Source organism: Trachurus trachurus, assembly GCF_905171665.1.
Source record: "Trachurus trachurus genome assembly, chromosome: 4".
Taxonomy (NCBI): domain Eukaryota; kingdom Metazoa; phylum Chordata; class Actinopteri; order Carangiformes; family Carangidae; genus Trachurus; species Trachurus trachurus.
In genome coordinates, this window is record NC_139898.1 from 34,853,481 (window position 1) to 34,988,679 (window position 135,199).

Genomic DNA, 135,199 nt, shown 5'->3' on the forward strand with positions numbered 1-135,199 from the left:
ATGTGTGTATCAGTTTCATATCCAGGTAATCTTCTCTTCACATTGTCCACCTAGGCAAGGCAAGGCAAGGCAATTTTATTTGTATAGCCCGTTTGTCTCAAAGGGCTTCACATGGCATCATCACATAACATCCTCTGTCCTTAGACCCTCACATCGACTGAGGAAAAACTCCATGGAAAACCCTTTTAACAGGGAAAAATCTAAAAAGCCCTGTCATAAAGGAAGGTCTTAAGTCTAGACTTAAATGTAGTTAGAGTGTCTGCCTCTTTGACCCATGGAGAGAGCTGGTTCCACAGTAAAGGAGCCCGGTAACTGAAGGCTCTACCTCCCAGTCTGTTTTTAGAGATACTGGGAGTCACTAACAGACCTGCATTCTGGGAGCGGAGTGCTCTGGTAGGACAGTAAGGAATGATTAGTTCTTTCAGATAGGATGGAGTTTTATCATTAAGAGCCTTATAATAGTAGTAGTAGTAGTAGTTTTTATTTAAACTTGGTGTCTTGCACAATAGGTGCCCAGCCCTCATGGGCTTATAAAACACACTAAAAACAAAACAAAACACAAAACACCGGCACACACAGGAGGATAAGGAATACATGCTCGTGTACATATTTTTCTACAGTACAGTACATACCCACACATGTGCACACATACACACACGCATGCATGCATGACTCTTTAGAGAGTTTTTCAGACATCCTGACAGGAGAGAGTTGCAGTAGTCTAGCCTAGAAGTGATAAATGCATGCACCAGTTTCTCAGCATCACTCTGGGAGAGGATATTCCTAATCTTAGCGATACTGCGCAGATGGAAGAAGGCGGTCCTAGTCACGTGTTTTATGTGGGAGCTGAAGGAAAGGTCCTGGTCAAAAATGACTCCAAGGTTCCTCGCAGTTGTACTCGGGGTCAGGGTGATGCCATCTAGAGTAGCGATCTGATTAGAGAACGTGTCCCTGAGATGTTTAGGTCCAAACACGATGACCTCAGTTTTATCTGAATTCAGTAGCAAGAAGTTAGAGGACATCCAGGATCTAATGTCTTTCAGGCAGTCTTGCAGATACTACTGTTCATGACTTTTCATGTGTGTTTTCCATCAACAATAACAAACTGCACTTTGACTCCCACATTTTGTAGCTGGAACTACATTTTCAGATGGCAATTTTCTCTCTGGCTGTGATCCTGGCTACTGTTCAAGTACAGGCACTTACACCATGTCAGTGAATCTGGGTGATCGCGACGCTCTTGCAACGATAAATTGTTGCAACACAAGTGGCTGCAACCGTGCACCTCCACCTGGTGAGTACAGAGGGATGGTTGTTCTCTTATTTAAGACCAAATGATATAGAAACATACTGGGAACTCTGTTTCATTTAGTGACACTTAAATGTTCTGTTTCAGCTCCTACTACTCAGGTCCCCAACAATCAGTCATGTTTGACCTGTGACTACAACGTACCTTCATGCAACACTTCAGTAGAGTGTAGTGGAGTGGAGGACCGCTGCCTTGAATCCTTTGGTCAGTGTTCTCTGACTGAACTACATTTCTGTGACATCTGTTGTGACTACTCGTTAAGATTTTTTACATAGCTTGAGTGGAACCATTCTGCAAAGAGCAGGACACTTTAGTTTTTAACACACGTTACAACCTGGCTCTGAGGAAAAGGGAAGCTACATAAAACTATATGTAATTGGTGCCAGTAAAGTTATTTATTAATATGAAGTGAATAACAAATGGAGGTGAGTCAAAATGCTGAACCATGTAGGTATATATAGACATCTGTTGTGATTACAGTATGTGACAGTTGACAGTCCTGTCACTATCCGGGCCCTCCTTCGTCCTGCCACAACTACACTTTAACTAATCTGAGTGGAGCCATTCTGCACAAAGAAAAGGACACTTCGGTTTCCATCACGTTGTTTTCAGCTTCTTGTAAAGTGAAGGATCTGGAATCAATTAACTAACAGTAATTGTGTTTGTTCACTAACACACTTATTCTTCTTCTCCAGTGAACAATTCAACAGGACCAGTTGAAGCCTATGGCTGTGCAAGTTCAAACCTGTGTGGAGCTGCTACAAGATTAGATAGAGTACCCTTCATAGGCCCACCCTATGGGTTTAACAATACTCCAAACTGTGTCGGTGAGTACAATGTCCCCACTACCACAGCTACAACTACCACACGTGTTTCATTAGCAGCAGCCTGGGGCCCACACAGTAAACTACATTATACTAACATTGGTTAAAGGGATAGTTCAACATTTTGGCAAATTGGCCCATTGCCATAATCCCTATAGTCATAGCAGTAGGTTTGTTACCTTTAATTGTCGGTGCAAGCTATTTTTAGAACGGTGGAGCAGAGCCGTGAGCTGCTCAGAGCTACGCTACGGAGGCTCATGGGATTTCTTGGTTTCCCTCATCAAACTCATCAAATACACAATCCAACAACTCCACAACGCTCTGGTGGACAAGTTGTGACCTGCACATTCACCACGCTATGAGATAATAACACAACGTTACCAGACAGAGTTGTTTTAGAGGGAAATAAAAACACTTATGTATTTGTAACGACTTGTAACAACTCATTCTAAGATACAAGAAAGCTTTCACTTGTATGCGGGTGTGATTCGGCTTCAGTGAAATATGTATTTATGAAAGCAATATTTGATTTTTGCTAATAAAAAGCCAAATAAGTTATACACTGGGGCTTTAAACCTACTGCTAAGAGTATAGCGATTATGGCAATGGGCCAATTTGCCAAAATGTTGAACTATCCCTTTATTGATGAAAAGTGATTATCTTATAGTTCTGGGTGTGTCCTTCAGTTACACTTGAAATGGACAGAGTATCTGCTAAATAAGTAAATATGAACAAATCAATAAAGCAGAATGGGAATACTTTTCTTGTCTTGTTCTCTAGACGTCTATTTTTCTCTCCACTGCAGATCAAGGATTCTTTTGTAATGCTTGCGATAGGTATGGTTGTTTCCGCCAGTTCTGTTCACCTGGTGTGACAATGTGTATGTCAACCACATATTCAGGTAATCTTCTCTTCACGTTGTCTATTACTGTTCATGACTTTACATGTGTGTTTTCAATCAACATTAACAAACTGCTCTCTGGTTCTAGTTTATGTAGATGGAGTTGTAACAACAACAGAGGCAACTTTCTCTGCCTGTGATCCTGGCTACTGTCCAAGTACAGGCTCTCACACCATGTCAGTGAATCTGGGTAATCGCAGCGCTCTTGCAACGGTAGATTGTTGCAACACAAGTGGCTGCAACCGTGCACCTCCACCTGGTGAGTACAGAGGGATGGTTGTTCTCTTATTTAAGACCAAATGATATAGAAACATACTGGGAACTCTGTTTCATTTAGTGACACTGAAATGTTCTGTTTCAGTCCCTGCTCCTCAGATCCTCAACAACCAGTCATGTTTGACCTGTGATCACACCTCACTTTCATGCAACACTTCAGTAGAGTGTAGTGGAGTGGAGGACATCTGCCTTGAATCCAATGGTGAGTGCTCTCTGACTGAGGCAAGGCAAGGCAAGGCAAGGCAATTTTATTTGTATAGCCCGTTTTTACCAACAGTTTGTCTCAAAGGGCTTTACATGGCATCGTAACAACATCCTCTGTCCTTAGACCCTCACATCCACTGAGGAAAAACTCCATGGAAAACCCTTTTAACAGGTAAAAATTAGAGAAACCTCAGGGTGAGCAGGGTGTGTGTCTATAAGGACAGAGGATGTTGTTATGATGCCATGTAAAGCCCCTTGAGACAAACTGTTTGTAAAAACGGGCTATACAAATAAAATTGCCTTGCCTTGCCTTTTTGAAAAAGGGTCCTATGTTCCCCGTTTTTCCCAAAAAGGGTCCTATGTTCCCCGGTCGCAATACATACCAGGGAACATAGGACTCTTTTTTTGAAAAAAGGTTTGAAAAAAGAGTCCTATGTTCCCCGCTGTTGCCAGACGATGGACTCTCTACTTATCTGGACTCTATCTATCTGGCCTGTCTAGCCTCTACCTGGTCTTTTTACTAAACTTAACCAACTCCTTTCTTCATTGCCTAAGCCCAACCGATGGGACAATTCCACTTCTCACTCAAAGTCACAACTCCACTTCCAGGTATTGGGGAAAAGCGGGGAACATAGGACCCTTAGATTAATTATGTTCATTTTGTCTTCTCAAATATATTAGTTATATTTTTCTTGTGTTCAGACAATTGAAATCAAGAGTGATGTTACCTGCTTGACAGTTTCGACTGTGACTCCAGTCTTCCTCAGAAGCGTCATCCGACGTGTTACTGACGTGTCATTTATCAGCTGGTCGGTACGGCGGACCTTACCGACCGCGCCCCCTCCGCCCTGGGTGGTCTCTGGAGCACGGAGCATACACCTGGGATTCCGTGCTCCAGAGACCACCCAGGGCGGAGGGGGCGCGGTCGGTACGGCGGACTCTGACAGGTCCGCCGTACCGACCAGCTGATAAATGACACGTCAGTAACACGTCGGATGACGCTTCTGAGGAAGACTGGAGTCACAGTCGAAACTGTCAAGCAGGTAACATCACTCTTGATTTCAATTGTCTGAACACAAGAAAAATATAACTAACATAGGACCCTTTTTTAGAAAAAGGGTCCTATGTTCCCCGGTCCCATACAAAGTGGGGAACATAGGACCCGGGGAACATAGGGATGACAACCAATTGATTAACTGATTAATTGATTAACACACTTATTCTTCTTCTCCAGTGAGGGTTGGGGATGGATCAACTGAAGCCTATGGCTGCGCAAGTTCAAACCTGTGTGGAGCTGCTACTAGATTAAATGAAATACCCTTCATAAACAGCCCCTATTATTTGAGCGATACTCCAAACTGTGTCAAACGTCACCCAGCGACGTTCAAACAAATGGAGAACAACGCCCCGGTCTCCCAGCTCCCGTCTCTGCTGCACCGCAACACAAACGCACTCCGTAACCCATAATCTTTTGTTTATGACGGTTAAGACGGTTACACCCCGCCTTTCCGAAGCCCCGCCTTTCCGACAATAGACTTCCATTCATCGTAATAGCGGGGTTTTCTATTTTTTCTAAAGACCCCGCTACTCCGAAAAGGCTATTGGGGGAAACCCCCAGTGCGCAGTGCGCATTGATCCTTTTTTCCTTTTTGGGGTCAAACGGATCATGTGCATAATTAACTGCAAAACAAGCAAATACTTCATATTAATGACATATAACGTTCATTATGCTTCTAGCCTGTCTAGCCTCTACCTGGTCTTTTTACTAAACTTAACCAACTCCTTTCTTCATTGCCTAAGCCCAACCAAAGCATCTCCCTCAGTCAGCTGTCAGCACGAGCGGCGGCTGCAGCAGCCTCGCGCCCATGTGGGCTCAAGCCGGCTTCAGCCGCGCTCGAGCGGAGCAGGGGGGGGAGAAAAAATGTGTATTTCTTTTACTGTGTGGGAGATCTCCAACAACGGAGTCGGGGAGAAAGCAAGTGGGACAGATCTGCCCAGTCCCTGAGCAGCGCACGTTTCACAGACAAGCCGCAAAGCAGAATGTAAACAACGTCACGCGGTTCAGCACCTTGGACAGCTGCGGGGGGGAGGAGGGGGTGTCGGAGTAGCGGTGTTTCGAAGTGGAGGTATTTCGGAACAGCGGGGTGTCGAAGTGGAGGTGTGTCGGAATGGAGAGCTGTCCCCGGCTAAGACTACACAAACACACACCGTAACATCGTATATGTTATGTAACGTTATCCACTGCTCCATTTATTGATTTTTCACCGGCTTCATATGTAAATAGATGCACATGGGCGAGAGGAGCATAACCAGAAAAGCGGAAAAGCGAGCGGACTTGCACAGTTCCCGACTGTCTTTCTGTGTAAATATCTCATGTTATAACATGAAAACCTGAGGCTTATATTCAAGTGCAGCCTATATGTACAGTATTTTCTTTTAAAATTTAGCAGGTGTGGCTTATACAGGTGCGTCTGTAGTCCGGAAAGTTAAAGCAGATATCAGCTTCACGGCCGTTTCGGCTAATGCTGCGTTCAAGGCAGGCTTTTGAAACCGTAAGTTACAGCTTCAAGTCACAACTACGACTTGGTAGCATTCCAGGTAACCCGTAGCTCGTGTTTTTACCATCCTGTTGTCTGTGAAAGTTCCCTATAACGGCCACTCGTAACTTCCGACCCGTGAACTCGTACCAGATCGAACTGGTATGACTTCACAGGAAGGAAAAACACAAAGTACGAGTTTCTTTGAACGCACCATGAGTTAGCAGCCCCCGCCCTTGTCAGGCATCAATTGGTCCTCGTGCTACGTCACCACATTCACGCGCATCCCTTGGCTGCACACACAGCCCTTCATGCCGTTCTCTCTCCTCATTGGATAACACTTGTATCCCACAAGGAAAATTTTCTCCTCGGGTTACAGCAGAGCAGAGTGACGGAGAGACTCGTGTTTAGGCTGAAATACTTCATGTAAGTGATTGCTGACGGAAAATAGGACTATTTAGGACTTATATTAACAAAAACATTCCACTGATATCTGCTTTAAGTAAATTGTCCATGATGTTGAGTGTCAGCTGAGTGTCAACTGTTGGATACATTCACGCTCTCTTATGACGTAATCTCACGGCGCACTCCTCCTCTCCCAATAATCGCAAAACAATAATGAATGGAAACGGTCATAAATTCGCATTTGCTTTTTGCGCATTTTCACAAAATCCGCTCTTAAATTCAATACATTTGGATGGAAACCCAGCTTATTACTGTTCATGACTTAACATATGTTTTCCATCAACATTAACAAACTGCTCTTTGACTCTAGTTTTTGTAGATGGAGTTGCAATAGCGGCAAACGCAACTTTCTCTGGCTGTGATCCTGGCTATTGTTCGGATACAGGCTCTCACACCATGTCAGTGAATCTGGGTAATCCCTACACTGTTGCAACGATTGATTGTTGCAACACAAGTTGTAGCTGATAGTCATAATTTATCACTTTTTATACTACTATTGTCATTTGGTACATGTTTCAGGTGTCTTTGTGTGTCTGTGTTGCTTAAGAGGGCTGTCAACTTTTATTTTGAAATTACCGCTTTTATTTTGACATTCATCGTTTTTTTGCTGCACTGTTCAGGAGAGTGAGAAGTAAACATGAGAAGGTGAAGGCGCACGTGTGCTGTAGTTAAGCTAAACAGTGAAGTTAAGGACCAGTTTAAGTGGTTACAAAGTGTTTAAGTGTTCAAGAAACATCCGAAGACCAGAGATAATTCCTCTTTTACACGGCACGCAGCCAATGAGGTAATACATGTGTTTTTTTCTGTATTTTACTTTGCCGAGCGTTTTCATGTTTATGTTTACTTTGCTGATGTAATCATTAATACTGTGTGTGTATGTTATAGTTTTCACGGTGGATTTGGAGGGAGCTTCAAATAAACCAGTACCAAGAAAGCCACTTGTGCTGCCACCTGCTGTTTTTTTATTCACCTTTGGGACTGTGAAATAGGTGCAGATTTGAGACCCTTTAATGAATTGAACTGATTCTTTCTAAATGTCTATCTGCAATCACCACAGGCTGTCCTGCCAGAACAGTTGAATGATATTTCAGTCAATGATGCACACACTTCCTCTCATGCCACTCATTTATTTATCAGATGCTTGAATTTACTTGTGTGTGGTTTCTACAGAGAATTAAAAGAAACATAAATGGAAATGAATTATATGCATGGTTATTATTGCATTATTATGAACATAAAACGTGGCATAAACAGACAAAATATATAATATTAATAAAGAAATATTGATACAGTAATGTATGCATTCATTTAACACAATGCAATCATTAAACACATCCCTGAAAGCAGTGCACACTGAAAAGGCATGCAACAATTGAGTGACGGTCCCTTAATTATTTATTATCCCTAGCAGGCGGCAAAATATGAACAATTAACTCCGGCGACGCCGTCACACATTAATAAATGGACCGGGCGGCCCGTGCGAATATTAACCGCCACATAAACATACGTCCTCAACAATAAACAAAACAATTTGAACACTTACAGTCTCATGGACGCACAATCTGAATGAATGAAGGATGAATGAATGAGTGAGTCCCGACTCCCGACTATGACGGCTCCTCCGCTGCTCTCCCTCCGTGATCAGCAACGATCGATCACTCAGCCAGGTGATCTGATTGGTTAGGAATACCGCGGGTTCACGTGGACAGTACATGCGAGCTGAGTGACCTTCTGTACAGGGACACTCAGGTAATCACTCGCCTGGGAGCGCAAAGGTCGTACAGGTACATAAGCGTTAACAAGGTCTGACATATAGATCGGAGCAAGACCATTTAAAATTTTGTAAGTCAAAAACAGCACCTTGAAATCGGCTCTGACCCGAACAGGGAGCCAATGAAGAGAGGCCAATACAGGGCTAACATGTTCATAGCGGGGTAGTCCAGTCAGCAAACGGGCTGCTGCGTTTTGGACCAACTGCAGACCACGAAGGCTCTTTTTGGGCAGCCCAGATAAAAGCACATTACAATAATCTAACCTTGAAGTTACAAAGGCATGAATAAGAGTCTCTGCGTCTTTCAAAGAGAGGATAGATCTGATCTTAGCGATTTTTCTGACGTGAAAAAATGCTATTTTAGTCACCTCCTTTACATGTGACTCAAAAGAGAGGGTCTGATCAAAGAGCACTCCAAGATTTTTTACCTTATCCTTGCAGTGAATAACACATTCATCCAGAGACACAGTAAAGTGATCAAACCGGTGGCATAACTTTGCTGGTCCGATAGCTATCATTTCGGTCTTCGCTGCATTAAGCAGCAGTAAGGTTGTTGATAGCCACGTCCTCACAGTGGCCAAACAGGCTGTAAGTTTATCAGAGCAGGACCCATTTTCTGCAACAACTGGCATATATATTTGCAAATCATGTGCATAACAGTGAAAAACAATTACAAAAGAAACGCATAATCAGACCAAGTGGTGCCAAGTATAATGAGAACAGTATTGGACCAAGGACAGAGCCTTGAGGAACCCCGGACCTAACAGGGCAAGACTCAGAAAATGTATTGTTATAGAGAACACATTGAGATCGATCTGACAGGTAAGATCTTAACCATTTAAGTACCTGGCCTGAGTTTGATATCCTGCAACGTATGTTGAGTTTCTTCTTCTTAGCTGGGGTGACTTGACCACCGATTGTTCATTGTTTACTCGTTGTGCTGTTTGGATGTTTTTTTTTTTTTTGTGATCAATTTTTTTTATTAATTTTTATCTATGTCAATCCAGTAGAACAACAAAAACAAAGATATAATAAAAAACAAACAAACACCTTGAAAAGAAGAAAAATAAAGAATGAAAATACCCCCTAACAAACAACAACAACAAAAAATAACAGAAACAAAACATAAATTCAATATATATTGCCCATTGGTCATAGGACAAAGTGTGTGGGGCCTTCCATCTCTGGGCAATGATCTTCTTGCTTCTATTCTTCTGCGTTGTCTAATGGACAAATTCAGACCAGAAAAATCATTCAACAACAAAGTGACTGGAGAACATGGGATTACAACATTCAGCATAACAGACAGTCTTCTTACAACAATTTTCCAAAAGGATAGTACTGGAGGACAATTCCATACCATGTGAAAAAACGTGCCCATGGTGCTCGGGGAGCAGAGTTGACAGTCTGGATTTGGAGCACGTTTCATCTGAAATAATTTCCGAGGAGTGCAATAAAGTCTATGTACAAAGTTATAATGTATCATTTGATGATTGGGATTCCTAGATGATAACAGAATATTTGACCACACCATGTTCCAATCTACTGCTGAGGAGGAAACAGAGAGGTCCTGACTCCAACAGGTTTTAATGAGCAGAGGCGATTCTGCTGCTTTGCACATGAAAGCATACAGGTTGAGGACCAAACCCTTGGCAGATTGATTGGAACAGATTTTGTGAAGTGGATGGATCTTAAACTCTTCTCCCCAAGGGATTCCGTAGGCACACAGAGCACTTCGGAGTTGTAAATAAAAAAAGAAGGACGTACTAGGGATATTATAAACTGTCCTCAGGTCAAGAAAGGTCCTCAGTATGTTGTTCGAAATTATATCAGAAAGAATATTAATCCCATTATTCATCCACTTAGGGAAGAGAATGGGCTGCCCTCCCAAACAGAGTGCAAAATTATTAAACAAAGGGAAATGTAAATGATATTTCATATGGATATTTGCGTGGTTTTCTACCGATCTCCAAATCATAATTAAATGGGAAATAATCAGACCATACTTAGATCTACAAAGTTTAAGGGGAATATTAGAGTGGATTAAATCTTGTAGTCTATGAAGGCGCACCAACTTCTCCTCCAGAGGACGCCAGGCCACTTGAGCGTCTGGGTTGAGCCAAATATGTAGAGCGCGAAGAGTAAAAGACCATGAATAGAGTTTGAAGTTAGGAAGACCTAGTCCACCAGAGCATTTTGATCTTTGCAAAATGGACAATTTGATACGAGGACGCTTACCTCTCCAAATATAGTATGTAACTAATTTATGCAATTTATCCCAGTAACCTAACGGAGGGGGTAAAGGGAGCATAAAACTACAAAAATTGACCCGAGGCAGAATATTCATCTTAATAACCGAAATACGTGCCTGGAAAGTATTTGGCATAGCGCCCCATCGGTCTAAATCTGCCTCCACTTGTCTAAGAACCGAGTTATAGTTATTTGAAGCAATAGCTTGTAATGAAGGGAAAATGGAGATGCCCAAATATCTAAAATTTTTAACCACCGGAATAGTATGAGGGAGTGCCGCCTTACTCATTGACTCATTCAGAGGGAGAAGAGCCGATTTGGCCCAACTGATTTTGTATCCAGATATTTCACTGAAATCATTAAAAATAGACAGAATATGTGAAATGGAATGTACGGCGTCACCCAAAAAAGTAAAATATCATCTGCATAAAGAGATATGAAATGATCCGTATTATGGACAGAAATGGGAGTGTGGGAAGACTGACGTACAGCCTGGGCCAGGGGTTCTAGAGATAAAGCAAATAATAACGGAGAAAGAACACACCCTTGTCTAGAGCTGCGGGAAATAGAAAAGGGAGGAGAGAGTCCTTGGGTTGGAAAGGGGGGAGAGTAGGTCACAAATGTATTGGGGGGCCAGGCCATGTAGTGCTTGAAAAACAAATAAAAGAACTTTAAACTCTGTCCTGTACTTGATGGGGAGCCAATGAAGGGATGCTAGTATGGGTGTTATGTGTCCTTGCCTCCTAGTTCCTGTTAGCAATCTGGCAGCAGAATTCTGAACCAACTGCAAGCAGGATAGAGATGACTGGCTAATACCTAAATAAAGTGAGTTGCAATAATCCAGCCTAGAGGTAATCAAGGCGTTGGTAACTGTTTTAAGGTCAGAGAGGGAGAGAATTGATTTAAGTTTTGCAATGTTTCGTAGTTTGAAAAAACAACTTTTCACCACAGAGTTTATTTGTTTATCAAATTTTAAATCTTGATCGAAGATCACCGCAAGATTTCTGGCATGGGTATGAAGATTGGGCGCCAGGGGACCTAAGTGATTTATTATACCTTTGGAGGAATTTGGGGGGCCAAAAAAAAACACTTCTGTCTTCCCATCATTTAATTGGAGATAGTTATTTACCAACCATAGTTTGACGTCTTGGAGGCAGTCAAGAATGGACTCCAAGGTGGAGTTAATAATAATAATAATACATTTTATTTAGAAAGCGCCTTTCACGCCACTCAAGGACACTTTACAGCAGTTAAAATCATCAAAAACACAGAATAAATCATCAATAAACAATACCAAAACAAAACACACAGCACGGAATAAACAATATTAAAAAGCACAGAATAAACAACAGTAAACACATCAGTAAGAATGAATAATGAAAAGAACAAATAAATAAAGCTGTGCAGAATAAAAGGGAAGTGTTAGGGTGAGGGGTGGTGGGGTGGATAGGCAATTTGAAACAGGTGGGTTTTGATTTTTGTTTTGAAAAGAGGGAGAGAGTCAATGTTACGGATGTGAGATGGTAAAGAATTCCAGAGTCGGGGAGCAGAGCGACTGAAAGCTCTGCTCCCCATGGTGCTGAGGAGAGCAGGGGGGACAGTGAGGTGGAGAGAGGAGGAAGATCTGAGGGAGCGTGCTGGAGTGGCAATGTGGAGAAGATCAGACAAGTATGGAGGGGCGAGGTTGTGGATAGCTTTGAAAGTGTACAGAAGGATTTTGAATTGGATTCGTAATGTGACCGGGAGCCAGTGAAGTTGCTGTAGGATGGGAGTGATATGGTGGGAAGAAGGGGTTTTGGTGATGACACGTGCAGCGGAGTTTTGAACCAGTTGAAGCTTATGGAGAGACTTGTGAGGGAGACCGAAGAGGAGAGAGTTGCAATAATCAAGACGGGAGGTGACGAGGCTGTGGACAAGGATGGAGGCGGTGTTGGGAGTGAGGGAGGGACGGAGTCGATTGATATTACGTAGATGAAAGTAGGCAGCCCGAGTGGTGTTATTGATGTGAGATTTGAATGATAGAGTGCTGTCAAGGATGAGTTGTTGCTATGACCAGGTTCGAGTGGAAGATACGGCGTAGCAATGATATGAGATATTGTGCTTTTGGAGAATGGAGCCTAAAGGGAGCAGGTATAGGGCGAATAGGATGGGGCCTAAGATGCAGCCTAAAGTTATAGTGAAAACTCGGCAAGTTCAAAGGATCGCCTTTATCTGCAGTTTGCTATCCTGCAACGTATGTTGAGTTTCTTCTTCTAAGCTGGGGCGACTTGACCGATTGTTCATTGTTTACTCGTTGTGGTGTTTGGATGTTGTATTATTGTTCTGTCCTGTACACTATTGTCTTGTCTTGTCCGAGTACCGTGTCCAATATTTTATTTATGGTCTTGTCTTTCTTGTTTGTGTAGTGCATCGTTATGTGTTTGGCCATTTGTATTGTATTTATTGTATTGTTTTTATTCCTTATGGTGTACTATTGTATTTTATTTATTTATTTATTTATTAGGGACTACGGATGAAAATTAGCCACCTGGCTATAATCCGGCATATTTACAGCAGTATTTACCAATGTTCATTAATATGCACTGTCCCTATTCAAATAAAATGTTATTATTATTATTATTTATTATTATTTAGTAAGTTTTTTTGATAACAAGTGAATACTAACTGCCATTTAAGATTTGAGATTTTGATTTGAGTGTATAGTAATATTTAAAGGCACCTTTACAGGACTGTGAAGTTGGATTGCTTATTGGATACAACTGCTCACAGGCTTTAATTCCAAGAGAAGTCGTGTCTGGCAAGGAGAACCAGCCTTAGGCACAGCGTACAGACGTACGTTGGAGTGTTGTTGGGCATGGCAATCCCTGTCTCTGTCTCGACTATGGTGACACCATCGGGATCAGTCATCACATAGTAGTGAGACAAGTGACACCAGCGATGGATCCAACTGTCAATCTCAGAACTAAAGTACATTATGTGAACAGAATCAAAGTGAAAGAGATCATTCCTTCAGACATCATAAACATCGTGGAATCAGACTTCTCAGAAAGAGCAAGAGAAAATTATGGGTCGGGTCCGGGCTACTTTTGGGCATATTTAGGCAATTCTGAGCAACAAACAGGAGAATAGGAAGACAGGACAGTTGACCTTATAATGTCCAGTTTGCATCATTTGAGGATTGAACCCACAACCTCGGGAACCAAAGACCATTGTCTATCACACTGAGCTAATTGACAAGTGGCAGTTCAACAGTGGCTTCACAAACTGAGTAAGCCATTCACTGTCGCGCAGGCAGATTTGAAACCACAGTAAAAAGAAAAATCAGTTTTTGAGGTAAAATAATGATATGTATTTGTAAAACATCTACTGTGACTCTAAGATGTTAGGAGCCTTCGCACATGGTCCAGTCCAAGCTATTTGGATTTTTAAACTTAGAGGCTTGCTGTGATGCCACCATTAGGACAATTGTCTTGTATTTCGTGTTGAGGACAACTGACATTTTGATCTGTCATCATCATCATCATCACCCTTGCTGGGTCTCGAACTCACAACCTCTGACACCAAGAACTAGCTATTAACTCGCTGAGCTAATTGGCTGGTAGTGAGACCTGCTGTGTAGCTTCATTTATCCACTCAGGTGAGTCAGTGCCCGGGCAGCTGTTGTGAACGCAGATTTCAAAAATGGTCAAAAAGTCAGAAATTCTGTTATCTAAACAAAAATCTGTTAATACATAAATTGCATCTAGACAGCAAAACAGCTTGAGGACATGTGACATTTTGATCTGTCATCATCACCATCACCCTTGCTGGGTCTCGAACTCACAACCTCTGACACCAAGAACCAGCTCCTAACTCGCTGAGCTAATTGGCTGGTAGTGAGACCTGCTGTGTAGCTTCATTTATCCACTCAAGGAGTCAGTGCCCAGGCAGCTGTTGTCAAGGCAGATTTCAGAAAGTCAGAAATTCTATTATCTAAACAAAAATCTGTTAATACATAAATTGCATTTAGACAGCAAAACAGCTTAAGGACATGTGACATTTTGATCCATCATCATCATCATCATCACCCTTGCTGGGTCTCAAACTCACAACCTCTGACACCAAGAACCAGCTCCTAACTCACTGAGCTAATTGGCTGGTAATGAGACCTGCTGTGTAGCTTCATTTATCCACTCAGGTGAGCCAGTGCCCGGGCAGCTGTTGTGATGAAATGGTCAAAATGTCAATAATTCAGTCATCTAAACAAAAATCTGATAATACATAAATTGCATCTTGACAGCATGGAAATGTTGGTGATTTGTTTTTAATGATAAGTGTTTTGCTTCATAAGAGAAAATCTGATGTTTATAAATTCCACTCTCACATTGGCTGCAGTTGTTCCCATGAGAGCAGAATTCAAAATGTTCTCAAAAATTCAGTTTTTGAGTTAAAATTCTGATATTTGCCAAACTTCATCAACCATGACTCCAGAATATTGTCATTTTTTTTCAGGAAGATTGAAAATGTATTTATCAAGAATTTGATGGTATATGTTTACAGTACTGTTTGCAGTCAAACGTTTTCATGCACTGTAGGCTCAATTTCTGCTTAATCAAAAATCCGAGAAACAAGTTTTGTGGAGGACGGTCTGGAGATGCTCTGTAGCAAGTTTGGTGACAATTGAGCAAAAATTGTGGGAGGAGATACATTTTAAAAGTTTTACAGTTATTGAAAAAAACAGAGTGATGGACTTCATAATTTGTAATAAGTTTAAGTGGACAAAAGTTTCAGCAGTATTGAGGCTACATTGTGGTGAAGTTTCAACACTGTAGCATCTACCCTTGGTTTGGTAGGAATTTTTAAAGTTTTTAAATTTAAACGCTTATTGTGCCCCCCCTAGGAGGGGGGGGCACATGTCCTTGGAGTTGAGTGAATCTGGCATGGGACTGAACCTTTGTGCAAAGTTTGGTGAGTTTTCGCCCATGGGAAGTATGACTTCCTTGGAAGAAGAAAGAAAGAAAGAAGAAGAAGAAGATTATAGCTGCTGCGCAGCGATGGGTCGGGTCCGGGCTGCTTTTGGGCAAATTTAGGCAATTCTGAGCAACAAACAGGAGAATAGGAAGACAAGACAGTTGACCTTATAATGTTCAATTTGCATCAGTTGAGGATTGAACCCACAACCTCGGGAATCAAAGACCGTTGTCTATCGCACTGAGCTAATTGACAAGTGGTAGTTTAACAGTGGCTTCACAAATTGAGTAAGCCATTCACTGTCGTGTAGGCAGATTTGAAACCACAGTAAAAAGAAAAATCAGTTTTTGAGGTAAAATAATGATATGTATTTGTCAAACATCTACTATGAATCTATGATGTTAGGAGCCTTCGCACATGGTCCAGTCCAAGCTATTTGGATTTTTAAATTTAGAGGCTTGTTGTGATGCCACCATTAGGACAATTGTCTTGTGTTTTGTGTTAAGGACAACTGACATTTTGATCGGTCATCATCATCATCATCACCCTGGCTGGGTCTCGAACCCACAGCCTCTGACACCAAGAACCAGTTCCTAACTCGCTGAGCTAAGCGGCTGGTAGTGAGACCTGCTGTGTAGCTTCATTTATCCACTCAGGGAGTCAGTGCCCAGGCAGCTGTTGTCAAGGCAGATTTCAGAAAGTCAGAAATTCTATTATCTAAACAAAAATCTGTTAATACATAAATTGCATTTAGACAGCAAAACAGCTTGAGGACATCTGACATTTTGATCTGTCATCATCATCATCACCCTTGCTGGGTCTCGAACTCACAACCTCTGACACCAAGAACCAGCTCCTAACTCGCTGAGCTAATTAGCTGGTAGTGAGACCTGCTGTGTAGCTTCATTTATCCACTCAGGTGAGCCAGTGCCCGGGCAGCTGTTGTGATGAAATGGTCAAAATGTCAATAATTCAGTCATCTAAACAAAAATCTGATAATACATAAATTGCATCTTGACAGCATGGAAATGTTGGTGATTTGTTTTTAATGATAAGTGTTTTGCTTCATAAGAGAAAATCTGATGTTTATAAATTCCACTCTCACATTGACTGCAGTTGTTCCCATGAGAGCAGAATTCAAAATGTTCTAGAAAATTCAGTTTTTGAGTTAAAATTCTGATATTTGCCAAACTTCATCAACCATGACTCCAGAATATTGTCATTTTTTTTCAGGAAGATTGAAAATGTATTTATCAAGAATTTGATGGTATATGTTTACAGTACTGTTTACAGTCAAACGTTTTCATGCACTGTAGGCTCAATTTTTGCTTAATCAAAAAACCGAGAAACAAGTTTTGTGGAGGACGGTCTGGAGATGCTCTGTAGCAAGTTTGGTGTCAATTGAGCAAAAATTGTGGGAGGAGATACATTTTAAAAGTTTTACAGTTATTGAAAAAAACAGAGTGATGGACTTCATAATTTGTAATAAGTTTAAGTGGACAAAAGTTTCAGCAGTATTGAGGCTACATTGTGGTGAAGTTTCAACACTGTAGCATCTACCGTTGGTTTGGTAGGAATTTTTAAAGTTTTTAAATTTAAACGCTTATTGTGCCCCCCCTAGGAGGGGGGGGCACATGTCCTTGGAGTTGAGTGAATCTGGCATGGGACTGAACCTTTGTGCAAAGTTTGGTGAGTTTTCGCCCATGGGAAGTATGACTTCCTTGGAAGAAGAAAGAAAGAAAGAAGAAGAAGAAGATTATAGCTGCTGCGCAGCGATGGGTCGGGTCCGGGCTACTTTTGGGCAAATTTAGGCAATTCTGAGCAACAAACAGGAGAATAGGAAGACAAGACAGTTGACTTTATAATGTTCATTTTGCATCAGTTGAGGATTGAACCCACAACCTCTAGAACCAAAGACCGTTGTCTATCACACTGAGCTAATTGACAAGTGGCAGTTCAACAGTGGCTTCACAAATTGAGTAAGCCATTCACTGTCGTGCAGGCAGATTTGAAGCCACAGTAAAAAGAAAAATCAGTTTTTGAGGTAAAATAATGATATGTATTTGTCAAACATCTACTATGAGTCTAAGATGTTAGGAGCCTTCGCACATGGTCCAGTCCAAGCTATTTGGATTTTTAAATTTAGAGGCTTGCTGTGATGCCACCATTAGGACAATTGTCTTGTGTTTCATATTGAGGTCAACTGACATTTTGATCTGTCATCATCATCATCATCATCACCCTGGCTGGGTCTCGAACTCACAACCTCTGACACCAAGAACCAGCTCCTAACCCGCTGAGCTAATTGGCTGGTAGTGAGACCTGCTGTGTAGCTTAATTTATCCACTCAGGTGAGTCAGTGCCCAGGCAGCTGTTGTCACGGCAGATTTTGAAAAGTCAGAAATTCTATTATCTAAACAAAAATCTGTTAATACATAACATTGCATTTAGACAGCAAAACAGCTTGAGGACATCTGACATTTTGATCTGTCATCATATCATCACCCTTGCTGGGTCTCTAACTCACAACCTCTGACACCAAGAACCAGCTTCTAACTCACTGAGCTAATTAGCTGGTCGTGAGAACTGCTGTGTAGCTTCATTTATCCACTCAGGTGAGCCAGTGTCCGGGCAGCTGTGTAATTTCAGAAATTCAGTCATCTAAACAACAATCTGATAATACATAAATTGCATCTTGACAGCATGGAAATGTTGGTGATTTGTTTTTAATGATAAGTGTTTTGCTTCATAAGAGAAAATATGATGTTTATAAATTCCACTCTCACATTGACTGCAGTTGTTCCCATGAGAGCAGAATTCGAAATGTTCTCAAAAATTCAGTTTTTGAGACAAAATTCTGATATTTGCCAAACTTCATCAACCATGACTCCAGAATATTGTCTTTTTTTTTCAGGAAGATTGAAAATTTATTTATCAAGAATTTGATGGTATATGTTTACAGTAGTGTTTACAGTCAAACGTTTTCATGCACTGTAGGCTCAATTTTTGCTTAATCAAAAATCCGAGAAACAAGTTTTGTGGAGGACGGTCTGGAGATGCTCTGTAGCAAGTTTGGTGTCAATTGAGCAAAAATTGTGGGAGGAGATACATTTTAAAAGTTTTACAGTTATTGAAAAAAACAGAGTGATGGACTTCATAATTTGTAATAAGTTTAAGTGGACAAAAGTTTCAGCAGTATTGAGGCTACATTGTGGTGAAGTTTCAACACTGTAGCATCAACCGTTGGTTTGGTAGGAATTTTTAAAGTTTTTAAATTTAAACGCTTATTGTGCCCCCCCTAGGAGGGGGGGGGGGCACATGTCCTTGGAGTTGAGTGAATCTGGCATGGGACTGAACCTTTGTGCAAAGTTTGGTGAGTTTTCGCCCATGGGAAGTATGACTTCCTTGGAAGAAGAAAGAAAGAAAGAAGAAGAAGAAGAAGAAGAAGAATTCCTAGGAATACAATAGTGTCCTGTCAGCTGCGCTGCCCGGACCCTAAAGAAGAAGAAGAATTCCTAGGAATACAATAGTGTCCTGTCAGCTGCGCTGCCCGGACCCTAAAGAAGAAGAAGAATTCCTAGGAATACAATAGTGTCCTGTCAGCTGCGCTGCCCGGACCCTAATAATTGTATTTATATAGCACCTTTCATACATGAAATGCATCTCAAGGTGCTTTAAACAAATCATCAAACAATTAAAAACAATATTAATCAACAATCAGGCAGTAAAAATACACAGTGACAATAAAACAGTAGCAGTGATAAAACAAAAACAATCATATGAATAAAATTAGGCCAAGTTAAAAACAAATCAATTTGAGGAAAAAATAAAAAGATAAAAGATACCATAGTCAGATCCCTAATTATATGCTCTATTAAAAAGGAATGTTTTAATTCGATTTTTGAAAATAGAGAGAGTATCTGCCCCACGAATTTGAATTGGAAGTTGATTTCAGAGAAGTGGGGCCCGATAGCAAAAAGCCTCCAATACTACTTTTTAATACTCTAGGCGCAGCCAGCAAGCCTGCATTTTGGGATCGCAGAGTCTTATTTGGGTGGTAGGGAACTATAAGGTCCTCAAGATATGAGGGTGCCTGACCATGTAGTGCTTTATATGTTAGGAGGAGAACTTTAAAATCTATTCTAGCAGTTACTGGGAGCCAGTGTAGAGAAGCCAAGACAGGAGAGATATGGTCTCTTTTTCCCGTCCCAGTCAGGACACGGGCAGCAGTGTTTTGAACTAATTGGAGTGTCCTTAGTGACTTACTCGGACAACCCGACAGTAAAGAGTTACAGTAGTCAAGTCCTGAAGTCACAAATGCATGAATTCATTTTTCAGCGTCCTTTAGAGATAGAAGGGATCTGATTTTGGAAATGTTACGCAGATGAAAAAAGGCAGTTCTTGAGATTTCTTTAATGTGAGAGTCAAATGATAAATTCTGATCAAAAATAACACCAAGATTTCTGACCGTGAGGGCTGAAGTTAAAGAGATGTCATTTAAAATAACAGTATCATTGACTAGTTGTTTTCTAAGATGTTTAGGACCTAGTACAGTAACTTCAGTCTTATCTGAGTTGAGCTGCAGAAAGTTACGAGTGATCCATATTTTAATATCCTGCAGACAAGCTTGAAGTTTAGAAATGTTGTTGGTTTCGTTAGGTTTAAAGGATAAGTATAACTGAACATCGTCCGCATAACAATGAAAATTAATGTCAGATTTTTTAATAACGCTACCAAGAGGAAGCAGATATAAAATGAATAGAATTGGGCCAAGTACTGATCCTTGTGGAACACCATAGCTCACTTTGGTGTACAAAGAGGATTCATCGTTAACATGTACAAACTGAGTTCTGTTAGATAGGTAGGATCGAAACCAACGTAATGCAGTACCTTTGATACCAATTAGTGTGTCGAGTCTCTCTATTAGAATTTGATGATCAACGGTATCGAAAGCCGCGCTAAGATCAAGCAGAACAAGTACAGATAGACATCCCTCATCTGATGCAATTAAAAGGTCATTCGTGACCTTAACCAGAGCAGACTCTGTGCTGTGGTGCCTACGAAAACCTGATTGAAACATTTCAAATAGACTATTATTCTGTAAAAACTCATTTAATTGATCTGCTACCACCTTCTCCAAGACTTTAGAAAGTGAGGGGTTAATCATATCTAACAGAAAAGTGCTAACCTGGGGTAACATGTCTTTGAGTCATTTAGTGGGAATAGGGTCAAGGAAACAAGTAGCTGATCTGGAGGAGGTGATTACTGATATTAATTGCTGAGGCCCTAGAACATTACAGAAAAGTACAGTGGTCACTATGAGATGTCATTACCGTTTAATATATAATAATAATAATATTAATAATAATAATGAACGATATGTGTATGGCCAAAATTATTAGAACACTTGTTTTTGTTGAATTGGCCATAAATCATCGTTATGCTTATAAACCATAGAAAGTTTGGTAACACTTTACTAGAAGGTATCGTCATAAGAGTAACATGACACAGTCATGAACGTGTCATAAACATTATGTCAGTGTCATAACGTTGTCATTAAGTGCCATTGGGCTAGGTTAGGTTTAACCGAATAACACTTAATGACAACGTTATGACATTGACATAATGACACATTCATGACTGTGTCATGTCAGTCTTATGACGATACCTTCAAGTAAAGTGTAACCGAAAGTTTCTTATGTCAATGTAAACAGGCGGATTCCAGGAACATAAACATGTTTTAATAAATGTTCAGATCATAAATAGCTGTTAACTGCACAATCAACAAAAAAAACCATTTGCTCTAATTTTTACAAAATAACATCTATGTTGTTTATTTAACATGTACATTATCATTGATGAGAGTAAAACAAAGATCAAAGATTTCCTAACAATTAAACTAGTTTGTCCCCAGTCACAGTTTGGGCCCCGGTGTCCTACAGTATGAGACAGGCGGAGGAGGGCTTGGCTCGGAGCATGCTCATGAGGTTCAGGTTGAACTGGGCCGGGTTGAAGTCCTCCAGGTCGCATGCGGAGGAGCGCCGGTCCTCGCGATTCTTCTCCCTGGAGGTGACTCGGTACTGGGCCTTGACGTTCCTCAGAGGGTTGTAGTCCGGACTGATGTGGTCCGGACAGCGAAACACTTCTCTGATAACTGATCCCTGCTGAGTCAAGGCCACAAACCCATTCCTGTAGGTCACCATCCTGACGACGGGCGAGTACACAAACTGAACGTATAGCAGGTTTCCTGAACAAAGAAAAGAAACATATCGGTAACACTTTACTTGAATAGGTATTCATAAGATTGACATAACACTGTCATAACCATGACATAACAGCTGTCATAAACATCAATGAATCCTTATGACAGCTGTCGTTAAGTGTCATTCGGTAAGTTATGTCACTTTTGATGCAAAGTTGACGTTGTTTCGCCGCAGATCAACGGCTCGTCATGGAGACACCACCCCGTCCGGAGAGCTTGTCAGCCGGCCAACCTCCCGACCTCATCCCGGTAGAAAAGACGACCGCTAATTAACTTACCCGCAGGGTTTTAAAGGTTTACCGCCGCGTAGTTACATTCTTTTTAGGAGATAAATGTTGGTCTCATTGATGAAATGTAACAATTGTCGCATTAATTTGTTTGAATTAAAAGTGAAGCTTCATGTGTTTTGGACACAGGAGCAGCGCTGCCTGGGGGATCTGTAGCCTATACAGAAATCACCACATTTACATCAATAAATAAATGTTTTACAATGAACCGATCATTCTTCATTAAATTTTATTTTATTTTATTAAGTTAACGTGGTTCTGAATAGAGGATTTGTGGCAAAAGCTCGTCACGTCTGCTTATGTGAAAGCCAGCAGAGACGACTGATGACGTATGTGATTGTTGAAGTGGTGTCCCAATTCATAGGGGTTGTCTTTCAACCCTACTCCTTGTAGCTCCGTTTCAAGGGCAAGGGTTAAGGGCTAGGGGTAGGGGTAGGGGTAGGGGTAGGGATGAAAAATAGAATCGGAATTGGGCCTATATCCATTGCTTATTGAACAATAGAACCGCCAACACTCCATGTACTCCTAGAACCGCCAAGAGGTCATTTTGACCTCCATTCATTCTAATGCAAAAATGGTAAATGGACTGCATTTATACAGCCATATACATTATATAGCCAGCCAGACACACAGTTATTAGTTACACAGTTAACTAAATAACTAACTATGTAACTAACTAACTGACAAACTGAGTGACTAAATGGACATTCTTTAGCCCAGATTGCAATGATTGGAAAATCAATTTTATAAATTTTTATATACACGCACTGTTCGAAAAATAGAAAAATAAAGAGTCGTCTATATTGGTTGCCTAGCAACGACTATTGTTATTTTTTGTTAAGTATGTGTGTGTATATGAATGTGAAGCATTACTATAAAGTGTTTTGAGCTGTGTGTATGGCTGTTTACCATTTTTGCATTAGAATGAATGGAGGTCAAAATGACCTCTTGGCGGTTCTAGGTAAAATCACTTTTTTTTTTGTTCTCTTTTATACTAGAATCGTGAAGTTTAGTTTAGTTTAGTTTATTATTACAGGACAGTGTACAATACCATTAATACATTTTAGAACAAAGAAGAGATGGTTGTACCAGATTTAGCCACTTGGGCTGAAAATGCATAAGATGATGTAGAACACACTTTTAGGAAAAGTCATCGACTGGGAGACATAGGTGTTTACGCAAACAGAGTTACATGCATTTTAAGAAGCGAGAGAGGTCAAAATGACCTCACGGCGGTTCTAGTGTTAATAGCTCATTCACCCTTTTTACTGCACATGCCCAAGATACTACATAAGACTGAGATGTTTGTGCACATGTCCTGGATTTGGAAACAGAGATGAAAGCGACATCCTTCCACATCCAAACCTCTGACTTCAGGTAAAGTCCTAAACAGTTTTCAGCTTCGTTTTTTTTTGTCCTTCCTCAGTCGGGACACACCTGTACCTACCTGTAGCGACGTCCCAGACTTTGACCGTCCTGTCCTGAGATCCAGTGAAGACAAACTTGTCGCTCTCAGAGAAAGCAGCAGAGAGGACGCCCTCGAAGAAAAAACCCTGAGCACCAAAACAACCACAGCATGATGAACTGGACTGGTTCAATAAGTATGTTCAGTCTAGGAAGGAGTTATTTGTTATTGCTAAAAAGGTCATGTTAGCATTAGCAGCTGTTTACTTACCAGTGCAGAGGAAATGTTATGAATTCCCCACCGAAGTTAGCATGCTAACCCATAAGCTTTTGTCATGTTCCAAAGATTCTTAAAGGGATAGTTGAACATTTTGGCAAATTTGGCCATAATCCCTATAGTCATAGCAGTAGGTTTGTTATCTTTAATTGTCGGTGCAAGCTATTTTTAGAACGGCGGAGCAGAGCCGTGAGCTGCTCAGAGATACGCTACGGAGGCTCACGGGATTTCTTGGTTTCCCTCATCAAACTCATCAAATACACAACCAACAACTCCACAACGCTCTGGTGGACAAGTTGTGACCTGCACATTCACCACGCTATGAGATAATAACACAACGTTACCACACAGAGTTGTTTTAGAGGGAAATTCATGCAAAACCGCCGATGCACGTTGCCTTCAGGGACAGTTGTTCATCAACAGTCTCTGCATTTCCCTCTAAAACAACTCTGTGTGGTAACGTTGTGTTATTATCTCATAGCGTGGTGAATGTGCAGCTCACAACTTGTCCACCAGAGCGTTGTGGAGTTGTTGGTTGTGTATTTGATGAGTTTGATGAGGGAAACCAAGAAATCCCATAATGAGCCTCCGTAGCGTAGCTCTGAGCAGCTCACAGCTCTGCTCCACCATTCTAAAAATACCTTAAAAAAAAAAACCTACTGCTATGACTATAGGGATTACGGCAATGGGCCAATTTGCCAAAATGTTGAACTATCCGTTTAAGTACACAGCTGTTGATTCTAATTTGAGGTATGTACAGTAGTCATAGCAAAACTTAAAAACAGAGATTTTGTTAGAATCAATAGAATCTTACTCGTGGTGATTCTGTCTTATTGTGAAAGCTGTTGTTTAAATGCCTCCAAGGCTACAGGTGAACAGTGATCCTGACCTTGTACTCCATAGTGTGATCCAGGGACAGTGGGTTTAGGGCCCACAGCCGCTGCACCGCGTCCTCCGAGCCCACCAAGGCGTGAGTCCCCCAGTTACTGGCTGTCACACAGGTCACTCTGCTGCGATGAGGCTCCAGACCGGAGCTGCAGCCGCTGCCGAAGTCGTAGAGCTTCACCTAGGGGTGGGAGAAAAAATCGATTCACACAATTATCGCGATATCCTTTTTGACAATTCTTTTTGGAAATATTGTGCAATGTGCAATTGATTGCCTTTTTTACATATAGAGAGTACAGGTTTTGAAAAGGGTTTAAGTTCACTTTATAATGGAGTATGTTAATGTATAGGCCTTGTATACTGTAGGCCCTTTGGTTCTCTTGTCTCGGCTTGCACCTTTTGTTTTTTCGTCAATGTATTTTAATATGTCCCATTTTTTTTGTTATTCTTTATTGGTGTGAAAATAAGCTAAATAAACTAAACTAATTTATAGGCTCCTACAGTATTTGTGTGCAGATAAATGTTAAAATGTAGCAGTTTACCTCAGTCTAGATCTCATATATGTTGCTGCTGAATACATCTTTAAAACTGACTTACATGTGATGTGTATTTTTTGGGGGAAATATGGTTCCTGGTATAGTCTGTAGACAATCATAATCATTCAACTGTTTCACTGGTGTTAAAAATGCAGACTAAAAATCGAGAAAACCGGCACTATAGTAGAATCGCAATTAAAATCGAATCAGCATTCAGAAAATTAGGGGTGGGAGACAAAATCGATTCACATAAGTATTGCAATATTTTTTTTGACAATTTTTAACAATAATTAATAAAAAATAAATGTATTAAAAAAATTCTAAAAAAAAAAAAAGAAATTCTAAAAAAAAGAAAAATCAATTTTTTTTTTTGCTGACTAAAAATCAAGAAAATCTGCAATATCGTAGAATCGAATCGACATCTAAAAAATTAGGGGTGGGAGAATCGATACGAAATATCGTAGAATTGCAATTTAAATCGAATTGGCATCCAAAAAAATCGTAGAACAATCGAATCGGGAGAAAAGCATATAGTCCCAGCCCTACACTGCAAAAACTCAAAATCTTTCCAAGAATATTTGTCTTATTTCATGTCAAAATGTCTCATTTCTAGTCAAAACTAATCTCTTTCCACTTAAAATAAGACTCATCACCTAAAAATTTACTTGTTTTTAAATAATTTTCACTTGAAATAAGTAGTAAAATCTGCCAGTGAAAGCAGGTTTTTTGTGCTTGTAATAAGAAAGAAAAACTTGCTCCACTATCAGATTTTTCTACTCATTTCAAGTGAAAATTATCTAAAAACAAGTAAAGTTTTAGCTGATGAGTCTTATTTTAAGTGGAAAGAGTTTAGTTTTGACTAGAAATGAGACATTTTGACAAGAAATAAGACAAATATTCTTGGAAAGATGTTGAGTTTTTGCAGTGTAGGGCGATACGCTTTTTTCCCGATTCGATTCTTCTACGATTTTTTGGATGCCGATTCGATTTAAATTGCAATTCTACGATACTTTTTTTTTTTAGAATTTCTTTAATTTCTTTATTTTTTATTAATTATTTTAAAAAAATTGTCAAAAAACATATTGCGATACCTTTCAAATCTGCTTGAAAGAAGAAAAAAGTGTCTAAAAACAAGCTACTTTTTAATGTGATGAGTCTTATTTTAAGTATAATATATAATTGTTTTGACTAGAAATAAGACAAATATTCTTGGTAAGATTTTGAGTTTTTGCAGTGTATAGTTTCACCTCCCCGCAGCCGGTGCCGTACAGCAGCCGGCGGTCGGGCAGCAGCGCCATGGCGGACAGCGGGGCGTGCAGCAGGGACAGGGCGAGCCTCTGCAGCGGCCCCTCCACCGTAGGGAAGCTGTCTCTGCTGGTGATCTCAAACAGACACGCCGAGTCCTCGTAGGCCACGGCCACGTGCTTCTCCTTGGCGCCGACGGCCATGCACAGCACCCGGGAGAGGCTCTCCGGGGGCGGGATGCAGAGGGTCTCCTGGGGAAGGGCCAGCGGGTAGATGAGCACCGTCCCCGAGGTCAAACCGCACAGCAGCAGACGTTTGTGCTGAGCCAACTCCAGACAGCAAACCTGCGCTGAGACGGGCAAACGCTGTGATAGAGAACCTGCAGAGAGGGAGAGACACAAGATTCACACACTGCTCAAAAAAAACTCAAAATCTTTCCAAGAGTATTATTTCTCGTCAAAATGTCTCATTTCTAGTCAAAACTAATCTCTTTCCACTTAAAAATAAAAACAACTTGCTTTTAGATCATTTTCACTTGTTTCAAACAAATTTTCACTTGAAATAAGTAGAAAAATCTGCCAGTGAAAGCAAGTTTTTTTTTGTGCTTGTTATAAGAAAACAAAACAATCTCCTCTATCAGATTTTTCTACTTATTTCAAGTGAAAATCTGCTTGAAAGAAGTAAAAAAGTGTCTAAAAACAAGCTACTTTTTAACGTGATGAGTCTTATTTTAAAGGAGCTTGAGGCAAGATCAAGGAATAAAACTCACTAGCGATACAACGGCCGTAGCGGCTGTCGGGGTTACTGCAGCCATATCAGCCAAGCTGGTGCGGGAGCGCGCATCAACTCTCCACAGCAGCAGCTGATGCTGTGACAGTGACACTGTGGCTGAATTGGAAATGGCATAACGTTACTATACCAGTGTTTTACATTAATCAGCCGCCACAGTTTCGTTTGGGTCCGCCGCAGCAGTCTCTCACAGAAAAAAAGAACAGCTTTCACTATCTCTCATCTCTGCCAGTCAGCCCCTCTACCTGCTGTCTCACGAAACACACACGCACGCGCGCGCGCACACGCACACGCACACGCGCACACACACACACACACACACACACACACACACACACACACACACACACCGCGCCACCCGGAGGTTGACCGCCCAGGCATCAGGTCAGCCACCGGCCGCCGCCGCCGCCTCTGTGAGCCGCTGGTGCCGCTCGGCTGCTCTAGTGGCTCTGCACTCCTCCGAACACGTCGGAGAATTTCCTTACAGGCGTTGTTTGGATAAACTGACCACGGATGAATCAATCGGCTCATTGTAAAACTATTTATTTATTTATTTATTGAAGTAGCCTAAATATGGTGATTTTTGTACGTACAGAGCCCCAAGGCTGCGCTGCTCACACACACCTGAAGCTTCACTTTTCATTCAAATGAACTAATCCGACTGCCACACTGCCACTGTTAGATTTCATCAATGAGAGCAGCATTTATCTCCTAAAAACAATTCAACCAGCCGGCAGAAAACCTCTAAAAACCTGTGGGGAAGTTACTCGGCTGGTTTTCTTCCCTGGGAGGAGGACAGGAGGCTGCCCGGCCGATGAGCTCAGCTCCCCGGCTGCAGCCTCTGTGACGAGCCGCTGCTGCTGCTGCTGCGTGTGTGGCTCTGCACTCCTCCGAAAAATGTCGGAGCAAATCTACTTACAGACGTTATTTGGATAAACTGACAACAGATTGGGAATCTAAACGGTCACTTTCTCGCATGAAAAAATATTAAAATTTTAAAAAGTGACGTTATTTCTCTACTCGCTGCTCACATAAATGTTCAGGCTGCAATACATCCGCCGACCGCTGGTCGCACTCGCAAGCGGCGGAAAGCCGAAGCTGTCGAGGACGCGCATGGAGCGTCATTTGACGTCACATCCGCGGACAGCGCGGGAAATTCGGACCCAGAACTGCAGCGCATTATGCAGCACACAGCCTGTTCAAGGCAACGGAGAGATACGCGAGTGGGCTCATTCTTTTTGGTTTTTAACGCTTCATCGCCCATTAGCAGTAAAAAACTTAAAACGCATAAACACAACAGTTACCTTGAGACAGTTTAGTTGTGCGAATACTGAAGGTGTGATGATATGTTTGTTGTGAAGCAGCAGAGGTTTTAGAATCATTAAAAAAGAAAGAGAAACTCAGTTGCCCATGTTGAGAACTCACAGCGTTTATCATGATGCAACATCTCCTAACACCGACCTGTGTGGCTGTTCCAGCCGATGACTTCTGTCTGGCTCGGATGTCGGACGAAGAACACCTGATCGGTGTCTGTGGTCATGGCGACGTGGACGCAGCCTGAAGGGATGTGAGCGGTGGGTTTGTGCTGTGTGTCATATTTCAGATTCCACAGCTGGACGGAGGAAGTGGCCGTCGAGGCCGAAGCCACGAAACCTTTATAGAAAACCACGGAGGTGACGGGAGCATCGGCACCGCACAGAGAGTCCAGCAGCGCTCCGGTGGTCACCGACCAGATCTGTCAAACACACGGCAGGACCGCTTTGAACTGAAGCAGCTGGATTAGAAACATCTGGAGGGGTTTTCACTGTACCATCTGGATTGGTTCCTACTGAAACAGCTGGAGTAGTGTTTACTGAAACACTTGGATTGGTTCTTACTGAAACATCTGGATGAGTTTTTAGTATACCATCTGGATTCCTACTGAAACATCTTTATTAGTTTTCACTGAAACATCTGGATAAACTTTACTGTACCATCTGGATTGGTTCCAACTGAAACATCTGGAGTATTTTTCACTGTATCATCTGTATTAGTTCTTACTGAAACATCTGGATAAACTTTACTGTGCCATCTGGATTGGTTCCAACTGAAACATCTGGATTAGTTTTCACTATACCATCTGGATTCCTACCGAAACATCTGGATTAGTTTTCACTGAAACATCTGGATGAGTTTTCACTATACCATCTGGATTCTTACTGAAACATCTGGATAAACTTTACTGTACCATCTGGATTGGTTCCTACTGAAACATCTGGACTAGTTTTTACCGAAACACTTGGATTGGTTCTTACTGAAACATCTGGATAAACTTTACTGTGCTGTTTAGTGTTCCTACTGAAACATCTGGACACGTTTTTCCTGAAACACTTGGATTGGTTCTTACTGAAACATCTGGATTAGTTTTCACTATGCCATCTGGATTCCTACCGAAACATCTGGATTAGTTTTCACTGAAACATCTGGATGAGTTTTCACTATACCATCTGGATTCCTACTGAAACATCTGGATAAACTTTACTGTACTATCTGGATCGGTTCCTACTGAAACATCTGGACTAGTTTTTACTGAAATACTTGGATTGGTTCTTACTGAAACATCTGGATTAGTTTTCAGTATACCATCTGGATTCCTACCGAAACATCTGGATTAGTTTTCACTGAAACATCTGGATGAGTTTTCACTATGCCATCTGGATTCTTACTAAAACATCTGGATAAACTTCACTGTACTTTACTGTATTATCTGGATTGGTTCTTACTGAAACATCTGGACTAGTTTTTACTGAAACACTTGGATTTGTTCTTACTGAAACATCTGGGGTAGTTTTCACTGAAACATCTGGAGTAGTTTTCACTGAAACATCTGGATGAGTTTTCAGTATACCATCTGGATTCCTACCGAAACATCTGGATTAGTTTTCACTGAAACATCTGGATTAGTTTATTAGCGGTTAGCTGGATCAAGTGTTACTGTGAAACATCTGGACTAGTTTTTTTCTGAAACACTTGGATTGGTTCTTACTGAAACATCTGGAGTAGTTTTAACTGAAACTTCTGGATTAGTTTATTAGCGGTTAGCTGGATCGAAGTGTTACTGTGAAACATCTGGGTTAATTGTGGCCCAAACAGCTGCATTAGCTGTGGCTGTGGAGCAGCTGGATGATGTCACTCACCCGTACGAGCTGGTCGGCGGCTCCCGAGGCGAGCAGCCGGCAGTCTGACGACACGCAGGCCGACAGAACGCGGTCGTCGTGCCGAAGGTCGAGGAACTTGTCCACGGAGTCTCTGTCAACGTTGAAGAGGCTCAGAGTTCGCTCGGCTCCTGCAGACACAGATCAGACTGGGATAGATATCTAGACGTGTAGCAACCAAAAACGTAATAACAGCCAATAACGTAATAATTTTGGCCATTTTATATGTAATAAAGCCAATAATGTAATAACGTGCCAAAAATGTAATAAAACTTTTGTGCCAATAATGTCATATCTATTTGGCTAAAGAGGAGAAAGACCACACAGTTAAATGAGAGAGAGAGATGAAAGATAGTATGTATCTTTGATGAATAAATATGACGACTATGTCATCCACTATTGATTAGCAAACTGCACAAAAACTGCAAAACAGTATTTTATTTTCCAAGAACTGCATTCATATTTATGTATTATAACATTATTAGCACCAGTTATTACATTTTCAAAGGGTTTATACCAGGCCAATAATGTAATAACTTATTACATTATTGGCAAAAAGTTATTACGTTATTGGCTCAAATGTTTTATTACATTATTGGCACGTTATTACATTATTGGCTTTATTACATTTAAAATGGCCAAAATGATTACGTTATTTGCAGTTATTACGTTATTGGCCGTTATTACGTTTTTGGTTGCTACAAGACGTTTAGACGTTTCTATTGTAGTTCTGTTGTTTTAATCGACAACAGTGAATCTGGTTCAGCTGGACTCTGGATCTTTGTCGACTTTCTGTGTTTTTATTTGCATCTTTGTTTAGCACTTTTGAAACCTCACCTGCATACATATCTATTCACACATCTTTCATGATAATAGCTTAACATATTACTGTAGAACATTTCTACTATTGATACAGAACATAAGAAATAAGACCAAAACATGTAAAATGATGTTCTCCCAACACATTTTTCTGCCTTAAGCATTAAACATTTATAATTCCTCATTAAAAGCGAAGAAGTCCACATCGCCAAGTTACTGAACCTCTTGAAGCGGTTTTCATTTCTAAGTGCAGCTTGATGAGTGAGTCTGTTTATTGGTCAAACCTGCAATCAGGACTTTTTCATCTTCTGTAACAGAAAGCAAAGATGGAACCAGAGGAAACTCGACGCCCGTCAATCTGCCCGTCCTGGAAACCTGAAGATAAAATGGAAAGACCAAACCTGAACTTCAATAAACTACCATGATAAAAACCCTGAGACCCAGAGCCCGGTGTTAAGCTGCGTCCATCACAGTGATCGGCTCTGAGTGTCTGTTCACACCTGCTTTAAAACACAGACGTGGACAAAATTGTTGGTACCCTGGATTAGTTTAACTTGAAACTGACAAAAGTAATAAATAAAAAATGTAGTGAATATCCACAAACTAGAATCAGACATTGCTTGCAATGATGGTGCCGTTAACTTCATCTTAACTTAATTTTAACTTCATATCTTATTGCACAACCTTTTGAGCCAATCACTGCAGTCGATTTATTTAACTCTCAGTGAGACCTCTGCACCTGTCGACTGCTCCTGCTGTCTCAGGTACGACTGAGCCTGATCCATGTTTCACAGGAGGTACACTGTTCTTTTCTTTGTATGCATCATTATTGCATCTGTGTTCAGTCCGACTCCAGTTTTGTCTCATCTGTCCACAAAGCTTCCTGGAGAACGTCCTCTGGTCCTTTACTTTTGTCAGTTTCAAGTTATTCCAGTGGCAATTGTGGGTTTTTCTTTCTTTAACAGAATGGTACCAACTATTTTGTCCATGTCTGTATCCCTAACCCTCAGATCTCACTTCCTACTTTTTGTCTGTAGTCAACGTGCTTGTGGGTGCAGAGAGTCAGTAGAGTGGGCGGTCCTTCATGTGGTCTAGACCAGGGGTACTCAAATACATTTGTCGAAGGGCCAGAATTTTTCTTAACAGACACCTTGGGGGCCGCACATTCAAATAGGCCTAGATTGAAATTAAATTCACCTTTTTCGTCTAATAATTTAAATATTTTTATTTTACTTGTAAGCACATCATTTTTATTTATACACTTCATGGTGTTTTGTATGATATAAAATGAAAAATCTTGACATTATCATATCATTATTTACATATCATGCTGGAGCTTTACACTGCTGACTTGTATCCTCAGACATGCCCTGTGATTTTCATCTTAAATATGAAAGGAGGCTGACCATCACAGGACATGTCTGACTCTGTTCTGAGGATACAAGTCATTGGTCCTGAAATGTGTGTTTCTCTTCTGTAATACACATTCTACATCTCGGAGGCGACGTCTTTCCACACATGGGCTTCCTTCACCTTTCAAACGAGGCAGAGCTCAGTGGGAAACAGTAGGAGAGGGGAAGCAGGTCGTGCAGCTGTGCACCGCTGACGTGCACGAAAAAACAATTGCGTCTCATCAAATGCGCGCGGCTACGGCTTTTGAGTTGTGAACGTGCATGACGCGCGGCTACATTGAATGGGTTTGAGCGCGCGCAAAAGATGCTTCATCTGAACGGCCCGCCATGCATGATGCACACACAGTTGAACCAAGACGGCGGTGAAAATCACCCACGGTCTCTGCAGACAGGCAGGGAAAACCCTGCAGTCCAGGCCGCTCCCCAAACACTCGCGCATGGTGATTTGGGTTCGTCGGCGTTTCTGCATCCCAGTGCAGGGCCTCACAGGCACACACAAACGCTTCACACGTGTTTCCTTGTCCCAGCGCTTTGACTTACAGGCGCACGGAGCCCGAGAAATACAGTATACAGTAACATGTAAACTAGTAGAACTCAGTCGCGGGTCTGATTGGAAGGTTCGGAGGGCCGGATGCGGCCCGCGGGCCGCCTATTGAGTACCGCTGGTCTAGACCTTCTCTGAACGTGTCATCAGACCTGAGCTCAGAGCTGATCACTGTGATCGACCACCCTGAGACAGATGTTGATACCAGATGTGAATGTGGTCTAAATGACTACATTCCTGAACACTAAGAGGGACTGAATGTAAAGAGACATCTTCCTCGTTATTGGCTGTAACCACTAACAACGTCTATGCAACGTAGATGTGAAAACTAGAGCGCTGGAAAAGAGAGTAAGGACAGCATTGGTCCAATGGCAGCGCCTCCTGGTGGAGGAATATGGGTTTTGCAAAAGCGCCCAAGAACTGACATCTCTGCATTGTTGGTGAATGAGCCAGTGTGGTGTTTTCAATAATTTAAGGACATTTATAGATCACCCACGTTAATAGCATCATTGAGGATCCTTTACAGATAAACATTAACACATAGGCCAGTAAAAAAACACACTAAAAAAACAGTTTTCTACATTAATGTTTCAATCTACATTTTATAATAAACAAATTATAAGTATAATTTAATATGACCTAAAAACAAAAACACGGCCATTTTCATCAATTTACAAGCAAGTGGGCAACACACATACATTGGAGTGAATGGGTTTTCTGGGCGCTTTTGCAATACCCATATCCTGCCACTAGGGGCGCAAAACCCTTAAACCCTTAAACCCTTAAACCCTTACCACGGGAGTCAATGGAGGTGTCATTACTCTCTTTTACAGTGCTCTAGTGAAAACGTAGCTACCTGATAGAGGAAGCCTTCCTGGGTCGCCACAAACACTTTCCCACGTTTCGGTAACGTCACAGAGTTGACGGGAGTCAGACTCCTCTCTTCTGGGTTTTCCAGCTGCGTCTCCAGGTTGCCGGGTCCAGATGTTCGGAGTCGGACCAGACCGGAAGGAGCCAGAGAGACGACCGAGTCCTCCAGAACTCCCAGAACCACCGAGTCCACTCCACCGCTGCTGCTGAGCAGCTCCGCCCCGTCGTCCAGCTTCCACACCTTCACCTGCAACCACAGCAACTCCATTAGGTCACACAACACGCACACTTCCTGTTGCCTTCCAGTTTTACTCATTAGTCGGAATTTCCGAGCTCCGAGTTGAAATTTTAATCTTAAACGCCCCATGAAGTCGGATCTCTGACTCGGAAAGTCAAACGAATTCAAGATGGCTGCCACTCGGGCAGAGATGGACAGAGTACTCAACCCCAGTACTTGAGTAAGAGTAAAAATTAGGGATGTGGAGATTCGACTGTACCGGTGGATTCAGGGTGCATCGGATAAAATTCATGGTTGAATTTGCGATGCATCTCTCTAGCCTGTCTACATCGGTAAATTCCATGGTTAAATCGATCGTTTAATTTTCCGAGGCAACCTGAATGCACCACCGCGGAAGCCGTGTGCAGCAGCAATATAATACATCCATGGACAGCAGCAGCACTAGCAGCAGCTGTAGTCAGAGCGCCAAGAAAAGTAAACAGTCCGACCTGAAGCACTGGAGCGACGGGTCAATACTCGGCCGTCAGCGTAACTAGTAGGAGAGCCGTGGTAGTCATAGACATATATATGTCTATGGCTGTAGTGAGCTGGGAAGCGGCGGTAGCCGCGGATGCTAACCGCTAGTGATAGCGGATAGCATCCGGACAGCAGATTTTCATTTGAAATAAGTAGAAAAATCTGACAGTGGAGCAAGTTTTTCTTTCTTATTACAAGCACAAAAAACTTGCTTTCACTGGTAGATTTTTCTACTTATTTCAAGTGAAAATTAGTTTGAAACAAGTAAAAAATATCTAAAAACAAGTTAAATTTTAGGTGATGAGTCTTATTTTAAGTGGAAAGAGATTAGTTTTGACTAAAATTGAGACATTTTGACAAGAAATAAGACAAATATTCTTGGAAAGACTTTGAGTTTTTGCAGTGTGTAGGAATAACAATGGTGGCAAGTAGCTAACACTGATGTTACCTGAGTCCTGGTGTGAACACTGAGCAGCTGTTTCTGCTCCCACAGGTGGAGCTGCACCGATGAGGGGGCGGAGCCAACAGGTGCAGCCTCCGGGATGCAGGACAGCTGCTGGCCGTCGACGAGGCTCCACCTCCTCAGAGAGCCGTCGGCAGCCAATGAGAGGCAGTGAGACGAGCTGTCAATCACTTTGACACACAGGACTGCCCCTGCAGAGCACAGATTGCACTGAGAGTTATGATTCATATATTTTTTTATCATAATTTAATTGAGGGCTGTCAATCAATTAAGCATGTCCATATAACGGTTGCAAATGGATACCAACTGTCTTCGTAACAAAAAGACACACCAAAAAACATCCAAATACGTCCATGCTGCTCGTATGTAATGTCCGTCTTGTATTGAAGCCCCGAAATGCGAAATTACCCCGAAAAAAATTAAATAAGTCTATATTTCAAGCTTGTTTTGTAGCGGAAGCTTCTCGAAGCTCCTCTTCCCGGTTTGTCCAAATTTGACGAACCGGGAAGAGGAGCTTCCGCTAGGAGGAGTTTCTCCAGCGGCAGAACAAAAAATTCCGCAACAATATTAAAGTCTCATATTAATGTGGATGAATCTACGCTACCCACACCTGTTAATGGGCCCATTTTCGATAAATATATTGTTTTGTCTCTATGGTTATTTTGTTATTATTAGTGGTGGTGGAAATGCTGGGCGAGCCGACCAGCGTTTCTTTACTTTCGGTTTTGTGGCGAGTCATGAGAATAACGCCGCCGAATCACGCTTTTCCAAAACTCCTCGTTGTCCCTTTAAAAGGAATTTGCATTTACATTGGTTGACTCTGGTTTAATTATGATCAGACGGACCTGTGTGTCCCAGCAGAGTGTGGACGAGCTGCTGGTCGCTGAGACTCCACGCCACCACCACGCCGTCGTCTGAACCGGCCACCAGAAGCTCCGTCTCCACGCCGACGTCCACGCAGAGGACGCCTGCAGACACAGACAGACACAGACACAGACAGGTGGATGGATGCGTGTTCATGCTCCAGGGCTGTGTCCTAACCCCCCCTACTCACTATATAGTGACCAGTTGTTGTAGTGGTGTCAGAATGTTTAGTGATTATTAATGTTCACTATATAGTGACTGAATCTATCCCACAATTCACCGCGAAATGTAGTGAACATCCGATGGTCACTAACCAGAGCAAGATATCCCATCATGCATTGCGGTCACGGATGGCCGTTACCACAGCGGCCCAGAGCGACCGGTGTAGCTACCAAATAAATGCAAGTAGTGACCGGTGTAGCTACCGAATAAATGAAGTAGTGACCGGTGTAGCTACCAAATAAATGCAGTAGTGACCGGTGTAGCTACCAAATAAATGCAGTAGTGACCGGTGTAGCTACCAAATAAATGCAGTAGTGCAGCAGCCTCAATAAATGTGTCCAGCTGCCAGAGTTGTCCAGTCGCGGCTTCCACAGACTCCCACAACAAACATCGGAGCAAATTTCCTAACAAGCGTTATAAACTGACCACAGACTCTGGATAGCGAGGCTAATTTATGTTAGCCCGTCGATGGTGTTTTACATTATACGTTAGCATTAAGCTAGCGGACTTTATGCTTAGTTGTGACACGTTGTTGTGAACGTTGTTTCAAACTATGTGGGTTTGATTGAACATCTTTGGTGCTTAAATTACCACTTAATACGTATATTGCTTCACTCCTCTTTTTATGTTGGTACCGATACACCCGTAGGTCTATGCTACACCATGGTTGTATCCATGGTAACTACACCGGCAGTTACGATCGCAGTCGGAACATTTTAATTATGCGACGTAATACGTCATTAACTGTGCGGCGGAGTAGTGTCCAAAAGTGTTTTTTTATTTGACCAGTGAGTCACTATATAGTCCACTACCACTATACACCGGGGTCGATTGTTGTCCATACATTTTAAAATATTGGGTCTTTCAACAATCGACCCGGATCGTGATGAGTTTTTTAATATCTAGCTCTTTGTCAGCAGATACAAGGGATTCAAACTAAGACATGACAGCGGACAAGCGTTAGACAAAGGTTTAAAATGCCGCGTTTTTACACGTATGTCTATGGGGGAATCGGTTTGTTTTCCCCCACGGCTCTGACCGGAAGTGACGTTTCCTTGGTTGCCGACTTGGTGTATATTGAATTCACTATATAGTGAGTAGGGAGGAGGGAATGAGGGAGTGGTTTCGGACACAACCCAGTCGTGCTGAGTGAGTACATTCTTTGATCTCTGAGCGTTCCTCACCTCCCTGCAGCCCGCTCAGCGTGTGCTGCAGCGCCCCCCCAGGCTGCTGCAGGAAACTACACTTGGGGACGAGGATCGGCTCGGGACACGTCAGCAGCCACTCCTCGCACTGACGGCACAGTCGACCAATCACAGAGGGGAAGGAGGAGGCCAAGGAGCAGAGTCTGGCCAGCAGCTCGGTGTAGAACAGAGACATGTCTGCAGATAAAAAACACACGGCAGCTGTTGGAGTTGAGTTCAGATTTAAAGGACAATTCCAGGCAAATTCAACTCAGGGCTGTGTTTTCCTAACATTTTAGGTCTAAAAGAAGGAATCTGAAGGTTTTTTTAATGTCTCCTGTTTTGCGGTAGTTGTGTCTGTCCCCGCATCGCCACGGCAACGATGAATGGGAGCGGATTGAAGTTCTGCTGCTTAGGCTGTTTCCATCCCTCAAAGCCACAGACAGCGTCAGATGGCGACTCAAACATGCAGCCAGAAGTTTATTTACTTCAACAAGCCGACATGTTTGTAAAACTAGATCTAATTCAAAGTCTGGCGGAGTCGAGACCCAAGTTGACGCTCGGTGTGTTCAGGTGCAGTGGGAAGCTCCCGTTTGTGTCAGAAACACAGGAATATCAACTCTGGACTTGCTTGAAGTAAATAAACTTCTGGCTGCATGTTTGAGTCGCCATCTGACGCTGTCTGTGGCTTTGAGGGATGGAAACAGCCTAAGCAGCAGAACTTCAATCCGCTCCCATTCATCGCTGCCGTGGCGATGCGGGGACAGACACAACTACCGCAAAACAGGAGATATTAAACTGAACATCTTCAGATTCCTTCTGTTAGACCTAAAATGTTAGGAAAATACAGCCCCCAGTTGAATTTGCCCAGAATTGTCCTTTAATCATTTAGCTCTGATAACAGACAACTGACCGATGTGATTGTCCAGGAAGTCGAGGCTGGGTTTGATGAGGACCAGAGTGTCTCGGACCAGTCCGGTCTCGGTGCAGTCCATGTACCGGGAGCTCTGGTCCAGGTCGTGGATCACACTGGAGACGCCACACACTCTGCTCTTACAGTACAGCCACTCGGCGCTGCCTGAAAACACACAACCACACACATCACATCAACTCCTCATAAACACATTTTCAATCTTCCCTAAAAAAAAAATTTACGATATTTTTGAGTCGTGGTTGATGAAGTTTGGCTAAACTAATTTTCTCTTATGAAGCAAAATGTAAAATGATCGAGGGTAGGCTTACTCCGTTGATATTTACTTTAATAACAGCGCAAACATCTAAACCAGGCATGTCAAACATACGGCCCGCGGGCCGGATCCGGCCCGCCGCATGATTTCATCCGGCCCGTTATACATTTCTGAATATGTCAAAAAAAAAAGCAAGTCTCTAGCTCATTTCTATCAAAAGTTAGGGTTTTTTTAAAAAAGAAATACACCAAAGCCCGAATACTCCCTCCAGCCGCTAGAGGGCAGCAAATACATGCTCACATGCATAACCGGCTGGCTGCAGTCTTGCCTCTTGACTCCAGTCACCATTGTTGTAGCCTATGTTGACAACGACACCCCGAAAATGGCCTTGTCAAAAAAAAGAAAAGTGGATACGGAGTGCAGAGTCTTCCAGGAAAAATGGACTGAGAACTTTTTATTCACAGAGGTGAATATGAAACCAGTATGCTTGGTATGTAATCAGCAAGTTGCAGTGCTCAAAGAATATAATATTCGGCGGCACTACGAGACTCATCATAAAGAAAAGTATGAACATTTTAAAGGACAACTAAGAAAAGACGAGATAAACAAGCTGATGGCTGGCCTAAAGAAACAGCAGTCTACATTCAGTCGCAGCCGCGATATTGCTGATGGAGCTGTGAGAGCTAGCTACCTTATTGCTAACGAGTTGGTTTGGGCATCCAAGCCATATTCTGATGGGGAGCTAGTGAAAACATGCATGCTGAAGGCTGCAGAAGTCGTGTGCCCCGAAAAGCAACCTTCATTTGCCAACATTAGTCTATCGAGGAACACTGTGGCAGATAGGGTTGCCGATCTATCAAGTAACTTGAACAGCCAAATGAAAGAAAAAATCAAGTCATTTATCGCATTTTCGGTGGCAATCGATGAGAGCACGGATGTTACCGACATTGCTCAGCTGGCCATATTTATTAGGGGTGTGGATGAGACATTGAAAATCACCGAGGAGCTGCTTGAATTGGTTCCCATGACCAGCACCACAACAGCGGATGACATTTTCAGCTCTCTCGTTGGAGCGCTGGACAAGGCGGGAGTGGACTGGTCCCGTGCCATCAGCCTGGCTACTGACGGTGCACCATCAATGGTCGGGAGGAAGGCTGGAGTTGCCACCAAATTCCGTGAGAAGGTACGGGACGCAAATGGAGGACAAGACTTTTTCGCATTCCACTGTATTTTGCACCAGGAAGCGTTATGTTGCAAAACTCTAAAAATGGACCATGTTATGAGTGTGGTTGTGAAAACTGTCAATTTCATCCGAGCGCGCGGTCTAAATCACCGTCAGTTTGACACATTTATCAGTGATAATGACATTCATGCTGGCCTGCCATATCACACTGATGTACGGTGGTTAAGCAGAGGCGCAGTGCTGAAGCGTTTCTTTGAGCTACGAGGCGAAATTGGAAAGTTCATGGAGCAGAAGGGACGCCCAGTGGACGAACTTAAATCCAAAGAATGGGTGCAAGATCTTGCCTTCATGGTTGACATTACACAACACTTGAATACGCTGAACACTATATTGCAGGGGCGCAATAGAGTTGTAACGCAGTATGAAGACAGCATACGCGCGTTCAAAATAAAACTGTCACTGTGGGAGGCGCAGCTATCTCGGGGCGACACAGAGCATTTCTCATGCCTAACAGCTGTGCGCCCAAAAGCACCGAACCGTACAGATGTGGAGAAATACAAAGAGAACATAACAGATTTGCTGCGAGAGTTTGAGCGGAGGTTTCAGGTCTTCACTGAACTTGAGAACACATTTGCCTTTTTTCGCTCGCCATTTACAGTCAAGCCATCTGAAATGCCAGCTGACATTCAACTCGAGCTAATTGACCTGCAGTGTGATACCGCAATGAAGGATAAATTTGCGTCCGTGGGATTGGACACGTTTTATCAATATCTTGTGCCACAGTACCCCAAATTAACAGCCATGGCTGCAAAGGTTTTATCCATGTTTGGGACTACCTACCTTTGTGAACAGGTGTTCTCCGTAATGAACAATAATAAAACAAAGCAGCGCTCAAGGTTAACAAATGAACATCTGAATGACATTGTTAAATGTGCTGCTACTCAGGATTTGACACCTAATATTGATGCACTCGTGAAGGAAAAAAGATGCCAAGTTTCAGGAGCCAGCAGCAGCACTGCAGGAGTGCAGTGAGGGAGGGAGAAGGAGAAAAGTGTGGATTTTGTTTGCACACATGGATAGACTCAGGGCCGGTTCTAGGCAGGCATATATGAGGGGGCAGTCAGAAATGTGAAGGGGGCATCATGTGAACACATCATGCTCCAGCACTTTTCTTTCTCTGTGCTTATAGTAACTTCATTGAATTGGGTTGTTGACTATGTGTCCAACGGCAACCTGGAGAAGTGGATTGCACTTTGTCAGGCCTCTACCTTCAGACCTGTCCAACTAGGGGTCAGGGTGGCCAACCAGGGTCTTAGAGCCCAAATTTGAAGATGCATTGCAAACCCAGAGGGGGTGAAAAAGGTGAGTAGCTAAATACCTGTAGAGGGGTCTGGGGGCATCCCCCCAGAACATTTTTGTGATTTTAAAATGTGAGTGAAGCATTCTGGTGTACTCTGAGAAGAGGAGGGGGGGGAGACAGAACATTTTAGAAAAGAACACTGTCCCTTTTTCGGCGGATTTTTGTGCTACTGCAGATAATTTTGTCAATTTGTAGGATTAAGATTATTAAGAGTAGGCCTAAGATTATTCTTCTTTCTGCTCCCTTTTGTTGAGATTTGGGAGGTTTTTGTTTTTATTGTAGCTTTGTTAAAATGCAAGATCATTTTTCTGACTGATTTATTGCCCGATGCCATGTAGCTATCTCGCTTTCTTCCCCCCGCCCTCCGCCCGTTGTCTTTGTTGTCACTTTGTTGTCGCTCCACAGAGCACATGGCTAATTAATATGCACGTGCTGACCATATATGGTTGTGTCTAGGCATTCCGGGGACGGAGGTGCGTTCACTTGCGCAACTGCGCACCGTTCTTGGATCCAGTTTGATTTATCGAAGAGAAATTGCTGAGAGTTGTGCACGCACAGTTTGATAGATCTGAAAAAGGTGTAAATATTTTGGGTGTCTTTTCGCCGTAGGGCTAAGCAAAACATTTAGTAGCAGCAGTTTTACACTGTTATACAGTTTTGATAAATGAGGCCCCAGGCCATAAGCCCAGAGCCCAGACGCTCACAGATGAAGCTTCTCCGCGGCTCATCCGCGGCGCTGTCCGTGGTGCTGAAGGTGACAGGTTAACTTGACAAACAAACTGCAACATAGTTCTGTTTGTTTATCATGTGTGTCAGTTTTGTTTGTGACTTGATGTTTAGTTGTTGAGATTAAGAACATCACTCCCTCATCAAACCGGTGATAGGCATGCTGAAAGGAAAAGAGAGAGAGACGCGCCTGGGTATCGCAGCTGTAAAAAAAAGAAAAAGAAAAAAAAAGAGACGCGCGGAATAGCGGTATCAAAAAGTGTCGGACTACCGGCATGTCTAGATAGAGGGATGTCTGAACCCCCAACTTAACTTCTTTCTCTTTGGTAATATACACATTTGTTGAGTATATTAAAATGTGCTTTCTCAACTTCTAAAATTTGGATTTGAGGGGGCAAGCCATTTATTTGAGGGGGCACTGCCCCCTCTTGCCCCTGCGTAGAGCCGGGCCCGGATAGACTACAAATTGAAAATAAGATGAATCTGGTTTCATATTAAAATAGCCTACAATTTTGAAGTTGTATAATTCTCAGCCCCTGTAGGTCCAGCCTACAAAGTTGTTTGGTTGCACTGCTGTAACTTTTACCTCAATAGGTCCAGCCTTATTGGTCTGTTTTGTTTTTTGTTTTATTTTGATAAATGTGCATTTTCAAAGGCAAAAATAATGTCTTCATAGCTCCCACTTTGTTTAGTGTGGTGAGTTGATTCAGTGGTTTAAAACTGTTTACTCAGCTGTATTTAATAAACCAATCATTTTGATCAATTCCATTGTTTGTGAATAAATGTGTCGTTAGAATAGATCCCTTGTGATCCGTAATCATAACGTGTAGGTTACAAATGTAGGCTTGATGATAAAGCATAGTACTGAAAAACAAAGCTATAGATTTGGAGTTGACATTTTGCCATTATTTTACTGGTCCGGCCCACATGAGATCAGAAGGTCTTGATCCGGCCCCAGATCCAAACTCAGTTTGACATGCCTGATCTAAACAAACCGGCATAAGAAGAGCGTCTCTGTAACCAAGGCAACAACACATTAACTGCTCTGCGCTACAATGTTCCAGTTGCTGTGGCAACATTAGTTCCGTTATAACTATAATATGACACAAAACACTTATCGTTAAAAACTAATCACCAACGTCTCCACGCTGTCAAGATGCAATTTCTGCAATTTGGTCTCATTGATGAAATCTAACAATTGTGGCAGTAGCATTGTTTGTTTGAATGAAAAGTGAAGCTTCATGTGTATTCTTGGACAGAAGAGCAGCGCTGCCTCTGGGCTCTGTAGCCTACGTACATTTACATCAATAAATAAATGTTTTACAATGAACCGATCAGTCTGCATTAAGTTTTATTTTATTTTATTAAGTTATATGGTACACGACTATTTGATTTCTGGCAAAAGCTCGCCGCATAGGCTTACGTTAAAGCCAGTGGCTTTATGTGACGTATGTGATTGTTGAAGGGGTGTCTCAATTCGTAGGGGTTGACTTTCTACCCCTATACCCCTTGTAGCTCCATTTCAAGGGGCGAGGGGCAAGGGGTAGGGGTAAAAAAGAGAAATGGGATTGGGCCATATTAGGAAACTACAGCCCCAGGTTGAATTTGCCAAGAATCGTCCTTTAAAGGGACAACAAGGAGTTTCTCCAGCGGCAGAACGAAAAATTCCGCAACAATAAAAAAGTCTCATATTAATGTGGATGAATCTCCGTTACCACTTGTTAATGGTCCATTTTAGATAAATCTATGGTTTTGTCTCTATGGTTATTTTGTTATTATTAGTGGTGGTGGAAATGCTGGGTGAGCCGACCAGCGTTTCTTTACTTTCGGTTTCGTGGCGAGTCATGCGAATAACGCCGCCGAATCTCCGTTTATGGTGGGAACTACGACGGTATGTGATCGTCTTCCAACCTCTGACTTTAATTCTTGATGAATGAAAACATGAGTCTGTCTTGCGCCGGTCAAAGAATTTCACGGTGCGCGGAGGCTCATAAATGTAGTGTGAAAACACTTCGCTTTTCCAAAACTCCTCGTTGTCCCTTTAAGGTGTGTGGTGGCTCATCTCGTACCGATGACTTCCTGTCGTAGCTCCTCCCACAGGCCGGCGTGCAGCAGGTGATAGGGCAGCTCCTGCAGCTTCCTGACGTTGGCCAGTCCCGGAGCGAACCACAGCGGCTGAGGAGGAACCTGGACACCACAGGCTTTTACTTTCATCATTATTGTGAAAATGAGCATCAACCTCCAGGGCTTTAAGGGATAGTTCAACATTTTTGGCAAATTGGCCCCATTGCCATAATCCCTATAGTCATAGCAGTAGGTTTGTTACCTTTAATTGTCGGTGCAAGCTATTTTTAGAACGGCGGAGCAGAGCCGTGAGCTGCTCAGAGCTACGCTACGGAGGCTCATTATGGGATTTCTTTGGTTTCCTTCATCAAACTCATCAAATACACAATCCAACAACTCCACAACGCTCTGGTGGACAAGTTGTGAGCTGCACATTCACCACGCTATGAGATAATAACACAACGTTACCACACAGAGTTGTTGTAGAGGGAAATTCAGAGACTGTTGATGAAAAACTGTCCCTGAAGGCAACGTGCATCAGTGGTTTTGCATGTATTTCCCTCTAAAACAACTCTGTGTGGTAACGTTGTGTTATTATCTCATAGCGTGGTGAATGTGCAGCTCACAACTTGTCCACCAGAGTTGTTGTGGAGTTGTTGGATTGTGTATTTGATGAGTTTGATGGAAACCAAGAAATCCCATAATGAGCCTCCGTAGCGTAGCTCTGAGCAGCTCACGGCTCTGCTCCGCCGTTCTAAAAACAGCTTGCACCGACAACTAAAGGTAACGAACCTACTGCTATGACTATAGGGGTTATGGTGAGAGGAGGATCTGACTAAATGTTGAACTGTCCCTTTAATCAAACTTCTTCACATCTTGGCCTCTAGTAAAGATAATCTGCAGCTGTGGTTGCTGTCGGTACCTTCCTGTCGGAGAGCAGCAGCGTCAGACCAGGCAGAGACGCCGGCTTCAGTTTTCCCGCCCACCGGCCCAGAAAGTACTCGGCCAGGACCCTGAGGCTCCGCCCCCGACGCTCCGACGTCAGATAGCGAGATGAAACCACCTCCACCAGGCGCCTGAATCACAAAGGTCAAAGGTCAGACTCTAATAAAACATCGGACCATGTGCACTGCAAAACCTCAAAATCTTTCCAGGAATATTTGTCCTATTTCTAGTCAAAACAAATCTCATTATACGTAAAATCACATAAAAAGCAGCTTGTTTTTAGACATTTTTTACTTCTTTCAAGCAGATTTTTACTTGAAATAAGTAGTAAAATCTGATAGTGGAGCAAGTTTTTCAAACAGATTTTTCTACTTATTTCAAGTGAAGATTAGTTTGAAAAAAGTGAAAATGATCTAAAAACAAGTTCATTTTTAGATGATGAGTCTTATTTTAAGTGGAAAGAGATTAGTTTGGACTAGAAATGAGACTTTTTTGGGGGGGGGTGATAAGATTTTATTGATACCAATGCCATAATTCTTCTAATCAATCTCATTCTAATTCAGTTCCTTTATGAATTCCTGTGGATTTTCTGTGTGCAAAGAATTAGGCCCATACATGTTTTTATTTTATTCTCTGTCTCTGACCACTGAACAAGATAGAGATAGATCATTGATTTCACAACAAATGTTGTTGCTACTGTACATCGTGGCTTCTTTCTCCTGTGACCATTTCACCTTTTGACACCTTTTCTCTGTGGCTCCTTCACCGACTCATAAACAAACCTGGGACTTTTTGTGTGAAGTTTTTTTGAATGACGTGCAGCAGTGCAATGTAATGATAGACTGACAAAGTGTTTCCCCGACTGTACATTCATTCAGATGCTCTGATCGCTATCAGCTTTGCTTGGTCATTACAGTAATATCAACAGCCTAGGAATGATTTTAAGCGTGCAGAAGGAGCGTGACAGAAATGAGACATTTTGACAAGAAATACGACAAATATTCTTGGACAGATTTTGAGTTTTTGCAGCAGTGTGATCGCGGGTCAGGTTTTTCCTCTGGCGTGTACCGGCTGTTGAGCGCCACGGCGACGACGCCGTCCGTCCAGCGCTCCTCCAGATGGTCGTCCAGGTCCCGTCTGAGGCGCGCCCACAGCAGCGGGGGCAGCCGGATCAACGAGGGCGTCGGTGGCAGCGAGTGCCTGTACACCTCACTGATGACATCATCGTCCAGCGACATGACATCACGCAGCTCCGCCTCCAGCAGACCTTCCCTGTGGACACACCACGCACAGGATGTGAATAATAATATGATAATATTGTTGTTAAATATTTGTCTGGTAGCATCTTCATTCTTCTACATAGTTGTTGAAAAGCACTTCTCAACCTGCACAGCTGAGAAATAATCAACCAAACAACTTAAAGCAGATATCAGCTTCACGGCCGTTTCGGCTAATGCTGCGTTCAAGGCAGGCTTTTGAAACCGTAAGTTACAGCTTCAAGTCACAACTACGACTTGGTAGCGTTCCAGGTAACCCGTAGCTCGTGTTTTTACCATCCTGTTGTCTGTGAAAGTTCCCTATAACGGCCACTCGTAACTTCCGACCCGTGAACTCGTACCAGATCGAACTGGTATGACTTCACAGGAAGGAAAAACACAAAGTACGAGTTTCTTTGAACGCACCATGAGTTAGCAGCCCCCGCCCTTGTCAGGCATCAATTGGTCCTCGTGCTACGTCACCACATTCACGCGCATCCCTTGGCTGCACACACAGCCCTTCATGCCGTTCTCTCTCCTCATTGGATAACACTTGTATCCCACAAGGAAAATTTTCTCCTCGGGTTACAGCAGAGCAGAGTGACGGAGAGACTCGTGTTTAGGCTGAAATACTTCATGTAAGTGATTGCTGACGGAAAATAAGACTATTTAGGACTTATATTAACAAAAACATTCCACTGATATCTGCTTTAATGTCATTTATTCGGACTGGAATCACCACAGTCGTCACAACTAGTGATCATGTCACAAGTATAGATTTTGTTTGTACAATTATTGTCAGAGAAATAATCACGGTATTACGATTATCATGATTGTTATGCATTATAAAACGTAAAGGTGAAATCCTGCGATCTGATTGGTTGTTAACCGTGGTATAATGAGCATATACCACGGCTACTATTCTAAAGCCTTATCACAGCGTAGGCTATCACTCCGCCTCAGGCACGTATGACTGGTATGAATGGAAGTTGTTGTCATCCGTAGCCAAAGACAGTTGATGTTTTTACGATGTTAAAAATGTAGTAAAGTAGTGTAATTGACATGTTTAAGATGAACTTTCACCTCCAGAGGGTTAACAATGGTAGAGGGGACTGAGCAGTGACAGAGCTACTAGGAGCTAACATCTGGACAGCTGGGAACAGCTTTTTATTCTGCTTGAAGAAAACTACATGAAATTGATTGAGTATCCCTCTTTCATATTGTCATTATTGGTAACCGTTTCGCGTCGGGCCGAACAACGCCCCTTATCCGTGGTATAATGAGTATATACCACGGCCTATATTGCTTAATTAACACTCCACAACGCTCTGGTGGACAAGTTGTGAGCTGCACATTCACCACGCTATGAGATAATAACACGTTACCACACAGAGTTGTTTTAGCGTGGTGAATGTGCAGCTCACAACTTGTCCACCAGAGCGTTGTGGAGTTGTTGGATTGTGTATTTGATGAGTTTGATGAGGGAAACCGAGAAATCCCATAATAAGCCTCCGTAGCGTAGCTCTGAGCAGCTCACGGCTCTGCTCCGCCGTTCTAAAAATAGCTTGCATCGACAATTAAAGGTAACGAACCTACTGCTGTGACTATAGGGATTATGGCAATGGGCCATTTTGACAAAATGTTGTACTATCACTTTAATTTTGGCGTTTAAAACTGCAATTGATTGTGACATCTCTAGCTGTAATTAGCTCTGATAAACACAGGTGTATCTATCAGTCACGTCACCTCGCCAGGGCCAGGTATCCCAAGGCTCCGCCCACCAGCTGCGTCCCGTGTTTCTGCTCCAGCGCCGCGAGGATCTGTGACATCACTTCCTGTGCGGTGGCGCCGAGCTGCAGCTGCGCGGGCGGAGTGAAGGAGCTCCAGCGTCGGGCGGCGGACAGCATCAGTCTGAGGTGGAGCGGAGAGCCGGTGGCGTCGAAGCTCCGCAGCACGGCCGCCGTTTGCTCCGGCGTCAAGGCGCGCCGCCACGCTCGCAGGTTCGATTCCACCATCTGTTTTCCCTCGTCGCGGGACAAACGCTCGGCCTCGAAGAAGCTCCCCGAAGACTCGAACCTCAGCCGCATGTTGACAAATACCTTCATTAAGCAAGAGGTAGGTATGTTTGGAAATTGAAAATGTGGAAATTGAAAGAGTCTACGAAAGTAAGTTCATTGGTGTCTTAATTGACCTATGGCTAAGCCCCGCCCCCAAACGCGATGAGCCAATCACAGTGCGCATAGCTAGCCCATACACTCGGACATTCTCTGCTTCCACGTCCATTGAAATGCATTGCAGTTAGTCAGTTTTCATTTGTTTTTATATGTTTTTTCTTGACATTTTAAGTTTAAAATGGTCAAACGGTGTGCATGGGGCACATGCAACTCCGACACTAGGTATCCCGAGAGGCTGGGCCACGGGGGGGATTTTTTTTCTACCTTTTCCCAAGCAGCATCTCAACCAAGAGAAGTGTCTGCTCTGGATAAAGTTATGCAGTAGACCACAACACCAACTAAACGTGGATTAAATTAACAAGGATGTCTACATCTGTTCTAAGTGAAGTCAACAACGTGTTTGAGGCAACATATTGTCAGAGATGTTTAGATGTTAGCCAGTATCACAACTAAGCATAAAGTCCGCTAGCTTAATGCTAACGTATAATGTAAAACTCCATAGACAGGCTAACAGAAATTAGCCCGTCGCTATCGGCGTTTAGCGGCAACCGACAGCCATAGCAATAAAGCTAAGTGAAGTTTTGGTGACTTCCAGATGATATTTAATCTTTCTGTCTCCAAAATTCATCAATTGCCTCCTGTGAAATGTCTCTACTGTGACAGCTGTTGCCATAGCAACTGTCACCGAATGTTGACTGTTTGTCCGAGTGAGTGGAGGGGGCGGGGCTTAGCCAGAGGTCAATTGATCAAAAGCTCTGCTGGAAAATTCACGTGAAATATTTGTGCTCCAAAGTATCCAGAAGTATTGGAATTCTGTGTAAAACTAGACATGTTTTAGATCAGAAGTCACTTCAGATGCTGCACTATGCACTCATTGATCCGTACTTATCCTACTGTGTTGAGGTATGGGGAAACACATATAAAAGCACTTTACAAAAGATTTGCATTTTATAAAAAAAGAGTCATAAGGATGGTTCATCATGCTGGGTACCTTGCTCATACAAATCCTTTGTTTTTAAAATCGGGTATGTTAAGATTTAAGGACCTGGTCAAATTCAAAACAGGTCAGATTTTGTTTAAAGCCTGGAATAGGTTGCTACCAATAAACATCCCAAAAAATGTTTATGGTCAGAGAAAGTATATATGATTTAAGAGGGAACTGTAACTTTAAACAATCTACCATCCATTCTACCCTGAAAAGTTTTAGCATCTATTTTTGTGGTGTAAAAATGTGGAATAGACTAGATGAGGATATAAAAATGTGCAATAACTTAAAACAATTTAAAAGTAAGTACAAACATACACTCTTGGACAGCTATAAAGAACTGGACAGCTAATTTTACTCTTTTTATTTATAATCATGGTCTTATTTCATATTAAAGCAATATGTTTTTAATCTTCTAAATTGTATGGAACTACAGATGTATGACATGAATCACAATGTGGCGGGGGGGCTGAACTTGATAAGCTTTGCTTCCTTCAGCCCCTTCTCAAACTTGCACAGTATCATTATTCACTGCAAAAACTCAAAGTCTTTCCAAGAATATTTGTCTTATTTCTTGTCAAAATGTCTCAATTTTAGTCAAAACTAACCTCTGTCCACTTAAAATAAGACTCATCACCTAAAAATGAACTTGTTTTTAGACACTTTTTACTTCTTTCAAGCAGATTTTCACTTGAAATAAGTAGAAAAATCTGCCAGTGAAAGCAAGTTTTTTGTGCTTGTAATAAGAAAGAAAAACTTGCTCCACTATCAGATTTTTCTACTTATTTCAAGTGAAAATCTGCTTGAAAGAAGTAAAAAGTGTCTAAAAACAAGCTACTTTTTATGTGATGAGTCTTATTTTTAGTATAATTAGATTTGTTTTGACTAGAAATAAGACAAATATTCTTGGTAAGATATTGAGTTTTTGCAGTGTTGTTTTTGTTTCTTTTTGTTTTTTGTTTTTACATATACTGTTTGTCTTTTGATGTGCTTGATGTTTGAGACAAATAAAAATCAAATCAGATCAAACCTCGCTGTCGGTGTCCATGGAGACCACCAGGTGGACGTTGGGCGGCAGCGCGGCGGGAAGCCAGCGGAGCCGGTGAGCGCGGCGGCGCTCCGACAGCTGATCCAGGGAGTCCAGCAGGATGAGGAGGCTGCTGCCCTGCTGCGACGCCCGGCTCAGCACCGAGCTGAAGAACCGGACCAGCTCCAGGTGCGTGGCCGCGGTGACGGGCGAGGGCGGAGCCAAGCCGCACGCCAAGCACACCTGAGAATAGAGATGACACAGTTACTCGTTTTCACAATTAATCGTGGTATTAAACGGCACAATTAATTAATCGTAATTATAAAACGGAAAGGTGAAATCCGGCGATCTGATTGGTTGTTAACCGTGGTATAATGAGCATATACCACGGCTTCTATTCTAAAGCCTTATCACAGCGTAGGCTATCACTCCGCCTCAGGCACGTATGACTGGGATGAATGGAAGTTGTTGTCATGTATCCATGTAACCGTTTTATAAAAGCAATATATCACTCCAGTCCGTGGGATATGCTCATTATACCACGGCTAAGGGGCGTTGTTCGGCCCGACGCGAAGCTTAAAGATTCCTAAATACCGGTACTGTAGGTTGACCTACTGACCTCTTATCTGGATGATGTCATCTCCGACCGCTGCCTGGCGCGGCTAACTTGCTACCACTAATGCTACGGTTGGTTTCTGCGTGTTTCTGACTTGTCAGAACAAAATGAGCAGCTGGATGAAGTTCAGCTTCCACAGGCTTCCTCTCCTCAACCTGGACTCACTAAAGCTCCGGCTAGTTGAGATAAAAATGGACCCGAATGCCGAAGCAGAATGATTATTATCAGAACGAGCCGCGCGGCGCTCAGAGATGACATCATCCAGGTCAGAGGTCAGTAGGTCAACCTACAGACCCCGGATGTTGTTAACATGCCACCACGGGCTTGGAGGGGAATAGCACTAGTGTATCAGAACTAAATATTGGCGAAATGAACGAGTTTTGCGGCGGATAATGTGTTATTTAGAGGCTGCATTGCGTGCCCCGTGCTCTCGCATTATACGGATATACGCGCAGCTCCACTGGGGCTAATTTCGTCAAAACAACTCCAAATGACACCAAAGTTATCTGGGTGAGTAAAATGATCGTATTTTATGCTAGAAATAAGGTCCAGGTTGTAAAAAAACGGAAATTATCCTTTAAGGACCATGGGAAAATGTGGATCCCAGAGTGAGAGTTGAGAACCCCTGATCTATACTATACTATACTATATTATACTCTATAGCTCCTACCTGGCAGCAGACGCTCCGGAGCACGTGGTCGATGTCCGGTCTGTGCGGATGCCTCGCCGCCAGCAGCCGGACCGCCACCACCGACCGCTCCTCCAAGACGCTCCGCATCTCCGCCGCCAGCCGGCACAGCAGCGCCGTCTTCCCCATCCCGGCGCCGCCGTGGACGACCAGCGGCCCGTGAGGCGCGTTGGTCGACTCCCACATGGCGAGGCACAGCTTCCCCAGAAGGCCTTCGCGCCCGTGGAGACCGCGGCTGAGCTCCGCGCTCACGGCGCCGTGCTGTCCGGCCTCGTCCGCCAGCCTGTCCGCCATCTCCTCGCCGTCGTCCTCGATGTTTCCCCAGATCCTCCTCCGCCGGCCGTCCACTAGGGGTGGGAGAAAAAATCGATTCACATAAGTATCACAATTTTTTTCTTTGACGATTTTTAACAATAATTTTTTTTTTTCGTGATATCGCGATATATTTTTTTCACGATTTTTAACAATGTATTAATAAAAAATAATAAAAATAAAAAACATTCTAAAAAAAAAAAAAATTATAAAAAATGTTTTAATCGATTTTTTTAAAGGAAAAATCGATTTTTTTTTTTTTTTGAATTTTTTTTTGCAGACTAAAAATCGAGAAAATCTGCAATATCATAGAATCGCAATTTAAATCGAATCGGCATCCAGAAAATTAGGGGTGGGAAAAAAATCGATTCACATAAGTATTGCGATATTTTTTTTGACGACTTTTAACAATAGTTAATAAAAAATAAATAAATTAAAAAAAATCCCCCCCAAAAAAAAAAAATCTAAAAAAAAAATGTTTTAATCGATTTTTAAAAAGAGAAATCGATTTTTTTTTTGCAGACAAAAAATCAAGAAAATCTGCAATATTGTATAATCGCAATTTAAATCAAATTGACATACAAAAAATTACGGGTGGGAGAAAAAATCGATTCACATGAGTATCGCGATATTTTTTTTGACGATTTTCAACAATAATTAATAAAAAAAAAAAAAAAAAAAAAATTCGTAATTTTTTTTTAATCGATTTTTAACTCATTGAGTGCCGCGCTCCTTTCCAAAGTTTTAGTCAAGTGTACCGGCAATTTAGACCATTTTTGACTTTTTATGTAGAGCCACAGTGTATTCTATATTATTGCCACCAACACATACTGTGGCTCAATTGAAAGGTTTAACTTAATGCTTCAAGTGGCCACAAACCGTTTGTTTCTACGTGCCTCCGTTCCTGAGAAAAGTCAAGCTAAACATGGCTGGGTTTCACCAAAATCCCTCCTTTTTTTCTAGAAAAGGAGATAGAGCGTCTTTTATGAAAGGTGCGCTGTTTGTGTCTGTCGCTCTTCTCACACTCGCATTTCTGGATCAAAGGGCTCGTATAAGATAAATATATACAACAATTGTTGTTCTATTCACAAAACCACCATCGGGGGCGGGGGGGGCGCCACTAAACAACAATAACACAGACGCACCGTGCCGTGTCACAGCTTCTCCCCGCGGAGCGTGAGGGTCTGTCGGCCACCGCGGCTCGGGAAGACCGGTCCCGCCGGTGGTCGCGGTCCTTCTGTGGTACGGGTCGGTGATGCCGGTCTGCTTTGGCCCAGAGACCATCAGATTTTACCGCGGGAGGACTTTGGGGAGGACACGGTGTTGCTCCAGCTGAAGACCGGGCGGACTGTCGGCTGAGAGCTTCCTGGTTCAGCTCCGAGCAGCTGGAGCAGCTGGAGCTGCAGCGCGGGTGAGAGCAGAGCAGCTGCTGCATCTGCATGCAGAACTCGTTTGCAGAAGCTGAGTTATGATAAAAACTTCCAGATCATGAGCTGTCATGTGACTTTGATCGTCATCTATTTCAGTTCTCCTCGTCGTAGAGTCCCCAAATTTACATATAATGTGTATTAAAGTGTCTATTTTCATAATTTAAAAAAAAAGCAAAAAACGTAAAATTACGTTTTTGGCACTCAACGCATGGGAACGAAAAACGAGAAATTACGTGGTTGGCACTCAATGAGTTAAAAAGAAAAATCGATTTTTTTGTTGTTTTTAGAATTTTTTTTTGCAGACAAAAAATCAAGAAAATCTGCAGTATCATAGAATCGCAATTTAAATCCAATTGGCATCCAGAAAATTAGGGGTGGGAGAAAAAATCAATTCACATAAGTAATAAGTATCGCAATATTTTTTTTGACGATTTTTAACAATAATTAATAAAAAAAAAAAAGATAAATTCTAAAAAAAAGATTAATTCTAAAAAAAAAGTAAATCTATTTTTAAAAAGATAAGATAAGATCTTAAGAATTAAGATAATTTTTTGTTTTGCAGACTAAAAATCGAGAAAATCTGCAATATCATAGAATCGCAAATCGAATCTGCATCCAAAAAAATCGTAGCAGAATGGAATCGGGAGAAAAGCGTATCGTCCCAGCCCTACACCCTTACCGTCCACCACCGCCGCCGTGATCCGCGCCTTCATCTGCGACACGAACTGCTCGCAGATGGCGTCGAGGTACTGCGCGTGCTCTTTGCGTTTGGGGTCGACGGCGCCCTTGCTGAGCTCCACGCAGTGCGGGTTGAGGATCTTCTGCAACGAGGAGGACGCGTAGAGCCGAGCCTTGAGGTCGGCGAGGAGTCGCTGAGCCTCGGCGTCCAGCAGCCCGTCGGCCGTCAGGTCCATCAACTTGGCAAGACGCTTGGGGCCGTCCCGCACCCGCTGCCGGGGAATCTCTCTGACGAAGAGAAGAGACGACGACGACGACGACTGCTCGCCGTCGAGGCCGAGTCGCAGCTCCCGCTCCGTGACTGTGGAAATCAAATACAGTCAAAATATAAATTACATTATTAATTATAGGCAAAACAAAATATTTTAAGCATCTGTTAATATAGGACCAGTTATTACTGTAATCGCCCACACTGCAAAAACTCAACATCTTTCCAAGAATATTTGTCTTATTTCTTGTCAAAATGTCTCAATTTCAGTCAAAACTAAACTCTTTGCACTTAAAATAAGACTCATCACCTAAAACTCAACTTGTTTTTAGATCATTTTCACTTGTTTAAAACTAATTTTCACTTGAAATAAGTAGAAAAATCTGCCAGTGAAAGCAAGTTTTTTAGATAAGAGATAAGAAAGAAAAACTTGCTCCACTATCAGATTTTTCTACTTCTTTCAAGTGAAAATCTGCTTGAAAGAAGTAAAAAGTATCTAAAAACAAGCTGCTTTTTAAATGTGATGAGTCTGATTTTAAGTAGAATGAGATTTGTTTTGACTAGAAATTATATTTTGACTAGAAATAAGACAAATATTCTTGGAAAGATTTTGAGTTTTTGCAGTGCAGGGGAAATATTTGAATTATTTCAGTGATTATTTTTCATCTTTACCAAATGTTTAAAGGGACAACGAGGAGTTTTGTTAAAGCGAAGTGTTTCCACACTACATTTATGAGCCTCCGCACCGTGAAATTCTTTGACCGGCGCAAGACAGACTCATGTTTTCATTCATCAAGAATTAAAGTCAGAGGTTGGAAGACGATCACATACCGTCGTAGTTCCCACCATAAACGGAGATTCAGCGGCGTTATTCTCATGACTCGCCACGAAACCTAAATTAAAGAAACGCTGGTCGGCTCGCCCAGCATTTCCACCACCACTAATAATAACAAAATAACCATAGAGACAAAACCATATATTTATCTAAAATGGACCATTAACAAGTGGTAACGTAGATTCATCCACATTAATATGAGACTTTTTTATTGTTGCGGAATTTTTCGTTCTGTCGACGGAGAAACTCCTCATTGTCCCTTTAAGTTTATTTTATGAAACGCTAACATTTAAATTACTACCAATTCAATGTTACATTTGTTTTTGTTCTGTGTGTTTTGATCTGCCGTTCTGACATAATCTTTCCTGGAAAGTGACGGTATTGAGGAATGTTTACGATTAAAGGGATAGTTCAACATTTTGGCAAATTGGCCCCATTGCCATAATCCCTATAGTCATAGCAGTAGGTTCGTTACCTTTAATTGTCGGTACAAGCTGTTTTTAGAACGGTGGAGCAGAGCCGTGAGCTGCTCAGAGCTACTCTGCAAAAATTCAAAATCTTAGATTTGTTTTTTCATGTCAAAACAAATCTAATTATACTTAAAATAAGACTCATCACATTAAAAAGTAGCTTGTTTTAAGCCACTTTTTACTTCTTTCAAGCAGATTTTCCACTTTAAATAAGTAGAAAAATCTGATAGTGGAGCAAGTTTTTCTTTCTTATTACAAACACAAAAAACTTTCACTGGCAGATTTTTCTACTTATTTCAAGTGAAAATTAGCTTGAAACAAGTGAAAATGATCTAAAAACAAGTTCATTTTTAGGTGATGAGTCTTATTTTAAGTGGAAAGAGATTAGTTTTGACTAGAAATGAGACATTTTGACAAGAAATAAGACAAATATTCTTGGAAAGATTTTGAGTTTTTGCAGTGTACGCTACGGAGGCTCATTATGGGATTTCTTGGTTTCCCTCATCAAACTCATCAAATACACAATCCAACAACTCCACAACGCTCTGGTGGACAAGTTGTGACCTGCACATTCACCACACTATGAGATAATAACACAACGTTACCACACAGAGTTGTTTTAGAGGTAAAAATACAGAGACTGCTTGATACTCACATGTCACACAAACGCTCAGAGAACTCAGAGAACTGAGAGAACGACTCTGACCTGATGTGTAGAAGTCTTGTTTCTGATCGGCCGTGATGTCGCCGGCGGCCTCGGCCTCGGCGGCGGCCGTCCGTAGGAGTTTCGACAGTTGAGTCTCTGTGAAACGCCAGGACAAGACGTCGTTGTCTCGCCGCGGCCCGCTCTCAGGTCGAAGGTCGCCGTAGTGGGGGAGGCGAGCCGCGATTGGCTGCAGGACGTAGGTGGGCGGGACCGCGTTGTCGTCTCTTAGGAACCACTGGCTCAGCTGTTCGACGCCTTCGGGGTTGTTGTTGTTGTTGTTGGAGAGTTTGGACAGAAGAAGCTCGAACTGTTTCTCCGGGACGAGGCGAGGAAGAGCGCGGTGGCCGTACCGGTTCCCCAGCAGAGCCTTGGCAGCCCAGAGAGACACCGAGGAGAAGAGAAACAGATCACGGATTAAAATCTTTTTACATGCTGCCACTTTAAAAGGAGAATTCCGGTCATTTTTGACCCCTAAATCGTTGTCCTGATGGTCACCCAGTGTTGGTTTGGAGCAAAAAAACGTGACTAAAATTGATGCAGGCAAACCGGAGTTACCCTGCACTGCAAAAACTCAAAATCTTACCAAGAATATTTGTCTTATTTCTAGTCAAAACAAATCTCATTATACATAAAATCAGACTCATCACATTTAAAAAGCAGCTTGTTTTTAGACACTTTTTACTTCTTTCAAGCAGATTTTCACTTGAAATAAGTAGAAAAATCTGATAGTGGAGCAAGTTTTTCTTCCTTATTACAAGCACAAAACACTTGCTTTCACTGGCAGATTTTTCTACTTATTTCAAATGAAAATTAGTTTGAAACAAGCGAAAATGATCTAAAAACAAGTTCATTTTTAGGTGATGAGTCTTATTTTAAGTGGAAAGAGATTAGTTTTGACTAGAAATGAGACATTTTGACAAGAAATAAGACAAATATTCTTGGAAAGATGTTGAGTTTTTGCAGTGTGGCTACCCGGCGCTAGGGATAGCCACAACGCTAACCTATGGGGGCAATTCTTTCAACCACAACAAACACTCAGAAAACAATCAGATATCTCTGGTACATGACTGGAATCCTTAGTGACACCACTGAACTCATATAGTGTACAGTATAAACAGTATAAAATTTCTGTTTTTGCATGTAGCCTCTCACCTCAGACAGCCCAACTTGTGACGATTTCTTTACTAAAATAAACGGTCGGAGATATTTTGGACATTACCACTGCACTGCTCCACCGTTTGGAATGGAGCGTTACACTGATGCTGCATTCACCTGCAGTCGGGCAGACCAGATGTCATTTTAGTCACAGAAGTCCAGAGAAAGCCGGTAAAACAATACCACATCGCCATGACAACATATTGTCACGTGTATTGTTTTGCCTCGTGCTGACGGACCACTTGTTTACATAGAGGCTTGTTTATGCCGTTACGTGCAGCGGCTGTCGTCCGTCTGCCGTCTAACCGATTTCACGTGAATGCAGCATGAAAAATACGACTGAGTTGCTTGTGATCTACAACCACAACACTAGATGGGAGGAATTGCAAAGGTGAGCCAAAGGACTAAGTTCCTGGCAAGAATTTCTAGCCTATTGGATAGCAACACCTTAAAAACCTTAGCCGATGCCCTTGTACAATGCTACTTTGACTACGCCTGTACATCCTGGTACACTGGCACCTCTAAAGGCCTCAAAGTACAGCTACACACATGTCAAAACAAACTGATTAGAGTAGTAGCTACATAAACTTCATCCCAGAACACACCTCCATCCTGACCACTTCTCCAGCCTCAGGTGGCTCAGAGTGGAGGAGAGAGTTTCTCAACTCAAATTGTGTTTAATTTATAAAATAAAAAATAACCTGGCACCAAAGTATTTAGTAAACTACTTCTTCAAAGTCAGTGACACACACAATTACTCCACCAGGGGGCGCTCCACTGACTACAGCCTCTGTATGGGAACGTTTTCTTTTCTTTACTCAGCAGCTGTCTGGTGGAATGTCCTTCCTTTAAACCTTAAAGCAGAAGTAAGTGATATATTTGTGTTAATATAAGTCTTAAATAGTTATATCTTCCGACAGCAATCACTTCTATAGAGTGTTTGGACCGAAACACGGGTCTGTCAGTCACTCTGCTCTGCTCTGAGCCCAGGAGAAAACATTTATCGTATCCTACAACCTTTATCCAATGAGGAGAGAGAACGGCATGCAGGGCTGTGTGTGCAGCCAAGGAACGCCGTGAATGTGGTGACGTAGGGACGAGGACTGTTATGGTGCGTTCAAGGAAACTCGTATTTTTCCGACCTGTGAAGTGGTACCAGTTTGATCTGGTACGAGTTCACCGGTCAGAAGTTACGAGTGGCCGTTATAGTGACTTTCACCGGTAAAACAGGTCGGAGAAACACGAGTGGGTTGCCTGGAACGCTACAAAGTCGTAAGTTGTGACTTGAAGCTGTAATTTACGATTTCAAAAGCCTGCCTGGAACGCAGCATTAGCCAAAACGACCGGACCACTTACTTCTGCTTTAAAACGTTTTAAGTCCTCAATAAAATAAATGGTTAGCCAACCGATAAATTAAATCAAAAGAGCCGTGAAGCACTAGATTATTGTATTGTTTGTTTGTGTGTCTGTTTTACGTTTTGTTGTTTCTGTTTGGGACCTAATCTCTTGTTTTATCTATTTCATCTTGTTCTTTCTCTTCAGTGTTGTCGTCTATGTGCCTTAGTGTCTTTCTCCCATGTTTTTAGTCCATGTGTTGTGTGTTTGTCTTCCTTGTTTTTAAATCCATGTGTACTGTCTACCATCAAATAGGACCACAATGAAAACAAGCCTTTGGGCTTTATTGTGTTTTTAATCCTTTTGAACACTTGTCTAATGCTGTTCAATAAAGTTTTCAATCAATCAATCAATCAATCAATCAATCAATCATGGGAGGAATTCCTACACAATGTACCTTTAACTATAAAGTCTGATATTTGACGGATGAGAGACTCACGACGAAAGCTGGTCCGGCTGAGATCCTCTTACAGGCCTCGATCTCCTGCAGGAAGACCTCGCAGGACTCGTGGTCTCCAGACGGGACGTTTCTAATCCCCCAACGCAGGTCCACCACCTGAGGAGGGAAACACTGCAAAAACTCAACATCTTCCCAAGAATATTTGTCTTATTTCTTGTCAAAATGTCTCATTTCTAGTCAAAACTAATCTCTTTCCACTTAAAATAAGACTCATCACCTAAATATGAACTTGTTTTTAGATCATTTTCACTTGAAATAAGTAGAAAAATCTGCCAGTGAAAGCAAGTTTTTGTGCTTGTAATAAGAAAGAAAAACTTGCTCCACTATCAGATTATTTCAAGTGAAAATCTGCTTGAAAGAAGTAAAAAGTGTCTAAAAACAAGCTGCTTTTTAATGTGATGAGTCTGATTTTAGGTATAATGAGATTTGTTTTGACTAGAAATGACATTTTGACTAGAAATAAGACAAATATTCTTGGTAAGATATTTGATTTTTTTGCAGTGAACGATCACGGATCAATGAGCAAATAATGACTGAACACACACACACACACACACACACACACACACACACACACACACACACACACACACAATATAAAAGATCAGAGAAGTGTATGGGTGGAAACGTGGAGCTGACCTCGAACACCAGCCCCAGACTGCGACAGAAACACAGGACTTCTGGGTAAGCCTTCTCCAGCAGAGCTTTCCTCTCACTGCTCATATCTGACCACACAACACAGAGAATATAAAAATAATGTACACTTTATATACAGTCTAACCAACCAAAAGTTAATGTCTTTAATGAGGATTTATATACAGAAACACGCTGTGAAGATTTTGTTAATTCATCTTTTATAACACTGCAAAAACTCAAAATCTTTCCAAGAATATTTGTCTTATTTCTTGTCAAAATGTCTCATTTCTGGTCAAAACTAATCTCTTTCCACTTAAAATGAGACTCATCACCTAAAAAACAACTTGTTTTTAGATCATTTTCACTTGTTTCAAACTAATTTTCATTTGAAATTAGTAGAAAAATCTGCAGTGAAAGCAAGTTTTTTGTGCTTGTAATAAGGAAGAAAAACTTGCTCCACTATCAGATTTTTCTACTTATTTCAAGTGGAAAATTTGCTTGAAAGAAGTAAAAAGTGTCTAAAAACAAGCTGCTTTTAATGTGATGAGTCTTATTTTATGTATAATTAGATTTATTTTGACTAGAAATGACATTTTGACTAGAAAGAAGACAAATATTCTTGGTAAGATTTTGAATTTTTGCAGTGAACGCATTCTTCCTACAATGAAACTAATTAGTCCGTATTTTATAAACGCAGTTAGAAAGTGTTTAACTCAAGATTAATCTCCTTTTCTATATTGTTTAACTTTTTAATGATTGTATTTTTGTACTTCCAGCATTTATACAGTTATGAAGTATTCTATCAATGACAAAGTGAGTTATTTAGAAGACGTCAGCGGTTCAGTCAATGATGAACTAACTATAAGGTGAACACTTATTCAATAATGTAAAAACTTTTTCTCAAATATGTCATAACATATGGCTGGTTATTACATTACTGCCCTAGTAAAAGAAAAAAAGAGTTTGATATTGTTACATTACATTGTCAAATGTTTTTTTAAACACAGGCGTAATAACTTATTACATTATTGGCTTTATTACATTTAAAATGGTCAGAATTACTACATTATTGGCCGTTATTACATTTTGGGTTGCTACAAGGCATTTATGTATTTCTTTGCCAACCAAACATTTATCACTGACTGAGAGGGAAAAGTTTTAGAGATGAAAACAAGAAAGTATTGATCCTATACCTTTCACTCGATTGTATTGCTTTTTAAATGTTGTTTTACAATCTCTTTATATGTGCAAAGTTATTTGCACTTTTAATTTGTTATGAACATTTATTAAAGTTTTGTTTCAAAAACGTAACCTGTTAAAATAAAATGCTGAATCTCCAAAGTAAAACGTCCTGTTGAATTCTTACATCAGACTTCTGTCGCCCATTTTAGTTAGTAGCTAGTAGACTAAACTAACTATAACTATAAACTATATCTTATACTATAACTATAAGATGAACACTTATTCTGCACATACAATGATTTAGACATGTGCTAATGGTTCAATTCCCCTTGTGATTCATAATTAATTCATATCGCTGACACTTGTTAGTAAAGTACATCTATATACAGTGGGTACGGAAAGTATTCAGACCCCTTTAAATATTTCACTCTTTATTTCATTGCAGCCATTTGCTAAAATCAAAAAAGTTCATTTTATTTCTCATTAATGTACACTCAGCACCCCTTCTTGACAGGAAAAAACAGAAATGTAGAAATTTCTGCATATTTATTAAAAAAGAAAAACTGAAATATCACATGGTCATAAGTATTCAGACCCCTTTAAATTTTTCACTCTTTATTTCATTGCAGCCATTGTCAAGATGGGGTGCTGAGTGTACATTAATGAGAAATAAAATGAACTTTTTTGATTTTAGCAAATGGCTGCAATGAAATAAAGAGTGAAAAATTTAAAGGGGTCTGAATACTTTCCATACCCTCTGTAAACACCTCCCATCACCTCATGAAGAGCTCAGATCGATTACTTCTTATTAAATACAATAATCAAAGACACTGTAGATGAGTTTATTAATCCAGATTAAACATTTAGAACTGTGTTTATAAACTAGATTAGTACCAGAGAAGGAAGAAAAGCTTCATGATTTACTGTTTTCTAACGATGATGATGATGATGATCTGACCTGTGAACGTGGAGCTGATGAAGACCCGGATCATGTTGGAGCTGGTCTCGGTCCTCTGAGCTCCATCTGTCCAGCTGAGACCTCCACCTCCTCCTCTTCCTCCTCCTCCTCCTCCTCTTCCTCCTCCTGCTGCTGCTGCTGGACGCTCCTCCATCCTCTCTGCTCTCTTCTCCTTCTTCCTCCTCTTCGTTCTGTCTGAGCTTCCCTCCCTCAGCTGCTCCTAGTCGGTGTCTTCCCCTCCGAGACTTTCCTCCAGGACGACCGCTCGTCCCACATGGCAGCTGGAAAACCTCTGTAGCACCGAGCTCAACAACTCCTCAAGAGGACACATTAAAGGGATAGTAGCATTTTTTTTTAAGTGTGGTTGTATGATCTACAAATAGCCCCTAAGTACTTTAATTGCAGTAGAAGATTCTCTGCACTCACTGCAAAAACTCAACATCTTACCAAGAATATTTGTCTCATTTCAAGTCAAAAATGTCATTTCAAGTCAAAACAAATCTCATTCTACTTAAAATAAGACTCATCACATTAAAACGCAGCTTGTTTTTAGACACTTTTTTACTTCTTTCAAGCAGATTTTCACTTGAAATAAGTAGAAAAATCTGATAGTGGAGCAAGTTTTTCTTTCTTGTTACAAGCACAAAAATTTTTCTACTTATTTCAAGTGAAAATTAGTTTGAAACAAGTGAAAATGATCTAAAAACAAGTTAATTTTTTTTAGGTGATGAGTCTTATTTTAAGTGGAAAGAGATTAGTTTTGACTAGAAATGAGACAAATATTCTTGGAAAGATTTTGAGTTTTTGCAGTGCTCCTCCCGTTAGCTACGCCAGCCCATAATAGCCCTGCCCAGAGATTTACAACATACAGTGTTGTGAACAGACCCAAAGAAACGGCCTATTTTCACGGCCTAAAAGAGGTTTTACCTGAAAAAAAAAATACACAGTTCCGTTGTTCGCTATAATATAATTTTTTCCAGCCCTTCAAAGTGCAGGAAAAACACAGTTTTTATTTGGACCGAACCAACTGCTGATCGGCGGGCGCTAACCCTGGGCGGAGGGATACGTGAGTTTTTTTCAGGTAAAACCTCTTTTAGGCCGTGAAAATAGGCCGTTTCTTTGGGTCCATTCACAACACTGTATGTTGTAAATCTCTGGGCAGGGCTATTATGGGCTGGCGTTGCTAACGGGAGGAGTGCAGAGAGTCTTCTACTGCAATTAAAGTACTTAGGGGCTATTTGTAGATCATACAACCCCACTTTAAAATAAAGGCCACTATCCCTTTAACCTGATGCTTCTTAATGCTAGGTATCCCAATTCCATATAATAGTGTGTACATAATACATTTACGGATACAAATTTAGTGCAATATTGGACACACATCTGCATGTGCAATCGTGTGCCATGGGAAGAGTGCACTTTACTGGGGCATTGTGTAATCAGAATACATTTAATTTTGCACTCGTCACTTTAGCAAACAGCACTTTAATTAGCACTTTATAACTGTTGTGTAATCTCTTACCAATGTTGTTCATGTCATATATGTCTCTTTATATGTGCAAAGTTATTTGCACTTTTAAATTGTTATGAACATTTATTAAAGTTTTGGTCAAACTTTGGTCAAAGTTCTCTGAGAGCTCAGGTCTCCTGGGTTTCCTGTTCTTTTGCTGCTGCTGCTTTGTTTCCCTTTTTCACTCTGAAACTGTAGAAAACTAAAATAATACACTGAGATTGATGAAAATATTGAAATAAAATAGTGTTTCATGTTTAACTATATGTCTTTTGGATCATTTCATCTTCCACTTGATGAACTGTTAAAGGGATAGTTCACCCAAAATTGAAATTTCCCTCATTATCTCCTCACCCTCATGTGGACTAAGGGCTGGGAGAAGTTTCAGAGTCCTCCGTGGCTTCTCTGAGTTACAGGGGGTCTCGGCGTAGCAGTGCATGTCCATATGACGGTTGCAAATGGATACCAACTGTCTTCGTAACAAAAAGACACACCAAAAAACATCCAAATACCTCCATGCTGCTCGTCTGTAATGTCCCTCTTGTATTGAAGCCCCGACATGAGAAATTGTCCCGAAAAAAATTAAATAAGTCTATATTTCAAGCTTGTTTTGTAGCGGAAGCTTCTCGAAGCTCCTCTTCCCGGTTCGTCAAATTTGAATGAACAAGGGTCCGTCCTCTTCCCAGTTTGTCCAAATTTGACGAACCAGGAAGAGGAGCTTCGAGGGTGAGTAGATAATGAGTGAAATTTCAATTTTGGGTGAACTATCCCTTTAAACACATTAACAGACACTTGGACCAGGGATGTTACAGAACACAGCGAATTCCTGTTATTTTTCTTCGATTTTAAAAGATCTATTTCATTTTTTTGTTTCTTTTCTTAAATGTTGTTGTGTCCTGTAATGTTTTAATGCTTTAGCTACATGAAGCACTTTGAATGCAAACTTTGTAACTTTGTCCGACATGTTTGTGGTTATTCCGTCTCGACTGCATGGGAGAATGTGAATTCCGAGTCGTCTCGAACGCAGCATCAGCAGCACAGTGAATTACTCTGACTACACCGGGGACCTCGTTCACCTGGGACCGGGGGGGGGCTGCTTCTCTAACAGCTGCAGCCCCGTGTTAATTACACCGAGGATGAGGTGTAATGAGGAGAATAACGAAGCTGCAGAGAGATGGAGGGAGGACACCTGCTGCCACACGGAGACTGAGACAGTGACGAGGAGAAAAACACCTGCAGCATCATCATCATCATCATCACACAGGGGGAAACCAGCTGCAAGTCTGTCTGGGCCTTGTAAACTACAGATTAGAGGTTTAAAGGGGTAGTTCACTCAACATTGAAATGTCTAATGTGTTATTTAGAGGCTGCATTCTATTCTGCTGCCCTGTAGACTCCATTATACGGATATACCTACGCGCCTCTCGGCTGGAGCTCGGGGCATGTTATGATTCCTAGACCAAGAACTAATGCTATGAAACAAACAGTCATGTTCAGAGCCATTTCTGAGTGGAATAAGTTTCCCTTAATTATAACTCAAGCAACAAGTAAAGAATGTTTAAAAAAAAACAGCTAAAAAGGTTTTTTCTTGGGTAAAGGCCTGAAAACTCTGTGACCTGTTTTTGCTGGTTTGGATTTTCTTTTCATGAAATTTGACCTCAGTGTTTTTGGTAACTTGTTTTATAGGCAGGTGTTGTGTGTGTGTGCTTGTATATGTGGGTGTGAGTGTGTGAGCATGTGTAATTCTGAAATTAGTGTTGAAACTGTATTCATGTATGTATTCATGTAAAACATTTTTGTTACTTGAATTGCAGGTTTTTAACATGGACCCCAGGAAGAGTAGCTGTATAAACAAATAAATTTCATCACAACCAAAGTTATCTGGGGGAGGAAATGATCGGATTTTATGCTAGAAATAAGGTCCAGGTTGTAAAAAACGGTAATTATCATTTAAACCTCCATATCAAACAAGAGAGAGTTCATTTACATCCAGATTGTTGCTCTGTTGCCTTGTATGATCGTATGTATGTTAGTTATATAGTGTTTAAAAATAAGTTTAGAATCACTTTCTGCCTGTTTCCAACAAATATCTGTGAAATGTATTTTTTGTTTTTATTTTCCTTTCTTTTTGTTATAATCACTTAGCTTTGGAAACAGACTCTGATGGTTGAACCGTCTGTTGTGTTTATTCTACAGAGAACAGCGATTGTTTACAACGAAGACTTCGATAAGAACCTGGTCCAGACTGTGACCGACCGGTCCATCGTCACCAGGGTCTGCCGGGACTACCTGCACTACACCGAGGACTGTTCAGGGGTAAAGATCACATCACACTCCAACAATCCCACAAAACATCTTTGGTTTTGAAGGGATAGTTCACCTAAAATTCACTCAATATCTCCTCCCCCTCATGTGGACTAAGGGCTGGGAGAAGTTTCAGAGTCCTCCGTGGCTTCTCTGAGTTACAGGGGGTCTCGGCGTAGCAGTGCATGTCCATATGACGGTTGAGAACGGAGCTCACTTTTCTTCGTAACAAAAAGACACACCAAAAAACATCCAAATACCTCCATGCTGCTCGTATGTAATGTCCCTCTTGTATTGAAGCCCCGACATGAGAAATTGTTCCGAAAAAAATTAAATACGTTTATATTTTAAGCTTGTTTGTAGTGGAAGGGGGTCTCGGCATAGCACTGCATGTCCATATAACGGTTGCAAATGGATACCAACTGTCTTCATAACAAAAAGACACACCAAAAAACATCCAAATTGTCCCGAAAAAAATTAAATAAGTCTATATTTCAAGCTTGTTTGTAGAGGAAGCTCCTCTTCCCAGTTCGTCCAAATTTGACGAACCAGGAAGAGGAGCTTCAAGAAGCTTCCGCTACAAAACAAGCTTGAAATATAGACTTATTTAATTTTTTTCGGGACAATTTCTCATGTCGGGGCTTCAATACAAGAGGGACATTACATACGAGCAGCATGGAGGTATTTGGATGTTTTTTGGTGTGTCTTTTTGTTACGAAGACAGTTGGTATCCATTTGCAACCGTTATATGGACATGCACTGCTACGCCGAGACCCCCTGTAACTCAGAGAAGCCACGGAGGACTCTGAAACTTCTCCCAGCCCTTATTAGTCCACATGAGGGGGAGGAGGAGATAATTGGGGAAATTTTCAATTTTGGGTGAACCATCCCTTTAATATTAACCCTTGTGCATCCCTTTAAAAAGTGTTACATTACCCTTTTTCAGTTTTTAGGTTGCCTTTAACATCTGTCCAGGGACAACTCTCGCTCACTTACAGTTTCTTTTAAATACTGTTGATTAGTGTCGCATTGTCCCTGTTAAATAAACCAATACATTTAATCAAATTCTGATTAAATTTAATCAATTAAAAATGTAAATTGACACAGGAACTCTACGGAAGGTTTGGATAAGTCTGTGGACAACAACTCCATGGAAGTGTACAGTAGTTTTTCATGTGGTGACGTGTTGTTTTGATGATGTGACAGTGAGCAGAAGCAGCTTTGTCTCTGTCAACAGTTTCACCCTCAGGCTGTTTTTTTCCTTTTAAGGCGGAGCTGTTGACCGACCTGCAGCTCTCTCTCCGAGGACGTTACATCATCACATCATCACACTCCTGTGAGGAAACACAACCTGTGTACCTGCAGACACATCCTTCAAAATAAAGGTAGATGTTTGTGTTAAAGCTCCTTCAAAATAAAAGGTAGTTTAGATGTTTGTGTTAAAGCTCCTTCAAAATAAAGGTAGATGTTTGTGTTAAAGCTCCTTCAAAATAAAGGTAGATGTTTGTGTTACAGCTCCTTCAAAATAAAGGTAGATGTTTGTATTAAAGCTCCTTCAAAATAAAAGGTAGATGTCTGTGTTACAGCTCCTTCAAAATAAAGGTAGATGTTTGTATTAAAGCTCCTTCAAAATAAAAGGTAGATGTTTGTGTTAAAGCTCCTTCAAAATAAAGGTAGATATTTGTGTTAAAGCTCCTTCAAAATAAAGGTAGATGTTTGTGTTACAGCTCCTTCAAAATAAAGGTAGATGTTTGTGTTAAAGCTCCTTCAAAATAAAGGTAGATGTTTGTGTTAAAGCTCCTTCAAAATAAAGGTAGCTGTTTAGATGTTTGTGGTAAAGCTCCTTCAAAATAAAGGTAGATGTTTGTGTTAAAGCTCCTTCAAAATAAAGGTAGATGTTTGTGTTAAAGCTCCTTCAAAATAAAGGTAGATGTTTGTGTTAAAGCTCCTTCAAAATAAAGGTAGATGTTTGTGTTAAAGCTCCTTCAAAATAAAGGTAGCTGTTTAGATGTTTGTGGTAAAGCTCCTTCAAAATAAAGGTAGATGTTTGTGTTAAAGCTCCTTCAAAATAAAGGTAGATGTTTCTATTAAAGCTCCTTCAAAATAAAGGTAGATGTTTGTGTTAAAGCTCCTTCAAAATAAAGGTAGATGTTTGTGTTAAAGCTCCTTCAAAATAAAGGTAGATGTTTGTGTTAAAGCTCCTTCAAAATAAAGGTAGATGTTTGTGTTAAAATAAGTGTTTTATTCTGATTTATTGGATCTCTTTAGAAAGGCAGAGATGGTTTTTAGATCTTATAATAAAACATTATATGACAGAGCTGTATAGAGCAGAATGAAGTGGTGAGTGTCGAGGTCACATGATGTATATATATTTTTTCCCAGGTCATGTATTCATACACACAGAAACCACCTCAAATTGTTTTTTATTTTACGAGTCATTTTTTTTCTCCAGATCGGGAACATTTTACTGCTTTTTTATTTTCTAGAAAACCTCCTCAGTTCGTTGGCCTGTGGGTCAGTGCTGTGTGGAGAGGGGCGTGGCCGGTCGGCTGCTGTGATTGGTCAGCAGGGACACGGCGTGCTGCCCTGCTCCACCGTTAGTCCTTTGCTCAGGAGGAACGCTTCCTGTTTCGGTTCCCGCCCGAGGAACTTCCTCAGCATCTCGGCGGCGTCCTCGGAGCCGCCGGGCCGCAGGATGAACTTCCTGTAGTCCAGACCCACCTGGAGGACCAATCAGGAGACAGAAACTCAGTTAGTCCAGTCAGCTTCCACATTGAAGACCTGAGCCCAGTTGTTCAAAAGGTTCAGGGCTTAAAGGGATAGTATCATTTTTTTAAAGTGTGGTTGTATGATCTCCAAATAGCCCCTAAGTACTTTAATTGCAGTAGAAGACTCTCTACACTCCTCCCGTTAGCAACGCCAGCCCATAATAGCCCTGCCCAGAGATTTACAACATACAGTGTTGTGAACAGACCCAAAGAAACGGCCTATTTTCACGGCCTAAAAGAGGTTTTACCTGAAAAATAATACACAGTTCCATTGTTCACTATAATATAATTTTTTCCAGCCCTTCAAAGTTCAGGAAAAACACCGTTTTTATTTGGACCGAACCAACTGCTGATCGGCGGCGCTAACCCTGGGCGGAGGGATACGTGAGTTGGTTAGGTCCAAATAAAAACTGTGTTTTTCCTGCACTTTGAAGGGCTGGAAAAAGTACCAGAATGCTTCAATGTGTTAAAATCACATTTCATTTTTTTCTGGGGGGGAATGACCATTGTTGTGAGGTCAGACACACCTGGATGAATCAGTTTGTCTGTATGTAATAATGAAGCGGGCTTGAGCTCAGGAAGTAGTGGAGCTGTGCATAAAGCCCATTGTCATTAGATCTATTTTTTTTGACATTTCCACTTTAAAAAAATGCTACTATCCCTTTAAAGTAAAAAAAAAAAATCCTGAGCCTGAACTTTTTTCCAAGGAGCGGGGTGCAGTGGATCCGACGCATAGCCTACACATTATAGGCAATTTAGCAAACAACTTTTTGGCATTGTGCTTGGTAATGTACACAGGGTTCATACACATTTTTACCAACAAATTTCCATGACTTGACAACAAGTTTCCATGACATTACAAGACCTCTAAAACATCAATATATGCATGAAATGTATGAAAACTATGTAAAAAAAAAAGTGGAAATGGAAGTGGAAATGTCAAAAAAATAGATCTAATGACAATGGGCTTTATGCACAGCTCCACTACTTCCTGAGCTCAAGCCCGCTTCATTATTACACACAGACAAACTGATTAATCCAGGTGTGTCTGACCTCACAACAATGGTCATTCCCCCCCAGAAAAAAAATGACATGTGATTTTAACACATTGAAGCATTCTGATACTCTGAGAAGAACATGAAGGGAACATTTGTTTCAGATAAAAAAAAAAACACATTGAGTAGCTACTGACTGAGGTTCCTATAGCTTAATTGTAAGGCAACAAGGCCAGAACGGCTGGAGTGAATGAAACTTAACCTGAACTCAGAACTGGTCTAGTGGGGAGCAAAAACAAATCTCATATTTTAAATCTAGGGGTCTGGACCAGCCATTCACCAGCTGCGGACATGCACGAAAAAAAAAAAAAACTAAACTGAATGCGCGCCAACGTCAACAGCGGCAAGAGACCCGACGCTTCTTGGCGCATCACTGCCTCGTCACCAGGCTCATTACAGTACGCGCAGGCAGACGGAAGTCGCCATGAACGCCTCTGTGGGAGGATTATCGCTGTCATGGCAGAAGCAGCAAGAAAACCAAACAAATGTAAAGTTTTGTCTGAGGAAACTAAAACACTAACTGTGCGTTCACACCGAAAGCGAATAAATCGCCTGTAGTCGCCCTGGCCGCTCCTATCGCGTCGCTTGCCAGCTCTAGCAGGCCCTTGCACCAAGCGACCAAAGGGGCGGGACTTTCAAGCTGTGCTGCAGATGTGTCCATTCAGGCTCTCTCAATTTCTCCGGCTGTGGGAATCCCAGTCCGCTATTGGCTGTCGCCGCGGTCGCGCCGCTGCTCATTTGCATAAAGTTCAATCTTTCCCAACTTTCATCGCTCGCGTCGCGTCGCTCCCATCGCGTCGCTCGCGTCGCTCCCGCCGCCGGTCGCTCCTCATCGCTCCTCGTCGCCAGTGTACATTGAAAATGAATGGCAGCTGGTCGCCGCGGTCGCTCCGGTCGCTTTTGGTGTGAACGCCCAGTAAAGAGGGAGAGTTCTGCAGAACGCTGTGTCACGGCTGCTGCTCCCGGCCGCTCTGCAACACGCACAGCTTCTATTTTTTACCGGACACCGGAGCGCGGAGCATAAAGTCAGCACAGAGCAGCTCGTGTGAGACAGGAAATCGTGTACAAAATACAAAATAAAAGACCTGGTTAATTTAATTTTCAAAATAAAATACACCGTGTTTACGGCGGATCACATTTCCCGGGCTGAGGCCTGAAGTATTGTATTTGAACAAATTAATAATTATTTATCTGCTAATAACATTATCTGTAACTCTCAACATGCTTATAGAAGGGCTCACTCCACGGCAACGGCGCTGACTAGCATGTCTGATGATTGGCTTAGAGCAATTGATAACAAAAATATGGTTGGTGTTGTATTTCTGGATTTCTCAGCTGCTTTTGATGTAATTGATCATCACTTACTACTAACAAAACTGTCCTGCTATGGCTTTGAGCAATCTGCACTTAATTGGTTTTATAGCTATCTATCAAACAGGACACAAACAGTATTTTTTAACGGCAGCTACTCAGAAACCAAAACCACGACATGTGGAGTACCTCAAGGGAGCTGCCTTGGTCCTTTATTATTCAGTATTTTCACAAATGATTTACCGTATGTATTAGAGAAGGCTAACACAGTTATGTATGCGGATGACGCAACCATATATACATCAGCATCTACTAATAATGTATTAGAATCTATTATGAATAAGGAACTAGAAAGTGTGGCTGAATGGGTTAAAGAAAACAAGCTGGTCCTGAACATATCTAAAACCAAGTGCATGATTGTAGGCTCAAATCATAATATTGATAGAAATCCTGTATTAAATATTAAAATCAAAGATATCACTATAGACCAGGTACATGAGACCAAATTGCTGGGAGTGACAGTTGACAACAAATTATCATGGAAAAAACACATTAATAATATGATTGCAAAGATGGGTAGAGGTATATCAATTCTAAGAAGACATGCAACTTTTATAAATATAAACATCTTGAAAACAGCAATCCAATCGATAATATTATCACATCTCGACTATTGCCCAGCAGTTTGGTCAAATGCCACTGGAGATATGTTAAATAAACTACAATGTATACAGAATAGAGCTGCCCGCACAATACTTAAGTGTGACTACAGGACAAGGATAATTTCTATGCACAAGAAACTTAACTGGTTACTGGTCAAAGACAGACTATTGTACTCACTGTTTGTTGTTATTAGAAATATATCTGTCCTAAAAATACCTGTTATCTTGTTTAAAAACCTGGCTTTTAGTGCAGAGAGTCATAAATATATCACCAGACATGCAGCTGTAGGAAACTTTACATTACCTAAAGCCAGATCTAACGCCATCAAGCGTACGGTGTTGTATAGAGGTATGAAAGAATGGAATTCACTGCCGAAAAATATCAAACTCACCACGAACACAAAGAAATTCAAAATATTAATAAAACAGCATTTATCAAAGTAAGACAACATGGTATATTTATATATGGAGTGTATTTCGATGGATATAGGATATGTGTTATTATAATGTATATTCTATAGAATGAATGTATATACAAGTATGATGTGTGATGTGTAATGATGTATACATATATGATATGTAGAAATGTGGGTAACAGGATTAGTATGTGAACAATTAATATAACGAAGAATGAATGAAGCACAGTTAAGAAATGTAAACACTTATTCTGTTTTTGTTTTGTTAGGTTAAGCATATCGCTCACTTGTTTTTTTGTTTTAAATTTTTATAATGTTTATGTTTTGTGTTTTCAACTGTATATTTGATACTGTTGGACCCCAGGAAGAATAGCTGTGGCTTTGCTGCAGCTAATGGGGATCTTAATAAACAAATAAACAAATAAGTCAACAGCTCAGAGGTTTACAGACACCGTTTCACCCCGTTGAGTTGTTACACGCGACCGGGAGATCAGGATGTTTACGATGCTACGCGCCGGTGCTCATGGGAAATGGGGTTTTCCTTCAGGCAAAAACACAACCGCTTTGGTCCACTGGCGCCGCCAAACACCCTGTATCTATATATATTGTATATTGTATATTGTATATGTTTTGCTCTGACCTTGGGGTTCATGATTCCCTCCTGCTTGAAGCGAGCGTAGAACATGTCCATGGAGAAGACCTCGCTCCACAGGTAACCGTAGTACTGAGCATCGTAACCGCCCGCCAGGTGGCCGAAGGTCGCTGGCATGTTAGTTCCTGTTGACACGCAGAGAGAAGGTTAAAGGTCAGAGAGAAGGAAAGCAGAGTAAATCTACTCTAAACTCTCCAGAATGAACCCATCTAGGATTAACAACATGTCACACAAAGTTCAGGTATGGACAACAATGCAAAATTCTAATCTCATACTCATAACCTCATACATGTTTCGGTATTGTCTAATGTGTTGTCTATTGTCTAATTGTGTCTTTTTATGCCTCACCTTCGTATAGTAGCTTGTGGTCTGTGTAATTCTGTGTATTTTATTTGTTATGTGTAGGGACTACAGATGGAAATTAGCTGTGAGCTAAATCTGGTGCAACCATATCTTCATTTTTTCCTGCAAATGATTAATGTAATTGCACACTGTCCCTTATTAAACTAAAAAAAAAAAAAAAAAAGTCCTAGTTAGGTTGAATCAGCTTCAGTCTCATCTCATCAATCCCATCAGGTTTTTATTGGAGCTTCTCAGTTCTCAATAAATCTTTATAAAAAGAGGAGGAAACATCTGGAGGACATTTCTCTCAATCAAACGCTCCTTCTCTTCATTTTTTTGTTGAAATGAAATCTGCAGCAGTGATTCGGTTGTAGTTCTGGACTGAGACAGTAGGTGGAGCCACTTCCCTTCTAATATCTCCACCAGAGTTGATGCCAAATCAATCTCAGGAGGAGAAAAAGGAGAAGAAGGAGAAGAGAGAAGAGAGGAGAGAAGAGAAGAGGACAGTCAGTGTTTGTGGATCGGTGGTCGTCACCTGGAGATGCGGGGATTCCCAGGATTTCCTGACAGAGTCGACCGTATTCCTCGGCCGGGTCCAGTCCGTTCCTGGTGTGAAGAGCCTGGTCCACTTTGGCCAGAACGATCTGCCTCAGGTTGAACAGACCTGCAGAGTCAACCACAGAACCACAGAACCACAGAACCAGAGTCACTCAACACTCAACTGACTGGAGCGTCGGACTAAACCTAAACTAAACCGAGCCGCGTGTCTGAAGAGCCTGGGGTCTGTTAACTCCAAAGTAAAAATGTCCCCATTGGACAAAATTTTGAAGCAAACACCAGAAATACACAAATATTTGTTCCGAGACTGAATAAAGTTTTGTACATTCAAATTAGGGCCAATGGCGTGAATTTTGGGAAATATTATAGAGAAATTTTTACAACACAATTTCTCCCAAAACATTCAGACGTTTCTAGGAAGAAGTGGGGGGGGGGGGGGGGGGGGAGTTAAAACTTGTCTAGAAAAAAAGGTGGTAAAATTTCTCAAAAAAAAAATAAAGAACAAAGAATTCTCAAAACAAAAAGCAAAAAAGTTTAACAATTCTAGAAAAAAAGTGGTAAAATTTCAAGGAAAAGTTGGGGACCCCCTTTAACCCTCTCAAGGACCCATGGGGGTCCCCAGACCACACATTGAGAACCACTAATCTAGACCAAATGTTCAAGTTTTTTTTTTTATTGTTTTTTTTTTTTAATGCAAACTAAGTTTAGGTTTAAGTTTATGGTATGTAGGAATCTTAACAGTTAATTCACTGTGCTGTTTAACACACAACGCGTAATGGTGAACTCCCTGTCTGTCTAGTAGTGTGAGCACTGAGCCGTCGTACGGACCGGTGTTGGCGAGGCGGGACTTGATGAGTTTGTCCAGCAGCTCGTCTGGAATGCCGTTCCCGGTCTTGTAGTGTTTGGACATCCTCTGCAGCGGCTCCTTCTCCCACACCCAGTTCTCCAGCATCTGGGACGGAGCCTCCACGAAGTCGCGCTCCACGTGAGTCCCACTGAACATGGCGTAGTCGGCCTGAAAGAAACACAAACCGGTTCAACCACAGCAACTACACACCACGACGACGACACACCGTTCGTTACACTGCAAAAACTCTACATCTTTCCAAGAATATTTGTCTTATTTCTTGTCAAAATGTCTCATTTCTAGTCAAAACTAATCTCTTTCCACTTAAAATAAGAGTCATCACCTAAAAATGAACTTGTTTTTAGATCATTTTCACTTGTTTCAAACTAATTTTCACTTGAAATAAGTAGAAAAATCTGCCAGTGAAAGCAAGTTTTTTGTGCTTGTAATAAGGAAGAAAAACTTGCTCCACTATCAGATTTTTCTACTTATTTCAAGTGAAAATCTGCTTGAAAGAAGTAAAAAGTGTCTAAAAACAAGCTGCTTTTAATGTGATGAGTCTTATTTTAAGTAGAATGAGATTAGCTTTGACTAGAAATGACATTTTGACTAGAAATAAGACAAATATTCTTGGTAAGATATTTGAGTTTTTGCAGTGTAAAGTCTCTCCTCCTCCTCCTCCACTGACCTCGGCGCAGAGCTGGTGCATGACGTGTCCGAACTCGTGGAAGTAGGTCTCCACCTCGTCGTGCTGCAGCAGAGACGGAGCGTCGGCCGTGGGCTTGCTGAAGTTGGCCACCATGGCCGCCACCGACATCTGGCGCGTGCCGTCGGGCAGCAGGCAGCCGGGCTGCAGGCCGAAGCAGGCGGCGTGGCCGTACTTCCCCTCTCTGCAACACACACAGAACACCGTATTGTTTCTTATCACAGTCCGTGATTTCATTTTTAAACTGATGGACCCATTTTCTTTCAGTCTGTCATGACAGAAAGTCCTTCATATTAATGGAAGCACTGTGATTATTAGAGAAGAATGGTCGATTAGTTCTTGGAGATCATCATCATGGTTGTTACCTGTATGTATGTATTTTTTTTAATTATGTGATCATGGTTGATTTGTTTTGTCTCATGTAAGTCTTGCTGGCAAGCGTCTGTGTTTTTCCTTTGTAAGTGAGACCAAAGATGAATTTCCTGCCTTGGCAGGACAATAAAGTTTTCTAAATCTAAATCGAATAGTGCTTTTGCCTGAAATAGGGATGTTGGAAACTACTTTTTTTCAGACCCAGTACCTTTAAAATTACATTACTGAATGTATATTTGACTGATTGAAACATGTTTATTTAATGACTATTGCACTTTACGGTACAATGTACTGTTACATGCACTTTATAACGACTGATTACACTTTCTTATTAATTGCACTTGAGGCATGTCTACACTCACTGAATGTTCCCTTGTTTTAAGAATGTGTTTTCATTTGGGAACATCTGCTAGAGACAACAGATCTGGCATGTTTACATTATCGTAACACGGTGATGTCCATAAACTTGCACTGTCCCTTTCAAATAAAAATGAAATGGAAAAAAATGAAAATGAAACTCACTTTAAAACTCATAAACATTAATATTTTAGATACTTACAGTGCAGTGTTACGTTGCATCATGCAGTATTTGTTTTTAAGGTACGGAGGAAAAGTGTTGTTTGTGTGTTACCTCAATAAATTTAAAGTCATTTCTTTTTAATTTGTGTACATTTTAGTCACTTAGACATTAAAAAACACACTCTTTCTGGTGGTAAAATAAGAATAAAAGGTAAAAAAAACTAACAAATTCCCCAAAATTGAAATAGGAAAGTGCTGCCAGAGGCTTCTTCCTGACCTGGGGTAGAGGTCGAGGTAGAACTGCCCCACCACCTGGCCGCTGCCGCGGTCCTTGACGCAGTAGAGCGTGACGTCGGGGTGCCACACGGCCGCTCCCTCCACCAGCTGGAAGGACAGACCCAGCAGCTCCTGGTAGATGTCCAGCAGCCCCTGGGTCACCACCTCCATGGGGAAGAACTCCTTCAGGAGGTTCTGGTCCACCGCGTACTGGGTCTCCTCCACCTGGGGAGAGAAGAGGAGGAAGATTCAGGATTTATGACCTCGTTTTTAACACATTTAAAAAGGGACAATCAGGAGTTTCTCCGTCGGCAGAACGAAAAATTCCGCGACAATAAAAAAGTCTCATATTAATGTGGATTAATCTACGTTACCACTTGTTAATGGGCCCATTTTCGATAAATATATCATTAGCCAGGTTAAAACAACTTAGGTAAGGTTAAAGCAACATTGCAGAGTTTATCGGCCTTAAAATAATGTTTCCAGACTCATTGCAATGGTAGAAAAATGGTTAATAGGATGAATGGTGCTGCCGCTGCAGCCTGAGCCGGGTCGCGTCGGCTGAAACTGCACTATGTAACTTCCCTGCACGGGTCGGATCACAGCCCCCCCCCCCCCCCCTAAAAAAACTTAGATAAGGTTAAACTTTAAAACAACTTTGTTAAGATTAGACTTTAAAACACCTTAGATAAGGTTAGACTTGGTTATGTTATCATTATATACGTACATGAACTTGCCGTTACATAATCAACAAAAAATACCAATGCGCTTGCTAGAAATTGTGTTTTTTCTTTTTTTTCCGAAAATGTTCAAATATGACTTAGGCAATTATGCTATTAGGCTAAGGATATGGTTTTGTCTCTATGGTTATTTTGTTATTATTAGTGGTGGTGGAAATGCTGGGCGAGCCGACCAGCGTTTCTTTACTTTCGGTTTCGTGGCGAGTCATGAGAATAACGCCGCCGAATCTCCGTTTATGGTGGGAACTACGACGGTATGTGATCGTCTTCCAACCTCTGACTTTAATTCTTGATGAATGAAAACATGAGTCTGTCTTGCGCCGGTCAAAGAATTTCACGGTGTGGAGGCTCATAAATGTAGTAGGAAAACACTTCGCTTTCCAAAACTCCTCGTTGTCCCTTTAACACCTTTTCAAAAATGTTCACACAGTTACTGTACCACAACATCAGCCTGAATAGTTAACACATTTCTTGTTCTTTTGACACAAAATACACACATTTAAATTTGTTTTCACTTCTTTTACACAAGCTATTGACAAACGGGTCACAGCGATCGTAAAATTAAAAAAAAAAAGTATAGTATTAGGGCCACATTGACAAATAAAAAAATCACAAACTTTATAAAGTCGTAAATATACGACTTTATTCTTGTAATGTTATGACTTTTTTTCCTCGTAGGAAATGTACGACTTTATTCTTGTAAATGTACGACTTTATTCTTGTAAATGTACGACTTTATTCTCGTAAATTTATGACTTTATTCTCGAAGTCTGTGTTTTTTTTGTTTTTTTTCTCAATGTGACCCTAATACTCCGTCGTAGTAATCAATAAAGTTTTTGCTGTCGTTTTCATTCTGCTTGATGTTTTGGTTTGAAGTGGTGACGTCATGATTACAGATTTTCTTACTTAGTACGATTATTGCCAGAGAAATAATCACAGTATTACAATTATTATGCATTAATTAATCAATTTCACAACTATATGAATGTGTAAAATACACAAGATATTATCTATTATCTAAAATCTATTTCTGACCTGAGTCATGAAGTAGCGCGTGTCCCAGGCCTGCAGCTCCCCGGTGAAGGCCAGGCTGCGTTTCTGACACTCCTTCTCCTTCAGCTTGAGGATGACGGCTCGCTCCTCGATGCCCAGAGGCTTCAGCTTACAGGACAGCTCCTCTGAAAGAAACGGACCGGAGAGGAGAAGACGTCAACACCGACACCGAGGCCAACGGCCAGCGGCTGCTCCATGGGACGCGTTGAAGCAATATATCACTCCAGGCCGTGGTCTATGCTCATTCTACCACTCTAAGGGGCGTTGTTCCCTAAAGGGGTGTTGACACCAAACGCGATGCTGCGTTGTCGCGCGTCGAGATTACATGTAAAGTCAATGCACAGACGTGATTAGACGCGAAATCGCGCCGGGCGATGCGATACGCGCGTCACACTGGACGCGATGCTGCGAAAATTGCGTCAACGCCCGAGTTGAAAATATTGAACTTTTGCGGCGACATCGCGTGACGCCGTGACGCGACAGCCTATCAGCGTTGAGATTCTGACACAACAATACACTGCCGGTGACAGATGGACAGGCGTCTGCAGCTGAAATGAAGCGCCTGTAAAACTTTACTGTAACTTAGTTGGTGTCCTGCCTGGAGATCCTGGCACCAACCCTAGCAAGCAAGTCCTCAAACTGAGCAACAGTCTGTACAACGGCCGCGACGCGATACGTAAACGGGGCTGAGCGGAGTTTTTTTTACCTGCTACACCAGGACCAGGACGTCAAGGATCAGCTTCACCTCGTCCATTGTCAAGCCTACGGTAAAATGAGTGCACTTTATGTGTCTCAACACATTTTTACATCCGTCCTGTAGCTGGATTGACAGTAGAGGGGGGGGGAGGGGGACGCGATGACGCAAATTTACACAAAACGGTCACGCGTCAAAACACGAGCGATAGCGCGACGGATTCTCATTTGCTCATTCGCGTTTGGTGTGAACACCCCTTCAGAGTGGTAGAATGAGCAGAGACCACGGACTGGAGTGATATGTTGCTTTTATAAAACGGTTACCAATAATGACAATATGAAAGAGGACATGTAGTTTTCTTCAAGCAGAATAAAAAGCTGTTCCCACCTCTCCAGACGTTAGCTCCAAGTAGCTCTGTCACTGCTCAGTCCCCTCTACCATTGTTAACCCTCTGGAGGTCAAAGTTCACCTTCAACATGTCAATTACACTACTTTACTACAGTTTTTAACATTGTAAAAACATCAACTGTCTTTTGCTACGGACTGCAACAACCCGTTGTCATGTCCATGACAACGGAGTGATAGCCTACGCTGTGATAAGGCTTTAGAATAGTAGCCGTGGTATATGCTCATTTTACCACAGCTAACAACCAATCAGATCGCTGGATTTCACCTTTCCGTTTTATAACAGTAGTTAGTAGACACAGCAGTAGAAATGAAACACTGAATGTTTCTGTTCACAGCTCAGAAACACGAAGACTTTCTATCTAACAGCAGCTTCTCCTCTCAGTTACATCACTGTGGTTTGTTTCAACCGGTATCAGGTGACAACAGCTCAGATGAGAAGAAGACGACACCTGTCAGAGCTCACAGAGGGAAAACACACCCAGATCTAACTCTTTTTGTTCTGTGTTTATGGCCGAGCTCTTTTAAACAACTTTAAATCTTAGTCTTGGATTTACACTGTAAATCCTCTTAATTGTTTTCATACAAATCAATATTTCATGCTGCAAACTCATATTTTATTCTCTATTTTAGTCTACGTTTTATCTTATTATATAGTATATACATACATTTTTTCTCTCTCTCTTTTTCCTGTACTTTCTTTTATTCTTTAATGTGTCCACTTTTGACTATTTTGGGTTCATTTAAATTTTTTTTTTTAATAAAAAAAGTGTGTTTTTATGTTGTTGTTTTTTCCATTTCCAATTCCAACTGTTATCATAGTTCATATCATAGTTATCTCAAGGAAATTTAAATCGAATGCAAGTGTCCACTTGCATTCGATTTAAATTTCCTTGAGATAACTATGACCTGGACACATGAGAATATTCACAGGCTTAATTCTAACTGTTAAATATTTAGTTTTGGCTTAATTCTAACTGTTAAATATTTAGTTTTTATGTTAAGCACACTGAGTTGACCCTTGGTATTAAATGTGCTATATAAATAAAGCTGCCTTGCCTTCATTAAACCGTTATTAAACTGAGGTTGACAGCACAGTTTGGACGAGGTCAAGTATTTCTCTGACCTGTAAACATGTAAGCTGATCTATCCACCACTAGCTTCAGATGACACCATCTCATTGGTAGATTACAGTTTGTTAGAACAGCAGATTTCCTCCTCAACTTTAGCTAAAGCACAAGAAGTCCAGCCCGACGTAAAACACAGTGGTACTGTTTGATTTTAGGTGAATCGATACTCTGGATTAATGTGGGAATTCGGTCAGTACCAATAAAAGTACCAAATTTGGTCCTCACCCCTGATCAAATGCATAAAATATGTTGACTAGTTTTGTTACAGGAGGTAAAACTGATGTTCTGTCACTTTCCATAATGTCGACCGTCTGAAAACACGAGACGTCCTATAAACACGGGAGGAACGTCAGTCACCAGAACTCGACCGTCACCGTGTCGCTGAGTCTCACCCAGGAAGTTGGCCACCGTCTTCCCGCTCTTGGCCATGTTCATCTCCAAGACGAAGTCCGCGTGTGTGGTGAAGCCCAGCAGGGAGCATTTCTGAGCCCGAAGCTCCACCAGCTCCTTCAGGATGCTCGAGTTCTCCTGGACACACACACACACACACACACACAGTGACAAAGGGGTTCAGGCCTTTAGGGAACATGAGTTTTTGCCAAACATCTTCAAATCTGAGCAGCAGCAGCAGCAGCCGAAAGCCTCTCAATCATCAAACTGTGACATTACAGCTGGGTCTCACTACTGATTTACTGAAACGTTTAGATTCTGATCCACAAGGTCACGATTCGATTCGATCCGATTCACTAAAATATTGATTTATTTAGAGTAATTTCAGTTTTAATACCAATTTTTGCGCGGTTATTAAAGAGATTTTCACAGAACTACCGCTGCAAATTGTACAAAGATGGAACTCTCTTACCTGGAGCATCATTAAACATATTAATGTTTAATGATGCATCACTGTCAGGTGTTGTCCCTCCGCTATTATATATGAAATGAAAATCACAGGACATGTCTGTTCTGGTGATACAAATCAGTAGGGCTACAACTAACGATTATTATCATTATCGATTAATCTGTCAATGATGTAAACGATTAATCGATTAGTTGTTTGGTCAATAAAATGTTAAAACATGTTGAAAAACATCGATCAGTGTTTCAAAACCACCAGACGACATCGTCCTCAAATGTCTTGTTTTGTCCATAAACCAAAGAGAGACTCAGTTTATTGTCATAAAGGAACAAACTACTCAAACCGATTATTAGATCATCAAAATAGTTGAAGATTAATTTAATAATCGATTATTGTTCGATTAATCTATTAATTGTTGCAGCTCTCGATCCAAGGATTTTGTGAATCGATACTGGATCTCTAAAATGAAGATAGATACCGTATTAACCAGTAAGTCGGTTGTTTTCGACGCAGCGCTGTGTGACGTGTGCTCACCTCTTTGCAGCGAGAGTTGAAGGCCTCCTCCAGCTTCCTGCGGGTTTCTGGGACGAAGCATTTCTTCATGGTGGGGAAGTAGTGAGGATACTTCAGAGTGACCTTCAGCTTCTCTCCGTCCTTCTCCAGAGAGCTCAGGAAGTCCTCGGGGAGGCCGCCTGAAACCAGAACGCTCTTAGTTACAACTCCTGCTCAGCTAATGGAAGTGTGAAAAATGAATATTTATTTGGAATACCGAGTCCAGCTGCTAGAAAAGAAATTGCAAAGAAATGGTTCAAGCCAGACGTCCCATCTATAGAGGAATGCTATGATATTATTACGATGTTTATGTAATGGAAAGAATCGCTTTTTCAATGAGGCTCCAGCATCTAAATTCAATGACATCTGGAAGCAATGGAAAATGTACATTTCTCTGAAACGGCCTTCTTTGTTTAAGTTTCTTTTCTATATCGAGATGTACTGGATTGGTTTAATTATTTTGCTGTAATGTGGCAGAAAACACCCCATGTTCACGTTGTGTTACTTTATAAAATCAGGGTTTCTGCAGGTTTCACCAGCTCAAATTTAAGACATTTTAAGACCTTTTTAAGACCATTATGGATGAAATTTAAGACCAATATAATGACAAATAAAAAACGTACAAAAGAAATGCAGAGTCACAAAATTAGAAATTGATTCAATCAATATATAGCTGCGTGTTAGGCTTGTTTGTAGTTGAAAATACATTCAATAAAGCACAATGAAGCGTCGCAGCAGGAGCATTTCATTGAGCATGGCATCGCAGGTTGTGATCTTTACTCGCGCACTGTGTGTGTCATTTCCTGGTTCGCACATGTATTTTTTGAAAGGGTCAAATGTGAGTGAAATGCTCGTCCATGATGGGCATAAGGCAATTTAAGACCTGTCTAAAATTATTTAAGACTTGAACACAATAATAATTCAACGAATCTAAGACTTTTTAAGGCCTAAAATTTAGATTTTTAAATTTTAAAACTTTTTAAGACACCACGGACACCCTGAAAATGCTTTGTAAAAGGAAAAACGATAAATAAAAAAGCAAAAAGGTCTTAGAGGAGGAAGATAAACAGAGAGGAAGACGATGCGTGACCGAGTGAAAGACCCGGGCGGGAGCAGCAGACTCACCCAGCTCGTCTCTGCTGAAGGCCAGGCTGGTGGTGTCCTCGTTCAGGTTCTTGTTGAAGTCGATGCACAGGTTGCTCAGCTTCTTCTTGATGGTTTTGATCTCCTGGTTGTGAAGAAGAAAGAAAAGGAAGTGTGAACCTGGGATCAGACATGAAAACAGAAAGCAGAAGTGTGGACGTGTCATCGTCTCTCACCTCCTGAGTCTGTTTGGGCAGGTGGAGGCCGTTCCTCTTCCCCAGTTTGATCAGTCGCTCCATGTAGCGTTTGGCCTCGGCCGTCAGGCTCTCCGCGTCGATCTTCTTCTGCAGAGACAGAGACAGAGACACTCCATGAGAAACAAGGAGCAGCTCAGAGAAACACGTCTGAGGTCGTATTCATCAAGCGTCATTTTAGTGTGACGTGCTGAGAGTTTGTTGAATTTAGTCCGACTCTCAAACTTAAGAATGAAATCTATTTATTAGGGCTGTGCCAAAAAATCGATTCACATAAGAATCGCAATTCTCATTTAATACGATTCAGAATCGATATAAAATGTCCCAAAATCATTTTTTAAGAATAAAAAAAATGAAACAAATCTGCTGCTGTCGGCCTCCGTTTCCTTAGAATTTAAAAGGCAGCATTATTTATTATTTATTTAATTTAGAAGGACAGTGTGCAGTGGCATTAATTATTAGAAAAAAATTAAAAAAGATGGCTACACCAGATTTAGCGGAGCTGCTAATTTCCATCTGTAGTCCTTGCATGTTTAACTGCACTATTTTTTTAAAAATAAAGAGGCACTTTTAATTTTGTTACTTAAGCAATATGTGATATTGCTTTTATGCAACAGTTTCAACAATTCCATCTAAGCATGGATAAATGTTTAAAACTCAATAAATGTGAAAAAGACGCTTTAGTCATTCTGTCTTGTAAAGCAGACTGGAGTAGATCATGAGGATCCTCTGCACACCGACAAACTGAAGCAGAAATCATTAGGAATCTAATCGTTTTGAATCGAAAATCCATTTTGAATCGAATCGTAGCCCCAAAAATCAGAATCGAATCTAATTGTGAGATAGTAAAAGATTCCCACCCCTAGTATTTATCAGCTTCCTCCAGTCTAAGAATCCCTCCTACTCCTCCAGATGTTTCAAAGATCAGGAACAGTTATTTTTGATATGTTTTGTATTATTATTGTCAGAATACAGTTGAATATAAACTCCCATTGACCATTTAACTGTTCACTGAGACACTTCTGTATTCTTAGATGAGGATTCCCTTCAGTAATTGGTCATTCCTATGGACTTGGATGCAACGTCTTAATCTAAAACTCAGTTTACGGCTCATTGTCCTGTGGTAACTCGGCTCTGAGACACTTCAGATTCAGATTCAGTCCTCAACTTCACTAACAGTCTGAACTGAGTCTGAAGTTCAGCTTTCAGTGAAGAACTGTTTTTACTCATAAGCCGACTCTTGATAAATACGACCCCTTATGTTCTTCAATTTATCTGTGACAAAATGCAGCTCTTTGTTCACCAGTATATATATCAATCAATCACTCATCTACTCACTGATCTGCATGCTGATTGGTCGGCAGTAGGGATGTCACAGTTATAGATCTTTTTGGTACGATTATTGTCAGAGAAATAATCACGGTGCTACGATTATCATGATTATTATGCATTAATTAATTAATTTCACAACACTATGAATGTGTAAAAAATCAAATATAGTCAAAAATATAATTACAGAATTACAGATTATATACACTGAATATTTGAGAATGTTTGAATTATTTCAGTGATTATTTGTCATCTATACCAAATGTTTAAGTTGTTTTTAATGTTTTGTTTTTTTTAAATTACAAATGACACGCTAAATACCTAATAATACCTACCAGTTCAATGTTTGTTTTCGTTCCGTGTTAGTTGTGCTGATCTGCCGATGTGGTTACGGTTAGTATAATAATAATAATAATAATAACTGATGGTATTGAGGAATGTTTACGATTAATTAATTGTGGTGTTTTAATTGTGTGACATCCCTGAGCCGGCCGAGCGCTGCTGCGGTGTCCTCACCTCCAGGGCGACGATCCTCAGGTAGACGTCTTCCCTCATGCTCATCTCCACGTCGAACTCCGACAGCCGCTTGTCGGCGTCGGTGCTCGCCGTCCGCACGTCCTTAGACGGAGACACGTGCTGCGGGAAGTCCAGCATGTTCCTCTGGACTGAGACACACAGAGACAAGAGTCGGTTAGAAGACACACACACACACACTGGACTGATCTAAATCCATCAGGACGTTGAGGAAGAAAGGAAAACCAAACGTGAAGGTAAAACAGATGTTGGAGCTTTGATGGTTTAACCCTTTAGATTCTGTGGTATGTTCTTCTGTATTTCTCTCTCCTGGTCTCCTTGTGTATTAAAGGGATAGTATCATTTTTTAAAAGTGTCTACAAATAGCCCCTAAGTACTTTAATTGCAGTAGAAGACTCTCTGCACTCCTCCCGTTAGCAACGCCAGCCCATAATAGCCCTGCCCAGAGATTTACAACATACAGTGTTGTGAACAGACCCAAAGAAACGGCCTATTTTCACGGCCTAAAAGAGGTTTTACCTGAAAAATAATACACAGTTCCATTGTTCGCTATAATATAATTTTTTCCAGCCCTTCAAACTGCAGGAAAAACACTGTTTTTATTTGGACCTAACCAACTCACGTATCCCTCCGCCCAGGGTTAGCGCCCACCGATCAGCAGTTGGTTAGCTCCAAATAAAAACTGTGTTTTTCCTGCACTTTGAAGGGCTGGAAAAAATTATATTATAGCGAACAATGGAACTGTGTATTTATTTTCAGGTAAAACCTGATATATATTATGATATATGAATTCTGATAAACAGTAGATTTTCTATTCTTCTAATGTTTTAATTTATACTTGGAGCTTTGTCTCTTTAAATGGCTTTTTAATAATAATGATGATGATAATATTGAAGTCAGAGCTTTTCCTGCGATTCTAATCTGATCTGTGTGAACTGATAATTAAATCAGAGGTGCAGTGCAGGTGCAGAATATTTCCGTGTGGGAGGCGTTTTCAGGTTTTCAGCTGCCTCCAAAACAAAAACGTCAGAGTCTTTTGTGGAAGCTGCAGCTGGTTCAGCTGCTTTCTGTCCAAACTGCTGACGTGTCTTTACCTTCACACACACCGACTGTGCTGACTCAGGGCATCATCGCTGCAGCGCTCACAAAGGAAAAGGACCCGCGACCTGCCCAGCGCCGTGCGGCCGCTTTTTTAAACGCTCAGGTTCGTTATGTGTCAGAAGCATCTGGACGATCGATCACACAACGCGCGTTCAGCTGCTATAAGAAGCTTCTTCTTTCTCTCCATCACACAACACGCGTTCAGTTCAGCTGCTATAAGAAGCTTCTTCTTTCACTCCATCACACACATCCGTCACGTTCAAGTCGCTTTGGTTTCTGCTTCTGAAAACTTTTTCTAACAAAAAGTTATAGGGAAAAAAAAAAACTACTTTTGAATTATTTGTCATTTAAAATCGACACCTGCACTGCAAAAACTCAAAATAGAATAGAATATTTGTCTTATTTCTTGTCAAAATGTCAAATTTCTAGTCAAAATTAATCCCCTTTCCACTCAAAATAAGACTCGTCACCTGAAAACTAACTTATTTTTAGATTATTTCACTTGTTTCAAACTAATTTTCACTTGAAATAAGAAGAAAAATCTGCCAGTGAAAGCAAGTTTTTTGTGCTTGTAATAAGAAAGAAAAACTTGCTCCACTATCAGATTTTTCTATTTATTTCAAGTGAAAATCTGCTTGAAAGAAGTAAAAAGTGTCTAAAAACAAGCTGCTTTTTAATGTGATGAGTCTTATTTTAAGTAGAATGAGATTTGTTTTGACTAAAAATAAGACAAATATTCCTGGAAAGATTTTGAGTTTTTGCAGTGTGTTCTTGCCGCCCGCCTTGAGTTAAAGTAACGCAGCTTCCACATTTGATTTGTCCACGTTCTGAAATCTATTTCCTCGCAACTATTTGACCGTAAAAATGTTCACACCAGCAGATTATCAGATCTCAGATATCCCGAGTGTCCTTGAACACAGCGCCAAGACAAAGTGCGTAGTGGTTAAACAGGTTTAAACAGGTGTCAAACACCATCATCATCACCGTCCAGGTTTCTACATGTTCAATTACATTTTATTCAGAAAAAAGTATTAAACTTCTCCACAAAAAGCAGCTGAAAATATGAGGAGAGAGATGATGACGCTTGATAAAGACGGATTAAACAACGTTTAAACGATTAACTTTTAGGTTTTTCATCCACATAAATTCGCTTTTTGCATCAAGACTTTTTGACTTTGTCAGGAAACTCCATTTAAAACAAAATAAAACAACATTTTTCCCCCCAAAACTTCTATAACACTCTGGTTAGAATTAAGACATTTGTGTTGTTAGGGTCGGTTATAGTGATAAGAACAATAATGAGAGTTAACCAGTGCAAAACCAGCCTTTTCACGGATAAAGGAGCCTAAAATAACAACGTAACCAAGAGATGAGAAACAAATGGGATGATAAATAATTGTTTTAGTGTTTTACGGCTGATTTAAGACTCACAAAACACAAGAGTTGGCAGCAGAAAATTAACACAAGAGGAAGGTGAAACACTCACACACTGAGTTTAAAAGGTGTGTGAGAGGAGATTCAACATTTGTAAAGGAAATCCAAATAATCTTCAACCCCCTAGTTAATTAAATCTGTCGTACACACAGAACGGTCCAGCCTGGTGAATGAAAAGCAGCATCAACCTTTCAGACTTAAAAAAACAAACTCAACGAGGTGTGAACTGTGAACGCCTCAGTGTGTTAATAAAGTTTGTTGAAAGGCTACTGACCCGTGTACTCCACCTCCACGTCGGCCAGCGCCTTCAGCGTGTTGTCGAAGGCGACGGCGTCCAGCGGCAGCGCCCCCACGCGGTCGTAAACCTTCTTGGTGTCGGCGATGAGCTCGTCCGTCAGCTGCTGGATGCGCTCCGGGTTCAAGTCCCAGCGCAGCCGGTTCTCGGAGCAGACCGGCACCGGACTGCTGCCAAACACCACCTCACCTAGGACGGGAACACCGGGAGAGACCGGGAAAAACCATCAGGATATATATACTATATACGCTTTATGGATCTGGATCTCTGGGTTTTTACTGTTTCTTTGTGTTTTAACTGTGTCTTCAACTTTTTTTTTTACGATCGCTAAGACCAGTTTTTTAGCACTTTTAACACTTTTTAAAAAAACATTTTACACATTTTAATTTAAAACAAGCTCAAGAAAGACCAGAACAGTAGATGTTAACTGCTAAATCCTCATTTGCCGTCACACTGTTCGTCAAAACAGAAAACATCTTCTTCTAAAACTGAACCTAAAGGCTGAATTGAACAGACTGAAGATTAAAACACATTCATGTCCTGTAGATTTTGTTTCATTGCTTCTGAAAAACACACCAATCACAGCTGATCCTCATCTTTATACATTCTTCTGCTTGTTAATTGCATTTTTACACATCTATGAATGAACGGTAGCTATGATGCCATGAATTTTCTGCAGAAATATTGCTTGACTGTAGAAATGTTGTCAATTATTCTCCTCTTTTTTTTGTAAAGTGTTCATTCTGCAAACATACAGACATTAAAGTTTCAACAGATAATCAATAAACTGATCAACAGAACATTCATCTACAAACAACTTCAAGTCAATTTCATGAAATATTCTAATAATAATTTGTAACGCACTTTCCATTTTAACAAAAATCCCAAAGTGCTAAATGGTAATCATAATAAAACAGAATTTAGACAAATTGAAATTATAGCAATTAATCTATATCTGATCATTTTCAGACAATAATCGATTTATTGACTGATTGGCTGAAATGGTAAAAAATCAAATAAAGAATAATATTTTTAGGGTTTATGTCAATACAGATATTACAGAATAAAAAAAAATCTAACATCCAGTCAACCAGCCAATAATATCCACCATGTTTAATACATAAACACACTTTAAAGTCACAGGTGAAATGTAGAAAGGACGAAGAGCATCTGGAATCTGTCATTACAGGAAATGTGAATATTTCAACTAAGGCTGTTGTGTGTGTGTGCATCTCTAAACTTTCTGCAGCTGCTCCATAACATGACATGTTACTATTCTTTACTAGTGGAACGAACAACCAATGCAACGACGTCATTTATAAATCAATCCAGTCTGCAGTTCACCTGCAAAGTATCAGAACAGTCTGATCGATCGATCTTAAGCCTCGTTACAAACTGAAGGAAACAGATGTGAAAGCTGAAGCAGTGAGGATGAGGAGAAGCAACAACACGGTGTTTATCTCTTTATTCTACTCTTGTAAGTAACTGTAATCCTGAAACATATCGGTAGATAACTATACAGCTCTGGAAAAAATGAAGAGACCACTCCCAAAATGATCAGTTTCTCTGGTTTTACTATTTATAGGTATGTGTTTGAGTAAAATTACATTTTCTATCAACTACCGACAACATTTCTCCCAAAATTGAAATAAAAATAGTCATTTAGAGCTTTTATTGGCTGAAAATGTTTTAACTAGTCTAAATAACAAAAATATCAAGTCTTTTCAGACCTTGAATAATAATAATATTAATAATGCAAAGAAAACATGTTCATATTTATTCCTAAACAACACAGCAAGAATATTTTAACTCAGGAAGAGTTTATAAATCAGTGTTGGTGATGATAATGTCAATGTTTAATCCCAGCACAGCAGTGGTTTTTATAATCTTCCTCAGTGTCTCATTAAGGAGAATGAGTTGTGTTTGTGTTTAAAAAGGAAAAGAAAAGAAAAGAGAAGAATGACTGTCATACATGTAGAGATGCTTTTATAAGAAACATTTGTTAAAGTGCTCTCTTATTTTATTTTTTTCCAGAGCTGTAGACTATATGTTTGCCTTGTCTTGTCTTCTTTACAGTGCAGCTTATTCCAAATAGTTACGTAGGCTATGTGTTTGTTCCCTATTTATAAAAGTTAGTCTTTCTATCTCTAAACTTTGTTCTGTTTGCTCTTCATTTTTTAGTGTAACTACTTGGTTGTTTCCATGGTTTGGTCATCATGGCGTTTCCTTTTCATTCAGGACACACACACACAGGTAATGACAGACTGACACCATAGTCTTTCAGTCGCCGCTTCCCTGTTTGTTTCACTGTGTTAGAACAAAAAAAGAAAAGAAAACCCTGCAGATTTCCTGGTTGCACATTAACTGAGCTGGTTTTAGTTTGGGGCCAGTCCGGACTGAGCGCTGCAGCTGCAAAACTGTTTGACTTTGCATTTCGCAACATCTGTCAACGTGGTAAGTTATAAATGTAGTGAAGCTGAGACACTTTAACACTTAAAGTTAAAATGTGTAATAATAACATTATGTTTTCACATCGTCAGTATAATATAAAGACGTGTAGTAAGTTACAACTGCCTGACAGCTGTTTAACCCCCTCACCACCACCCCCCCACAGTGACAGCTGGAGGAGGATAAACCAGCCAACCGTTACTTAACTAGCTGAATGGATTAGCAACGCAGAGCTAACATGCTACAATGCTAACTTACAACAAGGACCGGGGGGAATCGAACCTGCTCCTCCACTACACAACACCGGCTTTCTTTATATATATCTCTCTCCTCAGCTATCATCCATCCTCTGAGCCGTTACCCGCGTTACTTTACGTTACGTTTCGTTACTCCGGGTGGATTTGAATCACCTGGCTCAGTTAGCATCGCGGCTAAAGTTAGCTCGTGGCTAACGGGTGTTAACGGCTGAGATTTTACGATTTAAAGATAATTAAATGTGAAATAAATGATCTCGAACACAAAGTCGGACATAAATAGAGACTTTAGGCTTTTTAAATGAATAAAGTGCAGCGGGTGAAGCCGGTGGGACTCACCTGTCGGCCCCATGTTGTCAGTCAGTCAGTCAGTCAGTAGCTGCGGGATCGATAATGAGCTTCACCGAGGGAGGCGGACGCTTCTAAAGGGGACACGCACTTCCGGTGCTTTTCAAAGTAAAAGCCCAACCAACAACTGTTATAGATAGATAGATAGATAGATAGATAGATAGATAGATAGATAGATAGATAGATAGATAGATAGATAGATAGATAGATAGATAGATAGATAGATAGATAGATAGATAGATAGATAGATAGATAGATAGATAGATAGATAGATAGATAGATAGATAGATAGATAGATAGATAGATAGATAGATAGATAGATAGATAGATAGACTTTATTGATCCCAAGCTGGGAAATGACAGTGCAGCAGCAGCATTACACAGACACACAGTGACGATAACAACATATAGTATAAGAATATAAAGAATAAGAATATAAAAAACAAACTATACATAATAAAATAGCAAAATATAAAGAACAAACTATACATAATAAAATAGCAAAATATAAAGAACAAACTATACATAATAAAATGGCAAAATTGAACTTTATTTCACAGACTCCAGGTCCAACAATTGACACAGACAAAGAAACATAGACAAACAATATAGACAGCACACAGTCAGTCCACACACAAACTAAAAACAGTACAGTTGTTTAGACCAGTATTTCCAAAACATGGAAGTGTATTTCGTGTCACTCTGAGTTAGTTGGGTCAGTCAGAGACATTATAATTCCATTTTTTGATCGATACAGTCTGCAGATAAATGTATAAATAAAATGTCTTAACAAAGCATTGAATGTCGGGACATTACTGGACACAAACAAATGCCTTGCACTTTCCCACCGTGGATACTTCAGCAAGATACGAAGGGCGAAGATAGATAGATAGATAGATAGATAGATAGATAGATAGATAGATAAAAAGCCTGCTACCCATTCATTTGCATCGTAGTGGAGGAGACCAGAGATGGAATGGGGAGTCAGAAATTTGTTCCACCATTTCAATCATTTCCTTTTAGATGAATCTAAAATGTGAAGAATGTGAAGTCTGAAGATACATTTGTTCAATCTTGAATAATTTGGTGGTATTTTTATTGGGGGGGACAGACAGACAGACAGATAGTGTGATAGACATTAGTGTAAATGCACCCAAGAAGACACATTGAGGTTGGATTGTGTAGATGTGTTGTTGCTCTCCGGCCAACAGATGGCACCGTTCTGCAGCAGTTCTCTGCAGAGTTTACCCTGGGTGTCCTGACTCAAGTGGACTCTATGGACCTCTAAACTCCTTTTAACTGTTAAACCAAACAGTTGGGACCAAAGAATAAGACAGAGAGCTACGTAGCCTACTGGTGCTTAAGTGTTATTCATTTACAGAGCACAGTGAAAACTAGATGAAACTAGATGAAAGCAGAAATTAGTATAAAGTAAATATTTCATCTACGCTTAATTAATGTTGGTCACAAACAAAAAGACAAAAGGTACAAAATAAACTTTTCTGAGCAAAAAAATAATTCACATTCAAATTTCAGATACCATAAAATACATAAGTTCAATTACCTCAATCCATTGTAAACAAACAAACAAACAATTGATTCTCAACTTGAGTAAACAGTGTAAAAGCAGCATCACTCAATAAATCCCTGAAACATCCCAAGGAGTTATGAAACATCAACTGAGAGCTGCGTACCTCGTTCCACCACCAAGGGAGTTAAATTATCAAGGGAATGTTTTGTCTTCAGAGGAACCATCTGCTTCCTAACAAACCCAATAACAGTGACACATGAGTTGGACATGGACCAGCAGCATCACAACTGAGACAGAGACTGTGAATAATTAAGACACAAACTAACTCAGTATAAACGGTGTGTTACCCTTGGTTCAAAAGATGAGCCAGAACTCCAGTATAAAGTTTTACAACAACACTTGTTTCTTTATTTATACAAAAGTTATATTCAAATCTATTTATTTATTGGCACATGTAAAAGGAGCAATAATGATTAAAACATCTCCTCTAATGATCAGGATACAGCCGGCCTGGCTCCCTCGGGCTTACTGCGAGTGAGAGAGGGGATAGACACAGTGATTTATAACATTACACACACGCACCTGGCAGTTACTATAACACGGCACCTCTATAGAGCAACCAAACACTGCACACGCTCAAATGCAACTCCTGCCGGTATACACAGCACACCCCTAAGCCCCTCGAGTTAAGGCAGACTGAGCACGCTTGGAGATGGAAGCCGACTGTTTAACATGGTCAATAGGTGGGAGAGTGGTAAAACAAACAAAACAAAACAAAACAAACAAACAAAATAAATGACGGCTCAGCTGAACAGCTCCGCTCTGTGTATATCTTAACACGAGACCATCAAGGAGCGCAATCCCGCTCCGCGGTAGCTGCTCAACTGAACACATCAACCAAACCACAAAGAAGAGGAAAAAGGAACAGCAGTCAGGCCATGCACAGCTGTTCCTCATGCACCTACAACACAAAGCAAATACTGCTCACAAACAAACATATAGCAAGCAAGCCATGCAACATACAAGCTTTAAAACATCCATCATGCAATATTACAATACAGGCAATACATGGAATAAAATAAATTATGTTACCATACGACTGTCACAGGGTGCACACACACTGATCTGACCGACCCTTGTTGGCTCGCTTCCCTCCTGTAACTGTTTTAGTGACAACAAAAAATGCAATATGGTCAGCATCAACATATTCACACACCTATGCTGGGGAAACAGTGGACACTTTATTACTCATAGCAATCAACATACCTCCTGTTCACCAGCTCATTCCTACCCAGGAGCCCAACCTGCTCCGTGTTTCAGTAGGCTATATGCGCTGGGCACTTGTTGTGCACACAGGAGCGGCACCTAACAACTTGAAACACACAACCACACAAATGTACTAATGTCGTGTGCCTCTACATATATGCACAGTTTGCCAACTCTCAGTATGGTCTGAAAACTCTAAAAACTTACGGTCGGCAGTGCCCTCACACAATCCTCCTCACCAGCCTGCAGCAAATCAGCCGGTGAGGACTTCAGACAGACAGCTGTCTTTCTGCCTGATTAGGGCCTCCTTAAATCTGCCTGTCAAAATTTATAACCCCGCCTCCCTCCAGCGGCTACATTCTACCCCCTCAAGAAAAAAAATCGTCGTCCCGACGATTTACTACACTGTAATAACCTATTTGTTAGAGATTTCACAGCCACCATACTCACACCACAGACGGTGCTCTCTGTGCGCCGGTGGATTGGGGAAGATGGTAAGGATTTGAGTGCTGTCCTGCTGTGGCACGGGTGGTACGCCTAGAGGAAGGCTCGGCCCCCTCCCTGCGGGGAACAATGTCCAGACCTGATGGGTCCAAGGGCGGCCCGTTTATCCGGCTTACAGTAGCGGAGTCCTGGACACTGAAATCATAGTTATCCACCATGACACATAAGGATGCTCCACTCACTGACTCCAGGTCGCTGTCGTCCTCCTCTGAATCCTCGGACTCCTCAGAACTTGACACCCTGGCCACTATCTCTGGCACTCCTCCTGCACCAACAGCCCTCATCTCGGCCCGATGTACCTGTTTAACCGGGTAGTCCTGGTCTATGGGAACAACAGAATAAACATTCCCCAAGCCCACTGGACACCTGACTACCCGGTAAAGGCATGAGTCCCAAGTATCCTGAATCTTATTTCGCCCTCTCACTTGATGGTTTTTCAGGTACACCAGCTCACCTTCTTGGAACCCTGCATCCCGGATTCCTGCATGGTGCTTGAGATTTCTGCGCTCCAGTCGTTCCTGCAGGCGTCCTCTCACTCTGCTGTATGCCTCATTCAGGGTATCCTGATGTTCTCGGATCCACTCCTCCACTGAGCCTCCACTGGGTTCTTCACTGCTGGTGCCTAGTAGAAGATCGACAGGTAACTGTGGCTGACGGCCAAACATAAGGAAGTAAGGACTCACCCCTGTAGCCTGGTGGACAGTGGTGTTATAGGCGTAGGTCAACTTCGAGAGGTACTGGGGCCACCGCCTCTTCTGTTCCGGGGGAAGCGTGCGCAGCAGATCATGCAGCGTCCTATTGAACCGTTCACATTGACCATTGCCCTCTGGATGGTATGCAGTGGTGCGACTCTTCTTAATGCCGTATAACTTACATAGCTGCTGGATGATGTGACTTTCGAAGTTCCTCCCTTGGTCTGAATGCAGGCGAGCCGGCACACCCAGCAGATGGAACCAATTTCGCACCAGCACGTCAGCCACAGTGCTAGCACGCTGGTCTCTCGTCGGGATGGCCAGGGTGTACTTGGTGAAGACATCTGTTAAAACCAGGACATTCTCCCTCCCATCACTCGACAGCTCCAACAAGGTAAAGTCCATGGCTAGTATCTCATTGGGGCTGGAGGCCTGGAGTGTGCCCATGTACGTTCTCACCTTCGGTCTTACTGCTTTAGCCACAATGCAACGCTGGCATTCCTTGCACCACTGCTCCACGTCCTTCAACATCCCCGGCCAGAAACAACGGCTCCGTACTAGGTCGGTGGTCCGATCGACCCCCTGGTGACCATGGGCATCATGTAGTTGGGTGAAAACTTCCTTCTGCAGGCTCTGCGGCAACAGCAACTGGTGGACTTCCTTGTTTCCATCCGAGGAGTAGGTAAGGCGGTACAGACATCCCTCTTTCTCCAACAGACGATGCCACTTCTGGACCAGCTCCCTGCTCTCCTTACCTAGACTCTCCTTCTCCACAGCCTCCGGAGGGCGGCCCTTCTGCCAGAGTCTCAAAACAGGTCCAATCACGGGGTCTACAGCTTGCAATGAGGCGAGGTCAGGACGAGAATGGCTTGGGAGGGTCGTCACCTCGCTGCACATGGCCTGCACTGATGCTTGTGGTACTCCAATACCTGTCATGAGCTGCCTGGGAATTGCTGTGCCGGGTGAAGCTCTCTCCAACGGCAGCCGGGACAGTGCATCAGCATTAGAGTTGGAACGCCCAGGCCGGTATTTGAGCGTAAAATTGAAGGATGCCAACTCTGATGCCCAACGCTGCTCCACGGCTCCCAACTTCGCAGTCTGCAGATGACAAAGGGGATTATTATCTGTGTACACAATGAACGTGTTTCCCAGGAGGTATTCTCTGAACTTGTCGCAGACTGCCCACTTGAGGGCTAAAAACTCAAGCTTCATGGAACTATAATTTTCCATATTCCGTTCTGTTTTCTTCAGGCTGCGACTCGCATAAGCAACTGGTCTGATCTTACCATTGTGCTCCTGTGATAGGACCGCCCCCAGTCCTTGGTGGCTGGCGTCTACCTCCAGGATAAAAGGCTTGTCAAAATCTGCAAAAGCCAATACTGGGGCTGTACAGAGCCTCTCCCGTAGGGCCTGAAATGCTTTGTCACAGTTCTCGTCCCATCGGGACAACAGTGGGATTTTCGGGGTCTTACCCTTGCGGGGACTCAGTAGACTGACTAGATGGTTAAGGGGCGCTGCCAGCTTGGAATAGCCCTTCACATACCTCCGGTAGTAGCCCGTAAAACCGAGAAACGATCTGAGCTCATTCAGGTAGGTGGGCCTCCTCCAATCTCGCACCGCTGCAATTTTCTCAGGGTCTGTGGCAACTCCCTCTTGTGACACCACGTGCCCCAGGTATCGCACCTGTTCCTGAAAAAAATGACATTTGGACAGGTTTACTTTTAAATCCTGCTCTTGTAGGCGTTTGAAGACCAACTCGAGTCTCTCCAGGTGCTGCTGAATAGTGGAAGAAAACACGATGACATCATCCAAGTACAACAAGACGGACTGGTGGCGCTGATCCCCAAACAATCGCTCCATCAGCCGTTGAAAGGTCGCCGGCGCGTTGCATAATCCAAACGGCATCCTATTAAATTCAAACAAGCCAAAGGGAGTACAGAATGCAGTTTTCTTCCTGTCCTGTTCTGCAACTTCTACCTGATTATACCCGCTGGCGAGGTCCAAGGTAGAAAACCATCGGGCTCCTGTAAGGGCATCCAAAGACTCGTCAATTCTGGGCAGCGGGAATGCGTCTTTACGGGTTTTAGCGTTAAGTTGACGATAGTCTACGCAAAGCCTGATGTTTCCGTCCTTCTTCTGCACTATCACGATTGGCGATGAGTAGGGGCTGCTACTCTCCCTGACAATTTTACTATCTACCAACTGCTGAATGTGGGCTTTCACAACCTCATACTGGGCCGGAGGTATCCTACGATATGGTTGGCGGACTGGGGCTGAATCCAGCACTGGAATTTCATGTTCAATCAACTTAGAACACCCCACATCCCCCTCCCCCTTAGAAAATATGGACTGATAAGTGTACAACAGTCGTTTAGCTTGGATTACATCACCTTCTGACAGATGTGAAAAACTTGGAACAGAAAACTCTGCCTTTTGGTCAGCCATGTCATAAGCCTCCTGTGAGGAAACCTGAGCAACATACTCATGTGATAACTCATCAAAAGATAATTCGACTTTAGGCCTAGGACTAATGGGAGCCGTGGTGACTACTTCTACAGACCCAATTAATCTGCGTGGTGTGACCCAGACATCCCTCGTCCCCACATTTGTGACCGGTGCATACAGTAAACCCCGTTCTGCTTGAACTAAAGCTGGGGAAACTAATAACCCGTCAGGAAGGGTACCCTCCTCTTGACCAAGGGGCTCCAGTAAAAACTCCACCCTACTTGCAGATGGAATCTGTGGGCAAGTGACAGGGACCAACGTTAATGTACCTGCAGCCACCTGCACCGGTGTGTTACCCTGAACTCTGACCTTATAGACCTCGGTAGAATTGACAATTGCTTCTCTTTTTTCACAGTACCTTAGGGCAAGTTTCCATGCTGGGTGAGCTGACTCAATCTGAGGTGTATGAAAAAGTCCCAACCCATGTTGTCCAAGCAATATGTAATAAAAATCTCTAACAATGTTCATACCCAAAACTCCAGGAAGGCCCTTTTTTTGTTGCTGGCCACTAGAGGTGGGGGGATCTTTTACCACTAGAACACCACAATTTGAAATCGGTGTCCCATAGACATTTACAGTTAGCGTTACATAACCTACATATGGGATATCAAGCCCATTAGCGGCTTTAAGGCCAAGCCATTGACAATTGCCCACTTTGCATTTACCAGAAGCATTAAAATGTTCATCAAAAAAACTTTCTGTGATAGTGGACACCATTGATCCTGTATCAAGCAGGCAAGGGACTTCGACATCCCCCATATTTACCATTACCACTGGGCAGGAACCAACCAATTTGTTAAATGTCATGGTACGCTCTTCCTCTTTTATTTTTGAACCCATTGCCCCCACCTCCAGCATGTGGCTCTTCACACTGGGGGGTTCTAGTTTTTTTGTTGCTCTGTCTCTTCTCTATCAGGGACCGCTCTAACTGGTCTCTCCTGGCCATTATTTTTACAGTAACGAGCTATATGACCTGCCTGATTACAACGAATACAGATGGGCTGCCCATCTGGGGAACGCCGGAACCGAGAGCTCTGCCTAGGCCTCTGCTCCCCCCTGTTGTAATCACTGTGTGCCCCTAAGGTTTTGGCCAACATATCCAATTGTTCCTGCTGTTTCATCACAATATCCTGCTGTTTCATTACAATATCTTTAAGTTCTGAAAGCTCAGATTGTCGAGCACTAGCACCTTCACTTGTTACAATGGCTTGTGTTTCATGAGAATGAGGTGTTTGTCGAGTGTACCTCTCCCTTTGTGGCTGTCCCTCCTCAACCCAGCGAATGGCCTCCTTCCGCAGGTCAAGGAGTGACAACGTGGGGGTCTGGCGCACAAGCTTTTTCAGCTCCCTGCGCAGCATGTGGTCACGTACACCCTCACAAAACTGGTCTCGTAGCACCTGGTCAGAATTAGGCATAGCAGCAGAGTCAGTTTTCAGTATTTTATCCCTGATAGACAACAATCCTAATGAGTATTCTTGTAGAGATTCACCTTCTTTTTGTCTGCGGTCAAAGAACTGATATTGTAATGAAACATAAGAATTGGAACATGAATACAATTCTGTGAGAACATTGATCAATACATTTGGATTTTCTCGGTCTGTTTGTGGCCTAAATTTGATTTCAGACCGAGCCTCCCCCTCCAAATGATCATACATGAAAAGTGCCTTTTCTACTTCAGACATATGGCGGCCTCTAGTGCAGCACTCCACTTCCTCCAGCCAGTCTTCAATAGACAAGGACCCAGGTCCAATCTTTCCAGAGAAATTGGGGCATTTTCGTTCACGGGGGATGTACACAACTTCCCTCCGCTGGTCACCCTGGCTGCGAGCCCCATTACCTTGATCTACTGGTTCTCTGAGTCTCTGATTTTCCAATTTCAGGTTTTGTAGCTCCTCCCTGAGTCTTGCCAGTTCCTCCTCTTGGGACATGGCTGTTGCAGGTGGTGGCTCTCCGACACGAAGCTTTGTCCTCTTCAACTGCTGTTCCTTTCCCCTTCAAAAAAACAAAACACAAAACACAAAACCACCTCCCACACTTTTTTTTCAACTATCAATGGTTAATTAGGCTATTGCTCACCAAAATATTTTGTGCCAATCCTGCCGACAACGCCAAAATGTTACCCTTGGTTCAAAAGATGAGCCAGAACTCCAGTATAAAGTTTTACAACAACACTTGTTTCTTTATTTATACAAAAGTTATATTCAAATCTATTTATTTATTGGCACATGTAAAAGGAGCAATAATGATTAAAACATCTCCTCTAATGATCAGGATACAGCCGGCCTGGCTCCCTCGGGCTTACTGCGAGTGAGAGAGGGGATAGACACAGTGATTTATAACATTACACACACGCACCTGGCAGTTACTATAACACGGCACCTCTATAGAGCAACCAAACACTGCACACGCTCAAATGCAACTCCTGCCGGTATACACAGCACACCCCTAAGCCCCTCGAGTTAAGGCAGACTGAGCACGCTTGGAGATGGAAGCCGACTGTTTAACATGGTCAATAGGTGGGAGAGTGGTAAAACAAACAAAACAAAACAAAACAAACAAACAAAATAAATGACGGCTCAGCTGAACAGCTCCGCTCTGTGTATATCTTAACACGAGACCATCAAGGAGCGCAATCCCGCTCCGCGGTAGCTGCTCAACTGAACACATCAACCAAACCACAAAGAAGAGGAAAAAGGAACAGCAGTCAGGCCATGCACAGCTGTTCCTCATGCACCTACAACACAAAGCAAATACTGCTCACAAACAAACATATAGCAAGCAAGCCATGCAACATACAAGCTTTAAAACATCCATCATGCAATATTACAATACAGGCAATACATGGAATAAAATAAATTATGTTACCATACGACTGTCACAGGGTGCACACACACTGATCTGACCGACCCTTGTTGGCTCGCTTCCCTCCTGTAACTGTTTTAGTGACAACAAAAAATGCAATATGGTCAGCATCAACATATTCACACACCTATGCTGGGGAAACAGTGGACACTTTATTACTCATAGCAATCAACATACCTCCTGTTCACCAGCTCATTCCTACCCAGGAGCCCAACCTGCTCCGTGTTTCAGTAGGCTATATGCGCTGGGCACTTGTTGTGCACACAGGAGCGGCACCTAACAACTTGAAACACACAACCACACAAATGTACTAATGTCGTGTGCCTCTACATATATGCACAGTTTGCCAACTCTCAGTATGGTCTGAAAACTCTAAAAACTTACGGTCGGCAGTGCCCTCACACAATCCTCCTCACCAGCCTGCAGCAAATCAGCCGGTGAGGACTTCAGACAGACAGCTGTCTTTCTGCCTGATTAGGGCCTCCTTAAATCTGCCTGTCAAAATTTATAACCCCGCCTCCCTCCAGCGGCTACAGGTGAAAGGAGAGACCGAGCAGAACAGACAGCAGGCCGAACCAGAGCAGAACCAGAGGTGGAGAAGCACAAAGAAGGAGATGACACAGATTTATTGCTTCCTCCTCTTTCTTTGGTCACTAGGTGGCAGTCTAAGATCATTGACTGTCACTCACAAGGACCATTAGTGTTGTAGTACTGGAGACAAGGGGCTCTACTTTGGTAGACTAGGTGCAGGCGAGGCGCATCTGCCCTGCGCCTCGCCTTCGCTTCGCCAACGGGGAGTGGTCAGGAGCAGATTGCGATTTTGCTTCGAGACGCAGCGGAGCGCATCCCGCCTACTTCCCTCCCACCGGCGCAAATGGCATAGAGGGAGGAGAGAAGGCGTGGAGTGGGTTTGACACAGCCGAGTCAGATCTTCACCAATCAAATGAGCTCCTCTCCTCGCCTTTAAATCCGCCGCGCGCGCAAGGCGGACGTTTGATTTCACCGTGGAAGAGAAGATTTGAATCAGCACCTACAGATTACAGCATAGACAGTACATCTATTATCGATTGTCCCGTCACACTTATGACACATCAAAGGCTGCACAGATGAAAGATGAGGATGGATTACTGCTGTGTTGACACTACACGATTATCTGCTATATTTATGTATTTACTTATTGAGCCGCATCGTCACGCGACCATAACAAATAAAACTGAAAACAAATAAACCACAAGCAGCCTGGCATCATAGTGAGCAGATATTCACAACTCCATCTCAGGTAAATTCTAAAGAAAAAAGAAAAAGAGAGACGCTCCGTGATCTCCGTTACGCACAGCTGTTTGTTGTGATCTGTGCACACCTGTTTAAATATAGGTTACTAAATATGAGTGTCTTTATTAATGGAAAAGGGGTGTGTGTGTGTTTTTTTTTGTTTTTTTTACTGGGCAACAGCTCTCAATCTGTCAGAGCAAGTGAGACGGGAGGAAACTGATGTTCTGGTCCGGTCCAAGCTGGCAGTGTCCGGTCGCGTGAACAGACCTCACGGGCTGATGATGCAAAAGTAGTCTGGGAGGGAGGAGGAGGGAGCAGGTCTATCTATCTATCTAACCTATATTTAAACACGTGTGCACAGATCACAGCATAAACAAACAGCGCTGTGCGTAACGGAGGCATTTCAGTTTTATTTGTTATGGTCGCGTGACGATGTGGCGCTGGCCCCTAATAAATCAATAAGTAAATAAATAAATAAATAGCTGATCATCTGCAACGGCACAGTGTGTAGTGTCAACACCTGCTCTTGGGACATCCACGGCTGTCTCAGTCCCTCCCTGGTTTCATCTGTGTTAATTCAGTCAGGCTGAGTTTCCATTACGCAAGCCTTTGATCTGCCATCAGTGTGACGGGACAATCTATATAGATATAGGTGTATGTGCTGATTCAGATACAATAAATAGGGGTTATTGTGATGATTATTATTATTATTATTATTGTTGTTAATTGCATTTAAATGTGCCTGGAAGTGTGGAAATCTGCCTGTGAGGTCTTGGTGACGTGGGCGCACTGCACGCTGGGCAGTCAAAATACCAGTCCGCTGGCTGCGCTTCGCCTTGCGCTGAGACTAGACCAGGTTGGAGCTGGCGAGCTTTCGGCGCACTCTCCGCGCGGTCTATCTGTAACAAATTGTCACTGCGCCACGGCGAATCTGTCGACACCTCCCCCTGCTGCGCGACCACTCCCATCTCAGCGCACAGCAGTCTGCCAATTTACCGAATCCACTGCGCACCTTGTTGAACTGGAGGAAAATACCACTTCGCCAGATGCGTCAGGGCTCGCTTCGCTGCGCCACCCTGAGTTGCGCCACTAAAATAGGGCCCCACATCTTCAAGGTCTTGGTCTCAGTTGAGCTGGACTGGAGTTTTTCTCCAGACCACAGTTGCAGTCACATCTTTTAATTTATTTTTTTGGTAACACTTTGCAATAAGGGTCCCTTAATTAATGTTAGTTAGTACATTGTTAAGCATTAATTAACTGTTTACAGATATATTAACAATCATTATTACTTAGGATTAGGAAACACATTCATTAATGTAGCCTATTAGTAAGCAGTTAATTAGCCTAATGTTTACTACTCAAAGTTAGTTATACATTTAAAAGTTGAATAATGTAATTAGTTATCATTATGTATGCATTACTCAGCATTAATTAACGCATTCGTTTATATATTAATGCTTAATAATGTGCTAACTAACGTTAATCAAGGGAGCCTTATTGTAAAGTGTTACCATTTTTTAAACCACATACAGTAGCTTTGTCTCTGTGTCACTGTCTCTCTTTGCTTTCTGTGATGTGATTCAATAAGTTCCAGATAAAACAGTCACCAGGGAGGAGACTTCAGCAGGTTCTGTGCTGTGTTCTTCTGTTCAGTCCAAACTTTGTTTAGGCCTACATTAAATATGGTTTAGATTTGACATCAAATCATCTTTTCTTTGTAGCTGAGGAGGAATAATGTAAATATCAAGACACAGGATTATTATGAGGACTGGGACTGAATACAGTGATGGACTTGGACATGGCCTTGTATTGGTTTGGTCTTGGTCTCGGTCTTGGGTTAGGTGGCCTTGACTACAACACTATAGTGACTATGCTTCACTTTGCATAGTGACCTGTTGACCTCAAAGTGCCCCAATGCATCCTTCAGCTCCCAAAAGGTGGAAACCCTTTTGGGACAAGACAACTTGTGTCCCATGTGAACAAGTCCTCTAGGGAAAAACCCTAGTGTGTGAAGACACACTCTCTCCTGCCAAAAAAAACACTAGCCTGGATGCGTGACAGCACGTCGCCTGAGAGAAGTATTAATTGCGTGGCAGCATTCTTACCTGGCCAGCCCTATTGTTTTCTTATTGCTTTTATATGATTTTAATTTATTGTATTTTAACTTTAACTTTCTTAATTTTACTGTTTTTTTTATCTGTTGTGCAGCACTTTGGTAACTTTATTGTTTTTAAAATGTGCTATACAAATAAAGTGGATTGGATTGGATTGGTTCCCTTCAGCAGCTGAAGCCTCGGCCTTGGTGAGAGACCTGACAGCGTTCAGCTGGTAAAATGGATCAATAACAACTGGTCAGTGCTGGAATCCATTGAAGTGGAAAAATGGGCCAAAGAACTAAAATAATTGGACTTTGACAGGGTTAGAGTTTAAATTTTATATCAAATCATCTTTTCTTTGTAGCTGAGGAGGAATAATGTAAATATCAAGACACAGGATTATTATGAGGACTGGTGCTGAATACAGTGATGGACTTGGAAATGGACTCACATTGGTTTGGACTCGATCTTGGACTTGTTTTCGATCCCTCAAAGTTTTGGTCTTGTCTCAGGTTGACTACAACACTATAGTGACTATGCCTCACTCTGCATGGTGACCTGTTGACCTCAAAGTGCCCCAATGCATCCTTCAGCTCCCAAAAGGTGGAAACCACTTGTTTCTGTTCCATGTGAACAAGTCCTCTAGGGAAAAGTCCTAGTGTGTGAAACCACACTCTGCCAAAAAACTCCCACTGGATGCGTGACAGCATTCTCACCGGAACAGCCCTGGTTTGTGACCAAACCTTCATGCAACAACAATTAATTTGGTGACAGCACCTGATAGAAGCCCTCACCTGCACGGGGAGAGGACTGGATGCTTGACTGCAGCCCAGCGTTCATACTCATACTTCATAAATACTTAAAATGTAATGATCTTGTGGACTATAAAACTGCTTAAATGATGTATAAAGTAAATAATAATCTGCTTCCACACGGTGTCCAGAGGATGTTTCAGACCTGAACCAGTAGATATGAACTAAGAGGGACTCATGTGTTTACAAAAGCAAAAGTACGAACAAATGTGAAACAAAGATGTATAACGATTACAGGAGTCAATCAATGGAATAATCTAGAATTAGAAATCAAACTGTGCAACACACTTAATAGATTCAAAAAGTTATTCAAAACTAATATTATTAATAAATATAAAACTGATTTATAAATACCAGTGTGCTTATAAACTGCTGTATGTTGAATATGCAGGTTTTCTTTTTTTTTGTTCTGTAAAAAAATGTAAAATGAGTGAAAGGAAAATGTTAATTTACTGTAAGAAGGGTAAAGGCAAAATAAGATGATGCTTCAGCCTCTTACACCTTTTCGGTCAAAGTGAATTGTATTGCTTGTTGTGTTTTTGTTCTGATTTGTTTTGTTTTGTATTTATACCTTTATATTTGTCTATTGTATTTGTTTTTATAAGACCGAAATAAACACACACAAAAAAACAAAAAACATATCTATCAGAGACAGAGACAGAGGAGGATACAGAGATCTGACTCAAGACCAGTCTGTTTGTCTCAACGGGCTTTACACAGCATCACAACAACATCCTCTGACCTGAAAGTCTTAGATTCAATGGAAAAATGAAAATGAAAATGAAATCACTCTGGAAAAACATGGGAATGGGAATGGGAATGTTCAGCCAGTAGGAGCTGATGGAGGCAGCAGGTTTCAGTTCAACAGACAGAGATTCAGTGTTTACCCACATCACAAAGTCCAATTTCAAATCCATTCATACCAAACAAACACCACAAAGCAACTAAACGTCACCAACATTTTTACTCCTGAGCTCAACCAGACACCTGAATGAAAAACAATCTGTTATTACAAACACTCTACCTGTTATAATCTAAAGTGTCAGATTCATACTGAGCTTTGCAACCAGCCTATCACATTTCTATCAAAGAAACCTGAGAGTATAAGTTTCTGTTTGTTTTCACCGCAGCAGGATTTTAGTGTTGACTAATCCTCTTTCTAACATGTCAACATGGTGTGTGTTTTCCCTCCAGCGAGGTGTTTCCTGACTCACTCATTGTTTGACACGCCGACCTGACAGGATGTCGAGTGATGAGACATTTAGGAGGTGTGATTGACAGAGGGAGGGAGAGTGTAAGTGTAGATAACTGTCTGTTTGTCTGTTTGTTTTTCACTTTAACTTTAGTTTTTCTTTCATCACCACCAGAGGCTCTGACGTAACGGGGCGGGTCCATCCAGCCTGTAGTCCAGTCTGTATAACTATTGATGCAAAAGCAGTTTCTTCACTTCTAACGACGCCGGGTTCATTATCTTCATCATTTTCACCATCATTATCATCATCGTCATCATCATCATCATTTCGAGCGACGTGTTCTTCATCATGGATCCGACCAGAGCAGCTGAGACTGGGAGACACCTGCTGCTGCTGCTGCTGCTGATCGGTGAGTTCACTTTTTTAGCTTCTTTACGGACTCATTCAGTGTGTGTGTGTGTGTGTGTGTGTGTGTGTGTGTGTGTGTGTGTGTGTGTGTGTGTGTGTGTGTGTGTGTGTGTGTGTGTGTGTGTGTGTGTGTAACATGAAGCTTCGTGTTTGCGGTTTGCATGTCATGAGTCATGACATCACAGAAATGATCTCCTTGACAGTAGGCGGCTGGTGTGTGAGTTCAGTTGTAGCCTATAAAACAAGTGTAGATCTGTACACGTGTGTGTGTGTTACTACAGTAAGAGTAAAAAAGTACTTGCTTTAAAGGTACTTAAGTATCCAAAAGTACATGCTTTTAAACTTACTCTAAGTCAGAGTCAGAGTAAATGTCTTATTCTTCACATCAGTGAATGACTCTAATTGTTTGTAAATGAATGTAAGGAGCTTTTAACTCTTGTTAGTGAGAATGAACTCTTTGAAAGCAGCTGCACTGATGTGCTGCTTTTAGGGGTTAGGGTTTCCTTCTTTGACAAACACAGCTTGTGTCCAATAGGATTTTAGACAAAGACCTGAAAGTAACCAGTACTTTTCAGCCTTCCTACTAATTAACTCCAGTAAAAGTAAAAATATTTGTCTTGGAAATGTATTCAAGTAAGAGTAATAAGTACCGAAGAAATCTGATACTCAAGTAAAGTACAAATCCTCTGGATATAGTAGCTAAGTACAGTACTCAAGTAGATTTACTGTGTTACTGTCCACCACTGGTTAATCAACAACTTGTTTGTAGAACAAAACTATAGAAACAGATTATAACACGCTGTTACTGTGATTACAGTGACAGCGTGTTTGTGTCAGCCACAGACACACACACACACACACACACACACACACACACACACACACACACACACACACACACACACACAGAGAGAGAGAACTGTAAAAGCTGAGGCGTTGTAGAAGAACTGGTTTTCTGTCAGGATTCTGGGGGGGGGGGGTGGGGGTGTGATACTACGGAAACCACCTCATCCCTCCGTCATCCCTCTCTACCTCTCTCTGCTTTACACCACATACATCATCATCATCATCATCATCAACTGTACTGAACAACGAGGACTGAGTCAAAGTAGATTACAGTAATAAACTTTTTTTTTTTTGTCTATAAGTGAGACCAAAGATGAATTTCCTGCCTTGGCGGGACAATAAAGTTTTTCTAATCAGAGTTTGAGATGCTTCCATCCCGGCGAAGATTCAGAGTTCCCAAGATGAGTAGAGACATTTTTAAGAAATCTTTTATTCCATGTGTGTGTGTGTGTGTGTGTGTGTGTGTGTGTGTGTGTGTGTGTGTGTGTGTGTGTGTGTGTGTGTGTGACCGCGGTTGTGACTTGAAGTTGATTTATTGCAGCTCGTGTTTGTGTTTCACAGAAATGATCTTGAAGGTGCAGAGGCCCAGGCTGTGTGTGTGTGTGTGTGTGTGTGTGTGTGTGTGTGTGTGTGTGTGTGTGTGTGTGTGTGTGTGTGTGTGTGAGACCTACCACTGCGATGGGAACGTCTTGGAAACCATCACACCCCCCCCCCCCCCTCTCTCTATCTCTCTCTTTACACCACACCCATCACTCATTCACTCTACTAGGAAAAACAAAAAACAGGAAAAGACTAAATCAAAGTAGAGACAGATTCATATTGTTAGTAAGGTTGGATATGATGGGATGTCCTGTAGCTGTAATGTCTGTGTATAAAACTTCAACTCAACTTTTCTTATAAATAGTACAGAAATAGTACATTTACAATAGTAAATAACACAGACAGTAGAACAGGTGTTTCATTGTTTTTTAAAAGCAATTACAAACAATAAAACAATAAATAAATAGAAGCAAAACCATAAAACACTAAAACAAGAGCAGAGTCTCATGTGGAGTTGGAAGCCAGGGAGTAAAAATGGGTTTTAAGACTATTTTTTTTTAATATAGTATATATCTGCACTGTTAACCTGGCCAGTTTAATCATAAGCCACAAACACAGCTATCACCCACATATATATGTGTGTGTGTGTCGGCATGTCAGTCTGTATTTGCATGCGTGTCTATAGTGAAGTGAAGTGTGTCAAATAGGCTATTATGTGTATGTGTGTAAGGGTGTGTCTCATAAAGTTTTTATGAATGGTTACTCATTCTTAGAACAACACTGTCTTTAGAAACGGATTATGACACAATGTTCACACACTGGAGACACACACACACACACACACACACACAATCTCTGTCCCTGTGGTGATTACAGTAATGTGTGTGTGTCTGGTGAGTGAGTCTCAACCTGCTGCTCTGAGGTTTTGTAGAACTGATCGTCTCTCTAGGCCGCTAAGGATTCTGGGACTTTCCTTTCTACTGAAGCCACAGATAGAGAAGGAGGAACACACACACACACACACACACACACACACACACACACACACACACACACACACACACACACACACACACACACACACACACACACACACACACACACGTACACACACACACACAGCAGCATACCAAACACCACAAATATCATCAACGTTTTTAATAATCTGATCTATAAACACTAACTCCTCCTGTTGAAAACAAAGTGTCAGATTGATACTGAGCTTTGTAATAAACCACCAACTCTTTAATAATAATAATAAAATAATAAAGCACCAACTCTTTCTACCAAAGGACCTGAGAGGATTTACTTTCTGTTTGATTACACGGCAGCGAGACTGGAGTGTAAACCTCTTTCTCACACTCCACCGCGCTGCGCTGTCTGTTTTCTGGCTGTGTTCCCTGACTCCTTTTAAATGATGTCAAGTGGCCAGACATCAGGGAGGAGGAGGAGGAGGAGGAGGAGGAGGAGGAGGAGGAGGAGGAGGAGGAGGAGGAGGAAGGGGAAGGGGAAGGGGTGTGATAGGGAAAGTGCTGTAGCCTAAGGAAGACGACTGTTTGTTTTTCACTTTAACTTTCGTTTTTCTTTCATCATCACTCGGCCGATCTGACGTAACATCCATCCTGCAGCCTAGTAGGTTATTTTTAGTCCTACTGTAACTAACTAGTGCTGCAAAAGCCTTCACTCTTCATCATCATCATCATCATCATCTTCACTCATTCACTTTACTGAACTCTAGAGACACCAGGAAAGACTAAATATCAAAGTAGAGACACATTAATATATTAATATTGATATTAATATTAATATTGTGCAGCTGTTACACTGTCAGGACGTCACATGGTTTCCGCTGTGTGATTGGCTACTGCCGCTACTTCAGAACACAGACTCACAGTAGGCAGATAGTTTCTGTTTCCTTACCACCGCTTTGCCCCTTTTCCCCTCAGCTCGATAGATAGATAGATAGATAGATAGGCCTAGATAGATAGATAGATAGATAGATAGATAGATAGATAGATAGATAGATAGATAGATAGATAGATAGATAGATAGATAGATAGATAGATAGATAGATAGATAGTCCATGTGGAGGAAGTAAAACTGTGAATCACTTTACATTGCTTTACGTAAACTGGTGTGAACGGCCAGAAAGACCCAATGGTTCTGAGACTCCAGACCAGAACAGAACAGAACCAGCTCGGCTCAGTTCGGCTCAGATCGGCTCGACTCGGTTCGGATCACAGCTGAGTTCTTCCTCCTCCTCAGCGGGGGGCGGGGCTGCAACGTCGCGCTCCTTTTCTTTTGCGCTCCCCGCGAACACACACACACACACAGAGGGAGGGAAGGAGGGAGGGAGAGAAAGAGAGGCGTGGAGGGAGAGAGGGAGGGAGGGAGGGAGAGAGACGGAGAGAGAGGACTTTGGAACAGCCCACATGTAAAACCACTGCCCCCCCCCCCCCCCCCCCCCCCCCCCGGTGACGTATTAAAGCCTTTAAAAGTCACCGAGCGGACTCAGTCACAGTCAGAGGAGCGAAGGAACCGGAGCTGCTGCTGCTGTAACGCTGCTCAACATTAACGGTTACGGACACGGACACGGACACACACACACGGACACACACACACACACACACATTAGATCAACATCTAGAGACATTAGTTTACCGGGAAAAGTTTACACCGACGGGCTTCATCTTCACCGTGAAGCGACAGCAACGTGATGTCCAGCAGGGTTACTAACACGACCGGAGGAGTCGGGGTGATGGTGATGATGATGATGATGATGATCGGTGAGTTCACTTAGAACTAGAGAATGGCACGTGCGCTTCTTTTTCTCCTTCTTACATCTTATTGGTCAACATGTGCAGCCTGTGTGTTTAGTATTTATTCACTTGATCCAACTTGATCCTTTTTCAAAGGAGGTTAAATCGAAATGTTTTTGTACTGTGGCAGTATGCAAGCTGCTGAAACCAATTAGCCCTCATCTATGCCCCCCCCCCATGTCCAACCCGCTCACAGCGCTGTGTGTGTGTGTGTGTCCACGGCAGAGAGAGAGAGAGAGAGAGAGAGAGAGAGAGAGAGAGAGAGAGAGAGAGAGAGAGAGAGAGAGAGAGAGAGAGAGAGAGAGAGAGATGGCTGCTCATATAGAGTCATTAAGGGAACTGCGGCAAACTTTTAAACCAGGACCTCAAATCCATCCTCTCTTTATGTCGCAAATTCAACATGGACCATGAACAGTAACTAGCTACTAGTAATGTAATGTAATGTAATGTAAACAGTAATGAACAGTAGACTCAGACTTTACAGCTTTACAGCCTAGTTGACCATGTTTTAGTTAGTCTGCTCCCTGAATCTACTGTTATAGGAGGTCGGTGGTTCAGGCTTTATAGAGCCCAAATATGACGGAGAAAAGTGCGTATGGGGGGGGGGGGGGGGGGGGGGGGGGGGGGGGGGGGGGGGGGGGGGGGGGGGTAAAAAGGTGAATCTGCAATGAGACCGCACTCATCAGATAGGCTACAGTTTCCTCATGAGGCAGCTGCAAAGCTCATAAAACAAGTGTGTGTGCGTGTCCGTGAGGTTGTGTTTGTATGTGCGTGTATTTCTTTGTGTGTGTGTGTGTGTGTGTGTGTGTGTGTGTGTGTGTGTGTGTGTGTGTGTGTGTGTGTGTGTGTGTGTGAGAGAGAGAGAGAGAGAGAGAGAGAGACCGCGGTTGAAGCTGATTTACAGCTCGTGTTGTTTGTGTTTCATGTCGTCACAGAAATGATCTTGTCGGCATCTCAGTCTGTACCTGCTTGCCTGTGTAATGAATAGTAGCAAGAGTGTGAAATAGGCTACTGTGTGTGTGTGTGTGTGTGTGTGTTTGGGTGTGTCTCTCATAAAGTTTTTATTAATGGTCAATCATCAGCTCATTCTTAGAACAACACTATCATTACAAACACATTATAACAAACACACTGTTCACTCTCACACACACAAACTGTAATTTCCCTGTTTGGGATCAATTATCTATCTATCTGTCTGTCCATCCGTCCGGCCCTGTGGTGATTTAGTCTCTATCTATCTGCCACTCTGAGGTGTAGAACTGGTCGTCTCTCTAGCCGCTAAGGATTCTGGGACTTTCCTCTACTCTCAAGTCAGATAGGAGGAAGACATACACACACACACACACACACACACCCAGAGCAGAGAGGAGGGGGGAGAAGTGTCTTATGGAAACCACCTCCTCTCTCTAACTCTGGGTTTTACACAGCTGGAGGCTGCTGCTGCTCCGGCGTGTGTACAGTATGTGTGTGTGTGTGTATTACGGGAATTCTCATATTCAACCTTGGACCATGGACAGCTTTTTCTAATTAAGCTTTTCTCCAAGTGCATTCTGAGCCGAAGGAAACGCAGTGAATCGCTGCATCATCATGACACCACTGAATCTGATGGCATCAAAAATAAATATCAAAATACCAGGTGTTTGATAAGATTAGAGAGTGGAGTTTAACCTTCCATCTCGGTTCTGACCCAGTCTTCAATCAGCTGTAAAACACACTAAACACAGGTTTTTTCATCCTTCTCTTGGTTACGTTGTTCAGCTTCTTTATCCATGAAAACGTTGGTTTTAATAGTTTTGGTGTGGGCTTCTGGCCCTTGTTTGTCAAGAGGAACAAATATTATACATAGGCCTATAGTAGCTATATTTCATATGCAGATCAGTACATCACAATTATTGATTGTTTATTAGTTAGTTATGACCAGAGCTTTTTTCTTTCTTTTTTTTTTTTTACATGAAAATCAGAGTATTTTTCTCTTGGTGTCATTTTTAGTAACTCCTTCCTTAAGTCGCTTCCTGTTTTTTTTTTAATGTGAAAATGAGTGAGAGGCTCTGACTTGTGTTTTTCACTGCGGTTAGTGAAGCTCTGACTGAGACGTCACGTCGAGGCCTCAGCGGCCTGTTGCTCTTCTGTTTCTAGAACTTCACAAATCAAACAACTTAAGTCTCAGCTCAGATGGTTTGGTTTTCACACCTGGACGCGTGACTGTCGACACACACACACATTGTTGCAGCTGCTCTCTGTCATAGTGATGGTTTTGTTTGGCCTCAGATGAAGTTGTTGCGGTGGTGCAGTGGGATGTTGTTGCATCACAGCTGTTTCCTCCCACAGACCAAGAGTGACTCCGCCCGGTAGGACTGATGGACTTCCCCTCTTTCCTCCGTCTCTAACCTTCCTTTGGCATCAACCACACAACTCCTTTTTACCTACCTACAAAAAACTAAGCTGAATGAAAGAATAAGGGAAAACAATCAGTGATATGAACATGCCAACAGATACCAAAGATGAAACACATCATATCAAATAAGATACAACCACACAATCAAACACAGCATTAGATAAAATAAATACAATAATAAACAGACATAAACAAGAAAAAAAAACTAGAGAACATAACCAACTCACAGGAAAGCAGTGAAGTCTAAGTCCTCATTCAGGCCCGGATGTTTTGTAGCCTGCAGCTTATAAATCCAAAACACTTCCCTTTGATTCAGTTTTCTTTAGCCCTATTCACACGGGATTAGTTTTACCTGGGGACCTCTGGTCATTTGTAATAATTGCAGAGGACGTCTGTGATCTTAATCCCGTGCGAATGCGCCATGTCAGTAATTTGTAAAGTAAAAATTCCCACCACAAATGACCGACTATATTTCACCAAAGACCGACGTCCTGTGGTAAAACGAGTCCCGTGCCAATCTGCATCTCAGTAATTGAGGGGCATTTTTTCTACTTCCCTGGTTGAAACCATAGCTACTGTAGCTACGGGTTGAAACATGGAGGCTGCGGTGGAAATTATGAGCGGCATTTTCGAAGGCGTTTTAGGTGCAAACACACAGGCTCGTATCGGTGCTGGAGACACATTCGAAAAAGGATATTGACATGCGGCTTTTTAATACAGATGTCGTGACGGCCCATTACTGTTGCGAAGTCACGTTGCTGCTTTGACATTTTATTTACATTTGCTTCATTTGCACATGGATGTGACAGCAGAGGATGTTACGACGTGCAGCTTTGACGTCATATCAGAGCCTTAATGTCAGTAAATTCTAGTAAAAATACAGACTTCACTTATCCTGTGCGAATGCACCGCAAGAAACACAGACGTGGGGGGGGGTAATTTACAAATCACCAGACGTCCCCAGGTAAAACTAATCCCGTGCAAATAGGGCTTTTGTCTATAGCCTTTGCGTATAGAAGATGGAATGTGGTCTATGCCAAATGCTTGCAAGGTTTCCCTCATTCTTTCATTCAGCTTAGTTTTCCCTTATTCTTTTCCCTTATTTCCAGTTTCCCCTTATTCTTTCATTCAGCTTAGTTTTCCCTTATCCTTTTCCCTTATTTCCAGTTTTCCCTTATTCTTTCATTCAGCTTAGTTTTCCCTTATCCTTTTCCCTTATTTCCAGTTTTCCCTTATTCTTTCATTCAGCTTAGTTGAGGCCTGGGCTATGGGTATGTCCCTTTAATGGGCTGGCGACCACACCCACTCTGGGTTGTGTCAACCAGGTGGACACTTGTCTTGGGATAAACACTTGTATAAAAGAACCGTTGTTCCTGTCCTACTCCATTTGACTCCCTGATGAAGGCTAGACGCCAGAACACGTCAGAGTTTTTAATTGTCATTTCAACCATGCCATAATTCAATAAAGGCATTTTAGAGTTAAGAGAGTGCCTTGGAATTTTTCTTTTGTCTTCCTACATCCTCGACCCCTTTCCAAAGAGCACCTCTATTTTAAACGAGTCCACGAAGCGCTTCTTTTTTTGAACATTTTTTGAACAAACTTGAGGCCTTGTCCAAATGAAAACGGAGCTTCATCCAAAAGGATCTTTTCCTTATTGTTATCGTAAACGTGTCATCATTTCAACAAATATCTGCGTTCAGGTGGATCCCCTGAAATACAGTCAAGTTGTTGTGAAAGTGTTGGAGGTGTCGTTCCTTGACAGCATCAAGTTGTGTTTTCTATTTTGAATGTGGATGTGAAAACGTGTGGGCGAGTAGAGAAATCACACACTGTGTTAGATGGAAATTTTAACACTTGTAATGACTGTTAATGGTGTCATATCATAATCATAAAAGCTGCAATAAAGATGTGACACTGTAAATGTCAGTGGGAGCAACTGAGGGAGAAAAACATGAAAGAAGAATAAAGTTGTGTTGTGTAAAGACAAGGAGCAGCTGCACTTCTGTCTGTTTGTTCTGAAAACTATGACTTTAATTTAAAGTTGTTCATTCTTGTTATGTTACGACTTAATTCCCATAAAGAGTTCAGGGTGGAGTAAATCAACGGCCCTTAGTGAGATCATATTTACCTGTAAATGAGCCTTTGATTTGCTCTGGCTGCTCGCCAGCTGCTTATCAAGCGCTTAGTGCCACTCCCAAGGGCTCCATTCAACACACACACACAGTGTGTATCATTATTATCTGTCACTTAGGGCGCCCTAGTTTATTTGATCAGGATTAAAGAGCAAGGGCTTAACCTGGACAGATCGACATTTACAACTTCAGGCAATTCATAGTCACCAGTTCCTCTAATGCTCACAACTTTATCAGTTTCTGGGAGACACAATGAATGAGGGATTTGATCCGCAACGCACAAATGTGACAGACACGACAATTATAAACCAAAATTTTGCTTTGCGTCGGGTCGTTCTTGGGGGGTCATCCCCATGTTCCCCACTTTTCCCCAGAAGAATCCAGGGAACATGCAGTTTTTGCAGCCAGACCTGGAAGTGGAGTTGTGACTTTGACCCTTTTTCAAAAAGAGGGGAACATCGGTGCCACTCCCCTTCTTGGCCTCCACGTCGTGTCTTAACATCGTATATAATACAACACACACCTACTGGCTAATCCAAACCTGCTGTGCTGCTGTCGTCTTGTTACCAGCTCCATTATCTCTGACACAGCAGCTCATTATCTGATCAATATCTGATCAATATCTGATCAATATCTGATCAGTGGAGGTGTTCGCTGATGCTTCACCACACACTGTCCTTTGCTGCACTTAACTAGAGTTTGAAAAAATATTGATTTGGGAATTCCTCACACAGAAAATGCATCCTCGCCAAAATTGGTGACTCCAGGCCTGCCCTTGAAATTTGAAGTTCCCTTTTCCTTCTCCAAACTCCATCTGTATTGAAGTGTGTGTGTCTGTGTGTGTCTGTGTGCAGGTGTTGTGTTGTGTGTGCTGCAGCCGTCTGCAGCTGCTGCTCTACCTGCTCCTCCCATCATCCTCTGCAGCGTCACAGCAGAAGCTGGAGACACGTTCCGGTACCAGCTGTCCCGGCCGCTCCACGCTCCGCCCGGATGTGTCCAAGGATGGGAGGACCAGAACGTAAGTGGGACACACTGAGCTGAGACTCAGAGCTCTGACTGCTGACCTCTGACCTGGATGATGTCATCTCTGAGCATTCGGGTCCATTTTTATCTCAACCAGCCGGAGCTTTAGTGAGTCCAGGTTGAGGAGAGGAAGCCTGTGGAAGCTGAACTTCATCCAGCTGCTCATTTTGTTCTGACAAATCAGAAACACACAGAAACGAACCGTAGCATTAGCGGTAGCAACAAGCTCAGAGATGAGATCATCCAGGTCAGAGGTCAGTAGGTCAACCTACAGACCCCGGATGTTGATAACAGCTAACCCCGGACTCAGAGGGGAATAGCACTAGCCTATCAGAACTAAATCTTGGTGAAATGAAGGAGTTTCTCTGCAGATAATGTGTTATTTAGAGGCTGCATTCTGCTGCCCTGTAGACTCCATTATACGGATATACGCGCCTCTCGGCTGGAGCTCATTTCATCTGAACGACTCGTAATGACACCAAAGTTATCTGGGGGAGGAAATGATGGGATGTTATGATAGAAATAAGGTCCAGATTTTAAAAAACACTAATTATCATTTGAACATCCATATCAAACAAGAGAGAGTTCATTTACATCCAGTTTGTTGCTCTGTTGCCTTGTATGATCGTATGTATGTTAGTTATATAGTGTTTAAAAATAAGTTTAGAATCTTTCTGTCTGTTTCCAACAGATATATGTGAAATGTATTTTTTGTTTTTATTTTCCTTTCTTTTTTTATAATCATTTAGCTTTGGAAACAGACTCTGGTGGTTGAACCGTCTGTCGTGTGTTTATTTTACAGAGAACAGCGATTGTTTACAACAAAGACTTCGATAAGAACCTGGTCCAGACTGTGACCGACCGGTCCATCGTCACCAGGGTCTGCCGGGACTACCTGCACTACACCGAGGACTGTTCAGGGGTAAAGATCACATCACACTCCAACAATCCCACAAAACATCTTTGGTTTTAAAACAAACAGACTTTTATAAAATGAAGCTTTTCAAAAGTTTAATTTCAGCTCTGACTCATTGTTTCCTCTGTGTCTCTTCGTCCTGCAGAAATGGAAGGAATCTCACTGCAGAGGTGAGACGTCACATCCTGCAAGTTGTTGTTGGACGGTGGGCGGGGCTTTGGGTGAATGCTCTGTTGTGACATCACAAAGTCACAGGAAGTCCTGACGGCTCATTTCAGTCTAATTTAATCACATTATTGGACCTTTAAGTGAAGTGGAAAAACTTTTTTGTGATGGTTCAATATTTCATTGTAGCTACGTGTATCAACATTTTAAATTGTAAATATTTGACACCAACCATAAAACCACAGAGTATTTACATCATTATGTTTCATATTCAGTGCTGTAGTAGAGTACAAATAGAGCACTCATGCTCATTCTGTGGTAACTGGAGAATCAAGATTCGAGATTCAAGACTACTTTATTAATCCCTTAAAGGGCAATTCCATTTGGTGGCTCGCACACCATGCTCATAGCACAAACACAAACACATAACAGCAGAACAGCACAAACACACACATAACATAACAGAGAAACCAGAAAAGAAAGAGAGTTGACAGCTGTGTGCAAGTCTGCTAGTTGCATGTAAGAAAATGAATAAATACATCATTAAAATGGGAATTCTAATAAATATCACCATTAAAAAGTACATCTCTAAAAAGGAAACACATAAAAGTACACAGTACCCAGTGCACACCATGTGCATCACACAATTTCAGTAAAAAAAAAAAAAATGTACATGCACCAGCTGGCTCACTTCCTCACCACAACTGGAAACAGATGGAAACATTCACTTTTTCTTTTGAGGGACTTTTGAGTTTTAAGGGAAGTTTAATAGTCTGATGGGCCGGACTCATGTCCACAAACTAAAACCTCACTTTAAATCACCTGAAATAAATCTATGATATGATTGACAGACGACGTTCCAACGTACTTGTTTGTTTCTGATTCCTGTTTTCCAGTTGACTGCAAGAGTCTGTCAGAGCAGCTGGTTTCTCCACAGCCGACGGGTGAGTCACCAGATGAAGGAAAGTCTTCATTAATCACTAGTGTCTGTGGTTTTAACCACTGACACATGAATTAATGAGATAATGTATAACCACATCATTATCACAACAGCAGCTAAACCACAGGATTTGTATAATCTGACTCTCAACTCATTGAGACAACTCTCTTTGAGAAGTGAACGGCCTGATAAGAAGATGAAGAAAATGATATGAAAGACGCTGTACAAACAGCAGCTTAGATAAACACACAGTGCAGTGTTCATTGTGTGCAATAACTGACACAACAAGCACGTACCACATACCACCACTTCAGTAGTGTACTTTATATACCGCACTATTCAAACATAATAAATACATATACGAGTATGCGGCCACAAGGTCATCAAGTTTATGTTATTTAAAGGGATAGTTCAACATTTTGTCAAACTGGCCCATTGCCATAACCCCTATAGTCATAGCAGTAGGTTCGTTACCTTTAATTGTCGGTGCAAGCTATTTTTAGAACGGTGGAGCAGAGCCGTGAGCTGCTCAGAGCTACGCTACGGAGGCTCATTATGGGATTTCTTGGTTTCCCTCATCAAACTCATCAAATACACAATCCAACAACTCCACAACGCTCTGGTGGACAAGTTGTGAGCTGCACATTCACCACGCTATGAGATAATAACACAACGTTACCACACAGAGTTGTTTTAGAGGGAAATACAGAGACTGCTTGATGAAAAACTGTCCCTGAAGGCAACACGCATCAGCGGTTTAGCATGAATTTCCCTCTAAAACAACTCTGTGTGGTAACGTTGTGTTGTCTTTTAACCTATCTTTTCTCCCTCACAGCCCCCCCCCCCCCCCCCCCCCCCCCCCCCCCCATCAAGAAGCTTATGCCTCTTGTCAGGCCATCATTGTAAATAAGAACTTGTTCTTAATTGATTTTGCCTGGTTAAATAAAGGTTAAATAAAAAGAAAAAATTAAAGTGTTATTATCTCATAGCGTGGTGAATGTGCAGCTCACAACTTGTCCACCAGAGCGTTGTGGAGTTGTTGGATTGTGTATTTGATGAGTTTGATGATGAGGGAAACCAAGAAATCCCATAATGAGCCTCTGTAGCGTAGCTCTGAGCAGCTCACGGCTCTGCTCCGCCGTTCTAAAAATAGCTTGCACCGACAATTAAAGGTAATGAACCTACTGCTATGACTATAGGGGTTATGGTGATGGGCCATTTTGCCAAAATGTTGAACTATCCCTTTAAAGAAGTTTTTTTGTCTGTTTAAAAAAACACAAAAATCTCTAACCGAAACTTCCTCCAGTGAGGAGAGTGATGATTGGCTGATCGGTCGGCTTATGTATCATTTCCCAGAGACTGATGTTGATTAAACTGTGATTAAAGGAGCATTTCATGAGATCGCTGGGTTTCACCTGTCCCTTTTCCTTCCAGCGACCCCCCCTCCTCCTGAGAGCTGGTGTCAGGACGCGCTGACGTGTGGATTAAAGATCTGTGGGATCGTTGCTGCAGTCGGTGTTCTGGGTCTGGTCATCTGCTGCATTCGCTGCATTAAGTCCAAATGTATGGAACAAAAGAATGAAATGATCTGAGATGTGGCTGACAGCGGCTGTGACGTTCAGACAGTCGAGCACTGCACATCACTGGTCGACAAAGTTTGGCAAATTATCAACGGCTGCTATGATAATTAGCTAATTCTTATTTATTTATTTTGAGTGCATTTGAAATCAGGTGCTGAGGAAGCTCACTTTGAGACAAATGTGTACAATTATATAATAATTCTATTGATTATTGCTCTGGTCTATACAGTGAAACCCGTGGAAATGAAAATGTCACTAATAAAGGAAAATTAAATAGGGAGTTGATTGGTTTCCAGCAGTTATGTAATAATAATTATATATATATATATATATATATATATATATATATATAGACCAGAGCAATAATCAATAGAATTATTATTAATAATAATAATAATGATAATATTAATAATGAGAAGAATGAAAGCACTTTGTTGAATGTTGAATATTGTGTATATATATATGTGTATATATATATATGTGTGTGTGTGTGTGTCTGATGTTTAACATTTTGTATATTCCATAAAATACATTTTATACACATATATTATGTGCTATATGTATTTATATAAATTGATATATAAAATGAGACAGACTGGATCATCAGGGGGAAAATGTATGAATTTAAATTGAGATGTAAAATCTGTCTCAAAATCTAATTTTCTATCAAATTCTATTGTTAATTTTTTGTTTCAGGAAATTCTTGCTCCTGACACATAAATAACAAAACGCTGTTACACAAACAAGTTCATGGGTGAGCTTTACAGACAATCTGATGCCTCGCTAAGCGAAAGGTTAAATGTTCCCTAAATGAAATGTTGAAACCAATGTTGTGGTTCATCAGGCGAAGGGGAAGTGAGACTCATTCTTATTTTAGTCTTGGTCGGTTGAGTCAATTACAGAAGTTCATTGAGAAATATGAACCCTTGTGTTGTCCTGGGGTCATTTCTGAACGTCAAAAACGTAAGCCGGTTTTGCTCTTCCGGTGGAATTGTATGTTTAGCTACGTTTCCATGGTTTCAATAGTCGCGGTAAATGCATCGACCGGCTTCTGGTTTTGACGTTCGGAAAAAGGTGGATTGCTTGAACATTGAACATTAAATGATTCTGAATCGGAGCCTCGATTTTTAGTAGAAAGCAGTAAATGCAAACTGAATTAATTTAGTGGAAAGTGTTTTAAAGTTTAACTCTATAGACCCAATCTCCTTGTTGTTTACATTCTACTTCCTGGTAGAAAACCAGCACGTCATTTGAATGAGATCAATAGTAACAAACGAGAGTTTAGCTATATATCATATTTTTCACGCCCTATCACCGTTTAGACAAATCTGAAATGATTGAAGAAACATTACTATTTCTGTGTGTGTGTTTTGTGTTGCTATGTATTGTATTTATTCAGTTTGGGGGAATCACAGTGTCTAGAAAGCATCAGTGGTTCAGCTGACAGGGACAGCTAACGGTAGTAGCTAAGCTAACGGCAGCTAAGCTAACGGCGGTAGCTAAGCTAACAGCAGGACGTCAGCTGTTAAAACCCTCCCGTTGTGGGACACGACATGAAACTACTCCAGTTAGCTCAGTCATGTTGGAACTCAGATATCCGCTGGAGAAAATATTTTTTCATGGAGCGTTTATTGAGTCACTGAGTTATTAAAGTTAAACAGGTAGCTAACCGTTAGCCCGGCTAATCTATGCTAACCATGACTAATTACAAAAATGTGCACACAGAAATAGTAATGTTTGTCCAATCATTGGTTTTATAGACTTTACAAACATCAGATTAGTCTAAACGGCGATATGAAAAATTAGATATATATAGCCTAGCGAAACTCTTGTCCATCAATGATCCAAGGAAGACAGATAAGGGAACAGAGATAAACGAAGCTTAAATAATGAATATATTAATTAATTAATTAATAAAATGTTCTGAAACCTGAACGTTGGTGCTCAGGAGACTGAACTTTATCTTATAAGATAACGACAGTCACCACAATATGTGGTCAGACTGTTGCTCCTCTACTGTGGAAGTGAGGATATTTATTCTTATATGACCCTCATATATGAGCGTCATCATTGTGTTCGGAGGAATATGTGTGATATTGAAGGTCGCACACGTCAGTTTATTTCTCTGATTAGTCTCTCAAGAGCGACTGGACGTTGGTACGATCAGCTGGCTTTGCATCTCCTGCTGGTTGTTTTAGATGTTTCTCCTCCTTCATATGCAACACTGTATGATGAAAACTGGTTTTAATCATGAGGGTTCAGCTGCAGACTTCCTGTTATTTAAAGCTGCATTAGTGGGGCCGTTTTCATTATTGATTGATTTGTGATAAAATGTTTATTATAACTGTCCAGAGCCCAAAGTGCAGAATCCTTAACACTGTTGTTTTTTTCTGACAAGTCACATATAACAAATAAAATCATCTTTACAGAGGATTTGCTCTAAAAAAAAAAAAGTAAATGTAGAAAAATCAAAACAAACGAGCTCAAAGAGGCTAAAAAGCTGAGTACATCAGTACAGTTCAGTCAAAGTCTCAACTGACCAGTTCTTAATGTCATAACTTTGACTAATGCAGCTTTAATGACGGAAGACAAACCTTTTTAATTCAATTACGAACTGTAAACATTGGTGATTAACTGTTATTTTTAATACCTAAAACATGTAGCCTATGTGTGGCTTTAATCCCATAAATGTGCCTTCTACATCATCCCATAATGTGTAAATATATGCAAAGCAAGTGCCATCTGATTATGTTGCTTGCTCTCTATGCTCAAATATTTTCTGCTAAATAAACTGATTTAAACTCAGTGTCTCTGTCTGTTTAATAGAAACTGAAAAAAAAAACTGTTAAGTATTAATTATACACACTTATATACCATTAAATATTCAGTCATTTTATCTCAGGCTCTTCAGTGATGTGGTGGAAGAAACCAGACTGTTTCTTAAAGAGTCTTTATCCTTCATCCCCTCTGGGATTTGGGCGCATGACGTCTGTCCGACTACCCATTTCTCCGACCATACATTTCTTTATTTTGGCGTCCATTAGTCCAACCTCCCGTTTCTCCGACTTAAGTAGCCCTAACCCTTAACCTTACCCTAAACCTAACCTTAACACTGTAGAATGGGTAGTCGGAGAAATGAGCTGTCGGACTTTTGGGCAGTCGGACTGATGTATGCTCCCCCTGGGATTTATGGTGTGGTATAAATGCAGTAAACAGTGTAATGCCCTTTCTTCACATTTGCACAAAAAGAACCTTTGTAGGGCTGTCCCATCCATTCATTCTGTGACAACTTATCAACATTATACAGTGTCATGCAAAAGTTTGGGCACTCCTGGTCCAAATGTCTGTTAATGCGAACAGTTCATCAAGTGGAAGATGAAATGCTTTGAAAAGCATTCCTCTTCAATGTACGGTCTCTCTGGCAAACAACATGAATGAGCTGCAACAGGAACACGTTTTGAAAATGATTAGGCGGCATCAGGCAGCGGGTTCAGAGAGCCACCAAGCCGCCACTACCTCCCATGCTACTGTGTAACCCCCGCACCCCAAGAAGCAAGACTGACGATCTGCACTCACTAGTTGGTGCAAGTTATCAGTACCGTGAATCCGGCCTGATGGCCTTCACAGAAACCTGGTTTAGTGAGGATATACAGGACAGTTTTATCCAAATTGATGGTTTTACCCACATACGTCTGGACAGAAATGCGAGCTCTGGCAAAACTAGGGGCGGTAGGGTTTGCATCTATGTTAAAGACAGAGCAGAATATGTAACCCTGACCTTGAGTTGCTGCTCGTAACTCTGCAGCCACATTATCTCCCAAGAGGTTACATGCTGTCATTCCGCAACAGCCTTTATGTCCCCCTGTAGCTGGGCAGCAGCCTTCATATCCTCCTGTAGCTGGGCAGCAGCCTTCAAGTTCCCCTTCGGTTAGACCTCAGCCTTCAAGTTCCCCTTCGGTTGGGCCTCAGCCTTCAAGTTCCCCTTTGGTTGGGCCTCAGCCTTCAAGTTCCCCTTTGGTTGGGCCTCAGCCTTCAAGTTCCCCTTTGGTTGGGCCTCAGCCTTCAAGTTCCCCTTCGGTTGGGCAGCAGCCTTTATGTCCTCCTGTAGCTGGGCAGCAGCCTTCAAGTTCCCTGCCTGCAGAGAGGCAGTTGGTGGTCCGGCTAACTCCAGAGCTGCAGCATTCTCCGGCGCCACCTCCCGAGCTGCAGCGTCCTCCAGTGTCGGGGGTCCCGGCTGGTGCCACTCCTGTTTCCAGTGTCCAGACAGAGCATAAACCAGTCGCCCCGCTCTCATCCACGGTGCAAGAAACACAGTGTCATGCTACAGCCGCCTGCCGCGGAGTGTTGAGGCCCGTCGGCTCTGAAGCAGACGAGGCTTCTGGCTGACCTGAGCACCAGGACCGTGGAGGACAGCCAGTCTGCCGCGGCCGTATGACGGACGTCCGCGGCACAACACGTCAGTTAAACAGACTGTCGCTTCTTTTTTTTTCAATCGTTTTTGGTCAGTGTTGTTTGATCTTTTGATCCCAGTCTGGAATGAGAGCAGAGCTTTGTTTTGGTTCGTGATATGAGACGCGACCGGCGTGATGACGTGGCGGCACGTAACGCTCAGCGTCATCACGTAAATTAGCGGGTTGACGCGGGTCTGGCGTTCCCACTGCAAGCCGATCGGAGCCGAGCAGGTTGAAGCCGATTTTAACCCGCGTCGCTTGCCGAGTCGTTTGACCCGCGTCGACCCTTTCCCACTGCCACCAGAAGCCGATTGTTAGCGGGTTTAAACTGGTTTTTGGACCAGTGGGAAAGGGGTATCTGCCTATCTCATTTTGTGCTGATTCAATTATACAGCAAAAGACTGTCAAAAGGAACAACAAGTCATACATGACTAGTTTAGTTTTTTTTTTTTTAGTTTAAGTTTTATTTGTCCCCATGGGGAAATTTGTTTTCACAGACTGCACAATGAGAGACAATACATCACAAGACAGACAATGGTATACACAACAACATCCACAGCACCAGTGACAACATACAGTACATGACGACACAGTGAAACAGCAGACAGACAGATTCAATATTGGACAGACTGATCAGCGGGGCCTGCTGTTCAGGGCCGCTATAGCTGCAGGGATCACGCTTTTTCCCAGGCGAGCCCTCCTGAATTTGAGGGTTCTGTATCTTCGTCCTGAGGGTAGTGGAGTGATGTATTGGTGCAGTGGGTGAGTGGTGTCTTGGACTATGGAGTTTGCTAGGCGGTTGATGGATTTTTCATTTAGTTCTGTGAGGTTGGGTGTGGGGAGACCAATGATTTGACTACTAGGGGTATGAAGGAATGCATCCTCAGGAAGAATCAAGCCTTCAAATTAAAAGGCAAGGCAGGAGTCAGGGCTGCACTAAAAGACCTTAACCAGCGTATATCAAAAAAACTGTGGGACTGTATCCGAGGTTTGACCAACATGGACACTGAAAAGAATGCCCTTTATGCTCTTAATGAATGTGTCAGAGCCAATGAGCTAAATGATGTTGTCTTCGAAAATGTTTCCTGTAATTGGGATGTGGACAGGACTGTTATTGACCCTCACTCAGTCATAAAATGACTTTGACTTTTCCACATCACACCCATACACGCCACTTTGCACTTTGCACTGTCCGGTTCAGAGTTTGGTACAAGGTAGCCTACTGCTGCTCACTAACGAAGATTTCCACGGCCACGCCCACAGCTTTACTTACCTCACTTACATTGTAAACCAGGGGAACAAATGTTTGTATGACACTGTATCTGGTGTTTAGTTTATGTTGGACTTCTTCTTATCTTGAAAACAAACAGACCAGGGAGTGAAATGAACAAATTCATTTTTAATTTGTTTATAATATTGAACCATTTAGACACCAGGAGGACGTGTTGTGGAAATTTACTTTTATTTTCTGAGGTGAACTGGAACAAAACACCAGAGATTGATGTCATGAATGACGTTTGAAAAAGGACCAACAAACAACATGAAAACAGGAAACTTTACCACCCTGATGGATTCCTGCTGCAGCAGCGGCCGACATGACGGTTTCACTCTTCACTGAGCTGTTTACTTCTCATCATTTACCTGATGCAGACACAGATCAGGGTTTCTGCGAGTCATTAAAAAGCATTAAAAGTCATTAAATAGGAATGATCAGACGTCAGTGACATATTTAATTATAATTCAGTGGCTTAACAATGATCCAAGGAAGACAGATAAGGGAACAGAGATAAATGAAGCTTAAATAATGAATAAATAAATAAAATGTTCTGAAACCTGAACGTTGGTGCTCAGGAGACTGAACTTTATCTTATAAGATAACGACAGTCACCACGATATGTGGTCAGACTGTTGCTCCTCTACTGTGGAAGTGAGGATATTTATTCTTATATGACCCTCATATATGAGTGTCATCGTTGTGCTCGGAGGAATATGTGTGATATTGAAGGTTGCACGTCCAGTTTATTTCTCTGATTAGTCTCTCAGAGCGACTGGACGTTGGTACGATCAGCTGGCTTTGCATCTCCTGCTGGTCGTTTTAGATGTTTCTCCTCCTTCATATGCAACACTGTATGATGAAAGCTGGTTTTAATCATGAGGGTTCAGCTGCAGACTTCCTGTTATTTAAAGCTGCATTAGTGGGGCCGTTTTCATTATTAATTGTTTTGTGATAAAATGTTTAACTGTCCAGAGCCCAAAGTGCAGAATCCTTAACACTGTTGTTTTTTTTCTGACAAGTCACATATAACAAATAAAATCATCTTTACAGAGGATTTGCTCTAAAAAAAAAAGTAAAGTAGAAAAATCAGAACAAACAAGCTCAAAAAGGCTAAACAGTTCAGTCAAAGTCTCAACTGACCGGTTCTTAATGTCATAACTTTGACTAATGCAGCTTTAATGACGGAAGACAAACCTTTTTAATTCAATCACGAACTGTAAACATTGGTGATTAACTGTTATTTTTAATACCTAAAACATGTAGCCTATGTGTGGCTTTAATCCCATAAATGTGCCTTCTACATCATTCCATAATGTGTTTATATATGCAAAGCAAGTGCCATCTGATTATGTTGCTTGCTCTCTATGCTCAAATATTTTTTGCTAAATAAACTGATTTAAACTCAGTGTCTCTGTCTGTTTAATAGAAACTGAAAAAAAACTGTAAAGTATTAATTATACACACTTTCATACCATTAAATATTCAGTCATTTAATCTCAGGCTCTTCAGTGATGTGGTGGAAGAAACCAGACTGTGTCTTAAAGAGTCTTTATCCTTCATCCCCTCTGGGATTTATGGTGTGGTATAAATGCAGTAAACAGTGTAATGCCCTTTCTTCACATTTGCACAAAAATAACCTTTGTAGGGCTATCCCATCCATTCATTCTGTGACAACTTATCAACATTATACAGTGTCATGCAAAAGTTTGGGCACTCCTGGTCCAAATGTCTGTTAATGCGAACACTTCATCAAGTGGAAGATGAAATGCATTGAAAAGCATTCCTCTTCAATGTACGGTCTCTCTGGCAAACAACATGAATGAACCGCAACAGGAACACGTTTTGAAAATGATTAGGCGGCATCAGGCAGCGGGTTCAGAGAGCCACCAAGCCGCCACTACCTCCCATGCTACTGTGTAACCCCCGCACCCCAAGAAGCAAGACTGACGATCTGCACTCACTAGTTGGTGCAAGTTATCAGTACCGTGAATCCGGCCTGATGGCCTTCACAGAAACCTGGTTTAGTGAGGACATACAGGACAGTTTTATCCAAATTGATGGTTTTACCCACATACGTCTGGACAGAAATGTGAGCTCTGGCAAAACTAGGGGCGGTAGGGTTTGCATCTATGTTAAAGACAGAGCAGAATATGTAACCCTGACCTTGAGTTGCTGCTCGTAACTCTGCAGCCACATTATCTCCCAAGAGGTTACATGCTGTCATTCCGCAACAGCCTTTATGTCCCCCTGTAGCTGGGCAGCAGCCTTCATATCCTCCTGTAGCTGGGCAGCAGCCTTCAAGTTCCCCTTCGGTTAGACCTCAGCCTTCAAGTTCACCTTTGGTTGGGCCTCAGCCTTCAAGTTCCCCTTTGGTTGGGCCTCAGCCTTCAAGTTCCCCTTCCGTTAGGCCTCAGCCTTCAAGTTCCCCTTTGGTTGGGCCTCAGCCTTCAAGTTCCCCTTTGGTTGGGCCTCAGCCTTCAAGTTCACCTTTGGTTGGGCCTCGGCCTTCAAGTTCACCTTCGGTTGGGCCTCGGCCTTCAAGTTCACCTTCGGTTGGGCCTCGGCCTTCAAGTTCCCCTTCGGTTGGGCCTCGGCCTTCAAGTTCCCCTACGGTTGGGCCTCGGCCCTCAAGTTCCCCTTTGGTTGGGCAGCAGCCTTCAAGTTCCCCTTTGGTTGGGCAGCAGCCTTCAAGTTCCCCTTTGGTTGGGCAGCAGCCTTCAAGTTCCCCTTTGGTTGGGCCTCGGCCTTCAAGTTCCCCTTTGGTTGGGCCTCGGCCTTCAAGTTCACCTTCGGTTGGGCCTCGGCCTTCAAGTTCCCCTTCGGTTTGGCCTCGGCCTTCAAGTTCACCTTTGGTTGGGCAGCAGCCTTCAAGTTCCCCTCTGGTTGGGCAGCAGCCTTCAAGTTCACCTTCGGTTGGGCCTCAGCCTTCAAGTTCACCTTAGGTTGGGCCTCGGCCTTCAAGTTCACCTTTGGTTGGGCAGCAGCCTTTATGTCCTCCTGTAGCTGGGCAGCAGCCTTCAAGTTCCCTGCCTGCAGAGAGGCAGTTGGTGGTCCGGCTAACTCCAGAGCTGCAGCATTCTCCGGCGCCACCTCCCGAGCTGCAGCGTCCTCCAGTGTCGGGGGTCCCGGCTGGTGCCACTCCTGTTTCCAGTGTCCAGACAGAGCATAAACCAGTCGCCCCGCTCTCATCCACGGTGCAAGAAACACAGTGTCATGCTACAGCCGCCTGCCGCGGAGTGTTGAGGCCCGTCAGCTCTGAAGCAGACGAGGCTTCTGGCTGACCTGAGCACCAGGACCGCGGAGGACAGCCAGTCTGCCGCGGCCGTATGACGGACGTCCGCGGCACAACACGTCAGTTAAACAGACTGTCGCTTCTTTTTTTTTCAATCGTTTTTGGTCAGTGTTGTTTGATCTTTTGATCCCAGTCTGGAATGAGAGCAGAGCTTTGTTTTGGTTCGTGATATGAGACGCGACCGGCGTGATGACGTGGCGGCGCCGGCACGTAACGCTCAGCGTCATCACGTAAATTAGCGGGTTGACGCGGGTCTGGCGTTCCCACTGCAAGCCGATCGGAGCCGAGCAGGTTGAAGCCGATTTTAACCCGCGTCGCTTGCCGAGTCGTTTGACCCGCGTCGACCCTTTCCCACTGCCACCAGAAGCCGATTGTTAGCGGGTTTAAACTGGTTTTTGGACCAGTGGGAAAGGGGTATCTGCCTATCTCATTTTGTGCTGATTCAATTATACAGCAAAAGACTGTCAAAAGGAACAACAAGCCATACATGACTAGGGGTATGAAGGAATGCATCCTCAGGAAGAATCAAGCCTTCAAATTAAAAGGCAAGGCAGGAGTCAGGGCTGCACTAAAAGACCTTAACCAGCGTATATCAAAAAAACTGTGGGACTGTATCCGAGGTTTGACCAACATGGACAATGAAAAGAATGCCCTTCATGCTCTTAATGAATGTGTCAGAGCCAATGAGCTAAATGATGTTGTCTTAGAAAATGTTTCCTGTAATTGGGATGTGGACAGGACTGTTATTGACCCTCACTCAGTCATAAAATGACTTTGACTTTTCCACATCACACCCATACACGCCACTTTGCACTTTGCACTGTCCGGTTCAGAGTTTGGTACAAGGTAGCCTACTGCTGCTCACTAACAAAGCTTTCCACGGCCACGGCCACAGCTTTACTTACCTCACTTACACTTTAAACCAGGGGGGGACAAATGTTGATATGTATGACACTGTATCTGGTGTTTAGTTTATGTTGGACTTCTTCTTATCTTGAAAACAAACAGACCAGGGAGTGAAATGAACAAATTCATTTTTAATTTGTTTATAATATTGAACCATTTAGACACCAGGAGGACGTGTTGTGGAAATTTACTTTTATTTTCTGAGGTGAACTGGAACAAAACACCAGAGATTGATGTCATGAATGACGTTTGAAAAAGGACAAACAAACAACATGAAAACAGGAAACTTTACCACCCTGATGGATTCCTGCTGCAGCAGCGGCCGACATGACGGTTTCCACTCTTCACTGAGCTGTTTACTTCTCATCATTTACCTGATGCAGACATCAGTGTTGTGTTTTACTTTCCCTCGTGTGCATCTCGTGTGACCTTTATTTTATTTTTTCTCACTCTGTGGCTGTTTGTGTGGGTGTGTGTGTAATGTCATAACTACACATCTCTATCTAAACCAGTGTGTGTGTGTGTGTGTGTGTGTGTGTGTGTGTGTGTGTGTGTGTGTGTGTGTGTGTGTGTGTGTGTGTGTGTGTGTGTGTCTGTGTGTGTGTGTGTGTGTGTGTGTGTGTGTGAGACCTGGGGTCTCTCAGGAAGTCCCTGAACATCACAAGTTTTACGTCAGTCAGTTAAGTCATGACGCAAAACAGGGATTCCCTATAATGTTGTTGTTGTTGTTGTTGTTACACTATACTAATAAATGAGTAAATAAAAATTGGGGTTTTCATAGTGCAAAAAGTCAAATTTACCCAGAATGTGTCTAAAGTATTTTGCAGTTTAATATCGCTGCCTGGTGTGGCAACCTGAAGGTGCAGCAAAAAAAAAGAAGCTTTCCTCTATAGTAAATATTGCTGGAAAGCTGGTCGCCAAGCAACAACGTCAACTCAGTGAGCTGCTACAACACCTCAGTCATCAGGAAGATACAGACAGATATCTGAGGATGCTTCCATTCAGAGTTCCCAAGATGAGTCCAGACATTTTTAACAAATGTTTTATTCCACCGGCCGTACAAGCTCTGAATACGGCCTGATGGTTAGGAATGCACCTGGGCTGTAATACCTGTCGCTAATGTCAGAACTTTGACTAATGCAGCTTTAATGTCGGAAAACAAAACTTTTTAATTCAATCATGAACTGTAAACATTGGTGATTATTGTTATTTTTAATACCTAAAACGTGTGGCTGCAATCCCATAAATGTGCCTTCTACATCATTCCATATGTGTTTATTATGCAAAGCAAGTGCCATCTGATTATGTCGCCGCTTGCTCTCTATGCTCAAATATTTTCTGCTAAATAAACTGATAAACTCAGTGTCTCTGTCTGTTTAATAGAAACTGAACAAAGTATTAATTATATACACAGTGGTTTTATCTCAGGCTCTTCAGTGATGTGGTGGAAGAAACCAGACTGTGTCTTAACGAGTCTTAATCCTTCATCCCCTCTGTAGGGTTTTACTGTTTCAACAGATTTCCCCACTCATCAAAGTGTGAAAGTGGTTTCTGAGCTGGACCTGGTCCGATGTGGTATAAATGCAGTAAACAGTGTAATGTCCTTTTTTCATATTTGTATAAAAAGAATAGAGGTTTCAAGGTTTCAGTGTCTTTACCTTTGTAGGGCTAACCCATCCATTCAAAGGTGGCAAAGTCATGATTGTTAGGAATGCACCTGGGCTGTACCACCTGTCACTATGTTGTCTATGTCTATTCTGCACATCATTCTGGTTGTTCTTGTTTTATGTTTTTATGTGTATGTTGTGGAGTGTCTTGATCTGTTTTGTGCTTGTTGTCTTGGAGAGGCCCAAGACACATTTCCACTACGGTGGACAATACAGTCCTTCTAATCTAATCTAATCTAATCTAATCTAATCTAATCTAATCTAAAAGTGAGATTTGCTGCAAGATGTTGGTTCGTCGTTGTGAACCATTGGATGTTTGATGTAAATGTGGCAAGGTGAAGAGGGCCCGGGCGGGTATTGAACCCACACCTCCCGGCCGGGTAACAGTCATGTGCACTTGCCAGTCACCCAAAGGGACATCCCTTTGACCAAGTAGACAGGGCACATGATCAATTGGAGGCATAGTGACAGGAACCTCAACTGTCACATAAACATGGAAGAACATCTCGCAGCAAATCTCACGCACCGGGAGCTTCTTGAATTGCAAAGTCAAATTGCTGCTCACACTGCAAAAGTTACAGAGAATCTGATGGTCAGAGCTCCAGAGTCCGTTCTAATGGAGACCCACTAGAGTACGGTGCATTCATCAGAGCATTTCAGCACAGAGTCGAAGGAAAAGCATAGACTGTCTGTAGCCTGCTTCCTGGAACAATATACAAAAGGACAACCGAGAGGCTGTTAGGAGCTGTCAACACATGCCAGGCCTGATAGGAGATATCAAAGAGCAAAAGAACTCTTACAAGAACACTTTGGAAATCGGCAAAAAATAGCCAGTGCATACAAGGAGAAAGCTCTGGGATGGCCATCAAGGCTTTGCAGCTTTTTCATTGTTTCTCCTTGTCTGCTGTAATCCTATGCAGGATGTCAGTTAGAATAGAATAAAGATATATACAAAATACTACTAAATAAGTTATTGTGCAAATTGTTGTAGTAGTGCAGAGTGACTGTCCATAGATTTGGGGTTATTTAGGGGGAACTGGGGCATGAACATGCCGTCCAACATGTCTGCCATTATCCTGCAGCTTCCTTATAAACTGAGGGACAGATGGAGAAACGCTGCTTAGACGTTGCAGGAGAAGCGTTTCAGTGATATTGTCCAATTCATTGAGAGACAGCCAGGTGTCTATTGCTTCTAATCCACTTTTTGGAAACATTCAGGGTTAGGGACACAGCCATCTCATCACCAAATCATTAAAGTGTAAACAAAGTCGCACATGGTTCAACTTCGCATCAAGAGAAAAAGAAGATGTTTTGTGCAACTTCTATTTCTCATGGGAACGAGTCCACTAGGGAAAAGCCCTCGTGTGTGAAGGCACTGGATGCGTGACAGCACGTCGCCTGAGAAGAGAAGAGTTGCGTGGCAGCATTCTTGTCTTGTCTTCTCACACGAGAACAATTAACTTGGTGACAGCTCCTAATAGAAGCCAGGGAGAGGACATGGGATTGTTCAGCCAGTAGGAGCTGATGGAGGCAGCAGGTTTCAGTGTTTACTGACTAGGGCTGACCCAAAACAATCGAAGCTTCGAAGTCCGTGATCGATTGTTTTTTTTTTCTTCCTTTTTTCCTTTCTGACACCGGTTCTCATCGGCAATTGTTACATTAAAATGAGTAGGCGACTTGGCATCCTAGAAACCTGCCTGGTTTTGGAGATATGCAGTGTTTGTTTGCCATTACTTTCATTATTTCAGACGTTAGGATCGCGCACCCCCCCGGCCGTCGAAGCTTCGATTAAAATCGATTTTATGCCCGCGAAGCTTCGATTATCAAAATATGATAATCGGGTCAGCCCTATTACTGACATCACAAAGTCCTTCACAATACAATTTAAAATACATTCATACCAAACACCACAAATATCACTCTGTTATATTAAAACACTCCACCTGTTCAATATCAAGTGTCAGATTCATACTGAGCTTTGCAATAAACCCCTGACTCTCTATCAAAGAAACCTGAGATTATAAGTTTCTGTTTGTTTTCACCGCAGCAGGATCTTACAGGAGTGTAAACCTTTCACTTGTTCAGAGTCTCACGTTTCAAGGCTGTTTGTTTTTCTTCAGGCTCCAACAAGATTTGTGGTGTTGTCTGCTCTTGTGTGTTACTGTCATTTCAGACAGTCGCCTCATTGTTTGACAGCTCACCATCTACAGACTGGTTACATAATCCAGATAGTAGAGACAAAAACAAGCGCATCCCAAAATAACTTGCGACCAGGTGCTGGACCACCGAGGAAGACACGGGTGAGGACAAAAGGAGCTACAGACTGATGTGCGCTCTCCTTTTATCCTCACTTACATAATCCAGATAGACAGAGGCCGTAAGTGTAAAGATATCTATTCGTGGGGCGGTGCGTGGTGCAGTGGTTAAAGCGGCCGCCCCACGTAGAGGCTACAGTCCTCAACGCAGGGGTCCCCGGTTCGAGTCCCGCGTCGGGCAGACCTTTCCTGCATGTCATTCCCCCTCTCTCTGCCCCAACCCTTTCCTGTCTATCTCACTGTGCTATCAAATAAAGGCAAAAAAGCATAAAAATATACTTTAAAAAAAAGAAATTTGTTTCATTTTCATCTTTTGTTTTTCTTTCATCATCACCAGAGGCTGATGTCACTACGTCACGGTCAAAATCTCACAGCAAAACATAACACACGTCTCTCATAACATCTAGCAAAGAATCTCAGAGAGACTCTCACAGAGAGATTCCAGATTTTCTCTGTGGGATTTTTTTCTCTGTGAGCTTTATTTGCTTTGGCTGCTCGCCAGGCGCTCACAGTAGTAGGCCCTAAGCACTTAGCGCCGCTCCCAAAGGGCTCAATTCAACACACACAAGGCGTTGCATTATTATCTCTGACTTACTGGCTACCTGTTCAGGATTACAGACCAACATTTACACCTACAGCCAGTTAACAGTCGCCAGTTAAATAATCCAATGCCAACAACTCCATCAGTTTCTGGGGACACATTAAAGTGAAGGACCAGTCAAGTAAAAACCTCCGTGTGGTCGTGTCCTTCCAGTCCCAGGTCACATCCTGTCAATCCACAGTCACATCAATATGAAGACAGCTTTGTGAGGTGACCATGTGACCTTTGACCTTTGACCTTCAAGGCCCCTGCACACCGGGACGTGACAAATAAAAGGCAAAGGAAACTGTGAAATATATTAATCGCAGAATGGTTCCCAATTTCACTACAAGGAAATGTGACAGAAGCATCAGGTGGCTCTTCGCCGCCACGATTGTTTACGCCATCTAAACCTGCTGTGCTGCTGTCATCTTGTTACCAACATCAATATCTGATCAGCTGAGCTGTTCTCTGTCACATTTTTTTCTCTGTCACATTTGTTCTCTGTCAAATTTTTTCTCTGTCACATTTTCTGTGAGATTCTTTGCCAGATGTTCTGAGAGACGTGTGTTATGTTTTGCTGTGAGATTTTTGGAGATGAGTATGAGATGTCATTGGTGGATGTCTACTGAGTGGCTGCTTGGTTGCCATGTTACCTTTTGATGTGTTTACTGACATGTGTCTGATGACCTCAGCATGTTGGTGCTTTTTGTTCTTTTTGTTTTTGAAGATATAGCATATAGTTTGTGTCTGTGTCTGTGTGGGAAGTGGAAGTGTGTCAAATACACATAACATGTGGTGAGTCATTTGTGGTGAGAGAATCTGCATGTGTGTGTGTATCTGTGTGTGTGTGTGGGGGGGGGGGGGGGGGGGATTTGAAGCTGATTTGTTTTCACATCATTAACAGTTTCCCGCTCATCACCCAGTAACACACTTTCGTGGTCTGATCAAATTGTCGCTAAGATGGGTAGAAGCATCGCTGCTGTTAGGAAATGTGCTGCGTATTTAACACCTGCAATTCACAGACAGACAGGTAGTACACACATTGGTGTTGTGTCATCTGGATTATTGTTCAGTTATTTGGGCTTCTATCTGCAGCCAAGTCTGAGTTTACAACACTACAAACAGCTCAGAACAGGGCAGCTAGACTCTAGATTGTTCTTATAGATGGAGTGTTGACCGGATGCATTCTTATCTCAGATGGCTGAAGGT

At 42.0% G+C, this 135,199-nt stretch overlaps 3 protein-coding genes across 3 annotated transcripts; 1 reads left to right on the plus strand and 2 right to left on the minus strand.

Moving 5' to 3' along the window:
* Positions 1 to 21,423: 21,423 nt before the first annotated feature.
* On the minus strand, positions 21,424 to 63,729 carry nwd1 (NACHT and WD repeat domain containing 1; the record flags this gene model as incomplete). The annotated part of the gene is made up of 24 exons (XM_083970036.1): positions 21,424 to 21,734; positions 23,484 to 23,589; positions 24,607 to 24,783; positions 26,386 to 26,762; positions 28,634 to 28,907; positions 30,349 to 30,497; positions 31,470 to 31,560; positions 33,998 to 34,258; positions 35,214 to 35,419; positions 36,074 to 36,196; positions 37,499 to 37,696; positions 38,412 to 38,576; positions 44,024 to 44,141; positions 44,941 to 45,094; positions 46,032 to 46,235; positions 47,966 to 48,318; positions 50,409 to 50,648; positions 51,692 to 52,056; positions 54,131 to 54,490; positions 56,409 to 56,775; positions 59,398 to 59,514; positions 60,058 to 60,143; positions 62,195 to 62,326; positions 63,717 to 63,729. The coding sequence occupies 24 exons, from the start codon at positions 63,727 to 63,729 to the stop codon at positions 21,424 to 21,426; spliced, it is 4,947 nt and encodes a 1,648-aa protein (XP_083826162.1).
* Positions 63,730 to 68,414: 4,685 nt separating this feature from the next.
* Positions 68,415 to 91,116, minus strand: thop1 (thimet oligopeptidase 1). The gene is made up of 14 exons (XM_083969581.1): positions 90,994 to 91,116; positions 87,932 to 88,141; positions 85,105 to 85,253; positions 83,242 to 83,349; positions 83,048 to 83,150; positions 81,905 to 82,062; positions 80,907 to 81,042; positions 78,268 to 78,410; positions 76,494 to 76,717; positions 75,308 to 75,509; positions 74,601 to 74,787; positions 73,750 to 73,878; positions 72,861 to 72,997; positions 68,415 to 68,729 (listed from the first exon to the last, which is right to left on the minus strand). Exons 1-14 carry the CDS (start codon positions 91,004 to 91,006, stop codon positions 68,571 to 68,573), a joined length of 2,058 nt encoding a protein of 685 aa, XP_083825707.1. The 5' UTR covers positions 91,007 to 91,116; the 3' UTR covers positions 68,415 to 68,570.
* An 18,962-nt stretch (positions 91,117 to 110,078) lies between these two features.
* Positions 110,079 to 119,772, plus strand: LOC310984260 (uncharacterized protein). Its single transcript, XM_083969423.1, has 7 exons — positions 110,079 to 110,258; positions 110,295 to 110,315; positions 115,731 to 115,894; positions 116,702 to 116,821; positions 116,961 to 116,985; positions 117,877 to 117,924; positions 119,355 to 119,772. Exons 1-7 carry the CDS (start codon positions 110,246 to 110,248, stop codon positions 119,510 to 119,512), a joined length of 549 nt encoding a protein of 182 aa, XP_083825549.1. The 5' UTR covers positions 110,079 to 110,245; the 3' UTR covers positions 119,513 to 119,772.
* The last annotated feature ends 15,427 nt before the right edge of the window (positions 119,773 to 135,199 follow it).

Coding starts and splice junctions, on each gene's coding strand:
- thop1 (XM_083969581.1), bottom strand. Junction 85,254..87,931: donor CGTGGAGGTGGAGTACACGG/GTCAGTAGCCTT, acceptor TGTGTGTCTCAG/TCCAGAGGAACATGCTGGAC. Junction 75,510..76,493: donor TACCTCGACCTCTACCCCAG/GTCAGGAAGAAG, acceptor TGTGTGTTGCAG/AGAGGGGAAGTACGGCCACG.
- LOC310984260 (XM_083969423.1), top strand. Junction 116,986..117,876: donor GAAGGAATCTCACTGCAGAG/GTGAGACGTCAC, acceptor CCTGTTTTCCAG/TTGACTGCAAGAGTCTGTCA. Junction 117,925..119,354: donor GGTTTCTCCACAGCCGACGG/GTGAGTCACCAG, acceptor TTTTCCTTCCAG/CGACCCCCCCTCCTCCTGAG.